At 50.9% G+C, this 128,781-nt stretch overlaps 3 protein-coding genes across 3 annotated transcripts; all 3 read left to right on the top strand.

The window, feature by feature from the left end:
- The first annotated feature begins 24,013 nt into the window (after window positions 1-24,013).
- Window positions 24,014-43,944, top strand: LOC144932341 (uncharacterized). The gene is made up of 7 exons (XM_078856281.1): window positions 24,014-24,563; window positions 26,400-26,443; window positions 29,878-29,943; window positions 31,319-31,385; window positions 38,274-39,037; window positions 39,162-39,318; window positions 43,852-43,944. The coding sequence occupies exons 1-7, from the start codon at window positions 24,495-24,497 to the stop codon at window positions 43,942-43,944; spliced, it is 1,260 nt and encodes a 419-aa protein (XP_078712407.1). The 5' UTR covers window positions 24,014-24,494.
- A 14,871-nt stretch (window positions 43,945-58,815) lies between these two features.
- Window positions 58,816-73,022, top strand: LOC144932340 (uncharacterized). The gene is made up of 7 exons (XM_078856280.1): window positions 58,816-58,916; window positions 65,211-65,254; window positions 65,951-66,016; window positions 66,878-66,941; window positions 67,405-67,560; window positions 71,676-72,616; window positions 72,869-73,022. The coding sequence occupies exons 1-7, from the start codon at window positions 58,845-58,847 to the stop codon at window positions 73,020-73,022; spliced, it is 1,497 nt and encodes a 498-aa protein (XP_078712406.1). The 5' UTR covers window positions 58,816-58,844.
- Window positions 73,023-90,285: 17,263 nt separating this feature from the next.
- Window positions 90,286-128,580, top strand: LOC144932339 (uncharacterized). Its single transcript, XM_078856279.1, has 4 exons — window positions 90,286-90,326; window positions 98,301-98,399; window positions 103,162-103,239; window positions 127,762-128,580. Exons 3-4 carry the CDS (start codon window positions 103,195-103,197, stop codon window positions 128,578-128,580), a joined length of 864 nt encoding a protein of 287 aa, XP_078712405.1. The 5' UTR covers window positions 90,286-90,326; window positions 98,301-98,399; window positions 103,162-103,194.
- Window positions 128,581-128,781: the final 201 nt, after the last annotated feature.

Genomic DNA, 128,781 nt, shown 5'->3' with positions numbered 1-128,781 from the left:
AGTGTTGTCATCAGTATGACATAAGTATACCAAGTTTGCAGTCGATGCCACATTGGGAAGTGGGTTAAAATTGAGTTACAATATTTGAGGATACGACAACAACAACAGAGTGAGTTCATAGAAATCGTGTAAAAAGATCGTTTAAAAATTGTATTTTATTTTTTTATGATAGAATATGGTATTGTCATCAGTATTACATAAGTATACCAAATTTGCAGTCGATACCACATTGGGAAGTGGGTTAAAATTGAGTGACAAGATTTGAAGATACGACAACAACAACAACAGGCAGAGTGAGTTAAATAAAAGCGTGTAAAAACGACGAGCTTACTCATTGGTGATCATCAGCGAAGGCGAGCTATTGGCCGATACACATTGGTGTAGCAACTTGAGGGTCAGTGATAATTGGTTTTTTACCCTTCTATCTGGCAACAAAACTGACACCTTTTTTTTACAAGGAGTCATGTTTGCATAGACCACAATACCTGCAGTCGTAATGCAAACAAAAAACATAACTCTGATAATGTATGCACTGTCCTTGAAGTTGATTGGTCCACACCCGAGACGGCTTTCCTTAGAGCCTAGTGTTTTTAGTTTGCATTATGACTGCAGGTATTGTGGTCTATGCAAACATGACTGCTTGTAAAAAAGGTGTCAGTTTTGTTGCCAGATAGAAGAATAAAAAAACAATTATCATATTTTTTACTGGCAAATAAGGTTCCAATGGTGTAAAAAAACTTGAGGGTCGTTTATTAATGCTCATCAGAAAGCCGTAACCACTGGTTTGGCTAGTAACTTGAGTATATTTTGGTTAGTGCCTTTCTTTAGAACTTATTTTTGTGTTGAGTTTGTTGTGCTTCCCCACACCTCCGATGATAACGGTTGATGATGACGACGATGATGATGAAGCTTATGATGATGAAGCTGATGATAAGGATGTTGATGGAAGCAGCTGCCTGCAGTGTGTGTGTGTATGTATGTTCGTGCCTGCGGCATTAACATAATTAACATGATCATAGTTACAATTGTCATCATCTGTTGTCATGGCCACTTTTGAGTGTGCTTCTGAATTGAGATTAAACAATCACTGCTGTCTAAACAAAGTGATGCGGGTGAAAAGAAACTGCTGTTTTAATTCCGATTTCCTGTATTCATTAATCTAATAATGGCTCATAATTATGCTATGTTGATTTTGTGGTCACGTCTCGTTTGGGACAAAATGAGCATTTAATGTTGTCATTCAAGTAAAAAATCTAAAGGACTGCGTTGGTTAGTGGTAGCGGTGTACTGAGCGAACGCACCACCACCAATAAAATAACTGTTCCTTAAAACTGAAACATACAGTTCTATATTTGAAGCTTTCGTGACTGCAAGGATTCATATTCTTAGGTTTTTTCGGTAAAGTCACGTACGTAAAAAAAATAAAAAATTATAAAAGTAAAATAAAATAAAAAATAAAATAAAAATCATGACGTTTCGGAGGCAACACAAGCTTCCATATTACTTGATACAGCAAGCGTGCTGTGACGGTTCCACCTGAAGACGGAAGCTTGTGTTGCCTCCGAAACGTCGTGATTTTTATTTTATTTTTATTTTATTTTACTTTTATTAATTTTAATTTTTTTACCTAAGTGACTTTACCGAAAAAACCTAAGAATATGAAACATACAGCACTGGTAAGACTGACGTTTTTGTTAATGGCCCTTCAGAGCAGAGAGGGCCAACCCTAATCATAGCCCCATATCCCTAATCATAGCCCCAATCATAGCTCCAAGCTAGCCCTAATAACCATGACCCCCCCCCCCCCGCACCTCTGAGTAGCAAGGTTGGCTACGTCCGGTGCGAAAGAAGTTCAACATACATAACCACAAACTCGAGCCCAAACTAAAGTCCTACTCCTAACACTTAATTCAAACTCTATCCCTAATCCTAACCATTAAATACAAATCCTAACCATAGCCGTAATCCTTAGACTCTCAACCTAACTATAGCTCTAATATTAACTATTAACCCAAACTCTACATCTGCCCATATCCTATGCAACTACCCAGAACTCTAGCTGCCATTTAAGCCTTTATCCGAGATCTTTCCTCGGTAAACCCTCACGCCAGCATTAACCCGAACAAGAATTCTAACTCCTAAACCTAGGCTTAATCGTCGTCTTCACCGCGTAGCCCTAACTGTAGCCTTAACCCCCCTAACCATAGTCCTCCGCCTAGATCTTTTCAGCCTTAATTGATGCCCTGTGTCCCAAACCAACGATAGCCCGAGTCATAAGCTTACAACACGAGCTTTACTTACCATGTATGCCGGTGGCATGGTCCACTTATAAAAAAAAAAGTACCTGCAATTCACTAAGTTGGAATTCTGTTCTTGCGCACGATGGTAGCAGCAGTGTGGCACGGGGGGGGGGGTTAATGCCAATGTCGATTTCCTGGCCACAACGAGAGGGTTTCAGGAGAGAGAGAGAGACGGCGAGTTCGTGTAGTTTTGCTGTTCCTCCTCCACTTCCAGGGTTCATAGTTTGGGTTACATGGCCAAAATTTGCACGGCTGTGGATTATCTACACGTAGCAACATCGCCCCATATCCCTAATCATAGCCCCAATCATAGCTCCAAGCTAGCCCTAATAACAGGCGGCTCCTGCAAAATCTCTCAGGGGGGCAAATGTCTGGATGATTGATAAGGATCAGGTCCACCCATGCAATGGATAAATTAACAGCTTAAGCATGTAAAGGCAACTTCACTTCTTTAATATTAATGCAAAATAAAGTGACTCTTACAATACATCTTGTTTGTTTCTATACTCACTATTATTACAATCCACTCAGTTTCTTTTATTAAAGATTCCACTAGGTGGCGACAAATAATATTGTTGGATGAAACGTGCTTACGTATGATGACGTAAGCACGTTAGTGCGAGCCCTCCCGGAAGCCGTAGAGAATGCATTGCAGCGCCCGCCGTTCGAAAAAAAACATCTTTGAATGTAAGTCTATGGGAACACTCGGGGCGATTCTCAGCCGGAGTGAAATCGCCCAAAAAGAGGCGGTACTCCACAGAGCGTAGCATGACGCTGATTGGACTATATCCAGAGGCACAGTGACGGCTCGCGAAACTCTGTGGTTGAATGACATTGGTGGTGCGTCGCCCAATCGCCCTAATGAAGAAACCGCCCCTGACCTTATGCCAGAAAAAGTGTGTTGACCAGTGTTATTGCTGAGGCCAGGCCGATTCGGCGAATAACCTCAGGTCTACGTCGTCCAATCAGTGGTCCGTGCAGATCCCAGGGAGACATTCCTGCCGCTTGCTGACGCAGGGCGATTCTGGAGGGCCGCAGCCCAAGTTCAAGGACTTTTTGTTTTGTGCCATGAACCATGACAAGCAATGTTGTCTTGCATTGTTGTGGAAGTTCAGGAGGACTGGTGTCACTGTGTAATGCGAGCGTAAACGGCCTCGCGGATATGACGTAACAGGGGGGGAGGAGTTGGGTCACGTGGGGGGAGAGGAGAGCTTTTAAGGGCAGGAACCGGAAGGGCTGGAGGAGAGTGTGGGAGTAAAGACGGGAGGAGGCCACGCAGGGCAGGAGGAGGAAAGTGGCGTGATCGCCACAGGTCGGGACTCGGCACCGTTGGCCAGCGGTGTCCGGGCACGGAGGAGACGGAGAGCCAGCAGCGGGGCTGCACAGAGAGCAGCCGTGGGGCTGCAGGTCGGGGACAGAGAGGCTGAGTGAAGAGCCAGCAGTGGGGCTGCACAGAGAGCAGCCGTGGGGCTGCAGGTCGGGGACAGAGAGGCTGAGTGAAGAGCCAGCAGCGGGGCTGCACAGAGAGCAGCCGTGGGGCTGCAGGTCGGGGACAGAGAGGCTGAGTGAAGAGCCAGCAGCGGGGCTGCATAGTGAGCAGCCGTGGGGCTGCAGGTCGGGGACAGAGAGGCTGAGTGAAGAGCCAGCAGCGGGGCTGCATAGTGAGCCGGCAACGGGGCTGCAGGAGCGACGGCAGCAGTGGGGTTGCCGAGCGGGAGACGGAGGAGACTGAGCGAGACGCCGTGCGGGCAAAGTTGTACGAACCACAGTAAAGGACAACGGAGACAGACCCAGTGCAAGAGTCCTTTATTACAACTGTTTCAGGCTTCTCAACAAACAAAGCTGCATCGTCATCGTGGTGTCCTTATTTTAATGTATATGTAGTGGTGGTATTGACGTGCGCCGACTGTGACAGTGATGGATCACGGGGCGGCGCGGGGTGCGGGGTTGGGCACGCGTTGTGGGCGTGGTGTGGACGCGCGCGCCAGGAGTGACAGATGACGAGGCGGCGCGGAGTGAGTGGTGAGGCACGATGAGATGTGGGAAAAGAGGATCGTAGCCAGCGCCCGGCGATTGGTCGAATAAGTGGGTGCTCGCAGCGACGTCCGCAGGTGGGGTATAAAGGGGGACGCGCGAGAGCACTCAGGAAGAGTTACCCAGTTGAAGACCCGAAGACGGAGCTGAAGACCTAGTGAAGCCGAGTAGCTCAGTGGCGTTAGTCGCCGAGTAGCTAAGTGGATGTTGGTCATCCGAGTAGCTCAGTGGCGTTAGTCGCCGAGTAGCTAAGTGGATGTTGGTCATCCGAGTAGCTCAGTGGGCGTTAGTCGCCAAGTAGCTAAGTGGGTGTTTGTCACCCGAGTACTAAGTGGATGTTGGTCATCCGAGTAGCTCAGTGGCGTTAGTCACCAAGTAGCTAAGAGGATGTTGGTCATCCGAGTAGCTCAGTGGGCGTTAGTCGCCAAGTAGCTAAGTGGGTGTTTGTCACCCGAGTACTAAGTGGATGTTGGTCATCCGAGTAACTCAGTGGGCGTTAGTCGCCAAGTAGCTAAGTGGGTGTTTGTCACCCGAGTACTAAGTGGATGTTGGTCATCCGAGTAGCTCAGTGGGCGTTAGTCGCCAAGTAGCTAAGTGGGTGTTTGTCACCCGAGACACAAAGTAGGTGTTAGTCACCTGTAACCAAGTTTGATAAAATAAAGAGTGTGTTACCCGTGAAGTCGTCTCCCGCCGAGTTACTACATTACAACTGGCGTCAGAAGTAAACCTGTCTTCAAGAAGTATGGACACAAGGAAGACTACCCGTACCCACGAGCGAGGTCGGGATGACGACGGCGTACCGGGGACACCGACCTCGGGAGTAGAGGACGAGGAGTTGCCGCCGATGCAGCACTTCGCGGTGATGGCCGACGCTCCGCTTGCCTCCGACACCGGCCTCCAGGACGCGCACGCCCGCTTGGCGGAGTTGCTACTCGCCGCCGCCGCTGTCTTGGCCGACATCTCCGTTCCGGCGAGCGGAAAAACGGCTGCGGGGGTCGTGGAGGAAGCGACGGTGGAGGATTCCCGCCAAAGGGCGCTTCGCGCCAAAAGCCTGGAAGTTGCCGCCGTTTTTGGGGGGCCGCCACCGATTGGCGGGAAAGACGGACGCCACGTGGCCGGACACCTCCGCGCAGCGCAGCCCACGTCATCGGCGCGCGCCGGAGCCCTCCATTTTGCGCCTGACAACCGAGCCGACATTTTACACAACTCCAGCGGAGCGCGGGAAAATCTCTCCGACGTCGACGACGATCGGGTCCTCCAGCAAAGATTGCCCGCGCTGTCGGCGTTCAAGGCGGATGGGGGCGACTGGGGAGCCTTCCAACGAAGGTTCCTCGCTCATCAGGAGATGTCGGGGTGGTCCGACACCACTGCCCTGCGTGCGTTGCCAGCGATGCTTGACGACGACGCGCTTGCAGCCTTCACATCTGCTGCAAGGTCATCCCGCTCTACGCTCCAGGCCGCACTACACCTGATGGCGAAGGTGTTCGGGCCGCCCTCCACGTGCCGCCACCAGTTCTACGATCGGCGGAAGGTGGCTGGGGAAACGACGCTAGCCTACCACACGGCACTGCTCGCCTTGGCGGACGCGGCTTTTCCCCGCATGGATAAGGAGGGGAAGGACGCCATGGTGACGGAGCAGCTGCTGGTGTTGGCCCACGAGTTGGGGGTCCCCATCAACGTGGCAGACGAGATGGAGATCTGCTCCCTGGCGATCGCCACGAGCATTCACGCGTACGAGGTCCTCAAACGCAAGCCGGGGGTCGTCTGCAAATGGCCGGGGAATGCGGCACTGGCCGCCACGATCGCCGAATCTCAGCCAGCTGCGGTGCAGGAGCGGGGCTTCGCTGCATCGTGTCCGGGGGAGTGGAGAACGGGAGGTCGTTCGCCCACACGTTCGCCCCGCAAGCTGGAGCAACCGAAACCTACGACGTCCGTCGTCTGCTACAACTGCGGCCTTCGGGGTCACGTCGCAGCCGGGTGCCGGGCCCCGCGTCCGCGCGCCGCAGGACCACGTCGGGACGACGACCAGGGCCACAAGTCATCCCAACAAAACCCGGCAAGTCGCGGCACCTCACACGTTCGGTCCACAAACACGGCACATTCGGGTCGCCGCTTCGCGGTGGGGGGTTCGCGGCTGGGTGCCGGGGGTTCGATTCGGCGAGGGGGGTCCGTACGCGGCCCGCAAGCAGTCGAGTGGTCCGAATTGGCCCACAGGATCGTGGCTGCGTCAGCCGGGTCGTCCGTGGTAACGGGGTTCATTGACGGGGTTGAGGTCCGGGTGCTTGTTGACACGGGTGCGTCGGCCACCATCATCTCGGACCTTATTTATAACATTCTTCCCGTCCAAAGTAGACCCCTTCTGCCAGTAGACGTGCCATTTTATGCGGCGAATGGGGGATCCCTGGGGATCATCGGCCAGATTCGGGCGACTATTTGCATTGGGGACATTAAATTAGCGGGCCCTATTTTTGTATCATCATCGCTGGCCGTTCCCTGTTTGCTAGGTACGGACTTTTTGTCAAAAATGCCCATCAAAATTCTTATTGATCAGGCCTGCATAGAGCTTCCGTCAGGTCGGCGGGTTGCCTTCTTGTCGAGCCCTATCAAAGTGCGCACGGTTTGTGCGACGGTGCAGGCGCTGGCGACTCACACTGTACGGGTACCCCCGGGATCGCAAATGTTAGTACCCCTTCGGTTCAGGAAGCCACTCGAGGTGGGTGCGGAGGCACAGGGGGTGCTGTTGGGGCCGTCAAACAGAGCCAGTAAGGGCCTCGACTTAGCGGTTGCTCAAACCGTGGTGAGAGGGGACAGTGAGCCGTTCGTAATGGTCCTGAATACGGGGTCGCGGCCGGCCGTAATTGCGCAGGGAACGGTGCTGGCTCACGCCGCGCCGCTGCCCGTTGAGGAACGGCTCGTGGCTCAAGCAGATTTTACTGTCGAGTCGCATCCTCAAAGTGATGAGGGGACTGAGTGGTTGGACTCGCTGTGTGCGGGTTCTGCTAACTTGTCCGGGGTGCAATTGGGAGCATTGAGGGGTTTGCTCATCGAGTTTGCTGACGTGTTCAGCAAACATAAGTACGATATCGGCTGCACTGACCTGTTGCGCCACCACATAGCTACAGGGGACGCGGCCCCTATTCGTCAGAATCCCTTCCGGCTCAGCCCGGCCGAGAAGGAACATGTGCAATCGGCGGTTAATGATATGTTGGCGGCCGATATCATTTCGCCCTCTTCTAGTCCGTGGGGTGCTCCTATTGTCCTAGTAAAGAAACAGGACGGGTCCTTGCGGTTTTGTGTCGATTTCCGCCGCTTAAACAAAATCTCGATGGCGGATGCGTATCCGCTCCCCAGGATGGATGAGTCGCTGGATGCCTTGGCGGGAGCGCAGTTTTTTTCCACGCTCGATCTGCTTTCTGGATTTTGGCAATTGCCACTCGATAACGAGTCTAAACCTAAAACTGCTTTCCGGACACCTGGGGGCCTTTTTGAATTCAACCGTTTGCCCATGGGCTTACATTCCGCTCCCGCCACGTTCCAGAGACTCATGGAATTGGTTTTGTCGGGCCTCCAATGGGATACCTGTTTGATTTATCTTGACGATATTATCGTCTTTAGTCGGACTTTCGAGGAGCACCTCCAGCGACTGAGAGCGGTGTTCCTCAGGATGCGTTCCGCTAAGCTAAAATTTAAACCGGCTAAATGTTTTCTGCTTCGGGAATCGGTCAGGTATTTGGGCCATATCGTGAGTCGTTCAGGGATCTCGACGGACCCTGCTAAGACGCATTGCGTCAGCTCATGGCCAACGCCAACCTCGGTCACGGAGGTTCGTAGTTTCATTGGTTTTGCCTCCTATTACCGTCGTTTTGTCAAGCAATTTGCCACCATAGCCAAGCCCCTGCACGCTTTGACGGCTAAGGGTGTGAAGTTTCGCTGGGGGGCAGAGGAGGAGGATGCGTTCTGCTCCCTCCGTGACGCTTTGGTGCAGGCTCCCCCCTTGTGTTACCCCGATTTCACACAACCGTTTTTGCTTGACACGGACGCCAGCAATACGGGTATCGGGGGGGTGCTCTCACAGTTGGTCGGGGGGGTTGAACGGGTGGTCGCCTACGGTAGTAGGGTTCTTTCCCCCGCAGAACAACGCTATTGCGTAACTCGTCGTGAATTGTTAGCCATTGTGTTTTTTACACAGCAATTCAGGCCGTATCTTTACGGCCGTCATTTTACGGTCCGGACGGACCATGCGGCTCTACAATACGCTATGCGCGTGGCGCAGCCATCGGGCCAATTGTCCCGATGGTTGGAGGTCCTTCAAGACTACCAATTCACGACGATTTACCGCAAGGGGTTGCGGCACTCAAACGCGGACGCCTTGTCGCGGTTGCCGCCGTGCACGGACTGCACATGTTTGTTGGGATCAGCGCGGTGCAAACCCCCGGTCGCCGGCACCCCGGGAGTTGCGCTCGCCGCCACTGACACCCCGGGAGAGGACGCCCCCACGGGGAGGGATTCGCTGTTGTCGTTGCCCCTCATTGAGTGGGGCCGCCTCCAGATGTCCGACAGCTCCCTACTTACGCTGCGTCGGAAAGTTGGCGCTCCCGAACAAGGGGAGGCGCGGGTCGGTTCCTGGGTGTGCAGACAGGGCCTGTTGATGAGGTGGGACAACATGTCCCGGCGTCACGTGCTCGTGGTGCCTGTTGCTATGCGGGGTAGGGTTGTTCTGGCAGCTCATGAACGGCTCATGCATCTGGGTTTTCACAAAACGCTCGCCCTAATCCAGCGAGACTATTATTGGCCGGGGATGGGTAACGACGTGGCGAATATTCTTAAGGGATGCGTAGGGTGCGCCAAAAGGAAACCGCCACCATTGGCAGCTAATCCACCGCTGCAATCCATTCAGGTTTCGCGTATAAACGAATTGGTAGCGTTGGACATCTTGGGGCCCTTTCCGGTTACACCAAGGGGAAATAGGTTCCTGCTGGTTGGCGTGGAATACTTCACCCGATGGCCTATGGCATGGCCGCTCGCCAACCAGTCGGCTGCGGCGGTGGCGGACGCCTTTGTCCAGGGTTATGTGTTGGACAAGGGCGCCCCCGAACGCTTGCTGACGGATCAAGGGAAGAATTTTTCGAGCGTTTTGTTGCGCGAGGTGTGCGACCTGTTGGGTACAAAGAAAGTGCGTACTTCCCCCTACCACCCGCAGACTGACGGGATGGTTGAGCGTCTGAACAGAACGATTACGTCTATGTTGTGCCAACAGGTCTGCGACGATCAGGTTGATTGGGACTTACAGGTGCCGGGGGTACTCGCGGCCTATCGAATGGCCCCTCATGCGGCGACAGGGTTTTCCCCATTTTTTCTTATGTATGGGCGGGAGGCCGATCCGGCCATGGACGTCCAACTGGGGATTTCCCAGCCACGTGCAAAATCTAAATTGGCAGACCACATCAAATTTAATATCGCCAAATTGACTGAAGCGCGGGAGGGGGCAAGGTTGAATTTGCGGTCGCGGCAAATTGCAAACGAGAAATTGCATGAGCGGAGGGTGCATACGCATGATTGGAAACCAGGCGATAAGGCCTGGCTGCATTGTCCACATGCACCGTTGGCTACGTCCCCCAAGTTGTTGAGACCTTGGAGGGGACCGGTGGAAATTGTGCGGGTTGCACGGCCCCAGAGTATACAGATTAAATGGGGGAAACGCCGTTGGTATGTGCACCCCTCCCGACTGAAGCCCTATGCGGCACCGTGTGACCCCGTTCTGTGCCGTGACGACCGGGCGTGTGATGTGACCGTCGACTCGGGGAGGGAGGTGTCGCAGGCTGATCCTCACGTGTCTCCACCTGACCCACCCCCAGGTGCCTCGGGCTTGACGGCTGCTGACCGTCGAGAGCCTGAACCCCGGGGCACGCACGAGTCCTCGATGCCTGGCCGATGTCTTCCTGAACCGCCGGCACCACCGGACGTTCAACCGCGTCTGGTGCCGTACGACGGACCGGCAAGGCGGACTCGGGCTAGGTCTCAACAATTTTCATGAGGACGGTTTTTTTGTGCTCTACACCGAGCTCGCCCGGTGTTCCCCTCTGCCGGGGTAATGTCCCGTTGTAGGGACGCTCGGAAGAAAAGGGGACACTGCACGAGTCGAAAGAAAAAAAAAAAATTTTCCATTTATTTTTTTTGTATACACATTGCTATTGTCACTCGCCGGTTTGTATATATTGTTCTATTGTCGCGGTGGCATTGGTTGAGGGTTGCAGATGGTGGTGTTCGCGTCGTGTTGTGTTGTTAGCTTAGTTGTTGTTCTTGTTGTTGTGTTGTGTTACGGGGCACACAGGGAGGGTTTGTATATTTTTGTAGCAGCCGAGGCGGCTGCGAGCTATGTGGTAGGGGGTGATGTAGTGGTGGTATTGACGTGCGCCGACTGTGACAGTGATGGATCACGGGGCGGGGTGCGGGGTTGGGCACGCGTTGTGGGCGTGGTGTGGACGCGCGCGCCAGGAGTGACAGATGACGAGGCGGCGCGGAGTGAGTGGTGAGGCACGATGAGATGTGGGAAAAGAGGATCGTAGCCAGCGCCCGGCGATTGGTCGAATAAGTGGGTGCTCGCAGCGACGTCCGCAGGTGGGGTATAAAGGGGGACGCGCGAGAGCACTCAGGAAGAGTTACCCAGTTGAAGACCCGAAGACGGAGCTGAAGACCTAGTGAAGCCGAGTAGCTCAGTGGCGTTAGTCGCCGAGTAGCTAAGTGGATGTTGGTCATCCGAGTAGCTCAGTGGCGTTAGTCGCCGAGTAGCTAAGTGGATGTTGGTCATCCGAGTAGCTCAGTGGGCGTTAGTCGCCAAGTAGCTAAGTGGGTGTTTGTCACCCGAGTACTAAGTGGATGTTGGTCATCCGAGTAGCTCAGTGGCGTTAGTCGCCAAGTAGCTAAGAGGATGTTGGTCATCCGAGTAGCTCAGTGGGCGTTAGTCGCCAAGTAGCTAAGTGGGTGTTTGTCACCCGAGTACTAAGTGGATGTTGGTCATCCGAGTAACTCAGTGGGCGTTAGTCGCCAAGTAGCTAAGTGGGTGTTTGTCACCCGAGTACTAAGTGGATGTTGGTCATCCGAGTAGCTCAGTGGGCGTTAGTCGCCAAGTAGCTAAGTGGGTGTTTGTCACCCGAGACACAAAGTAGGTGTTAGTCACCTGTAACCAAGTTTGATAAAATAAAGAGTGTGTTACCCGTGAAGTCGTCTCCCGCCGAGTTACTACATTACATATATACCTGTCAACTCCTTACCAGTGCCCTGCCTTATTACAGACCAATGCAGACCTTATTGGTCACGCCGTGCCCATTATACATCTCAACGTTCATCCTACAAAGTCCCATCGCAAGGGAGAAACACAAACAGACAACACAAATGTTGCCCGTATTGAAACGGCTGTACTCCGTATGGACCTGAAAACTAAATTTCCCTCTACAAGAATACGGGGTAAACCGTGTGGGTTCACAGGTATGAATTTATATCGCGCCTTGACCAATGAGCCAATCGTCCAGCAGAATAGTTTGATGAGGATGGTGGTAGCTTGTGAATATGACGGCGCGTGAAATACACTGATGAAAGTGACATTGAGTGATTCTAGATTTGAAGCTTTCGTGACTGCAAGGATTCATATTCTTAGGTTTTTTTCGGTAAAGTCACGTAGGTGAAAAATTAAAATGTATAAAAGTAAAATAAATATAACGTGATTTTTATTTTATATTTATTTTACTTTTATTAATTTTAATTTTTCACCTATGTGACACTACCGAAAAAAACTAAGAATATGACATTGAGTGGTTATTCATAACGAGTGAGTGTGATGATGACTGGGTTGGTAACGTTTGGGAAGACTGATGGAGTTAGTGATGGGGAAGGGAGTGGGCAAGGGGAGTTTGGAGTAAGCGAGAGAAAACAAGGACGTTTTAAAAGGAAGAACGAAATTTTTTACCGTGATGCTGATTGTTTAAGTTGTATTCTTAGGTTTTTTCGGTAAAGTCACGTAGGTAAAAATTATTTTTATGAAAGTAAAATAAAATAAAAATCACGACGTTTCGGAGGCAACACAAGCTTCCGTCTTCAGGTGGAACAGTCACAGCACGATAGCTGCATCAAGTGTTTAAGTTGTGCCGGCAAATCCTGACTCCGAGCTCGTGGGTCACGTTTTTATCAAAGACCCAGGTAGAGTTGCCGGTGCAAGGACACATTCTTGTCGACCGAATAGCCTCGGCTGTGAGAACGACAGCTCGAATACCAAGTGTGCTCAAAAGATTCACCGATGAAAATCGATCCATATAACTTGCGCACCGCAGCACATCCATCGGGGAAGTAATAAAATAATAAAAATAAAACAATAAAATAATTCTCACGACGTTTCGGCCACAACGCAAGCAGCCGTCCTCACCTGCGTGGCCGAAACGTCGTGAGAATTATTTTATTATGTTTTATTTTTATTATTTTATTACTTCCCTTCTACGTGACTTTACCGAAAGAACCAAGAAGATGAATCCCTGCAGTCACGAAAGCTTTAAATCGAAATGTATTATTTTATTATTTCCCTTCTACGTGACTTTACCGAAAGAACTAAGAAGATGAATCCCTGCAGTCACGAAAGCTTTAAATCGAAATAATAAAATAATAGAAAGAAAACTATTTTATTATGTTTATTTTTATTATTTTATTACTTCCTTTCTACGTGACTTTACCGAAAGAACCAAGAAGATGAATCCCTGCAGTCACGAAAGTTTTAAATCGAAATGCATTCAAATGTTATGCGATTGGCATATTTCTGTTGGCCGGTGGATTATAACAGAGACGAGGTAGAACGGGGAAATTTTTTTTACCGTTCTGGAATCGTGACCCGTGCACTGCTCCAGTTCTGAGCATGTCGGCGGAGGTGGCCAATTGGAAGCGTGCCGGTGCTGATCACAGCAGCGGCTTTTGGGTGAACCATCTCACTCGCTCACCACACACACTGCAGGTCACGCCACTTGTCGAAATTCAATCAGGGTCTCACTTTTGAGGTCGTTACGCACTTGCACGTTGAACGAGGAGCATAAATTTGGATGGCCATCGAACAAAAGACGATCACCGCATCGCGCGCTTCCAGGTAGTGCTTCTGCGGCCGTCTGGAACGCTCTTCCTTCCGAAATTAAGAAGCCACAGGAGCTATGCACTTTTAAATCATCATCCCGATTAAAAACACATTTTGTCCTTTCCACGCACCTCCGATTAGCGCAGTTGGTTACGTACGGTGCAAAAAGAAGTTCACCATACATACAGAGAACTTGTGTCTTCATCTCACTGCTGCTGCTGCTGCTGCCTTGTCGGTTTATCTGTACGCTCAACTTTGACCGCATTGCAGTTCTTCCGAACTGGTGGTTTAGCATAATGCGCGAGGCTTGAGAGCTTTCGTGCGTCCAATGCCCATCTGCGTGCTATGGGAAATACAGTGAGGCCTGGTTAATTATAGACGCGACCCATCAAGTGTGCTTGCTCTGAGCAGTCACCAATGACGTCCCAGGAGGAGTCCTAGAGCCCTGTGTACCCCTCCCACGCCCCGAGACATTTGCCAATCTCATTAATGCCAGCACCTCTCGTCACCACGGCCAAAAACCAATACCCCCACCCGCACAAACATCTCCCGTCACCGTTACGAATACCTCCACTCATTGCCTCCACTCACCCCAAATTATCTGCCAACCACAATCCCTGCCACCCCATCACCTTCAACTCACCCACTGAACCCCACCCCACCCCCTCCCACTCACCCCCCCCCCCCCCTCAACATTCCCACTCACCCTACCCTCTAAGTCCCACAATTCCCACTGACACCTCCACTCACCACCGATCCACTCACCACCGATCCACTCACCACGACCGAGGCATTCTCAGGCCTATGAGACGCAAGTATTCTCTCCAGTATTTTAAAGTCAAATCGGTAGGTGTGCGCCTGTGAGCCGCTATTTGCAATGATTTGCGCGCCTCCACTTTAGCACGGTTGGCTAACGTACGGTGCGAAAGAAGTTCAACGTACACGCCGCATCCATCTCGCCTTACCTTGTCCTCATTGCCATGGACATGTTCACAGGCTAAATACATCTAGGGTACATTCATATCGTATTAAAATTGGTTTTTTACCCTTCTATCTGGCAACAAAACTGACACCGTTTTTACAAGGAGTCATGTTTGCATAGACCACAATACCTGCAGTCATAATGCAAACAAAAAACATAACTCTGATGTATGCACTGTCCTTGAAGTTGATTGGTCCACACCCGAGACAGCTTTCCTTAGTGCCTAGTCTCACATGGTGTTGGACCAGATGACGCCAAAAGGCGCACAACTCAAAGACAATGCACCATCAGAGTATGAGAGCTCGGGGTAAGCATTTACACCATTGGAACCTCATTTGCCAGATAGAAGGGTAAAAAACCAATTATCATATTTTTTTACTGACAAATGAGGTTCCAATGGTGTAATATCGTATCATGGATATGCGCCCTCTACCTTGCACTCTAGTGGTAGTGCCTTACGCCGTCGCCCCTCACTGATGTCCCCCTCCCCTCCTTCAAATCCCGCACAATCCTAGCCTCACCCCTCACGCCGTAGTTCCGCCCACTTCCCGGCCCCCCCCTCTGGCCACGCCCATCACCCCCTCTGGCCACGCCCATCGCCCCCTATGGCCACGCCCATCACACCCCCCCTCTGGCCACGCCCATCACACGCCCCCCCTTCTGGCCACGCCCATCACCCACCCCCTCTGGCCACGCCCATCACCCCCCCCTCTGGCGTACGCCCATCACCCCCCCTCTGGCCACGCCCATCACCCACTGCACCGCCCCTCAAGTATAGCCACGCCTTAGACTCCTCCCCCTCATCTGTAGTCACGCCCCCTAAGCGACAGCCACTCCCACGTTAACCCATAACCACGCCCTTACAAACGTGGCAGCGACCCCTTTTACGTAGTAGCCCCGCCCCCCATCTCTCGTAGCTCCGCCCATGGCCTCAGTGTGGCTCCCACCGTGTGAGGCCCCGCCTCCTCGTAGCCCCGCTCACAGCGTTTAGTGGGCTCCGCCCCCTGGTAGCCCCACCCCCCTTAGTAGCCCCGCCCACTGCATCAGTAGCCCCGCCCACTGCATCAGTAGGCCCCCGCCCACTGCATCAGTAGGCCCCACCCCCTTAGTAGCCCCGCCCACTGCGTCAGCAGCCCCGCCCACTGCATGAGTAGGCCCGCCCCCTTAGTAGCCCCGCCCACTGGTAGCCCCGCCCACTGCATCAGTAGCCCCGCCCACTTGTGTCGCCCCGTGTTTACACCGCGCGTGGCTCCGCCCCCCGCTGCTGCTGCCCCCGCCCCCCCCCATCCCCCCCCCATCCCCCCCCACCGCGAGTTCTCTGCGATTGCGTCGCGAGAAACCGGCGGCGGCGGCAGCAGCAGCAGCACGGGCAGGCAGCAAGCAGGGTGTGTGTGTGTCAAGTGCGTGTGTGTGTAGGGTGCGTGTGTGTGTGTCAAGTGCGTGTGTGTGTAGGGTGCGTGTGTGTGTGTGTCAAGTGCGTGTGTGTGTAGGGTGCGTGTGTGTGTGTGTGCGCGACACGTGTGCGTGTGTGTGACACGTGCGTGTTTGACAAGTGCGTGTGTGTGTAGGGTGCGTGTGTGCGACATAGGTGCGTAGTGCGCCACGCGTGTGTGTGTGTCACGTGTGTGTGTGTGTGTGTGTCACGTGTGTGTGTGTGTCACAAGTGTGTGTGTGTGTACACGCGTGTGTACACGGGTTCGTGTGTGTACCCACGTGTGTGTGTGTGTACACGTGGGTGTGTGTCACATGTGCGTGTGTCACGTGTGTGTGTGTGTATGAACGGTGCGTGTGTGCGACATAGGTGCGTAGTGCGCGCGCGCGTGTACCCACGTGTGTGTGTGTACACGTGTGTGTGTGTGTACACGTGTGTGTGTGTGTACACGTGTGTGTGTACACACGTGTGTGTACACGTGTGTGTACACGTGTGTGTACACACGTGTGTGTACACGTGTGTGTACACGTGTGTGTACACACGTGTGTGTGTGTACACACGTGTGTGTACACGTGTGTGTACACGTGTGTGTACACGTGTGTGTACACACGTGTGTGTGTGTACACACGTGTGTGTACACGTGTGTGTGCACCCACGTGTGTGTGTGTACACGTGTGTGTACACGTGTGTGTGTACCCACGTGGTGTGTGTGTGTGTGTACACGTGTGTGTACCCACGTTTGCGTTCGTGTGTGTGAACGGCAGAGGTCGCGTTCATTTCAAATGCGTGGAGAGAGGAGGAGGAGGACAGTCGTGCGACAGAACGCAGAGCGGAGACTGACGCCACATCAACATCATCATCATCACCATCAACATCATCAACATCATCAACATCATCATCAACATCATCATCAACATCATCAACATCAACAACATCATCAACATCATCATCTACATCAACATCATCAACATCATCATCAACATCATCATCAACATCATCAACATCAACAACATCATCAACATCATCATCTACATCAACATCATCAACATCATCAACATCATCATCATCATCAACAACATCAACATCATCAACATCATCATCAACATCATCATCAACATCATCATCAACATCATCATCAACATCATCATCAACATCATCAACATCATCATCAACATCACCATCATCATCAACATCACCATCAACATCATCATCATCAACATCATCATCAACAACATCATCATCATCAACATCATCATCATCATCATCAACATCATCATCAACATCATCATCAACATCACCATCATCAACATCATCATCAACATCAACATCATCAACAACATCATCAACATCATCAACATCATCAACATCATCATCAACATCATCATCAACATCATCATCAACATCATCATCAACATCATCATCATCAACACCATCAACATCATCAACATCATCATCAACAACATCATCAACATCATCAACATCAACAACATCAACATCATCATCATCAACATCATCAACATCATCATCATCATCAAAAACATCATCAACAACATCATCAACATCATCATCATCAACATCATCAACATCATCATCAACATCATCATCATCAACATCATCAACATCATCATCATCAACATCATCATCATCAACATCATCATCAACATCATCATCAACATCATCATCAACATCATCAACATCATCATCATCAACATCATCATCAACATCACCATCAACATCATCAACATCAACATCATCAACATCATCATCATCAACATCATCATCAACATCACCATCAACATCAACATCATCAACATCATCAACATCATCATCATCAACAGCATCATCAACATCATCAACATCAACATCATCAACATCATCATCATCAACAACATCATCAACATCATCAACATCATCATCAACATCATCAACATCATCATCAACATCATCATCAACATCATCATCAACATCATCAACACCATCATCATCATCAACAACATCATCAACATCATCAACATCAACAACATCAACATCATCAACATCATCATCATCAACATCATCAACATCATCATCATCAACAACATCATCAACAACATCATCAACATCATCATCATCATCAACATCATCAACATCATCATCATCAACATCATCATCAACATCATCATCATCAACATCATCATCATCAACATCATCAACATCATCATCATCAACATCATCAACATCATCATCCTCATCATCATCAACATCATCATCCTCAACATCATCAACATCATCATCAACATCATCAACATCATCATCAACATCATCAGCAGCAGCAGTGGCATCATCATCATCTCGTCACGTGACTGACACCACTGCCACTGTATATCTCCTGACATCATCAGCATCAGCAGCAGCAACGTCGTCATTGCTATTACACACAGACACACCATCACCCCCCCCCCACCTCGTCACATCTTCATCGTCACTTTCACGACCTCGTCACGAACCATCGGCAACCTCCTCCTACTGCCAGGCAGCGTGCCATGTGCATCCACCTCCACCTCGTTTAGTGACGCAGCTCGCTATGACATCATCACCTTCCTCGCCTCGTCACAAGCCACCTCATCAACATGTGACATCGCAATGCGTTTGCCATCATCTCCGTTATTTGTTGCGAGCGTCGTCATGATCTGACTATTGTTACCACCTCTTCACACCAAGCATTGTCTCATCTAACGTCATCATCATCATCACCACCTCATCATCACCTGTCACCTGCCCATCACGACCATAACCTCGACATCACAATTAGTAACCGAAATTATCATCATCATCAACTCGTCACTTTCACCTCATCGTTACCTCGTCACACACCCGACTACCATCATCATCATTACCACCTTGACGTCAACACAAACGTAAACAAACAATACCTCAACCATCATTTCCCCTGACATCGTCACCTGATCTCATCACCACGTCATCACCACCTCACCACCACCTCATCACCATCTCATCATCATCATCATCACAACCTCATCACCACCTCATCATCATCACCACCTCATCACCACCTCACCACCACCTCATCACCACATCATCATCATCACAACCTCATCACCACCTCATCTCCACCTCATCATCACAACCTCATCACAACCTCATCACCACCTCATCACCACCTCACCACCACCTCATCACCACCACCTCATCATCACCTCATCTCCACCTCATCATCATCATCACCACCTCATCACCACCTCATCATCATCACCACCTCATCACCACCTCACCACCACCTCATCACCACCTCATCATCATCATCACAACCTCATCACCACCTCATCTCCACCTCATCATCACAACCTCATCACAACCTCATCACCACCTCATCACCACCTCACCACCACCTCATCACCACCACCTCATCATCACCTCATCTCCACCTCATCATCATCACCACCTCATCACCACCTCATCATTACAACCTCATCACCAACTCATCACCACCTCATCACCAACTCATCACAACCTCATCACAACCTCATCACCACCTCATCACCAACTCATCACAACCTCATCACCACCTCATCACCACCTCATCACAACCTCATCACCACCTCATCACAACCTCATCACAACCTCATCACCACCTCATCACCACCTCATCACAACCTCATCACCTCATCACCACCTCATCACAACCTCATCACCACCTCATCACCACCTCATCCCAACCTCATCGCCACCTCATCACAACCTCATCACCACCTCATCACAACCTCATCACCTCATCATCACCACCTCATCACAACCTCATCACCATCTCATCACAACCTCATCACCAACTCATCACCACCTCATCACCACCACCTCATCACCACCTCATCACCACCTCATCACCACCTCATCACAACCTCATCACCACCTCGTCACCACCTCGTCACCACCTCATCACCACCTCATCACAACCTCATCGCAACCTCATCACAACCTCATCACCACCTCATCACAACTTCATCACAACCTCATCACCACCTCATCACCACCTCATCACCACCTCATCACAACCTCATCATCACCTCATCACAACCTCATCACCACCTCATCACAACTTCATCACAACCTCATCACCACCTCATCACCACCTCATCACAACCTCATCATCACCTCATCACAACCTCATCACCACCTCATCACAACTTCATCACAACCTCATCACCACCTCATCACAACTTCATCACAACCTCATCATCACCTCATCACAACCTCATCACCACCTCATCACAACTTCATCACAACCTCATCATCACCTCATCACAACTTCATCACAACCTCATCACCACCTCATCACCACCTCATCACCACCTCATCACAACCTCATCACCACCTCATCACCACCTCATCACAACTTCATCACAACCTCATCATCACCTCATCACAACCTCATCACCACCTCATCACCACCTCATTACAACTTCATCACAACCTCATCATCACCTCATCACAACCTCATCACCACCTCATCACCACCTCATCACAACTTCATCACCACCTCATCACCACCTCATCACAACTTCATCACAACCTCATCATCACCTCATCACAACCTCATCACCACCTCATCACAACTTCATCACAACCTCATCACCACCTCATCACCACCTCATCACCACCTCATCACAACCTCATCACCACCTCATCACCACCTCATCACAACCTCATCACCACCTCATCACCACCTCATCACAACCTCGTCACCAACTCATCACCACCTCATCACCACCTCACCACCTCATCACCACCTCATCACCACCTCATCACCACCTCATCACAACTTCATCACAACCTCATCACCACCTCATCACAACCTCGTCACCAACTCATCACAACCTCATCACCACCTCATCACAACCTCATCACCACCTCATCATCATCATCACAACCTCATCACCACCTCATCACCACCTCATCACCAACTCATCACAACCTCATCACCACCTCATCACAACCTCATCACCACCTCATCATCATCATCACAACCTCATCACAACCTCATCACCACCTCATCACCACCTCATCACCAACTCATCACAACCTCATCACCACCTCATCACCACCTCATCACAACCTCATCGTCACCTCATCACAACCTCATCACAACCTCATCACCACCTCATCACCAACTCATCACAACCTCATCACCACCTCATCACAACCTCATCACCACCTCATCATCATCACAACCTCATCACAACCTCATCACCACCTCATCACCACCTCATCACCAACTCATCACAACCTCATCACCACCTCATCACCACCTCATCACAACCTCATCGTCACCTCATCACAACCTCATCACAACCTCATCACCACCTCATCACAACCTCATCACCACCTCATCACAACCTCATCACCACCTCATCACCACCTCATCACCACCTCATCACAACCTCATCACCACCTCATCACCACCTCATCACAACCTCATCACAACCTCATCACCACCTCATCACAACCTCATCACAACCTCATCACCACCTCATCACAACCTCATCACAACCTCATCACCACCTCATCACCACCTCATCACAACCTCATCGTCACCTCATCACAACCTCGTCACAACCTCATCACCACCTCATCACCACCTCATCACAACCTCATCACAACCTCATCGTCACCTCATCACAACCTCATCACAACCTCATCACAACCTCATCGTCACCTCATCACAACCTCATCACAACCTCATCACCACCTCATCACAACCTCATCACAACCTCATCGTCACCTCATCACAACCTCATCACCACCTCATCACCACCTCATCACCACCTCATCACAACCTCATCGTCACCTCATCACAACCTCATCACAACCTCATCACCACCTCATCACAACCTCATCACAACCTCATCACCACCTCATCACCACCTCATCACAACCTCATCGTCACCTCATCACAACCTCATCACAACCTCATCACCACCTCATCACCACCTCATCACAACCTCATCACAACCTCATCGTCACCTCATCACAACCTCATCACAACCTCATCACAACCTCATCGTCACCTCATCACAACCTCATCACAACCTCATCACCACCTCATCACAACCTCATCACAACCTCATCGTCACCTCATCACAACCTCATCACCACCTCATCACCACCTCATCACCACCTCATCACAACCTCATCGTCACCTCATCACAACCTCATCACAACCTCATCACCACCTCATCACAACCTCATCACAACCTCATAACCACCTCATCACAACCTCATCACAACCTCATCACCACCTCATCACCACCTCATCACAACCTCATCACAACCTCGTCACCAACTCATCACAACCTCATCACCACCTCATCACAACCTCATCACCACCTCATCATCATCATCATCACAACCTCATCACCACCTCATCACCACCTCATCACCAACTCATCACAACCTCATCACCACCTCATCACAACCTCATCACCACCTCATCATCATCATCACAACCTCATCACAACCTCATCACCACCTCATCACCAACTCATCACAACCTCATCACCACCTCATCACCACCTCATCACAACCTCATCGTCACCTCATCACAACCTCATCACAACCTCATCACCACCTCATCACAACCTCATCACCACCTCATCACCACCTCATCACCACCTCATCACAACCTCATCACCACCTCATCACCACCTCATCACAACCTCATCACAACCTCATCACCACCTCATCACAACCTCATCACAACCTCATCACCACCTCATCACAACCTCATCACCACCTCATCACCACCTCATCACAACCTCATCGTCACCTCATCACAACCTCATCACAACCTCATCACAACCTCATCGTCACCTCATCACAACCTCATCACAACCTCATCACCACCTCATCACCACCTCATCACAACCTCATCACAACCTCATCGTCACCTCATCACAACCTCATCACAACCTCATCACAACCTCATCGTCACCTCATCACAACCTCATCACAACCTCATCACCACCTCATCACAACCTCATCACAACCTCATCGTCACCTCATCACCACCTCATCACCACCTCATCACCACCTCATCACAACCTCATCGTCACCTCATCACAACCTCATCACAACCTCATCACCACCTCATCACAACCTCATCACAACCTCATCACCACCTCATCACAACCTCATCACAACCTCATCACCACCTCATCACCACCTCATCACAACCTCATCACAACCTCATCACAACCTCATCGTCACCTCATCACAACCTCATCACAACCTCATCACCACCTCATCACCACCTCATCACGTGACAAACGCGATCGCTAGCAGCTGACATAGTACGCATCTGGAATAATAATAATAAAATAAATCACCTCATTACTGAAGCATCGCTCACCTCGTCACTTCGGCCGTGAAACTTCCTCGCGCGATTAAACATCGCAATCTTTACTTGACACGCAAAACAAATATTTCCAGCATCTCGTGCCATCGTCAGCTTGTGAAATCACCACCGCCGCCATCGTCATCATCATCGTCGTCATCATCGTCGTCATCATCGTCGTCATCATCGTCATCATCATCGTCATCATCATCGTCATCATCATCGTCATCGTCGTCAGTAACATTGTCACGGCATGAGCATCTCCCGATTCCATCCCCTCGTTCCCTAAAGCATCTTCACCACCACCACCATCATCATCACCTCGTCACGGAATCAACCCGACATCGTAACCTCCCCTGTGTCGTTCTCGCAACGTCGTCGTGAGCCTCGTCACACCACGGCCACCTCCGACGTCAATGCCACCTCATCAAAACATTGTTTGCCAACCTTGTCGCCTAACCTTGTCACGATTTCTCCTGGTCCAGGTCTCACCTCTTCAGAGTGGCCATCTCCACGTGTCCCTCGTCCGTCGCACGGGCCCCGCGAGGCGTCTCACCACCTCGTCATTGTCACACCTCGTCTGCCGATAGCAGCTCCTCAAACTGCGTCATCCTCCTCCTCCTCGCTCCTCACCTGACACCGTCATCACCTCGTTTAAAGTAAGGCAAGAGAGAGAGAGAGAGAGAACAAGGGAGACGCATAACAAAGAACGAGCGAAGAGGTGGAGGAAGCGAGAAGGAGGAGGTGAATTAGGGGGAGGGGAGGAGGGGGGGGCAATATACGAATATAAAGAGGAAGTAGACGAAGTTAAAGAGGTGGAGAGGAATTATGAGTTGGAAATAAGTGAAGAGGAGGTGATAGGAAGAGTTGTGTGAAGAGGTGATGGTGAGTAAGAGTTGTGTGAAGAGGTGATGGTGAGTAAGAGTTGTGTGAAGAGGTGATGGTGAGTAAGAGTTGTGTGAAGAGGTGATGGTGAGTAAGAGTTGTGTGAAGAGGTGATGGTGAGTAAGAGTTGTGTGAAGAGGTGATGGGAAGAGTTGTGTGAAGAGGAATCCAAAAGACGAGGTTGAAGAGGTGAGCTGTTGAGGAATATGTGGGCAAGAGGTGGTGGTGAGTTTCGGTGAAAGGGAGAATTTGTGAAGGAGGAAGGGCTGAGGGGGGGGGGGGAGGACGACGAGGGGAGGACGACGAGGTGAGGACGACGAGGTGAGGGCGACGAGGTGAGGGCGAGCCCGTCGCATGGACAAGCGGCGATGGAGCTGTCTGCAGTGGGGGAACGCGTGTTCGCGGTGGAAAGCATCAAGAAAAAGAGAATTCGCAAGGTGACCACACAAGACACACACAGACAAAGATCCCCCGTATAGACTTGACAGAGTGTTGGGGCAAGTGCTGTTAGAGAGCACCTATGAAGGCCGGCACGGCACACGAGGGGGGTGGGTGGCCAGCACCACGCCCGACCGCCTTTGTCTCCCCTGTGGTGATGTTTACACACCACACCAGGTACTCATTTCAGGCTGAGTCGACCTAAGGGAGGCCCAGGACCGGTTGAGATAATCGTCACTGGTGTTGGCCGTGAGAGGGAATCGAACCCGGGTCGCCAGGTTCGTAGCGGAGCACGCTAACCGCTGCACCACCGCTCCCTACTCACATATACAACCGCCATTTTCCACTAAGTGGCGATGACGTCACCACGACGCTTGTGCCAGGCCATGTGCACCTTGAGGCCATGTGAAGTGTCGAACGCCCGCTGGCAGGTCACGGGGCAGACCCAGGTGCCACAGGTCGACTGACTGAGATGACCGAGATGACTGGCTGATGCACCACTTGTGCCCCCTACTGTGCCAACTTGCTGTGCTTTAGCCGCCCGGCGCTCCGCTCGTTGTTGTGAGCGTCGCTCCTCCGCCCTCCGTTGTTGTTGGAGGGCGACTGCCTCCAACTGCTCAGTAGCGTCCTTCACGAGCCTCCTCCACAGAGGCCGATCTTGACACCGCTGGTACCAGTCATCGGCAAGTCCACTCAGCTCCACGTCCTCCTGTACCACATCACTCCATCTCTTCTCTAGCCCGTGCCGCGCCCGTTTAGCTCCCTTGATCCGGCCGAACAAAAGCTGTTTGGGCATGCGGTGATTGGTTATGCGGGCTACATGGCCCAGCCAATGCAGCCTTGCCTGCTGGAGGTGCTCACCGATGGGACTTTGTCCAGATCTTTCGAGGATTTGTGAGCTTACACAATCCAGCCTGGTTAAACCCAGGATTGATCGTAGGCAGGCCAGCCTAAATGTTTCTAACCGGCAAAGATGTTCCATTAGGGGGGGTCCACGTTTCACAAGCGTAGAGAAGGGAGGGAATGACTGTGGCCGAGAAGACCCGAAGCTTCGTGCGGAGCGACAGACCAGGTAGCTTCCACACAGCGTTACGCAACCAACGAAAAGATATTGCCGCTCGACTGATTCGGAGTGAGACCTCTGCTGTGAAACCGGAGCCTGTCATAAGCACACTGCCCAGGTATGGGAAACTCTCCACTCTCTCCACAACTGCCCCATCACCGATTGGGAGTTGTGGGGGTGGATTGCCCCGGGGACCACTGGCACACCTGCACACACACCGACACACACATACACCTACACACTTACACACCTACACCCGCACACCTACACACACAGACACCTGCACACTTACACACCTACACACACATACACCTACACACACACCTACACCCACACACCTACACATACAGACACCTGCACACACACCTACACACACACATCTACACACACATACACCTACACACCTACACACACACACCTACACACACAGACACCTGCACACACACCTACACACACACATCTACACACACAGACACCTGCACACACACCTACACACACACATTTACACACAAAAACAAAGATCCCCCGTATAGCCTTGAACAGACTGTTGGGGCAAGTGCTGTAAGCCAACGCCTATGAAGGCCGGCACGGCACACGTGGGGTGGGTGGCCAGCACCACGCCCGGCCGCCGTTTTTCTCTCCCTACAAACACACACATTACACTCTATACACACACACACCTCAACACACATTCACACGCGCCGTGTGCTTTGTGCAGAGGTGACGTCATGTCACGTGATTCACCTCATTGCCCACCTTGTCACCTCCACAGGGAATGGTTCAATACCTGGTCAAGTGGAAGGGATGGTCTCCAAAGTGAGTAGCACCTCATCATGACTTTGGTGATGGCGTTGGTGGCAGCAATGATTATGGTGATGACGGTGATTGGTGATGTTGCGAATGTTATTCTTAGGTTTTACTGGTAGGAACGAAGTGAACCAGCCTACAATAGATTATATCGTCCGTCCGTCCGTCCGTGTAGCAACATCGCCCCCTACTGCAAACACTTGGCAGGACCCTACAAAAACCTTTAGACTCAGTGATGCTTTCCTGGCTAAACAAGTGTAACATTCCCTTATAATTCCCTGAGATAGCTTTTAATTAAAACATTTAAATTAAAAATAAACTCACAGCGGCCTAAAGCCTACAGCTAGGCCTAAAGCTTAGAACTAGGCCTCAAACTCTCCCTTCGTATCGTACCCCCGCGTGTGTGAAATTGAGTTAATGTTAACAATGTTACATTCCCTGATGTTTCTAAATATAAACATTTACATTTAAAGCTTTTACATTAATATTTAAAACATTTAAATTAAAAATTAACTCACAGCGGCCTAAAGCCTACAGCTAGGCCTAAAGCCTAGAACTAGGCCTCAAACTCTCCCTTCGTATTGTCCGATTAGGTGTAGCAACATCGCCCCCTACTGCAAACACTTGGCAGGACCCTACAAAGACCTTTACACTCAGTGAGGCTTTCCTGGCTAAACAAGTGTAACATTCCCTTCTAATTCCCTCAAATAGTTTTTAATTTATAAATTATAAATTAACTCACAGCGGCCTAAAGCCTACAGCTAAGCCTAAAGCCTAGAACTAGGCCTCAAACTCTCCCTTCGTATCGTACCCCCGCGTGTGTGAAAGGGAGTTAATGTTTAACAATGTTACATTCCCTGATGTTTTTTTAAATAGAAATATTTAAATTGAAAGCTTTTACATTAAAATAAACTCCCTACCCCCCCGTCGTCGACGGGTCTCCAGCCTAGAGCCAGGCCTGGGAATCTCTCCCCCGCTAGGGGTGTATTGGGTGGGGCTAGAGCGGTAGGGGGCGGGGCTACGTGGGGCTGGGCGGGGCTACGGCGGCAGGGGGCATGGCCACGAGGTGGAGTGCGGGGCTACGCGGGGTTGGGGCGGGGTTACGGCGGTAAGGGGCGGGGCCACGAGCTGGGGGCGGGGACACCGAGATGGGGCGGGGCCACGGGTGGCCGGGGCGGGGTTACGCGGGTGGAGGGCGGGGCCACGGGGGCGGAGCGGGGCCACGGGGGACCGGGGCGGGGTCAAGCGGTGTGAGGCGGAGCTTTGCGTGATGGAGGGAGGGGCCGTTGGCGAAAAGGGGCGGAGTCTACAGTCGAGAATACAGTACCGGAGGCGAGAAGGCGGTGCTAATAGTGATAGGGGCGTGGCTTACCCCAACAGGTCAAGACCATGGGGGCGGAGTGTGGGAGGGGCAGAGCAGAAAGGAGGTAGAAATACGTCACGTGAGGGGTGCGTTAACCAATCGTATCCCGCGTCTCGCGTGATCGGTTCCCGCGCGTGTCGTGATTTGTCGGAAGAAACAAGCACGTGGAGTCCAGCGGACCAATCGCGAGGCGTCTTGCTGGGGGTGGGGGGGTCGGTTCAGTCGCGCTGCCATTGGATGCGCGCGCCGCGGGCGCGTGGTTGGTTGTCGTAAGAATGAATTACTGGGGACGTAAAATTTATTTGAATGCGAATTTAGCGTTACTAAAACAATAGCTGCGTGTAATTCACGCAGTGAGGGAAAACTGTTCTAATTTCTGATGTAATAAAATCTCTCACAAGCCACAGACCGTTGCTAGGAGACCCAACGACCAATGAGCGCGCGCCTCACTGCGATAACGTCACGCCACAACCTCACCGGTTAACTTTTCGCGGGAAATTAATACTGGTAGGAACAATGACCCAGCCTACAATACATTATACTGGTAGGAATGAAGTGAACCAGCCTACAATAGATTATATCGTCTGTCCGTCCGTCTAGCAACATCGCCCCCTACTGCAAACATTTGGCAGGACCCTACAAAAACCTTTAGACTCAGTGACGCTTTCCTGGCTAAACAAGTGTAACATTCCCTTATAATTCCCTGAGATAGCTTTTAATTAAAACATTTAAATTAAAAATTAACTCACAGCGGCCTAAAGCCTACAGCTCGGCTGTAAGCCTAGAACTAGGCCTCAAACTCTCCCTTCGTATCGTACCCCCTGCATGTGTGAAAGGGAGTTAATGTTTAACAATGTTACATTCCCTGATGTTTTTTTAAATAGAAACATTTACATTTAAAGCTTTTAAATTGATAATTAAAACATTTAAATTAAAAATTAACTCACAGCGGCCTAAAGCCTACAGCTAGGCCTAAAGCCTAGAACTAGGCCTCAAACTCTCCCTTCGTATCGTACCCCCGCGTGTGTGAAAGGGAGTTAATGTTTAACAATGTTACATTCCCTGATGTTTTTTTTTTTAAATAGAAACATTTACATTTAAAGCTTTTACATTAATAATTAAAACATTTAAATTAAAAATTAACTCACAGCGGCCTAAAGCCTACAGCTAGGCCTAAAGCCTAGAACTAGGCCTCAAACTCTTCCTTCGTATCGTCCGATTAGGTGTAGCAACATCGCCCCCTACTGCAAACACTTGGCAGGACCCTACAAAAACCTTTAGACTCAGTGAGGCTTTCCTGGCTAAACAAGTGTAATAATACATTATGTTTATATTCTTTTGTTATTCGTTCCTACCAGCCCACCCCGCAGGGACCTGTGTTCCGTAAAGTCACGTAGGTAAAAAAAATTAAATTAATTAGTTTACACAACAAAGGTTCATTCCTAACAGCGTGCTTCGGCCGCACCGAACCTCACAAAAATAATATTCAGGGTCTACCTTGGCTCCTCCCACCCTCAACCAGTATATATACAAATACTGTTTATTGGATTTTCTCTCACTTGATACAGCTATCGTGCTGTGACGGTTCCACCTGAAGACGGAAGCTTGTGTTGCCTCCGAAACGTCGTGATTTTTATTTTACTTTTATTAATTTTAATTTTTTTACCTACGTGACTTTTCCGAAAAAACCTAAGAATATGAATCCTTGCAGTCACGAAAGCTTCAAATCTAGAATGTTGCGAATGGAGGTGATCGATAATGGTGTTGATTGGTGTATTTTTTTTACGGTGATGTGGATGGTGTAAATGTTGGTGACGGTGGTGGTGATGTTGTGGGTGGTGTGAATGTTGATGGTGGTGATGACAGATTGTGATGGTGGTGACTGTGATAGTGGTGATAATTGTGGTCATGGTAATTATTGTTGTCGTGGTGATGCTGGTTATGGTCATGATGTCAGATGAACGTGCTCGTCAGAGACTCATCTGGTGGTGGTCGTGGATTATTCACGTCTTGGATTTAGTTACACTGCTGATGATGCTGCTGCTCTCGCTCATGATGATTTGGATGATGACGCCATCAGGTATAGCACGTGGGAACCAGAAGAAAACATCCTCGACCCTCGCCTCGTGATGGCCTACGAAGAGAGGTGAGAGAGTTGGGTTTTGGTGAGGAGGTGAGTGTGTGTACTGACATGACACTTTGTGTGTGTGTCTGCGGCGGTGTCGCTGTCAGCGCGCCGCGCTCACAGTCGACACCAGTGACGAGGATCATCACCGGTCCTGGGCCTCCCCGCAGTCAAATCTTCAAATGAGTATCTTGTGCTGCGTGTGAACATCGTCACTTGGGGAGACAAAGGCGGTTGGGCGCGCTGCTGACCACCCACTCCCTCGTGTGCCATGCCGGCCTTCATAGGCGCTCGTGAACAGCACTTGCTGCTACAGCAGAGGTCGCAACCGGGTACCCGATACCCGTACCCTACCCGATACCCGGCTACCCGTACCCGGCCGGGTACGGGTACCCGTTTGCGACCCTGGTGCGGCCGGGTACGGGTACGGGTAGACAGTGAGTCACTGGTGAGTCACCGTTTGTCACTCATTTCCCAACGTCTTGTCTCTTCTCACAATTCAAGTTCCTAGAATCAACCCACCCGCGCCTGCAACATGGCTTCATCCAAGAGGTCGCAATCAGGTACCCGATACCCGTACCCTACCCGTACCCGGCCGGGTACGGGTAGGGTACGGGTACGGCCGGGTACGGGTACGGGTACCCGTTTGCGACCCTGGTGCGGCCGGGTACGGGTACGGGTAAGGAATCAAAAACCGTTTGCGACCTCTGTGCTACAGTCTGTTAAAGCTACACAGGGCATCTTTGTTGTCTTTGTGTGTGTGTGTGGAGAGCGGTGGCGCAGTAGTTGACGCACTGCGCTGTGAACCCGGCGGTCCCAGGTCAATTCCTGCTCATGGCCCAACATTGGTGATTAATATCTGAACGGGGTCCTGGACCTCCCTTAGTTCAACGCAGCCGCACCTGCGTACCTCGTGCGGTGTGTGTGTCTGTGTGTGTGTACTAAACATCATTGTGGGGAGCGGTGGTGCAGCGGTTAGCGCGCTGCGCTGTGAACCCGGCGACCCGAGTTCGATTCCCGCTCACGGCCAACACCATCAGTGACGATTATCTGAACCGGTCCCGGGCCTCCCCTAGGTCGACTCAGCCTACAATGAGTACCTAGTGCGATGTGTAAACATCGCCGCTGGGGAGACAAAGGCGGCCGGGCGCGGTGTTGGCCACCCACCCCCTCGTGTGCCGTGCCGGCCTTCATAGGTGCTCGCTAACAGCACTTGCCGCTACAGTCTGTTAAGGCTATACGGGGGATCTTTGTCTTTGTACTAAACATCAGCACTGGGAAGTCAGTGGTAGCAGGCCACCCCGTTGTATGCTGCGCCGGCCTTCATAGGTGCAACTCGCTAACAGCACTCGACCCGACGGTCTGTTAAAGGGATTGTCGTCGTCTCTGTGCGCAGGGAGCAGAGGGACCGAGCGATTGGTCTGCGGAGGAGAGGCCCTCGCTCCAGGAGACTCGTGCTGCAGGTCAGACGTCACGTGTCGCCGTTAGAACTCCGGGGCAAGCCGCCGTTGCCAGAGACGGCACCCTGACGCCTTTCCAACCCATTCGAGTTTACCAGAGAACGTCAAACAGGTCCCTGCGGGTTGGGCTGGTAGGAACGAACAAATGAATGGCTATAATAAAATGAAATGGCGGGGGTACGATACGAAGGGAGAGTTTGAGGCCTAGTTCTAGGCTTTAGGCTTAGCTGTAGGCTTTAGGCCGCTGTGAGTTAATTTTTAATTTAAATGTTTTAATTAAAAACTATCTCAGGGAATTATAAGGGAATGTTACACTTGTTTAGCCAGGAAAGCCTCACTGAGTCTAAAGGTTTTTGTAGGGTCCTGTCAAGTGTTTGCAGTAGGGGGGGATGTTGCTACACCTAATCGGACATTGGACGGACGGACGATATAATCTATTGTAGGCTGATTCACTTCGTTCCTACCAGTATAATGCTACCCCCTATCCCCCTCCCTTTGATGCTGATAATCCTGCATAATGCACGGGCATAATATGACTTTGAAACCCCCCGCCCACCTCCTACGCATTTCACATAAATATGCTAAATTCCTCTTGAGGACTGCTGCTTGCGTTGTGGCCGAAACGTCGTGAGAATTATTAAATGTTTTATTTTTATTATATTATTATTTCCCTTCTACGTGACTTTACCGAAAGAACCAAGAAGAATTACGCAACCGTCGATAACGCTTTGGCCTCATAAGAATAACATATCTATATACTGTATGCATGTTGCACTTGTTTAACACCACTGCACGTAGCCAACCGTGCTAATTGGAGGTGCAGGGGAAGGACAACAAGACATCACGTAAATATGTAGTGACGTATCGGGCAATGGCTGGCTTTCTTTCACATGTATGCGCCCCGCAAGAAGGGTTATTGCACAACACCTCGAGGCAATCCTGTTGAAGAATGTGCTCAAGTGTTGTTGGTTGTGCTTGTGCACCACCACTGCCAACGCAGCATGAGCAGCAGCAGCTTCAGTGGCAGCATTGCATCGGTAATTAGTTCAGCAGTTCCACTGCTGGATTATATTTTTTTCCGCCTGAGGACGACCGCTTGTGATGCGATCGAAACGTCGTGATTTATTTTATTTTATACACCACGTGACTTTACCGAAAGAACCAAAGAGTATGGATTCCTGCAGTCACGAAAGCTTCAAATCAAGATTAGTTTAACATTAGAATTGCCAGTCTCTCTGTGGTGGTTGTTTTTGCTCTGATTTCCGTTTGCTTCGTTGTTGTACTTTAAGAAAAACAGGTTAGATTTAAGGTCAGGGAACGAGTCAAGGCAAGGGTTAAAGAGTCAAGGTTAGGATTAGAGTCAGGGTTTGAGTCAATGTTGGGTTTAGAGTCAGGGTTAATGTTAGAGTCAGGGTTAGGGTCAGGGTTAGAGTTGACGCAGTACAAGTCCAAATTGCATTGTTGCATGTGTACACGCACACCCACGTGCACTGGCAGAGCCAGTAGGGGGGGGTGGGGTGGCACGTGCCCCCCCAATGATCCGATCGAAATCCCTAATTTCGATGGGATCATTGGCATTTATTAGTAATAAATCGGCATTTTGCGACCCATACTGCCACTGTGTAGCATATTATTATATGCCAGGGACTCTATGAAATGATAGGACAATACTCCATAATTGGCAATAAGTAACGGCAAAGCAGTTATAAGTGACTCATAATTGTGCGCAGTTGTGTATACACAGGACACGACTTCCCTGAAGGCATTCACCTTCAGCGAGCGCGATGCCGATCACACGACATGGTTCGAATTCGACCCTCGATCGATGGCTGTGTCATCGCCGGAATCGCATCGAATAAAAAGCAAGGGACAAGTCCTTACTTACTAACAACTCCTCTATAATTTTTCATTGCTGGAGGGGTTGCCCCCCTACCTGAAAATCCTGGCTCCGCCATTGCCCACGTGGACACGCACGTGTGTGTGTGTGTGTATGTAATCAAGGCCTATGAAACCATCAATAGGCCTGGGCTCTGGGTTGTTCTTTCTACATTCAGAGTCTCTGACTCTCTGCTCACAATCATGAAACACCTTCATGATGGTAGGTAAGCCCGGGTAAAGCTGTGTGGCCGTGAGCCATTCCCTATTGACCTTGGAGTGCGACAAGGATGTCCTCTGGCGCCTTCATTACTTAACATATTTTTCGACCACATAGTTCGAGAAGCCTTCCATGGCTATACCGGAGGAATCTCCATATGGTATAGATACAATGGGAGGCTGATCAATGCTGCCCAGGTGCGGTCATGGGATGGCTCTTTATTGGTCAACCATGTTATGTATGCTGGTGATCTGGTGATTGCTGCTCACTCAGAGAAGAAGTTGGAGGCGCTGCTGCTTGACCTGGAGCGTACTACTAAGAGGTGGGGCCTTACCATCAGCCCCTCCAAAACTAAGCACCTGTCTGGGTATTTTGTGTCATCAAAACTCCACCCTCTCAACTCCACATTGGTGATGGGGCAGTTGAGAGAGAGGAGAGGCTTCCATACCTGGGCAGTGTCCTTATGACCGGTTTAACAGCAGACATCTTAAATTTTGATTTAAAGCTTTCGTGACTGTAGGGATTCATCTTCTTGGTTCTTTCGGTAAAGTCACGTAGAAGGGAAGTAATACATCTCTGCAACCCTCAAAAACGCTAAGATGCCAGCTAGCAACATCAGCAAAGATGAGCGTTTTGAATTAGCTCAATTAAAAAAGAGGGATGACATTGTCATCCTCTCAGCCGACAAAGGCAATGCCACTGTCATCATGGACAAAACAGAATACAACAACAAAATCCAAGAACTATTCAACGATGACAGCTATACAAAAATAAAAAGAGACCCCACCAACAGCCTCGTCTCTAAAATCAAGAAAATCATTTCTGCTTCAACCGCATTAATTGATCAGACCAAACAGTTCTCGTTGAAACCTTCTGCAGCCAGGCCACCAAGATTATACGGCTTGCCAAAGATACATAAAGAAGATACACCTCTTCGTCCCATTGTCTCTACTATCAACTCCCCCACCTATAAACTGGCTCGTTTTTTGTCTGAAATCCTACGGCCTTTCACTGGAAAAACCACCTCTGCGGTACTAAACTCTACTGACCTGGTATCGACAATCAAGGGGATTGCCCTGTCCCCAGACGACCTGCTTGTCAGTTTTGATGTGGTTTCCTTATTCACCAAAGTTCCTGTACCTGACACCATCGCAATCATTGAAGACTTGGTTCATCAAGGACTGAATGCTGGGGTACCCCCCCTGGTGAGACACTGCTTAACCAATACATACTTCACCTGGAATGGAACTTTCTACAAGCAAATTGAGGGCACCCCAATGGGCTCCCCCCTATCTCCGGTTGTAGCCAACATCTTCATGGAGAAATTTGAGACTGACGCCATCAAGACTGCCACTTTACGCCCGACCTTATGGAAGAGGTACGTAGATGACACTTTTGTCATCTGGCCACATGGCCGGCCTGCTCTAGACCAATTTCTCGACCACATCAATTCCATACACCCAGCCATCAGATTCACCATGGAAGTCGAAAAAGATTGCAAGCTACCCTTTTTGGATGTCCTAATTAAAAGGAGACCTGATGGTTCAATGAGCCACTCTGTCTACAGGAAAGCCACCCATACGGATGCTTACCTAAAACCGGATTCCCACCACCATCCATCCCAGAAGAATTCCCTCATCAAGACTATATACCATAGAGCCCAATGCATTTCCGACCAAGAACACATTGGCAGTGAACTCAAACACGTACGCCAAGCTCTTAAGGCTAATGGTTACTCCGATTACACAATCCGCAAGGCCATCACTCCAACCATCAAGAAGGATCCTGTTGAGGAGCCTTTCAAGACCATCACCTTACCCTACATTGCTGGGGTCACAAAAAAGATCTCCAAAATCCTGATTAAACACAAGATCCAGGTCCGATTCAACACAGTACATAAAATCCGTGATCTGGTCCCGTCTGTAAAAGATGTGGTTTCAGACATACAGTACCCTGGCGTCTACAAACTAAGTTGCCTCTGTGAAAGCAGTTACATTGGAGAAACCAAACGACATGTCTCGGACCGCATCCGTGAACATAAAGCAGACCTGAAACACGGTAGGACAAACACCTCAGCCGTGGCAGATCACTGTGACAATTCAGTGGGCTCACATGACATTGACTTCTTCAAGACAGAGGTTCTCTGCAAGCCATCTGGCTATCATGAGAGATTCGTTCATGAGGCGATCCACATATACAAACACAGAGACAATTTCAACCGAGAAGATGGATTCTGGCTTAGCAATCATTGGAAGGACGTAATAAACCATTTCGGATCTTAACTGATTGTGTTCACGTTTACGGTAACTTTCAGACCGCGTTCCACTCACTGGCATGGTGCAGTGTGCAGAGTAATGTATGGTGTCGTAATTGTATAGTAAATATATAGCAGTGTGATACACATTAGGGTGGGTAGAATAATACATAGTGTTATATTAAAATGGATAAGGCAGCAACTGCAGCAGCAGCAGTAACTGCAGCAGCAGCAGCAACTGCAGCAGCAGCAGAAACTGCAGCAGCAGCAACTGCAGCAGCAGCAGCAGCAACTGCAGCAGCAGCAGCAGCAACTGCAGCAGCAGCAACTGCAGCAGCAGCAACTGCAGCAGCAGCAACTGCAGCAGCAACTGCAGCTCCCTTTGATGCTGTTAATCCTGCATAATGCACATGCATATGTAGTACTAATCACGTTCCTGCATTTCCCATAAATATGCTAAATTCCTCTTGATATGCAAATTCCTGTTTCATTCAGACTCTGTCGCCTCGACGGACCTGGTTTTCACCTGAGGACGGCTGCTTGCGTTGTGGCCGAAACGTCGTGAGAATAATGTTTATTATGTTTTATTTTTATTATTTCATTACTTCCCTTCTACGTGACTTTACCGAAAGAACCAAGAAGGAGCAGACATCTTATTCCGAATCAGTCGAGTGGCATTATCTTTTCATTGGCTGAGTAACGCTGTGTGGAAGCTACCTGGTATCTTGTTCCAAACGAAGCTCTGGGTCTTCTCAGCCACAGTCATGCCCTCCCTTCTCTACGCTTGCAAAACGTGGATCCCTCTAATGGAGCATCTTCGCACATTAGAAACATTCAGGCTTGCCTGCCTACGATCCATCCTGAGTTTAACCAGGATGGATTGTGTGCGGAGCTCATAATCCTTGAAAGATTTGGACAAAGTTCCATCGGTAAGCTCCTCTGGCAGACAAGGCTGCGTTGGCTGGGTCATGCAGCCCGCATGCCCCACCACAACAAGCTCAAACAGCTTTTGTTCAGCCGGATAGAGTTTGCTAAACGGTCAAGCCACGTACTCTTAGGTTTTTTCGGTAAAGTCACGTAGGTAAAAAAGAAAAAAAAAAATGACATTTTTTTTTTATAATAGAAATAAAATAATAAATCACGGCGTTTCGGAGGCAACACAAGTCTCCGTCATCAGGTGAGACCGTCACAGATAAATGTACTGTATCAAGTGATGCAAAAATCCAAGAGACAAGCTCTTATATACAAGTTAAGGGAGGAGGAGGGGGGAGGGGCTTATCTGAATGTGGTAGCCAATGAATGGAACGTGTTGGGGGGGGGGGGCGGGGCTGAAAGAGAACAATAGGTGTACAAGTTGTCGTACTACCCGGTGTTGGTTGACAATCAAATACAAAAAGGAGAGTGCTGTTAAACGCTGGGGATGTCAACACTCGGTAAAGTAGAATAGTATCTGTCAAATAAGATGGTCCAAATATGTGTAGTTAAAACTTTTTTGCATGGTTAATAACATCTTTCCAATGTAAAGCTTTCGTGACTGCAGGGATTCATCTTCTTGGTTCTTTACCGAAAGAACCAAGAAGATCTTTCCAATGATTACTCAGTTTGTACCCATCATCACGGTTGAAGTTATGTCTGTGTTTGTATATCCGGATGGCTTCGTGTACAAACCTTTGATGGTAGCCAGAAGGTTTGCAGAGCACCTTGGTCTCGGAAAAGACAATTTCATGAGAGCCCACAGCGTTGTAGCAATGATCGGCAACGGTGGAAGACTCAATTTTGCCGTGTCTCAGATCTGACTTGTGCTCGCGCACACGATCGGAGACATGACGTTTCGTTTCCCCAATGTAGCAATCACCACAGCTGCAACTCAGTTTGTAGACTCCAGGGTATTGCAAGTCAGGGATGGCATCCTTGACAGATGGAATTAGATCACGGATTTTATGTACTGTACTGAATCGGACTTGGATCTTATGTTTAGAATTTTGGAGATCTTTTTGGTCACGCCTGCTATGTATGGCAACGTGATAGTTTTGATCGGAGTTTCAAGTGGCTGTTTATTTCTATTATTATTTCTATTAGATATTTTATGATTTATTTATTACCTATGTGACTTTACCGAAAAAACCTAAGAGTATGAATCCTTGCAGTCACGAAAGCTTCAAATCTAGGGCCAATGACTGGTACCAGTGGTGTCAACATCGGCCTCTGTGGAGGAGGCTCGTTAAGGATGCTAATGGGCAATTGGAGGCACTCGCCTTCCAACAACAACGGAGGGCGGAGGAGCGACGCTCACAACAACGAACAGAGCGCCGGGTGGCTAAAATTTAACAAGTTGGCATAGTAGAGGCCACGGCTCGTGCGTCTGCCGGTCATCTCGGTCAGTCAAATCACGGCACCTGGGTCTGTCCCGTGACCTCCTGCCAGCGGCGAGCCTTCGCCACTTCACGTGGCCTCGGAGTGTACCTAGCCCGGTGTGGCGATGCCATGGTGACGTCATCGCCACTAGTGTCGAATGACGGTTGTTGTTGTTGTGTGTACGCAGATCTCGAGCCTGGGGTCGCGGTCGTCCCGCTCCTCCCTGCGGCCGCGCGGCGTGGCCGCCACCGCGACGGGGCAGCTCCATGCGGAGCTCCACGCGGAGCCGCCGAGCGGGGAGTCCAGAGGCGGCTCGGTGATAGACGACGACGACGGCGACGACGACGACGAGGAGGACGACGACGACGTGGGGGACGCCGACTACGACGTCAACTTTGACGACGACGACGACGGCGCTCGCGCCATGCAGACCCGAGCCTCCGCCGCCGCCGCGGCCGCCACCGCCGCCCCCCCCCCCCGCCGACACCCAGGAGCGGCCCCCGCCCTCGCGCTCCCCGTCGCCCGCCCGCGCGTATTCCGTACGGCGCCTCCGAGCCCCGTCGGCGGTGGCGGCGGCCGGCGCCGGCGCCGTCGCGGCCCCGCAGGCGGGAGGCGACGGGATGGTGGCGGTCGCCCTGCGGCAGAGACGCCGCCGTCGCCGCCGGCGCCCGGCGACGCTGCGCCGCCCGGCGCCGCCCGACGGACGGCCCGTGGCGCCGTGCGGGCGGGGGGGCTCGGGCCCGGCGCCGGGCTCCTCCCTGCGGCCCCTCCGCCCGCGGTGCCGGCGCCCGCCGGCGCCCGCCGCCACGGCCGCCACGGCCGACTCGCGCCGCCGCCACCACCGGCGCCACCTGCACCTGCAGCGCCGGCGGCTGCTGCGGCGGCTGCTGCCGAGGGCGGCGCGGGGAGGAGGCGGCGCCGGGCCGGCCGAGTCGTCGCCGAGGAGGGGCCGTGGCCGCGACGACACCGAAAACGACGACGACGAGGAGGAGGAGGATGAGGAGATGGAGGTGGACGAGGAGATGGAGGTGGACGAGGTGGACGAGGCGGTGCGCCGGGAGCGGTTGTTGTGGAGCCCCCCGCGTCACACGCTGCACGCGCACGTGGTGGTGACGGACGTGACGGCGCACCTCATCACCGTCACCTTCAGGGAGGCCGGCAGCCAGGATGGCTTCTTCAAGGTGCGGGCGGGCGCCAACAGCGCCAACGCCAACGCCACCGCCACCATCATCGTGTGACACACGAGGTGCGGTGTGGAGGGGAGGAGGAAGAGGAGGAGAGGTCGGTGTGAGAGGGGGGGGGGGGGAGACTGCTCGGAGAGAGAGAGTGGAGAGAGAGTTTAAGGATTAGAAGAGAGGCAGCGATGGGAGCTGAGAGTCGAGAGGCGACGGCCTGGAGAGGAGATAGAAATCAGTGGCAGAGACCAGCGGGAAAGAGACCAGCGGGAAATTGCGTAGCGACTGGATCAATCTCAGAGAAAGATCAGGACAGGAGGGAGGCAAGAGAGAGAGAGAGAGAGAACCCAGAGAGGGGACGAGGGGAGCGAAAGACCCCCAACCACCGAGAGAGGCCGAGCGACCGTTGAGCAGACGCTCGGCCGACGGTTTCCTCGCACGGGTGCCGGGCGGCGAAGTCGGAGGGTTGAGCATGGGGGACGTCTGGGAGAGAAAGACTCAAGAGCGGTGAGACGCAAGAGGAAGAACCGTGGAGGAGAGACCGAGACGGTGGGTGGGGATTCGTCGGGAGGAGGAAGCGGTGAATGGGCTCAGGAGTTGGGAGCTCGGAGCCGAGAAGGCGAGATGTGCCTTTGGAAGAGACGAGGTGCGGATTGGAGGAAGAGGTGGGGAGGTGCGCGCGGAGAGATGACGGAACTCCCGAGAAGATAGAGCGAGAGACGGCAAAAGACTGCACGCAGCATAATTAATCCATAATCTGCCCACTTGGGTGCACTTCCAGAATCACGAACAACTGCTCGGAGTAGCACTTCCAGGATCGGGGAGGGTGGGGCGACGGTTCTTCCTCCTCCTCCTTGCAGGGGCTATAACAGCGTAGGCCACGCGACGAAAACGAACCAAGCGAATTCGGTTTATCTGGCGGGTTTCCTGCGTTCCATGACGTTATCCGGCGTCGCACAGCGCAGAACGCGTCGACGCACGACGCTTGAAGGACGACCGTTCGGTGGACAAAGTTCGATGGACGACGCTCCAGGGACGACGCTTGAAGGACGACGTGCCGAGGAGATGGAGGCCAAATGAGGGGGTCGTGCAGATATAATTCCACATTTCGACATCTTCCGCAACGCCTGTAGTCGTTATGGATCGTTTACTTGTTCCGCAATTGTCACAGCCGCGGATATTGTTTTGGCAATGTTCAACAATAGATGGCATTGTTTTACTAGGGTTTCAGTATTATTATAATAATTATTATTACGATAGTTGCTGAATTATCGCTGTTATTCATGTGTTTTGTTTAGGGCTGGTTGCGTGCCCTGCAGAGGATGTGACACGCGTACTGCTGGCAACGCACACGTGACGTGCGTGTACACACCGCGTGTAACTCGCGGTAGGGTATATATACATGTGGCGCGTACTCACCCTGTCTACTGATAACAGAGTACACGCCGCCACGTGTACTCGTCGGGAGGTTGTTCGCGTTGATGGGCATTTACTGGGACATGCGGGCACAAGTATGCACACCTGTACACAATTACACGTAGGTATTCGCACGCAGATGTATACAAGTACGTGCAGGTACACACACAAGTATACACAATTACACGTAGGTACTTACACATAGGTAAATACACACACAAAGACAAACACGAAGATATATTCCGTATAGCCTATACAGACTTGGGGCAAGTGGTGTTAGCGGGGAACCTATGAAGGCCGGCATGGCACACGAGGGGGTGTACACACACACAGATGCACACTCACAGGTACACACACACACAGATGCACACACACACACACACAGATGCACACACACACACAGGTACACAAACACACAGATACACACACACAGATGCACACACACACACAGGTACACACACACACAGATGCACACACACACAGGCACACACACACACACACAGATGCACACACACACACACAGGTACACACACACACAGATGCACACACACAGGTACACACACACAGGTACACACACACAGGTACACACACAGATGCACACACACACACACACACAGATGCACACACACACACACACACAGATGCACACACACACACAGATGCACACACACACACAGGTACACACATACACAGATGCACACACACACGCACACAGGTACACACACACACACAGGTACACACACACACACAGATGCACACCCACACACAGATGCACACACACACACACACAGGTACACACATACACAGATGCACACACACACGCACACAGGTACACACACACACACACACAGGTACACACACACACACACAGATGCACACCCACACACAGATGCACACACACACACACAGGTACACACACACACACAGATGCACACACACAGATGCACACACACACACAGGTACACACACACACACAAAGGTACACGCACACACACAGGTACACACACACACACACACAGGTACACACACACACACAGGTACACACACACAGGTACACACACACACACAGGTACACACACACACAGGTACACACACACAGGTACACACACAGGTACACAAGAGCACACTAATACCGTGCACACACACACAGGTACACACACACACAGGTACACACACACACATAGGTACACACACACACAGATGCACACACACAGGTACACACACACATAGGTACACACACACAGGTACACACACAGATGCACACACACACACACAGATGCACACACACACACACAGATGCACACACACACAGGTACACACACACACAGATGCACACACACAGGTACACACACACATAGGTACACACACACAGGTACACACACAGATGCACACACACACACACAGATGCACACACACACACACAGATGCACACACACACACAGATGCACACACACACACAGGTACACACACACACAGATGCACACACACACAGGCACACACACACACACAGATGCACACACACATACACACAGATGCACACACACACACAGGTACACACACACACAGATGCACACACACAGGTACACACACACAGGTACACACACAGATGCACACACACACACACAGATGCACACACACACATATGCACACACACACAGGTACACACATACACAGATGCACACACACACGCACACAGGTACACACACACACACAGGTACACACACACACACACAGATGCACACACACACACACAGATGCACACACACACACACAGGTACACACACACACAGATGCACACACACACACAGATGCACACACACACACAGGTACACAAACACACAGATGCACACACACACAGATACACACACACACACAGATGCACACACACACACAGGTACACACACACACAAAGGTACACACACACACACAGGTACACACACACACACACAGGTACACACACACACAGGTACACACACACAGGTACACACACAGGTACACACAGGTACACACACAGGTACACAAGAGCACACTAATACCGTGCACACACACACACAGGTACACACACACACAGGTACACACACACACACACAGGTACACACACACACACAGGTACACACACACACACAGATGCACACACACACACACACAGGTACACACACACAGGTACACACACACACAGGTACACACACACACACAGGTACACACACACACACAGGTACACACACACAGGTACACACACACACAGGTACACACACACACACAGGTACACACACACACACAGGTACACACACACAGGTACACACACACACAGGTACACACACACACAGGTACACACACACACACAGGTACACGCACACACAGGTACACACACACACACACAGGTACACACACACAGGTACACACACACAGGTACACACACACAGGTACACACACACAGATACACACACACACACACAGATGCACACACACACACACAGATGCACACACACACACAGGTACACACACACACAGGTACACAAGAGCACACTAATACCGTGCACAAGGGTTGCACCCAGGTGCACGGGGAGGGCCGGGTCGCCCCGGGTAACCAATTACCCTAATTAATGACGTCATTAGTCGCAATGCTTTGCACTGCTCAAGGGTCACGTGGCGTGGGTGTTCGGGATTTTTGAAGGGGGGGAGGGGGGGGGATCGAAATACATTTTGGTTATTAATATATTTAACGTCACAATTGCAGCACAAAAAGTGGGTGAAGTATGGTTCATAGTCGGGGGGTGGGGGGGGGGGTTAGGGGGGAGGTTTCTATTCGTGTGCGTGCACAAATGAGTAGCCTCTTGAATTTCGATTTAAAGCTTTCGTGACTGCAGGGATTCATCTTCTTGGTTCTTTCGGTAAAGTCACGTAGAAGGGAAGACGGCTGCTTGCGTTGTAGCCGAAACGTCGTGAGAATTATTTTATTTTATTATGTTTTATTTTTATTATTTTATTACTTCCCCTCTACGTGACTTTACCGAAAGAACCAAGAAGATGAGTCGCCTCTTGATTTGATTCCGCGGGTTTCTTCGAGCCGGCGGCACGATGTATGGCCTTCCAGGAGCGGCTCGGCTCCTGGTGCCCGCGAGTTCCACTTCCCTGCACCGTGCCGTGCCGTCATCGGCGCGATGCGTGCCACAGCCGTTTGCTCATCGCCCGCTCATCAGCGACGTGACGGCTGCGGTTGACTGGGTCTCGCCCACGTTCGGAACAGGGTCGTGCCCGCTGCGCTAAGCAGTGCGTGACTGCAGCGTCAATGCAGGTTTCACGCTTGCTAGAGATCATCAGCGTAGTGCAGCTGTACTAAGCAATGTGACTACAGGGTCATTGTAGGTTTCACACTTGCTAGGGATCATCAGTGTAGTGCAGCTGTACTCAGCAATGTGGCTACAGCATCAGTGTAGGTTTCACACTTGCTAGGGATCATCAGTGTAGTGCAGCTGGACTCAGCAATGTGGCTACAGCATCAGTGTAGGTTTCACACTTGCTAGAGATCATCAGTGTAGTGCAGCTGTACTCAGCAATGTGGCTACAGCATCAGTGTAGGTTTCACACTTGCTAGGGATCATCAGTGTAGTGCAGCTGGACTCAGCAATGTGGCTACAGCATCAGTGTAGGTTTCACACTTGCTAGAGATCATCAGTGTAGTGCAGCTGTACTCAGCAATGTGACTACAGGGTCATTGTAGGTTTCACGCTTGCTAGAGATCATCAGTGTAGTGCAGCTGTACTAAGCAATGTGGCTACAGGGTCATTGTAGGTTTCACACTTACTGGAGATCATCAGTGTAGTGCAGCTGTACTAAGCAATGTGGCTACAGGGTCATTGTAGGTTTCACACTTGCTAGAGATCATCAGTGTAGTGCAGCTGTACTAAGCAATGTGACTACAGGGTCATTGTAGGTTTCACACTTGCTAGAGATCATCAGCGTAGTGCAGCTGTACTAAGCAATGTGGCTACAGGGTCATTGTAGGTTTCACGCTTGCTAGAGATCATCAGCGTAGTGCAGCTGTACTAAGCAATGTGGCTACAGGGTCATTGTAGGTTTCACGCTTGCTAGAGATCATCAGCGTAGTGCAGCTGTACTAAGCAATGTGGCTACAGGGTCATTGTAGGTTTCACGCTTGCTAGAGATCATCAGCGTAGTGCAACTGGACTAAGCAATGTGGCTACAGCATCAGTGTAGGTTTCACACTTGCTAGGGATCATCAGTGTAGTGCAGCTGGACTCAGCAATGTGGCTACAGCATCAGTGTAGGTTTCACACTTGCTAGGGATCATCAGCGTAGTGCAGCTGTACTCAGCAATGTGGCTACAGCATCAGTGTAGGTTTCACACTTGCTAGAGATCATCAGCGTAGTGCAACTGTACTAAGCAATGTGGCTACAGCATCAGTGTAGGTTTCACACTTGCTAGGGATCATCAGTGTAGTGCAGCTGGACTCAGCAATGTGGCTACAGGGTCATTGTAGGTTTCACACTTACTGGAGATCATCGCTGTAGTGTAGCTGTACTAAGCTATGTAACTTAAGAATGATTGCAGGTTTCACACTTATTAGAGTTCATCAGTCTAGTGCAGCTCTGCTAACAAATGTAACCGCTGCATCAATATATATTTCTCATCAGTGAGGTCAGTCCTACGACTGTATTTGTAACCACTGTGTTGATACTGATCTCATCCGCATTAGGAGTCATCAGTTCAGCATGGCCCTACTAATCTGTGTGACAACTTTGTCAGTACTGGCTTCAGTGTTCATACGGCTCATCAGTGAGGCATCCGAACTCCTCGATAAATCGTCGATACATCGCTATGTTGACACTGGTTGCCACGCTCTTTAGGAATCATCAGCAGAGCGTGGCCATACTCGCACGTGTGGCCGTCCAGGTGATTTACTGTAGATCACCGGCGAGGTAGCGTGACTCTGTACATAGCTGCTTTGACACTGGTCTCTTCCGCTTTAGGAGTCATCGGTGCAAGTGTATCCGTACTCATCTGTGTGACAACTGTGTCGGTACTGGAATGATTCCCCCACAGACATCATCCGTGAGGCTTTCCTACGCCACATATATATATGTGTGTGTGTTGACACTGGTTTCGTTCACATTAGGAATCGTCGGTGCAATGTGGCCATGCTCAGTTATCCCGAAACTCCACGAATACCGCATTGTAGCTCATCGGTCGGATAGCACCGCCGCTCTATACACGACTGTGTTGATATTAGTCTCGTCCACATGAGTGCAGTGTAGTCATTACTAGAGGTGTGGACTCGAGTCATGTGACTTGGACTCGAGTCAGACTCGAGTCATGAATTTGATGACTTGCGACTCGACTTGGACTTGCATAACAATGACTTTGTCCCACCTATGAGATGTGGACTCGAGTCATGTGACTTGGACTCGAGTCAGACTCGAGTCATGAATTTGATGACTTGCGACTCGACTTGGACTTGCATAACAATGACTTTGTCCCACCTATGAGATGTGGACTCGAGTCATGTGACTTGGACTCGAGTCAGACTCGAGTCATGAATTTGATGACTTGCGACTCGACTTGGACTTGCATAACAATGACTTTGTCCCACCTATGAGATGTGGACTCGAGTCATGTGACTTGGACTCGAGTCAGACTCGAGTCATGAATTTGATGACTTGCGACTCGACTTGGACTTGCATAACAATGACTTTGTCCCACCTCTGGTCATTACTAACACATGTTTACGGATGCATCAGTAGTGGCTTCATGTAGCTATAGAGATCATCAGTAGTGCGAGTGTAGTTCTGCCCCAGCCTACACGACAACTGGATGTACACCAGTTCCACGCATGCTCTTGCTCATCAGCATGGTTGTAGCCTTTTTAATCTTGGACCAGAAGTAACTGTAAACGACGTGGAGCACTGGTAGGGCGACTATCCGATGATAGTCACTATATTTACCGTATTCTCTGCATTATGACTTGCTTCGGAAAGTAAGACGCACACGAAATCTTGTGCCCGGTGGCAATGAAGTTTGCTACACATTTAACACGTAGGCTTTCGCGACTAATATTATTCATAACATAGGTTTTTTTTGGGTCAGATCGCGTTATTTACAAATGTGTCGTAACCCTCCACCACCCGACACGGCCAAACAGTAAAAAATGTGTCACGTTTAAAAAATGTTTTAAAATGCTGTTGATTCTCTCTATATAGCACACCAGCTGGCTAAAGTAGTGAATTATTTTGTCCTTTGAAAAACGTGACACATTTTTTTACTGTTTGGCCGTGTCGGGTGGTGGAGGGTTACGACACATTTGTAAATAACGCGATCTGACCCAAAAACCTATATTATGAAGTTGCTACAAATGTTGACACACGCAGCTACCGAATTAAACTAAACATTTTATTTTGCCAGGTAAGGTCCACTGAACTATATAATGTAGCTCTTTTTCAGAAGCGACCTGGCCACAAATGATAGCTCAGCGAAGTGGCTTATCATCGTGTGGAAATGTATAGCAGCCATATACTCTGAAACGCGTGATGTGGAGGGGAAAGCTGGAGAAAAATCCACGCGACCACGGGAAAGAGAGAGAGAGACACACGCACACTCCAAATATACAGCAGCAGGCGTCAGGGTCGGGATCGAACCCACGACCTCCTGTATACGAGGCGAGGCAGTTAACATCTCGCTTTATTGCTTTGAAAACACGGGGGAAACGCGTGTGTGTTTATACTGCAGAGAATACGGTAATCGGCGCAGAGGCTTCATAATTGACGGGGGTGTGTGTGTGTGCTGTACATGCGAGAATGTATAGGTTTTTGCACGGGGGAGCAGTGGTGGTTGTCACTTGGACAGCTCTCGGAGGTAGAATGTTGGCAGTTGAATTCTCAGACGTGGTGGATTCAGGCCCATCATCCTCACCACTGCCGCCATCGTCAGCGAAAACCGTCGTGTTCATCGTCACGGTCACCAAATATCACCGTCATCAACATCACCGTCATCTCCATCATCATCATCATCATCACCACCTTCCTGATCATCATTATCACCATCATGGGTCACCAGCAGCGTCGTCGCCGTTACGACCACCATAATCACCGACATCATCACCATCATCATCACCATCGTCATCGTCATCACCATCGTCATCTTGATCACCTTTATCATCACCATCGTCATCAATATCGTCATCTTGATCACCTTTATCATCACCATCGTCATCATCACCACCATCGTCATCTTGATCACCTTTATCATCACCATCGTCATCACCATCGTCATCTTGATCACCTTTATCATCACCATCGTCATCACCATCGTCATCTTGATCACCTTTATCATCACCATCGTCATCAACATCGTCATCTTGATCACCTTTATCATCACCATCGTCATCATCACCACCTTCGTCATCTTGATCACCATCGTCATCATCATCACCATCATCATCACCATCGTCATCATCACCATCGTCATCTTGATCACCTTTATCATCACCATCGTCATCAATATCGTCATCTTGATCACCTTTATCATCACCATCGTCATCATCACCACCATCGTCATCTTGATCACCTTTATCATCACCATCGTCATCTTGATCACCTTTATCATCACCATCGTCATCACCATCGTCATCTTGATCACCTTTATCATCACCATCGTCATCAACATCGTCATCTTGATCACCTTTATCATCACCATCGTCATCATCACCACCTTCGTCATCTTGATCACCATCGTCATCATCATCACCATCGTCATCTTGATCACCTTTATCATCACACCTCGGGGTCAGTCAAATGAGCATCGCCTGGTGAGGCTGCGCCCACCGAGGCTATGGTCGCGTTGATGAATGTGCTGGTCCCCATCATAGTAACGTGGAATCGTCACCACTTGCTGCAGGGCAGTTCACAGTGGTGGCGTTCGTGTTTGAGTAGGTACGAACCTATCATGGCCGTAGGAATGTTGAACCTTTTTTTTTTTTACAAATTCGTTGCAGGTAGTCAGCAATAGCTGTGTTTTAGAACAGACCGGGCTCCGGCCATGGTAACGTGGAATGCCCACCGTGAGGCCGAGCAGTACTGACTAGTGTCTTCCTGAGCCGCTTCGTGTCGTGCATCTCTGCCTGGCTTTGCCTACGCACAGTAGACATGATGTTCGACTGCATTGTATACTCTTTGCGTCCTTGCGCCGTTCGACACGACGCGAGACGGGGTGGTGGTCGGGACGCGTGAACGATTCACGCCACTGGAGGGCGATTGGAGGTTTATTTTTGTGGGGGAGGGGAGGGGGGTGGTCGCGGTTCGATTCGATAATCGATTCTCTGACTCTCTCGTCTCTGTTCGTGCCATTTTCCCCCCTCCCCCCACCGGGTCCGCCTAAAAAGAATCACCGTGGGTATCTCTCTCGCTTGCAAATCTCGGAATGGACCGTGAGCAATGTGATCACGCGTAGGAAAATCGACTCGTAAACTCCGTGTGCAAATTGTTTAAACGCTGAGAGGAAATTGCTTCGTTAACCAATATCAACATCGCCCCCGTAACCGATAGACCAGTCCAGAGGGGGGGGCACTTTTGCCGATAAGACATCAACCGGTGTGAGGATGGCCGCCACACATTTAAAAACATTGTTGGGGGTTTGACAGCAGCACGAAGATGATGACGATGATGATGGGGGGGGGGGTGTTTTCACAATTTGTGTTTATTGTTCGGGGGGTGGGGGGGGGCCACGCCACGGGCCACGCTAAAGGCCACCAGGGCTCCGCGCAGTGGCCCTCCGCGGGCCTTGCGATGAAGGCCCCGTTCTGCGGTCGACTTGGTGCCGCGCGGAGGCAGCTGCCATCGCTGTGGGAGGGGTGCCCCCCCATGCGAAAAACGTTACCTACAGCTGGGCGTTAGAATGACCTGGACGAGAAGCGATGGGTGTCACGGGCGATTGAAGACGCTGCTGGGGCATTTAAGCTCGGCGCCCAGTAGGCTCCAAATCGCGGGTGGGGGGCGAGCATCCTTACATCGAAGGCACACCGGTCGTCATCGGTGAATCTTCGGTCACGAGACGGAACCGTTTGCGACGGACCCAGACTTGGGCAGTCGTCGTTTGTTAAAGTCGATCGTCAAGTGAGAATCCTGGCAGTGGCATCGCTGGAGCGTTGTTCTTCTGGCCGTTCGCCTGTAACGCTGGAGTTGCGTTGCTGGAAACATCGCGTTATAATCAATAATACAGCCCGCGATAACGAGTGAGATGCATTTTTTTTTTCGATTTAAAGCTTTCGCGACTGCAGGGATTCATCTTCTTGGTTCTTTCGGTAAAGTCACGTAGAAGGGAAGTAATAAAATAATAAAAATAAAACATAATAAAATAATGTTTATTATGTTTTATTTTATAAAAATAAAACATAATTAAATAATGTTTATTATGTTTTATTTTATAAAAAGAAAACATAAAATAATGTTTATTATGTTTTATTTTTATTATTTTATTACTTCCCTTCTACGTGACTTTACCGAAAGAACCAAGAAGAGTGAGATGCATACGCAGGGAATGAACAAAGAGTGAGGCACGTGGGTAGCATCTCGAAGCATCCAGCAGCATCCCGGTGCCTTGCGCGACGATGGGATGCCGAGGCAGCCGTCACAACCACGTGTTCCGACTCGCGCGACGTAGATCCGTTCACTCAATTGCGCTATAATCCAAATTCGCGTCCGCGTTATCTAAATATATATATGAAAAAAAAAGCATTCCCCCAAACATTCATCATCGCGTTACATGCATTTTGAGTTCTGAAAGCAACACGCGGCGTGACCGGAGAACAGACTGCGCACGCATCGGCTGTGTTCGTACCGAGTCAGCGTGGCAATGGCTCGTGATCGATGTTGCGGGTTGCTAGGCCGCGCACTGATCTGGCCCAGGTGTCTTTTTCGATGTTCTTGTCGTGAAACCCTCCACCGCCCAACAACAGCCAAACACATTTGATGTGTCACCAATAGCAAGCGTTGAACGTGTGTGTGTGTGTGTTGTATTCTTGCTGTTGTTTCAGTCAGCTAGCTCACTGTAACGTTTAAAAATTCGATATCTTAACTAGGCAATAGTATCTTATGGAGATAATACAATCTCAACTCGACAACAGCATCTTCATTACTACATTCGCCGGTGAGAATTGTGCTCCAGCTTACCCGTGAAAAGGCTTAATCTGTTTGGCCGTGTCAGATGGTGGAAGGTATCACACCCAAAAAAATTGGGCCAATTTATTAACGTAGCCCTACCAACAAATGTGAAAACATCTATTGTGAATCGATTTAAAGCTTTCGTGACTGCAGGGATTCATCTTCTTGGTTCTTTCGGTAAAGTCACGTGGAAGGGAAATAATAAAATAATAAAAATAAAATATTATTTAAATTTCGATTTAAAGCTTTCGTGACTGCAGGGATTCATCTTCTTGGTTCTTTCGGTAAAGTCACGTAGAAGGGAAATAATAAAATAATAAAAATAAAACATAATAAAATAATTCTCACGACGTTTCGGCAACAACGCCAGCAGCCGTCCTCAGGTGGAGAACAGGTCTGTCGTGGAGACAGCGTCTGAATGAGACCTGTTCTTCACCCGAGGACGGCTGCTTGCGTTGTGGCCGAAACGTCGTGAGAATTATTTTATTATGTTTTATTTTTATTATTTTATTATTTCCATTCTACGTGCCTTTACCGAAAGAACCAAGAAGATCTACTGTATTGTGAATGGTGATATTGGCTCCAAAAACTCCTTACGACGTGTTAAGGCCTTGCAATGATTCACGCCACTTACGATTCGATTAATCGTCTCCAGACCGTCACACGATTATTCGATTCTCCAATCGATTCTTGTTCTCGATCAATCGATCGCTGTGGAGGGGTGGGGGGCGCTGAATATTCCACGATCAATAATTTGCAATAACGTGGATGTGCTTCTAAAATAATCGAACCGGGGAGAGTGCTGGGGTGGTGAAAGAATCGATTAATCGTAACGCGCTTTACACGTGGGCGGCTAAAATGCAGCAAGTTGGCACAGTGGGGGGGGGGGGGTAACAGCTGGTGTGGTGCATCTACCGGCAGAGATTGCAACCGGGTACCCGATACCCGTACCCTACCCGGCTACCCGTACCCGGCCGGGTACCGGTACGGGTACCCGTTTGCGACCCTGGTGCGGCCGGGTACGGGTAGGCCGTGAGTCACTGGTGAGTCACCGTTTGTCACTCATTTCCCAACGTCTTGTCTCTTCTCACAATTCAAGTTCCTAGAATCAACCCACCCGCGCCTGCAACATGGCTTCATCCCAGAGGTCGCAATCAGGTACCCGATACCCGTACCCTACCCGTACCCGTTTTCGACCCTGGTGCGGCCGGGTACGGGTACGGGTAAGGAATCAAAACCCGTTTGCGACCTCTGCCTACCGGTCATCTCGGTCAGCCAACCCACGGCGCCTGCTGGGTTTGTCCCGTGACCTCCCGTCGGCGGCCTCAAAGTGCACCTGGCCTGGCACAAGCGCCGGTTATGACGTGGCGTTTCCGCGAAGATGATTGGCTGATCTGGTGGAGTGAAGGCAGGCCCCCCGGCACATCGATGTGATTCTTTTCTTGCCGTTCAAATGTTAACGGACGAGTAAAGAACTCTCCGATTATAGCACGGTTCGGCTACGTACGGTGTGAAAGAAGTTCAACATGCATCGATGCATTGGCAAACACCCATTATATCCGCGATCTGTTTATCCGCAAACATATAATAATGTGCACTTTGTCGATATTACGGACTCCCCTGTACGTTATCAACAAACCCCTATTAACCGCACGCACACTGCAAATTCGTTTATCCGCAAAAAATATTTTATCCGCATCGTCAATCTGCAGACTCCTTTCATCCGCGATTGTATTTAGCGTAATTCTCCGCATTATAAAGTCATACAAATTTGAATCTTGACTTAAAGCGTTCGCGACCGCAGGAATTCATATTCGTTGGGTCTTTCCGTAAAGTCACGGAGATAGTTTCAAAGAAAATAATAAAAAGTAACAAAAGGCTACGACGCTTCGATCGCAACACAAGCGTTCGTCGTCAGGACGAACCTATCTACGTGACTTTACCGAAAGACCCAAAGAATATTATTCAAATGTGGTCACACACACGCGCAGACGCAGAGCCACCGGATTATAAGATGCAACCCCACGCACACGTTTGCTTTAATAGCGGTAGTAAGGTGCGTCTTATAATGCAGAGAACGCGGCGTTGGCTTTTGATTGTCCCACTTCCTCTCAAATATCCGCGATCTTGCGTCCAAAACAAAGCATCTTAATATCCGCGATTCCCTTCGCCGCAAAACGGACTCGCGTACAAAAAACGTTGAACATCAATTTGAACCATAAAACTGTTTTTTTTGGCGGGTTAGATCGTGATCTTACCCCCCCAAAAAAACGATCGTGATCGAACCCAAAAAAACAAACTGTTTTATGGATATTGGTCGCGAAAACCGACGTATCAATTTGAACGTCAGCTTATTTTTGTCTGAAAACTCATTTTCTTTCGAACTGCTTCTTGTTGTGTTTTAGTTTGTTGTGCTTCCACCCCCCCCCCTTTCTGCACCTCCGATTAGCACGCCAGGTCAACGTACGGTGGTGCGAAAGAAGTTGAACATACACGTGCATATATCCCGCACCACTGGCTAATAAGAGTGTGTCGCACTAAATGTTGTAACAGAGATGATAATATACGCAGAGTATATCGATTTAGCTGCTGACGGGCGAGTTGCCGTGTTACTGAACGCATCGGACACGTGGCACAAAAAAAAATACGGCTATCGTCATGTGTTGTTCTTTTGTGATTGAAGGGGATAAACGAAACGGCAAGAAAAGCAAACGTTTTAAGGAAATCGTCGAAACGCGGCGTGTACAGCAACGAAAGTCGATGGGGATTCATGTTCTTGGGACTCGGCGAGGATTTCCTGGGTGATATGACTGACAATCTGCAATGATGTAATGAATGTTATCTCCTCGCATGCGAGGGGAGGTTTATTTTTCTTTTCTTCAACGGTTTTGTCGTGGTCAAATCTTGTCATCAAAAGTTAGTCTACTTCCTGTTGGACAATCAATTCCAAATTTTGCGCACGTACTCAGATCCGGTGACAATGCGTGCCTGTATCAAAATCGGCATCAAAGCATCAATTAATTGCCTCCTTTCAAACAATTACAATTTGTGTATGGACGGCTTATTCATTATATATTTTTGTGGAGGTCAAAAATCCCTAAACTGTGGAATTGGCTCGCACAAGATGCAGGCGCCACGTGTTTCGGACGCCATTGACGAACTTGTCGACCGCGAGTTAAACAAAGTTGATAATTGTTTTTTTTTACCCTTCCATCTGGCAACAAAACTGACACCTTTTTTTACAACGAGTCATGTTTGCATAGACCACAATACCTGCAGTCATAATGCAAACAACAAAAAAAGGTGTCAGTTTTGTTGCCAGATGGAAGGGTAAAAAAAAACAATTATCATATTTTTTACTGGCAAATGAGGTTCCAATGGTGTTAAACAAAGTTGTTGACAAAACCGTTGTTGTTGTTTTTAAATATTTTTTAAAAGGAGTTCATTTCTCCTTCTGGCACACTCCACCCACGGCGCACTTTCTCGACCACGAAACGACGAAACTACGAATTGGCCCAAAAGCTTCCGCAATGCTAAACACGACGAGTCTTGAGACTGGGCGAAACTCTACCGGATAAATAGAAGAAGAGTCAATATATTTTACTGGATAAAACATAAACAAATCCCCCCCCCCCACTCCGTCTGCTTTAAACCAGACGTTAAAGACTCTGACGTAACCTGTACGAGAGAGTGGCATTATTAGGCGGCAAATATGGCACGCACGTGGTTAAATAAAGGACCTCAATGGCAAGAGACGGTGAATCTCAATGGGTCGTCATCACCTGCCTAAGGGTGTCAGCCTCAAGAGACGTGAAACTCAATGCGCCCGGCTAAATAATGATATATTTTGACAAATGTACGAACACATGACGTTAGTCTTCTTAAGTGTTACAGTAATTTGCTACGATGTGTACGCAGAATATTGTTTCGTGAATGCACTGGAAAAATACAATGGCGTTCGGTGATTCGTGTGTGTGTGTGTGCGTGCTATTTGCGTGTGAATGTTGTCAATGTAGTGGGGAGCGGTGGTGCAGTGGTTAGCGCACTGCGATCCGAGTTCGATTCCCGCTCACGGCCAACAACACCAAGTGACGATTATCTGAACTGGTTCTGGGCCTCCCCTAGGTCGACTCAGCCTCAAATTGGTGCGATGGTGTAGTGAACATCGCCACTGGGGAGACAAAGGCGGCCGGGCGTGGTGCTGGCCACCGAACCCCTTCGTGTACCGTGCCGGCCTCATAGGTGCTGCTCGCTGACAGATGAATGATGCCACCGTCACGCGGACTCCGAATCATCCATCGCAGGGGGCTTCAAGTTTCATTGATTAGGCTTATAGCCCCGTGAGCCATCCGGCTCTTGGGTCGGGTGCAACCGCAACAAACAAAATATGAACACAGAACATCCCAAATCGACGACGCGAAACAGAAACATCCCGGGAAAAAACAGCAAATATTAAAAAAAAAAGTATTGAAACGCTGTGTGCAACAATCACAACGTGATGCAAGCCAACAACAATAACAACCATAAGACGATTTAGATTAACCATGTTTTCGAATCACCAAAATAAAGCTATTTATTTTTAGATTTAAAGCTTTCGTGACTGCAGGGATTCATCTTCTTGGTTCTTTCGGTAAAGTCACGTAGAATGGAAATAATAAAATAAGAAAAATAAAACATAATAAAATAAACGTTGAGTTTTATAAGGGCACGACGGGGTGACCAGCCCCTCCCTACCCAGCCGCACCCTCCCCACCCAGCCCCTCCCCACCCAGCCCCTCCTCACCCTCCCCTCTCCACCCAGCCCCACCCCTCCCATTTTTGGATGCACGACGGACGGACGCAATAATTCCCTGTGGGCTGGTGTAACCAGGAGGTTCCTACCAGTACAATCTTTTTAGTGAAAGGTTTATTTAAAACAACATAAAATGAATATGCAAAGGACGAACAAAATGTCGGTCAATTAATTGGGGGGGGGGGGTCACAAGACATCTGGACCACCCTGTACATCGGACGTCTGTGAAATGAAGTGCTTTATAGCGCATCGGATTCCTCCAGCACACACACATGCTTGGTGAAACATGCAGGGTGGCAGCAGCAGTAGCTGCTGCCGTTTTTTGGTTTTTGACATCCACTCGTCATCATCGGGGGCACAAAGTGCGCTAACCGCTGCGCCACCGCTCCCTTTTCTTCAAATTACAAGTGTCCCCGCATCGTGTTGCCAAGTGTCGAGGTCTTTGGGAGTTGGGGGATTAGCCCCCCCACCCCCCGGCCCCTAGTCCCCCTATTGGATTGGGGTGGGGGGCAGTGGGGATGGTGGATTTGGGCGCATCAGTGGGGGATTAGTGGGGGGGGACAGGGAGGGGGGGGCAATTGAAGTGGGGAGGCGTGTAGGGGGCACCGTATTGATTGGTGGGCTGGGGGGGGCATTGGACGTTTGTGCAAAAGAGCTTTGTAGCTCATCGGATTCCTCCAGTAAAATTATTGTTTTGATTCATTGACGACATTTTAAAGTGGCTGGCAGTGGAGGGATAAGAATGGGGGGGGGGGGGGGCACCACGTGGAGGGAGGGGGTGAGGGGAGAGAGGGTGGGGGTGGTTATGGAGGGGGTCCGGGGGGCGGGGCTCTGGGGGTGTGAGGGGAGGGGTAGAAGAGGAGGGGGATAATCCCCCTCTCTGCGGGGGACCCTGACAACACGCGACGGCGGCGGCTCAGCCAATGAGAGCGCGCCGTACGCGCGTGACGTCACGCCTATCGCATTACCCCGATGGGGAGAGGGGGAAGAGAGGGGGGGAGAGAAGAAAGGGGGGGGGGAAGAGAGAGGGGGGGGAGAGAGGGGGGGGAGAGAGAGGGGGGGGAGAGAGAGGGGGGGGAGAGAGAGGGGGGGGAAGAGAGGGGGGGGGGAAGAGAGGGGGGGGGGGAAGAGAGGGGGGGGGGAAGAGAGGGGGGGGGAAGAAGGGGGGGGGGAAGAAGGGGGGGGGGAAGAGAGGGGGGGGAAGAGAGGGGGGGGGAAGAGAGGGGGGGGGAAGAGAGGGGGGGGAGAGAGGGGGGGGAAAGGGGGGGGGTAAGAGAGAGGGGGGGAGAGAAGAGGGGGGGGGAGAGAGGGGGGGGGGAGAGAGGGGGGGGGAAAGAGAAAGGGGAGGAAAGAGAGAGGGGGGGGGGAGAGAGGGGGGGGGGGGGAGAGAGGGGGGGGGGGGGGAGAGAGGGGGGGGGGGAGAGAGGGGGGGGGGAAGAGAGGGAGGGAGAGAGAGGGTGAAGAGAGGGGGGGGAAGAAGGGGGGGGGTGAAGAGAGGGGGGGGAAGAAGGGGGGGGTGAAGAAGGGGGGGGGTGGAAGAACGGGGGGGAAGAAGGGGGGGGGGAGAAGGGGGGGGAAGAAGGGGGGGGGAAGAAGGGGGGGGGAAAGAAGGGGGGGGGAAAGAAGGGGGGGGGGAAAGAAGGGGGGGGGGAAAGAAGGGGGGGGGGGAAAGAAGGGGGGGGGGGAAAGAAGGGGGGGGAAAGAAGGGGGGGGGAGAAGGGGGGGGGGAAGAAGGGGGAGGGAAAGAAGGGGGGGGGGGAAGAAGGGGGGGGAAAGAAGGGGGGGGAAAGAAGGGGGGGGAAAGAAGGGGGGGGAAAGAAGGGGGGGGAAAGAAGGGGGGGGGGAGAAGGGGGGGGGAAGAAGGGGGGGGGAAAGAAGGGGGGGGGAAGAAGGGGGGGGGAAAGAAGGGGGGGGGGAAGAAGGGGGGGGAAAGAAGGGGGGGGAAAGAAGGGGGGGGAAAGAAGGGGGGGGAAAGAAGGGGGGGGAAAGAAGGGGGGGGAAAGAAGGGGGGGGAAAGAAGGGGGGGGAAAGAAGGGGGGGGAAAGAAGGGGGGGGAAAGAAGGGGGGGGGGAAAGAAGGGGGGGAAAGAAGGGGGGGGAAAAGGGGGGGAGAAGGGGGGGGAAAGAAGTGGGGGGGAGAAGGGGGGGGGAGGAAGGGGGGAGGAAAGAAGGGGGGGGAAAGAAGGGGGGGGGGGAGGAAGGGGGGGAGGAAAGAAGGGGGGGGAAAGAAGGGGGGGAGAGAGGGGTTAAGAAGGGGGGGAGGGAAGAAGGGGGGGGAGGAAAGAAGGGGGGGAGAAGGGGGGGGGAGGAAGGGGGGAGGAAAGAAGGGGGGGGAAGAAGGGGGGGAGAGAAGGGGGGGGTAAGAAGGGGGGGAGGGAAGAAGGGGGGGGGAGGAAAGAAGGGGGGGAGAAGGGGGGGGAAAGAAGGGGGGGAGAGAGGGGTTAAGAAGGGGGGGAGGGAAGAAGGGGGGGGAGGAAAGAAGGGGGGGAGAAGGGGGGGGGAGGAAGGGGGGGAGAAGGGGGGGGGAGGAAGGGGGGAGGAAAGAAGGGGGGGGAAGAAGGGGGGGAGAGAAGGGGGGGGTAAGAAGGGGGGGAGGGAAGAAGGGGGGGGGAGGAAAGAAGGGGGGGAGAAGGGGGAGGAAAGAAGGGGGGAGGAAAGAAGGGGGGGGAAAGAAGGGGGGGGGGGAAGAAGGGGGGGGGGAAGAAGGGGGGGGGAAAGAAGGGGGGGGGGAAGAAGGGGGGCGGAAAGAAAAGGGGGGGGGGAAAGGGGGGGGGAGAAAAGGGAGAGTTGGTGAAACCGTAGTAGAGTGTGTGTGGTGTGTGTGTGTGGTGAGTGTGTGTGGTGAGTGTGGTGTGTGTGTGTGTTGTGTGTGTGTGGTGAGTGTGGTGTGCGTGTGTGGTGTGTGTGTGTGGTGAGTGTGGTGTGTGTGTGTGGTGGGGGAAGAGGAAGAGAGGAGGGAGGAGCTAAGAGAAGAGAGCGAGAGAGGGAGCGAGGGGTAGAGGGAGGTGACCAGGGGGAGGAGAGAGTGGAGGAAGAGGAGGAGGAACGGCCGTGGGAGGGCGCGGGATAGAGAAGGGAGGGAGACGGAAGGTGACGAGGGGAGAGAGTGGAGGGGAGAGGGGGGGAGAGAGAGAAGGGAGAGGGAGGGGAGAGGGGGGAGAGAGAGAAGGGAGAGGGAGGGGAGAGGGGGGAGAGAGGCGAACATGGAGGAGATAATGGGGACGGGAGAGCGGGTTTTCGCCGCGGAGAGGATCTTGAAGAAAAGACTCCGCAAGGTACGAGGAGGAGGAGATGGAGATGGAGAGAGAGTGGGGTGATGATGGTGGTGGTGGTGGAGAGGACGCGGGGAGAGCGGCGAGACGAGGGGGGAGACGAGGGGAGATGGGGCTGGGGGAGCCGCTCTCGGCTTGTGCTGGGCGCTAGGCCGCAGTGCGACCTCCTCCTGCATCGCCACCGCCGTGTTGCAGCTCTCCTTGTGTGTGTGTATACATGTGTGTGTGTGTATACATGTGTGTGTGTGTATACATGTGTGTGTGTGTATACATGTGTGTGTGTGTGTGTCTACGTGTGTGTATGCGTGTGTGCATACGTCGTGTATGTGTGTGTGTGCATGTGTGTGTGTACATCGTGCATGTGTGTGTGTGTACATCGTGAATGTGCATGTGTGTATGTGCATGTGTGTGTGTACATCGTGCATGTGTGTGTGTACATCGTGAATGTGCATGTGTGTATGTGCATGTGTGTGTGTACATCGTGAATGTGTGTGTGTGCCTGTGTGTGCATGTGTGTGTGTGTGCACGATGTGTGTGTGTGTGCATAGGTCCTCGCTAACAGCACTTGCCCGTACAGTCTGTTAAGGCTATACGGGGGATCTTTGTGTGCATGTGTGTGCATGTGTGTGTGTGTGCGTGTGTGTGTGCCTGTGTGTGCGTGTGTGTGCATGTGTGTGTGTACATGTGTGTGCGTGTGTGTGCGTGTGTGTGTGCGTGTGTGTGCACGTCGTGTATGTGTGTGTGCATGTGTGTATGTGTGCATGTGTGTGTGTGCATGTATGTGTGTGTGCATGTATGTGTGTGTGCATGTGTGTGTGTGTACGATGTGTGTGTGTGCATGTGTGCATGTGTGTGTGTGCACGATGTGTATGTGTGTGTGCATGCATGTGTGTGTGTATGTGTGTGTGTGCATGTGTGTGTACATGTGTGTGTGCACGTAGCATGTATAATGTGTGTCTGTGTGCATATGGTACATGTGCATGTACAGTGTGTATACTTTGTGTTCGTGGGTAAATGCATGAGTATGTTTCCTCTGTATCGTCCAGAATGTGTCTGTGCATACATTAATATGTGCATGTACAATGTGTGTGTGTGTGTGTCACGTATGTGTGTGCTTGTGTATACTTCATTTCAGTACGTGTACACGTGTGATTGTGTCCTGTGGGTAGGTGTACGTATGCTTGTATAATGTGTCTGTACGTGGGTTGGGGTTGTGTGTGGATCGTGTGTGTGTGTGTTTATACCGTCTGTGTGCAGTGGATGTGTACATGCACGAACGCTTCTCTGGAAATGTATGCGTGCATGTACAGCCTATGCGTCTACTTCGTTACTATTTAATGTGTTTAAAGGATTGTGCTGTGTGTGTGTACACGGTACAGTAGTGTGTGTGTACACGGTACAGTAGTGTGTGTGTACACGGTACAGTAGTGTGTGTGTGTGTACACGGTACAGTAGTGTGTGTGTGTGTACCGGCTACAGTAGTGTGTGTGTACACGCTACAGTAGTGTGTGTGTACACGCTACAGTAGTGTGTGTGTACACGGTACAGTAGTGTGTGTGTGTACACGGTACAGTAGTGTGTGTGTACACGGTACAGTAGTGTGTGTGTGTGTACACGGTACAGTAGTGTGTGTGTGTACCGGCTACAGTAGTGTGTGTGTACACGGTACAGTAGTGTGTGTGTACACGCTACAGTAGTGTGTGTGTACATGCTACAGTAGTGTGTGTGTACATGCTACAGTAGTGTGTGTGTGTGTACATGCTACAGTAGTGTGTGTGTGTGTACATGCTACAGTAGTGTGTGTGTGTGTACATGCTACAGTAGTGTGTGTGTGTACATGCTACAGTAGTGTGTGTGTGTGTACATGCTACAGTAGTGTGTGTGTATACACGGTACAGTAGTGTGTGTGTGTGTATACACATTACAGTAGTGTGTGTGTGTACATGCTACAGTAGTGTGTGTGTGTGTACATGCTACAGTAGTGTGTGTGTATACACGGTACAGTAGTGTGTGTGTGTACATGCTACAGTAGTGTGTGTGTACATGCTACAGTAGTGTGTGTGTACATGCTACAGTAGAGTGTGTGTACATGCTACAGTAGTGTGTGTGTGTACATGCTACAGTAGTGTGTGTGTGTGTGTACATGCTACAGTAGTGTGTGTGTACACAGTACAGTAGTGTGTGTACATGCTACAGTAGTGTGTGTGTGTACACGGTACAGTAGTGTATGTGTACACGGTACAGTAGTGTGTGTGTGTGTACATGCTACAGTAGTGTGTGTGTACACGGTACAGTAGTGTGTGTGTACATGCTACAGTTGTGTGTGTGTGTGTGTACACGCTACAGTAGTGTGTGTGTGTCATGCTACAGTAGTGTGTGTGTGTGTGTACATGCTACAGTAGTGTGTGTGTGTACACGCTACAGTAGTGTGTGTGTGTACACGCTACAGTAGTGTGTGTGTGTACATGCTACAGTAGTGTGTGTGTGTACACAGTACAGTAGTGTGTGTGTGTACATGCTACAGTAGTGTGTGTGTGTACATGCTACAGTAGTGTGTGTGTACACGGTACAGTAGTGTGTGTGTACATGCTACAGTAGTGTGTGTGTACATGCTACAGTAGTGTGTGTGTGTGTACATGCTACAGTAGTGTGTGTGTGTGTACATGGTACAGTAGTGTGTGTGTGTTTACACGGTACAGTAGTGTGTGCGTGTACACGGTACAGTAGTGTGTGTGTGTACATGCTACAGTAGTGTGTGTGTACATGCTACAGTAGTGTGTGTGTGTACATGCTACAGTAGTGTGTGTGTGTACATGCTACAGTAGTGTGTGTGTGTACATGCTACAGTAGTGTGTGTGTGTACATGCTACAGTAGTGTGTGTGTGTGTACATGCTACAGTAGTGTGTGTGTGTGTACATGCTACAGTAGTGTGTGTGTGTGTGTACACAGGCACTGTGTGGGGAGCGGTTAGAGTTCGATTCCCGCTCAAGCCCACCAACACCAGTGACCGATTATTATAAACCGGTCCTCCCCTAGGTCGACTCGGCCTCAAATGAGTACCTGGTGTGTACACATCGTCACAGGGGAGACAAAGGCTGGCCATTCACCCACTCTGTGTGACGTGCCGGCCTTCATAGATGCTTGCCTTGGTTTGACGGTCATTTGCAGTGACATGTTTGTACTAGATGTATATAATTCACCATCTTATATTAGTAACTGTTGTACACGTGTGTGTGTGTCTTTGCACGGTGGGGACACACGTGATTCATCTGCCTGTGACCTCACACTCCACGATCCCATAACCACCTGGGTGTCTATTCTGTTTGACCTGATAGCAACATCACGTGGCCTCAAAAGTGCACCTAGCCTGGCGCAATCAGTCGCGACTTCACCGCCACTTCGCGTGCTGTATGTTGAACTTCTTTAGCACCGTACGTAGCCGATCGCGCTAATCGGAGGTGCGGGGACGGACAACAAACCAAGCACAAAAAGCAGTTCTGAAGAAATGGGTTTTCAATCTCGGCTTCGAAGTGCACTGCTATTGTGGACAAGGTTGAGAAGCTGCGGATATGAGGGCGAAATTGGGGATGAGTGCAAAATTTCGGAAAAGGGGGTGAAACTGGAGATAAGAGTGCGAGACTGTGTAAAAAATTAACCCGTAAAAACAAAGTTTTTCACTAGAAATCCTTTATATGCGTGGCGGCTAGAGTCCTCTCGTCCTCTGGCTTGAGATGGCTGCCACCTATGGGTCAGATGATTGTCTGCCAGCATTAAGCAATTGGTAATTAAATATTTAAAAAAATTTCCCTAAACAGTGTAAAATTTTGGAAATGTTTTTTTCACGAAAATTAATTGTCACGCACAACGAGTCTGTGTGCAAAATGTCAGCTCGATTGGATCACGGGAAGTGGGTTAAAAAACGACCGAAAGAATTGCACGGTCGTAAGCAAGCAAGCACACAAGCACGCAAGCAAGCGAACTTAATATAAAATATTTAAAAAGAGGGTGAAATTGCGGATAATCGGAACATTTATTTATCCTGGAGAAATCCGACGAGTTCGAAGGCTCGTTTTTACATGTCCATTCGGCGAGGGATAAGAAAGTGCTTCTATTAGAGGGTGGAATTGCGGATAACAGGGTGGCATTGGGGACGAGATGTGGTGTGCTCACGAACATCCTGGTGAAGGCTACATTGGGTGATTCTTCGCGTTGTATTTAATGCCGGTTATAATTACTGTCAAAACGTCGTAATCAGATTGTTAATGTTATGGCTTGGTGTGCTGTTCTAGTAACGAATTGGCACGTTCTGTTCACGTGACAAACCTTACTCATTGGCTGTGTCGGGTGGTGGCGGGTTTAACAACACATTATAATATTTACGCGATCTAACCAGAACTAAAAACCTATAGAATGGATGATATTGGTCGCGAAAGCCTACATGCTAAACCGGTGTGCGTTCTGTTTGTGTGTGGCATGTTTATTGTATGTGTGTGTGTGGCATGTTTATTGTGTGTGTGTGTGGCATGTTTATTGTTTGTGTGTGGCATGTGTATTGTGTGTGTGTGTGGCATGTGTATTGTGTGTGTGTGTGGCATGTTTATTGTGTGTGTGTGGCATGTTTATTGTGTGTATGTGGCATGTTTATTGTGTGTATGTGGCATGTTTATTGTGTGTGTGGCATGTTTATTGTTTGTGTGTGGCATGTTTATTGTTTGTGTGTGGCATGTTTATTGTGTGTGTGGCATGTTTATTGTGTGTGTGTGGCTGTGTGTGTGGCATGTTTATTGTGTGTGTGTGGCATGTTTATTGTGTGTGTGTGTCATGTTTATTGTGTGTGTGTGGCATGTTTATTGTGTGTGTGTGGCATGTTTATTGTGTGTGTGGCATGTTTATTGTGTGTGTGACATCTTTATTGTGTGTGTGTGCCATGTTTATCGTGTGTGTGGCATGTTTATTGTGTGTGTGGCATGTTTATTGTGTGTGTGTGACATGTTTATTGTGTGCGTGTGCCATGTTTATCGTGTGTGTGGCATGTTTATTGTGTGTGTGTGACATGTTTATTGTGTGTGTGTGTGCCATGTTTATCGTGTGTGTGACATGTTTATTGTGTGTGTGTGGAATGTTTATTGTGTGTGTGACATGTTTATTGTGTGTGTGTGGCATGTTTATTGTGTGTGTGTGTGTGGAATGTTTATTGTGTGTGTGTGTGGCATGTTTATTGTGTGTGTGTGTGGCATGTTTATTGTGTGTGTGACATGTTTATTGTGTGTGTGGCATGTTTATTGTGTGTGTGTGTGCCATGTTTATTGTGTGTGTGACATGTTTATTGTGTGTGTGTGTGTGGCATGTTTATTGTGTGTGTGGCATGTTTATTGTGTGTGTGTGGCATGTTTATTGTGTGTGTGTGCCATGTTTATCGTGTGTGTGTGCCATGTTTATCGTGTGTGTGTGCCATGTTTATTGTGTGTGTGTGACATGTTTATTGTGTGTGTGTGACATGTTTACTGTGTGTGTGTGCCATGTTTATCGTGTGTGTGGCATGTTTATTGTGTGTGTGTGGCATGTTTATTGTGTGTGTGTGACATGTTTATTGTGTGCGTGTGCCATGTTTATCGTGTGTGTGGCATGTTTATTGTGTGTGTGTGACATGTTTATTGTGTGTGTGTGCCATGTTTATCGTGTGTGTGACATGTTTATTGTGTGTGTGTGCCATGTTTATTGTGTGTGTGACATGTTTATTGTGTGGGTGTGCCATGTTTATCGTGTGTGTGGCATGTTTATTGTGTGTGTGTGTGGCATGTTTATTGTGTGTGTGCCATGTTTATCGTGTGTGTGGCATGTTTATTGTGTGTGTGTGACATGTTTATCGTGTGTGTGCCATGTTTATCGTGTGTGTGTGACATGTTTATTGTGTGTGTGTGCCATGTTTATCGTGTGTGTGTGCCATGTTTATCGTGTGTGTGGCATGTGTATTGTGTGTGTGTGACATGTTTACTGTGTGTGTGTGCCATGTTTATCGTGTGTGTGACATGTTTATTGTGTGTGTGTGTGTCATGTTTATCGTGTGTGTGCCATGTTTATTGTGTGTGTGTGTGCCATGTTTATCGTGTGTGTGTGCCATGTTTATCGTGTGTGTGTGTGCCATGTTTATCGTGTGTGTGTGCCATGTTTATCGTGTGTGTGTGTGCCATGTTTATCGTGTGTGTGTGTGCCATGTTTATCGTGTGTGTGTGTGTGTGTCATGTTTATCGTGTGTGTGGCATGTGTATTGTGTGTGTGTGCGTGTGACTCCACAGGGGAAGGCCGAGTACCTGGTCAAATGGAAGGGCTGGTCTTCCAAGTGAGTAAGCTACTCATGGCTCCATTTGAGGCCAGGCTTGTCCTGAGGCCTGGACAAGATATTATTTGCTGTCGTAACGGCGGGGACCCGTAACTTCAAGGGAGGTCTCTTGCCCAATGAACGTCTGGCAAGGTTAGCCGCGTGTCCCCGATTCTGCCGATGGGACGCTCTTGAAACCGGTCCGGAGATTTTGCTTGTGTTGAATGAACGCCGCTGGGGTTATTCGCTCGCAGGGGACATTGTGCGTCGATGAATCACGTAAACATTAAAAAAAAATTAGTTTTTAATATAAGGAGACAGATGTGTGAAGGAGACGTGTAGTCTGCTTATTTTATTTATCATATGACCATTAGTATTGCTGTGCAAAACAAGGACCCCCGTCCCCCACATAGCCAACAAGGCTTTGGGGAAGTGCTGTTAACGAGCACCTATGAAGGCCTGCTTGGCGCAATGACGGTGTTTACACACCACAGCGGGTACTCATTTAAGGCTGAGTTGACGTAGTGGAGGCCCAGGACTGGTTTAAATGTTTGTCACCGATGTTGTCCGTGAGCGGGACTGGAACTCGGGTCGCCGGGTTCGTAACGCAGGGCACAGACGACACTACCGCTCCTCATCTACACAAAACCACACTGCCATGCGCACACACACGAGTGCGTGCATAAACACACCTTGGTTTTAATTTCCACACCACAGACACAACAGCTGGGAGCCCGAGGAGAATCTGTTGGACCCACGACTTCTCCTGGCGTTCGAGAGGATGTGAGTAGAGCCTACACAATAACAACAGCCGTCATTTGCGGTGACGTCACCACTGCTCTTGTGCCAGGCTAGGTACACTCCGAGGCCACGTGAAGTGTCGAAGGCTCGCTAATACGATGTCACGGGACAGACCGAGGTGCCATGGGTTGACTTAAAGTAGGATGGCACCACCTCTGCCCCCTACTGTGCCAACATGCTGTGTTTTATCCGCCCGGCGCTCCGCTCGTTGTTGTGAGCGTCGCTCCTCTGCCCTCCGCTTTTGTGGGAGGGCGACTGCCTCCAACTGCCCAGTAGCAGCAGCGTCCTTCATACAAGCAGACAAACAATGACCACCCCCCTGTATAGACAACATGGGCTGTGGAGGCAGGTACTGTTCAGAAGTCTACAGATGTTTTGCTCAAATGACTGCCACATTGAGGGGAGTGCTCAGCTCCTGTTTCCGGCCCCGAGCCAGTGATGGAAATTCCACTTTCCTTTGACGTGACTTTAGTATGTCCATAGGACAACCACGGTTGGGTTCCCCCACAAAGTTGGTACTCGTTTCTATCAACCCTTGCCCCCAAACAGAATTTGAACTCGCAACCCTCCAATTGCAAGCCACCCACCCTAGCGACCAAGCCACCTTGGGCCGCGTGCAGTGTGCACGGTGGTCTGTGTGTAGTGCAGCGTGTACAGTGCACGTGTGCGGTCGACTACAGTGAGCGGTGTGCAGTGTGTACAGTGCTCGGCTGCAGGTTGCAGCGGCCCGTGTACAGTGTGTGCAGTGCGTGTGCTCGGGAAGGCTGCGGTGGGCCATGTACACTGTGTACACACTGTACACACTGTACAATGCACGTGTTTGTGTGTGTGTGCACACCACAGTCAGCAGGAGAAGTCGGCCATGGGGAGACGTGGAAGGCGACGTGGACGCCCACGCAAGGACCCGGTAAACGCAGGGGCACGGAGTACACATGCGCACACACACACACGTGCGTGTGCACAGGGACATGGTGCACACACGTGCAGAAACGTACAACTGTCCATAGGGACACGGCGCGTACACACAAGCGTCCACGTGTAAGTATGCACGCGCGTGTGAGCGGCAGTGTAGCGCGCTGCGCGACAAACCCAGTGACACGAGTTCAATGCCGGCTCACGGCCAATACCAGTGAAGATGATCTGAACCGGTCCTGGGACTCCCCGAGGTAGACCTGGCCTCGAACGAGTACCGGGTGTGATGTGTCAACATTGCCACTGGGGAAACAAAGGTTGCCGGGAGTGGTGGTGGTGGCGACTCACCGCCTAGTTTGTTATGCCGGCCTTCATAGGTGCTACTCGCTAACAGCACTTGCCCCAACATATCTGTTAAAGGCTACGCGGGGGATCTTTGTCTTTGTGTGCGCGCACAGGAGGGGTTCCCCGCGGGTCTCTCCGGGCGCCTGCGAGCCGCTCACTCGGCCGCCCTTCCCACGGCGTCGCCCGCCCCCCCTCCACCCCACGGCCCGGGTGGGGGGGCCGGGCCCCCCCGCCACCCTGATGCCTTCAGACACAAGCCAGTGTACAAGGTGTGTGCCCCCCGCACCCCTGACTCCACCCCACTGACACGCCCCCCCCCCCCGCCCCCAACACTCTACTAACTACCACTTGCCGCTGGCAGCGAGTGAGGGGTCCCTTCAACACTGTACGCCAGTATGGGTGTGGATTGGGGTCCCTTGAATTAATGTAACATTGAGTGGGGGGCCCCCTTCAATCGATCTCAGTCGAGCGAATGGGAGGCCCTCTCTCAACCTCGCCAGAGTATGAGAGAGTTTGAGGATAGAGGGCCTCTGTGCACTTTTAAATCTGGCAGGTTTAACCAAAACTGGATTGGTTTCAGGCGAGAGGCCGGACGAAAGCCAGCGCACTGGCCCTCCAGGTTGTGGGTTGGGCGTGGCGCGAACAATGCCACCCCCTAAAGAAACTGAAAGTTAACAAAAATTACAATGATCGAAAAAAAACTGACCTCTTCCGTAGCGTCTAACAACATCCCTGATGAGTGGACTAAAGGTGTCTCACCGTTAAAATATCAATGAAAGGCAACCTAAAGAACTGCAATAACTGGCAAGGGAATCGCCTTGCTGTCCATTCCTAGCAAAGGTCTCCTGCAGAGTTCTCCTCGACAGAATGGAGACAGCCATTGACACCAGGCTTGAGCAAGGAGCAAGCCGGATTCGGATTCGGAAGTATACACCAGACGTTTGCACTGCGAAACATCATTGAGCAGTGCTTAGAATGAAATGCACCTTTGTTCATTAACTTTGTGGATTTCAAGAAAGCCTTTGACGGTGTCCATAGGGGGAGGAGGGGGGGATACCCTTTGGAAGATAATGAGCTCCGATGGAATTCCATCATAGGAAAGTTGTATGAACACTTTGAATGCAGTGTAATGGTGGGCAACACTCTGTCCCAAGTGGTTCCCTGTAGTGGACTGAGGCAATGAGGCATCGTCTCACCCATCCTGTTCCTCCTCGCCATGGACTGGATCATGAGCAATGTGATATCGGACAAACCCAGAGGCATCCAGTGGACCATGTTCAACCAGGTGGAGGACCTAGGCCTTGACGACGACCTTGCTGTCCTGTCCACCAATCAATCCAACCTACAGAAAAACAATGGATGGGCTCGATAACCATGCCAATTGATGTGTATCAATCCCACCTCTGTGACCCCCGTTGTTATAAACAGTGACCCACTGGAGTTTGTGGATGACTTCACCTACCTGGGCAGCCTCATCAGCAAGGAACGCGGGGCCCGTAAAGACATAAAGGCAACCCTGTGAAAAGCTAGGGGGCCACATCTGTCAACTGCGAACCATTTGGAAGTCCAAACAGTACAATCTTAACACCAAAGTCCTAATATACAACAGCAACGTCAAGTCCATCCTGCTTTATGGCTCTGAATGCTGGAGGGTCGTGAAAAAGCAGACATGGAAAAGGTTGTGAGGCCTTCCACAATGGATTGCTGAGAAATATCTGCCGTATATATTGGCCAAACTAAATATACAATCGTGAATTGTACTTGAGGACACGGAGCCGGAACATCACAACGGAGATGAAACAATGAAGACTGGAACAGAACCACATCCCGTAAATTGCCCCGAGATGGACGCCTCCGCGCGAAAGAAAACCGGGGAGGCCAAAAACCACGTAGCGAAGAACCTCTCATGGGGAGAGGTGCAGCATGCAGCCAGAGACAGGGAAATATAGAAAGAGCTCATTGTAGCCTTACGTCCCATAGGTGATGAAGAGAAGTACGTAATTTAATTACTAGACGTGCGTTGAAGTGATTAGTGGTCTCGCTAACAGACCGTTGAGAGGGTGAATAGTCGTCGCGTCCATGAATAGATCGTGGACGGTGGCGAATAGAAGTGACAAACGGAGCTGGTCTCTACGGGGAGTGAATGAGCGTGTGTTTAACGCCGTGCAGGTCCGTGTGGGAGTTAATTGAATTTCTCAGTTAGAGAATTCCATGAACGGTGAACGAAGGTTAATTTTTCACGAACCGATTTCTAGAAGATTGCCTGCAGGTCCCATTGAGTTCTAGATCTGTGCGAAAGTAAATGTAGGGGAATTTCATTGATAGAATGAAGTTATGCTAAATACAAGCGGTCCCTGCTTTTACAGCAACACAATGCGTTCCTGGAAATTCCGTCGTCATAAATCATTGTCATAGAAACGGTAGAAACGGTAGAACCGTCACTTTCCGATGTGTTTTTCCTTTTATCGGTCGTATTTAACAAGGATTAATAGGTTAAATACCCACGAAAAACTCGAATAACAAAACCTACACGCCAAGTCACACCAGAGTCCAGACCGACTTCGCTCAAATGCGTTCGGAGTCGTGTCAGAAGACGCGTCGCTAAATCAAGTTTCTGCGTCGTAAAATCGATCCATGGCCGTGGCATTGCATAAACCTCGCGAATGTGGACCGTTTGTGAATCGGACCGTCGTAAACCAGAGACCGCCTGTACTGCAGGTCTCGTGTAAGGGAATTTGTGGAGTTTAATTAATAGTTCTAGATTTGAAGCTTTCGTGACTGCAAGGATTCATATTCTTAGGTTTTTTCGGTAAAGTCACGTGGGGTAAAAAATTTAAATTAATAAAAGTAAAATAAAAATAAAATAAAAATCACGACGTTTCGGAGGCAACACAAGCCGTGAGTGAACGAGGGTGCCCGCAATTTGATTTGCACAAAAACAAATTATCCCGCAAGAGCGTTTGCGGTCACTGACAACGGACGTCTTGAAAGGAGCGAGCGGCCGGCCTTGGCACCGTGTGCTAGTGTTCACACGCTTGGCAATCGCGATGTGCTCCTACAAGCGCAAGGCTACCGCTAAAGGAGCCGGTCCGCTGTTCCGCAGACGCGGCCTGCGATAGTTTGACGGAGGGGGGGGGGCGGCAGTGTTGGCTCTGTGCAATCCCATTTGAGCAAACGGTACAGCGGTGCGCGGTTTTCTATTTATTTTCCCCGCGATTAGCAACCGCGGTCAGAACATCTTGCGGGGTGCGCGTCAAAGGGATGTCGAAGCGGGAGGAAGTGGAACGTTGTGAGCGGCTGAACGCAAAGCTTCGCAGTCTGCTGTCGAAAAGCAGCAGCCAGCCGTGGTGACGATTCTAGATGTGAAGCTTTCGTGACTGCAAGGATTCATACTCTTAGGTTTTTTCGGTAAAGTCACGGAGGTAAAAATAATGATAAAATAAAATAATGATAATAAATGAAAAATAACTCAATTAAATCACGACGATACAGTAAATTTGGCTGTGACGGTCCCACCTGAAGATGGAGACTTGTGTTGCCTCCAAAACGTCGTGATTTCATTTATTAATTTTTTATTATTTTATTTTATTATATATATTTTTTTATCTGCGTGACTTTACCGTAAAAACCTAAAAGTATAAAACGATTGGCCTGGCTCCATGTTCCAGACGCAGATTTGACTCGTGCCCGACCTAGACAAGGTTGGACGGTTCCTCGATTAGACAGACCCAAATCAACGGTCAATATTGACCTTCTCTGGCAGTCTCGGTAGACTGAATAAACCTTCAAATCGCATCAGACTTGGCGAGAGAGTCAATTAAAGAGCGATAAACAGATTTGCTGATAAAAAAAAATTCGGACCGGTGTGTTATGCTGTACCAGTGTGTTGCGAATACGTCCATTTGGTAAAATCTGGACCGTGAAGCGGAGGCCTAGTTACTTTTTGAATGACCCTCGTGGGATTATTTTAGCGGGTGTAAATTTTGTTTGGTTAACTTCTGATTCCGTTCTAATGACGTGTACACGTACATACACCGCAACGGAATCGGAAGTGAAAGGCGAATGCGGGAGGGCGTTTGGCACAGTTTGGCGCCAGCTATCGTAGAGAGCGGCGGTCGTGTTGCTGTGGTTCTCTGAACAGTTCTAAAAACAACGGTGCTACTATGCCCTCTGTGAATAAATGTAAACGCTGAACCGCTCGCGCGTTCCGAGGTTCAGCAGTGAACGAAACGTTAATGGGCCCGCGGTACATTCGCCAGGGCGGCCTGCTGGATTAGAATCGTGGAACCTCCTCGACAAGCGACGTGCCGGCGCTGGGCTTTGTCACGACCCGACCCTTCATCGTTCATCGCCACTGCCGCCCCCCCCCCCCCCCCCCACAAAGGTTCGTCGTCTGGTGCCACCGCGGGGTGGCGGCGGTAGCGCCGCGTCGCGCTCGCACCTCGAGCTGCAGCTGCAGCGGCAGCATCAGCGCAACGAGGTGCGCGCCCTGCAGCTGTTCTCCATCGCCAACGGCGCCACACGCAAGATGGGGCGCAAGCTCAAGCGCCTGCAGCAGCAGCATCAGCACAGGCAGCAGCAGCAGCAACAGAGGCACCAGCCGCACTGTCTGCAGCAGCAGCAGCAGCAGCTCCACCACCGCTCTCCGGCGCTGCGGCCGCTGGGCGGAGTCGCCGTCACGGCGAGCTCGGCGGAGCCGGACCCACGGCCGGCGCCGGCGGCGGCGGCGGCGGCGACGCAGTCGTCGCTGCCGGCCATGGGGTTGGGCGGTCGGGGCGACGCCGGTCCCAGGATGCACAGCGGCCGGACTACGGCAGTGCCGTCCGTTGGAGTCGGAGCCGCCGCTGCCGCTGCTGGTGGCGGCGGAGGCGGCGGAGTCGGCGGCGGGGCTGGTGCCGGGTACTTTGCGCGGCGCGAGCGTCCCCGGGCTCGGCCCGGCCGGCAACCGCTGGCGCCGGCGCCGGTGCCCGGCGCGCGGAGCAGGAGGCGCCGGCGAGTCGGCGCCGACGTGGGGATGGTCCTGCGCCGCGGGGAGGACGACGACGACGACGACGACGAGGAGGACCTCTACAGCCCGGCCTCGCAGCGCCGCTCCCCTCGTCTCGAGGAGGTGAAGGCTCCGGCCCGCGCGGCGGTCGCGGCGGCCGCACCGGCGCCGGCGGCGGCGGCGCCGGCCGCGGCGGCGGCGGTGGCGCCCGCGGCGCCGTCCCCCCCAACCTCGTCGTCGTCGTCCACCTCGTCGTCCTCGTCCAGCTCGACGTCGTCGTCCTCCTCCTCGTCGTCCTCCTCGTCGTCGTCCTCGCAATCGTCGTCGTCCTCCTCCTCGTCTGAGGAGGAGGACGACGACGACGAGGACGACTGCGACGACGACGACTGCGAGGAGGAGGAGGAGGACGACGACGAGGCGGACAGCAGCTGCGCCGACGGGAGGGAGGCGGGCGAGGTGGACGAGGCGGGGCCCCGGCCGGGGGGCGCCATGACGACGCAGCAGCAGCAGCAGCAGGCGGCGGCGGGGGGGGCGGCAGGGGGTGGCGGAGCGCTGTGCGGCCGCGCGGGCCCCCCGCTGCGGCTGGGGAGCGCCGCGACGCTGGCGCCCGAGTGGAAGCCCAAGGCCTTCCTGGCGCAGCACGTCATGGTGACGGACGTGACGGCGAACCTGCTCACGGTCACCGTCAAGGAGAGCAGCTCCAGCGTCGGCTTCTTCGCAGGCCCACGGGGGGCAGCGCTGTGACTGAACGTTCGGTTTTTGGGGGGGGGGTGGGAGGGAGGAGCGGGGGGGGGGCCGACCGATATGCGTGAGGAGGAGTCTTGTTGGCCAAACCGCAAGGGGGTGTGGGGTGTGGTGGTGGGGGGCGCGGTGCTATGACTGAACCGTACAGCGGGGGGGGGGGGGAGGTGGGGGTCACGCTGAGGGTCACGCCGTGGAGGTCACGCCGAGGTCACGCCGAGGTCACGCTGGGGGGCCGAGCCGTGGTCGGTTGCGTCAAAACAATCGGGGACCGAACTCGTTCGCCGCTGGGCGTCATGGGGTTTCGTCGCGAAAGACCGGCGCCTCAAACAACAGCGCCGCAGCCAATCGGCAAACCCCCACCCCCCCATTCGTCCCCCCCCCCCCCCCCCCACAATGGTAGTGCAGTACGATGGATCGTCGCGATTCCGCATCGCCATCCAATTCGACAGTCATTCCTATTTCTACGCCGTGCCGAACGTATAGTGGCGGCTGCGTGAATCGCCTGCGTACGATACGACACGATATTGGGAGGGAGAGTCCATGGTTGCGCGCACGATTTAATCCGTGTGGAGTGAGCGTAAGAATAGATGTCAATAAGATGATTTGCAATTGACGTTTGGGTTGGGCCAATTATGGATTACGTTTGAGCGCACTCGCCGGTAGTTTGAAGATCAGTTTTTCCCGCGGCAGAATTTAGCGGTTTTATAAAAACGACATTTCACTTCAATTTGCGTCGAGCATCTCCAGGTGTCTCGGAACCAGCCAAAATCAGAAATGACTTCTGAAACGAAACATTTGGCCGGATGGGATCCATTACACGTCGCCTAACCCAAGAATCAATAGTGGATCATGGCATCGGTCGCGAAAACCACCTACGCGTTGGGTTCATCAACGCGTTGTTAAGCACCTACGCTTAACATGCCATCTCGCTCCCACCACTCATATGGTTATGCTGCGGTCATCAATGTGCCCTTCTCCTACAAGTATAGAATGGTACACCGTGCCGGAGCTTCTCGGAACACCAATCGTGCACACCCGAGCACTTTTCATAACGGTTCCTAGTCCTAGACCACAATGTTATTTTTATATTTTCTTCCCCAAAGAGGGAAAATGGCAGTAGTTGATCGTAGGCTACTTACTGCAGGACGAACGGCGCGGGTTTCTTACCGACTCTTCCATCACCGCTCACGGCTACCCCCCCCACCCCCTCACCACGAACCTCAAAAACAATTTCTGATTGGCAGCAGCGGTGTTTTTAAGAGCGGCAGGAACAGTTTGCGACGTCGCACGTGCCCGAGCGAGGTCCGGTACTCTGGAGGACGAGGTGTTGGTGCATCGCTAAATTAGCGAAACTATCAAACCCACTGGAGCGCGATGGGCCGCCAGTAGCACGCACGCGTTAAGCGAGTTCGTGAACCTGTCTGTGCGGACTTTTGAACGATGTCCCCTGCTACGCGTGGCGGGGGGGGGGTTTGTCTGAGAATATCGGTTTCCTGAACGCGCGCGTAACAAGACACCCCTTAAGGTATTGGCCAGGCATTGGAATTTAGGACCCTCCAGGAAAATGATCTTGAGACTCATTCAGACTTTTGTCGGGTAAATTAGCATCATCATTACCCATGTCTTATTTCTAGGTGTAAAACAACTTAACACTTATCGTATTTTACGCAACCGGCCAATGGCAGAGGTCAGACTGTTACTTGGGTTGGGAGAGCGGTCGGTCAGATGATGCCATCCCATGCCACGGGACTCACCCGGAGATTACACTTGACCTTTTCGTAAGAGACACGGAGACACGCCCGTAAACTGACCCGGCGGAGAGAGAGATGCTGATGTGATCTAAAGGAGGTCTTGGGTGAGGCATACACCAATCCAGGGTATCGCTAACCCTGACTGGGGCAGAGGCATGGAAAGAAGGGCACGGTGACCCAGAGGGCGAGAGTGACGTAGGAGGGGTCTGGTGGTGACAGTACCCAGATTGGGGTACTGATCTCATTGCAGGCGAATCCGCGAGGTCACGAGGCCGAAACAACTGTGGTTTTTTGCCCCGTTCCAGTTACATTTTTAACCGCTTTTAAAGTTCACGAATGCAACACTCTCTCTTCCTCCGTTCCTGCCTCGACCCCCCCCCCACAACGAAGGGGTACGGGGTGACACCCCCCCCTGTGGCCGTTCGTCCGTCCTCCGGGACCGTGACCTCGATCCCTCTGACCCTGATCCTGACCCCCCCCCCCAGCCCCACCGGTTTGGGGGGGTCACAACAACACGCTCGGCAAAGTGACCCCCATTGTAAATATTTTAAATATCGGTGTTGATTTATTGTGCGGGCTAAAGTTATTTCCTATCGCCCAGCAGAATTACCTTACGTATTATTATTATTATCATCATCATCATCATATTTGTATTGTCATGATGTTTGTATTATTATTGAGCCTTGTGTGTACAGCATTATTGTATACGGTAGGCGCAGTGTTGGCCAAGACGACCCATATACAGTATACGCATACTGTTAGCGTGTGTGCGCGCACGCGTGCGTGGGGACCTGGGTTCGACTCCCAGCCATGATGTTGGAACATAGAGCGGCGAGTGGTACCTGAACCAGTCCTGGAACCCCACCCCGCCTCCCTCCCCCCCTCTAGGTGGACTCGGCCTTAAACGAGTACCTTGTACGGTGTGTATACAAACATCAGCGCTCGGGAGATATTGCCCGGGCAGAAGTGGTGCTGGCCACATCATCACGTGTTGTATTTTTGTTTCCGGCCTTAATAAGTGCTCGCTAACAGCACTTGCCCTTCGTGGTCTATAAGACTAAATGGGGGGATGTTTGTCCTTGTATAGTGTTTCCACGTTACACGACTGTGTACGCTCCTGTACGAACTGCTGCGTTGGCATTTGGCGTGCGGCCCACATACAGATGTGTGTACGCCCACAGGGTGAACCGTTGTTACACGCAGCGTCTGTGCCTTGCGCACGTCCGCACACGTATACACAATGGTGTGTGTGTGTACACACAGTATGTGTATATATAGTGTACGTATTATGCAGTGTATACATGGCGATCCAATTCTAGATGCCCCACCGATTTGTAGTGACCCACTTCTCAACGGCTGATTACATTCGTTGCAGAGGAGGAGGAGGACGTTAAAATATTTCACAAGTACATTGAGGTTGGTGGGAGACGCGTGGAGGCTTTGAATTAAAGTGAAACAGATTATTTGGTGCTGCTGCTTCTGCATTGGAAGGAGCACAAAATGAACACGACAAAAACCAGGCGACACGTTCATCGATACCTTTGCCTTAAAAGGAAGAAATATAGAGTAGGTGACGTTTCGAGCAAATGGGTCCTTCCTCTTAGCGCGTCAAAATAATCTCAATGTTTTGCTATAATTTATCTCCCCGTTATTTTAGTGGGGTGCGTGCGTCCCTCTGCTCAAACAAGCAATGGGACACGGCTCTTTTTCTGCTGAGCCAATGGTGATAACTCCACATTCCTAAGGTAGAGGTTGGTTTCTCTACAGTGGATGGCAGCTACTGGAATAACAATCTACACAACAACAGCATTCGCTACTAAGTGGCGGTGAAGTCACCACGGCGCTTGTGCCAGACCAGGTGCATTCTCAGGCCACGTGAAGTGTGTCGAACGCTCACTGCTGGCAGGAGGTCACAGGACAGACCCGTGGGCCATGGATTGACTGACTAGAGATGACTGGCAGATGCATCACCTGTGGCCCCTGCTGTGCCAACTATCTACACAAAGACAAAGGCAATCAACACACTCGCACGCAGACATGACCGCAAACACCAGCACCGCCAACATTGATCTCAAACTTCATCAACATCATTGCAATCATTTGCCAGCATTTCCATCACCGCGACCACATGGGTCGTTTCAGCAGGAACAATCTGGAAAGCTGTTACAGGAATTATTTTGGCACCCAGCTACGTCCATCTTGCCGTATTTTGTCATCATCTTTTTGTGTGTACAAGCTATGCCCTGTCCATAATATAGGCATGGATGTTACAATACTATTGGATTTTTATGGTGGCGAAAATCTCCTTTCTCTCAGACATGTGCTATCGACTGCCTGTAGCTCTTTAAATCCAGGCATGGGACCTTCCTCTTCTACTGACTGCCTGTCGCTTTCTCCCATACCCAGAGACCCATAGACTCGCATAGAGACCTACCACTGCTCCCCTTTCTCTCTAAAACATACATATTCACGTTGTTTCTGCTACTGGAACAACGATATATCGTAACCTTATCGCGGTGGTGGGGTTTACGTGTTCCAGTAACCCTCAGAGCTACGTCGCCTGTAGTCTTGTACTACTGGTAGGGTACTACTGGTAGGGTCTCGCTTGGCGAACAGGTCTGGGGGGAAGTTCCAGACAAATAACGGTCCAAAACAAAGCCACTCCTGAATAGTTAAGAAAATGCCAAAATCAGAAAATCTTGCACAGACAAGGAATACAGTGTAAGAGTTATCATGGTTAACACGCCGCCTCAATGGTGCATGGAAGGCGGTTACAGTATCGCTGGATTGACCAACTGGGGTATGGTTCCCATTTTTTTAAACGTGGACCAGACGGTGTGTTCCAACTACAGAGGAATCGCACTCCTCAGCGTCTCCGCTAAAGCTGATGCCAGAGTGCTGGAGAAGGAGGCTTGCCCGGTGGTCGTGGAACAATGGACCAGCTCTTTCCCTCTCACAGATATTTGAGGAGTCGTGGAAGTACGCTTTTCCAGTCTACCTCTGATTTGTAGACTTTGAGAAAGCATATTGACCGGGTTCCCCGCAATGTCTTGTGAGAGGTGCTGCGGCAGTATGATGTACCGGTGCCGCTTTTGTGCATTATCCGGTGTCTCTATTCCCGGAGTGAGAGCTGTGTCCGTATGCTTGGTGTTAAATCAAAGTCGTTCACCGTGGGTGTTGGACAACGCCATGGGTGCGTTTCGTCTCCACTCCTGTTTGTGATTGTCATGGACAGGATATCAAGGCGCAGCCGAGGTATGGAGAGTATCCGGTACGGGGGCATGGAGGTGGCGTCGCTGCTTTTTTCAGACGACGTTGTCCTCTTTGCCTCGTCAGTCTGTGATCTCCAGCGGGCACTTGAACGGTGTGATGCCGAGTGTGAAGCGGCTGGGATCAGGATCAGCACCTGCAAATCTGAGGTCACAGTTCACTCCTAGGAGACGGTGGATTGTTCTCTCCAGGTGAGGTGAGGACAGCTGCCCTGAGTGGAGGAGTTCAAGTACCTCGGGGTCTCTCTCGCGAGTGGCAGCGGGAGATCGGCCAACGGATCGCTGCGGCGTCCGCGGTGTTGCGTGCACTGCACCGTTCCGTGGTAGTACAGCGGGAGCGGAGTTTTTTCCGAACAAAGCTCTCGGTTTACAGGTCGATCTGCATTCCCACCCTCGCCTATGGTCATGAGCTTTGGGTGATGACTGAAAGGATGAGATCGCGGGTACGAGGGGCCCCGAAATGAGGTTTCTCCGCAGGGTTGCCGGGCTCAATCTCCATGATCGGGTGAGGAGCTCGGTAATCTGGGAGAGTTTCGGTAGAGCCCCTCTGCTCCTCCGGATCAAGAGGAGCCAGTTGAGGTGGTTTGGGCACCTGGTAAGGATGTCCCCCGGTAGACTCCTCCTGGAACTTAACTGGGCACGTCCCACTGGGTGAAGGAGCCGGCCCAGGACACGCTGGTGGGACCATGTCGCTCAGCTGGCCTGGGAACGCCTGGGAATTCCTCGGGAAGAGCTAGAGTCTTGTCGCCAGGGAAAGGGAGGTCTGGACCACCACGACTCACAACGCTGCCGCCGCGACCCTCACCAGGACGAGCAGACTGAGAAACAAGGAACGACTGTTTCTGTACAGCGGCCCATTTACATAACGTAATTATACATTTTAACACAATGGAATTCATGAATGTGCATTGTTCAATGTATGCACTTCGCACATGTAATAGGTTTAATATATGTATGACACGAAGCATACATGTAACTCTCCAGTATTGCGACCACGTGTACGTGTGAGACCAATCACACTGCGCTACTTTGTGTACGATATGTGTGTCCAACAACCCCGTCGGTCCACTGCTGGATGGCATCCTGCCCACACCATGTGGATCACGGGAGTTAAGTGACCATACTTCATGCTGGTCAGTGCAGGTTGGTGAAAGCGTCACCATGGTAACATTGTATAGCACGCAATTTATGCGCGTGAGTGTGTGTGTGTGTGACCTCTACACCGATTGGTCTTTTCTCTTTTTTTCTCCAAATCCCTTCAGGGTTTCACTTGTCCCATCATCTTCATCATTACAAAAAAAGGGGTCGATAAACCAAGAACCATTTTGTGGCTGCCCTGTGCAGAGATTGGCCTCCCCGTCGCATGAACGTGGAATTTCCTCCACTGGCTTATGGATGTTTTCTGCGCGTACAAACACAAGGTCGATGCGTTCAAAGTCTACGCAGTAAACCAGGTGCACGTGCGGCACGCAGGCACGGTGCACGTATGTGTGTGGTGTGCGTATTAACATCGCTACACCGTGTGTGTGTGTGTCCAGCACCAATCGCTTTGTTCCAGAGGTCCCAAAGCCCTCGTTTTGCATCCGTCCCGAGGCTTCAAACATTCTACTGGGTTCCATGGACATGCTTGTGTGTCCTGTGGTGGTGACCCCGGTGTCAAGATCGCCCTCTGTGGAGGAGGCTCGTGAAGGACGCTACTTGGCAGTTGGAGGCAGTCGCCCTCCAGCAACAACGGAGGGCGGAGGAGTGACGCTCAACAACGAGCGGAGCGCCGGGTGGCTAAAGCGCAGCAAGTTGGCACAGTAGGGGGCACAGGTGGTGCATCAGCCAGTCATCTCGGTCAGTCGACCCGTGGCACCTGCTGGGTCTGCCCCGTGACCTGCCAGCGAGCGTTCGACACTTCACGTGGTAGCCTCAAGGTGCACTTGGCCTGGCACAAGCGTCGTGGTGATGCCACCGCCACTTAGTGGCGAATGGCGGTTGTTGGTGGTGGTGGTGACGCCGGGTCCCGTGGAGGGTTGCATGTAGGTTGTGAAACGTTCTGTGGACATTCTCTCGTGGGTCCTGTGGATGTCGCCAATGGGGGGGCCCATGAGTGCGCATGAACGCACACACGGTACGCGCGCGCCGTTGGCGGATGACGTGGGGGAGACGTTTTACAGCTGCTGTAAATATCGCGCCAGTGTTTGACCGCGTTTATTATTAAAGGAACCAGGTTATTAAAAGGCACCCGTGTAATTCAGGTCTTTCCGAGTCCGTTACGAGGAGCAAGCACCGACTCCGTGTAAGGGTTTGCACCTATCTTCTTGGTTCTTTCGGTAAAGTCACGTAGAAGGGAAATAGTAAAATAATAAAAATAAAACAATAAGATAATTGTCACGACGTTTCGGCCACAACGCAAGCAGCCGTCCTCAGGTGAAGAACAGGTCTGTCGGAAAGACAGCGTCTGAGGACGGCTGCTTGCGTTGTGGCCGAAACGTCGTGAGAATTATTTTATAATGTTGTATTTTTATTATTTTATTATTTCCCTTCTACGTGACTATACCGAAAGAACCAAGAAGATGAATCCCTGCAGTCACGAAAGCTTTAAATCGAGGTTTGCACCTACTTTGATAGTGCGGGGATGTTGCTGAGTGATTGCGGGTAATTTCTAGAATTTGTAAAACGGCCACACTTTGGCCCTATACCCCGTTTCGAATGATGTTTGACATCCGTTGTGCATCAGACAGAGGTGTGGACTCGAGTCATGTGACTTGGACTCGAGTCAGACTCGAGTCATGAATTTGATGACTTGCGACTCGACTTGGACTTGCATAACAATGACTTTGTCCCACCTCTGGCATCAGAGGGTGCGTACATTTATGCCAAATTCGAGGCACCACCGTCCAAAGATTGTACCACCTGTCGCACGTAAGAAAGTTCAACATTACATTTCGATTGAAAGCTTTCGTGACTGCAGGGATTCATCTTCTTGGTTCTTTCGGTAAAGTCACGTAGAAGGGAAATAATAAAATAATAAAAATGAAACATAATAAAATATTATTTAAATTTCGATTGAAAGCTTTCGTGACTGCAGGGATTCATCTTCTTGGTTCTTTCGGTAAAGTCACGTGGAAGGAAGATAAAATAAAAAAACATAAAATAATACAATTCTCACGACGTTTCGGCCACAACGCAAGCAGCCGTCCTCAGGTGAAGAACAGGTCTGTCGCTGTCTTTCCGACAGCCCTGTTCTTCACCTGAGGACGGCTGCTTGCGTTGTGGCCGAAACGTCGTGAGAATTATATTATTTTATTATGTTTTATTTTTATTGTTTTATTATCTCCCATCTACGTGACTTTACCGAAAGAACCAAGAATAAAAAAGTTCAACATATGTACATACATCAGAGCTTAGGCTGACTTGGGATTAGAGATTATCGGCGTTTTTTCCCTCCTCCATTTTATCCGTAGAAATATTTCACCTGGAAAATCCGTTGAGGTGGAACGACTCAGGATCGACCCGTAGCAAACGCGTAACGAGACGTGTACAAAGAGAGATCCACTCGCATCCACATCCCTCCACTCAAATCCACACACGCTCGACCAACGTTAAGCCGCCGTTCGCCCACGAAGTGCCAGGCTAGGTGCACTGAACGTCTTTCGCGTAGCAAACCGTGCTAATTGGAGGAAGCATGGGTGGAAAAAAAACCGATTTTTCCAGCGGCAAGCATCAGGTTTTTTCTTTAATACAATTAAACCCGATTTCGTGGAATTAAAACCTGGTTCAATGAATACGAAACTCTGATCCAAGGCTTAGGCTGCTTCCTCGTCGGTGCTGCTATCGTACTCGGGGGGGTCGTCGGGCACGGGGTAGTCGTAGAATGCGGCGGGCAGGTTGGTCGTGATGAACACGAGGAGCTTCTCCTCCACAATCGTGGGCGCCGCCAGTGAGTTCCTTCGCTTGGAATGGATGAAGCTCATCGTTGAGAAGTTGGTGAAGTGCGGTTCTGCAATTAGAACCGATTAAACCGGATTTCTCCCAATCTCAGATGATCGGGTTTAATATAAAAAGACAATTAAACCCGATTGTAAAAAAAACCCGACTGTGCCACCCCCTTGGGAGGAGGCCACGTGAAGTGTCGAAGGCTCGTTAACAGGAGGTCACAGAACAGACCCAAGTGTCATGGGTTGACTGACAGATGACTGGCTGATGCACAATCTGGGATCTCCACTGCGTCGCTCATCCGCACCCAAACAAAGTTCCCCCGTGTAGCCTTAGCAGACTGTTGGGGCAAGTGCTGCTGTTAGCGAGCACCTGTTCAGGTGCGGGCACGGCACACGAGGGGGTGGGTGGCCAACACCACACCCGGCCGCCTTTGTCTTCCTAGTGGCGATGTTGACACCATCGCATCAAGTACTCATTTGAGGCTGAGTCGACCTAGGGGAGGAGGCCCAGGACCGGTTCAGATAATCGTCACCGGTGTTGGCCGTGAGCGGGAATCGAACCCGGGTCGCCGGGTACGAAGTGAAGCGCGCTAACCACTACGCCACCGCTCCCCACACTCAATCACGCATACTCTAGAAAACACGTTATGCACACGTATACAAACTTTTGTTTGTTTAAATCAATCATTTGAACAGGATGCGTTTATGCGATGAATATCGCACCCAAACACATGAATACACAATGAAGAATACTTAAACCAGCGGTGTGTAACCACGATTAGAGGATAGAATAATTCAATGTAATTCTATATTTTTCGATTTAAAGCTTTCGTGACTGCGGGGATTCATATTATTGGTTCTTTCGGTAAAGTCACGTAGAAGGGAAATAATAAAATAATAAAAATAAAACAATAAAGTTCTCATGACGTTTCGATTGAAACACAAGCAATCATCATCAGGTGTGAAAACCACAGCAAGAAAATTTGAAATAAAATTTTTTTTCCAAAATTCTTGCTGTGGGTTTCACACCTGATGATGATTGCTTGTGTTGCAATCGAAACGTCGTGAGAATTTTATTGTTTGATTTTTATTATTTGATTATTTCCCTTCTACGTGACTTTACCGAAAGAACCAAGAATATAATTCAATATTGTTGTACCCTATGTTATCCTATAATCTTACGGACACGTCTTAAAACAAAGAATGAAAGACAACAGAAGCAGTGAAGGTGGTGATGATGATGATAATGTTTCAGATCAGTGTCAGTGGGGCTGGCGGTTATCAACACAGTTTGACACGTGAGTCGGCTTTCTCGACCAATTTTACCCATCATAAATGTGGTTGTTTTTGGGTTGGATCGCGTAAATATAAATGTGTCGTTAAACCCGCCGCCGCCGCCCGAAACAGGAAGACTTACTCACAATTCCGGCTAATCTCCTGATGAAGCTACTTGTTGTAATCACCCCACGAAACGCCACAGTTACTCGAAATGTGAATGTGGATTCTAGATTTGAAGCTTTCGTGACTGCAAGGATTCACATTATTAGGTTTTTTCTGTAAAGTCACGTAGGTAAAACATTAAAATAACAAAGGCTCAGCCTCTTAAGCCTCACCTTACCATATTAATAAAAAGTGTGCCGTACTTGGCCCTTCCCCCCTCTCCAACCATTATATATACGGAGTGGTAGCTCTTGTAATCTCTCATTCACTTGATACAGCTGTCGTGGCTGTGACGGTTCCACCTGAAGACGGAAGCTTGTGTTGCCTCCGAAACGTCGTGATTTTTATTTTACTTTTATTAATTTTAATGTTTTACCTACGTGACTTTACCGAAAAAACCTAAGAATGTGAATGTGGAGTTTACTCTCCAACACGCAACCGGTTGTGTTGAAGTAGTAATGACGAATTGGCAAGCGACAAACTTGATCAAATTGGCTGTCGGGTGGCGGGTTTCACGACGACGACACATTCATATTTACGCGAGCTAACAAAACCAAAAAACCTTTAACTACGGTTGTGACAATTATAGCGAGTTTAGCTTTTGCTGCCATTGCAATTCTGAAACGAGTCTCCACGGTGAGGCGCTCGCTGCGCACGCGATTCAGGGTTTGAGATTTTACGGGGGAACGCGGGTGCCGAGTTCGCTGGAGAAAACATCAGCCCTGGGGAGACAAAGGCGGCCGGGCACACCACTCTCGTTGTTGGGGGGAGGGGGGGGGGCTGACCTAAATAGCTACCCCTGTTTAGTCTAGATTTGAAGCTTTCGTGACTGCAGGGATCCATACTCTTTGGTTATTTCGGTAAAGTCACGTAGGTAGAAAATAAAATAAAGCACGACGTTTCGGGCGCAACACAAGCAATCATCATCAGGTGTGAAATCCACAGCAAGAATATTGTTTCGAATTTTCTTGCTGTGGATTTCACACCTGAGGATGATTGCTTATGTTGCAGTCGAAACGTCGTGAAAAATTGTTTTATATTTATATTATTTTATTTCCCTTCTACGTGACTTTACCGAAAGAACCAAGAATACGTATGGACCCTGTTAAGGTCAACACTCGCCGCGACAGCCCACGCAGGCCGAGTTTGTAGGGTGTCAAGTGCGGGCGATTTCGTAGCGAGTGAACGTCACTTGGTGTGCACGTTGTCAATCGACTGCGGCCGCGGCTCTCCCCTAGGACGGCTCAGCGTGAAACGAGTGCCCGCACGCGGCTTGTGTAAACATCAAGCACTTTGTAGTAGAGACAAAGGCGGCCGCTTCACCGCACTAAACAGCCCGGTGCGTCGTGCCTACCTCAACAGATTATCGCCAACAGCAGCCACTCGCCTCCACTAACTCTATGTAAAGCTATAACGGGGGCATGTATATGTATGTGTCTACATAAACATACACGACTGTGTGTGTATATAGAACGGCCGGTGTACGGTTTTTTGGTACTGTACAAACGCACGTGCGCGCACTGTACACGATGCCATCGTGGATTTAAAAAAAACATCGCAACGGACATCCGGTCACGTGGCCTCGAAAACAACCCAGTGAGGGCATTTCCGGTACGTGACCCCAGTGTCGCGAACGTCACTTCCGCTTCCACATCTAAGCCCCTCCCACCGTCTCCTCCCTAACGGGAAAACAACAACAACAACACGCGTGTTGTTGTCATGTACACACAGCAACAACAAGTGGTGGTGTCATGTACACACAGCAACAACAAGTGGTAGTGTCATGTACACACAGCAACAACAAGTGGTGGTGTCATGTACACACAGCAACAACAAGTGGTAGTGTCATGTACACACAGCAACAACAAGTGGTGGTGTCATGTACACACAGCAACAACAAGTGGTAGTGTCATGTACACACAGCAACAACAAGTGGTGGTGGTGGTGTCATGTACACACAGCAACAACAACACGAGTGGTGGTGGTGGTGTCATGTACACAGCAACAATACGTGTGGTGGTGGTGGTGTCATGTACACACAGCAACAACAACATGCGTGGTGGTGTCATATACACACAGCAACAACAACACGCGTGGTGGTGGTGTCATATACACACAGCAACAACAAGTGGTGGTGTCATGTACACCAACAACAACATGTGTTGATGGTGTCATGTACACCAACAACAACATGTGTTGGTGGTGTCATGTACACACAGCAACAACAAGTGTTGATGGTGTCATGTACACCAACAACAACATGTGTTGATGGTGTCATGTACACCAACAACAACATGTGTTGATGGTGTCATGTACACCAACAACAACATGTGTTGATGGTGTCATGTACACCAACAACAACATGTGTTGATGGTGTCATGTACACCAACAACAACATGTGTTGATGGTGTCATGTACACCAACAACAACATGTGTTGATGGTGTCATGTACACCAACAACAACATGTGTTGATGGTGTCATGTACACCAACAACAACATGTGTTGATGGTGTCATGTACACCAACAACAACATGTGTTGGTGGTGTCATGTACACACAGCAACAACACACCCAGTGTAATCTTACACATCACACGTGGTGTAATCTTACACACAGCAACATCACACCCTACACAACAAACGGTGTAATCTTACACACCACACGGTGTAATCTTACACATCACACGGTGTAATCTTACACACAGCAACATCACACCCTACACAACACACGGTGTAATCTTACACATCACACGGTGTAATCTTACACACAGCAACATCACACCCTACACATCACACGGTGTAATCTTACACACCCCCCCCCCCCATTCACGATCTCATCAGAATCCGACAGTACTGGAGGAATCCGATGAGCCATGTCCAGTAAGGGGGGGGGGGCACAGGGTCAGAACGTGAAAACAGCAAACAATTAACAAAAAAACACGATAGGAGTTCAAAATATTGGGAAGGTAAAGAAACCACGTTTGAAAATATACACAAGTGGAACTAAACTTTGTTTTGTAGGTAAAGTCCAGAGATGTTAGTTCAGCCTCCATCCCCCCCCCTTCTCTTAATGACCTCCCGCCCCCAACCCTTGCTCACAGCAACGCCATTGATTATCTAAATGACACCCAATACCTGTCTCACAATACGGAGTGGTCCAGATGTATTGTGCCCCCCCCCGCCCCACCAATTAATTGACCAATAACATTTTATCCCCTTTGCCTTTTAATTTCTGTATGAAATCAACTTTACTTAAAAAAAAATTCGTTTTAGAGAATTAAATGGGGGGTCACAAGACATCTGGACCACCCTATGACACCTCCATCCCTCGTCCCTGTACCCCGCCCCCTACCTGCAATCATTCTTATCGGAATCTTTATTTAGTCTGGAGGAGGAATCCGATGAGCTAAGAATCTCTTTGTTCACAGATGTCCAAGTATGGGGCGGGTCACCAAGTTACAATAACAAACGATACCAAAAAAAATTTATAGTGCAAAAATAGAGAGAAAAAAGTAATCAAGCCACTAAATCTAAATAAGTACGATTATTACATAAGTCCGATTTATCAAGGTTGGGCAAGGCGGAAAAAAAACCAGTCCCAGACCACACCAAAATAACACGACACAGTCTCGTCCTTTAATAAAACATTGACATTGAACTATCGATAGAAAGGTAAGGATCAAAGTTACAAATCTTCTGCTATTCACCTCTTCCCATTACCGCAATGGCACACAACTCCGTAGGTGTGGCCAAGGGTCTGAGCACCACATACCTACCCGCATAACGCCCCCGATACCATGACCCACACATCATCAACACGTACCACTCCCCCCATCATAACACAGCTCTCCCAAGTCACACCAGAACTCACATCACACCACAGCATGAACCTACACCCACCCACCATCCTCGATTGTAACACCCATCACACCTCTCGCATGCTTCCACACATAACATCCCCCACACTTATTTTTCCCCATACACCACCATCTCTTCCCACACCCCCTCCCCGTATCCAAGTCCATCCCCTTCATCATAACATCACCCTCCCCTCCCCACATCCTAAACTCTTCCCGTACCATGCACACACACACCACACACACACCCTGTGTGGTGTCGTAATACGCCTACAGAAACACCGCCTCGCAACCCTCCATCATAACACTCCGTCGTGATGCCTCCCACTCTCCCTCCGTAACATCCCCTCCACACATCCCCAATCATCATAACACTGCCCTAGCCTTCCCCCCCAACACATCCAGTAGAACACACCCCTAAATCATAACACACACCCTCCCCTACACGCTCCATTATCACACTCCCTGCACACTCCCTCCAGTATCACCCTACACCATCACCCTCCCTGCACACACACTCCATCACCCTACACACCCTCCCTCCACCATCATCCTCCCTGCACACACCCTCCCTCCACCATCACCCTCCCTGCACACACCCTGTACACACCCTACACACACCCTACACACACCCTACACACACTCCCTGCATCATCACACTCCACCATCACCCTCCCTCCACCATCACCCTCCACCATCACACTCCACCATCACACACCCTACACACACCCTCCACCACCATCACCCACCCTACACACACACCCTACACACACACCCTACACACACACCCTACACACACACCCTATACACACACCCTACACACACACCCTCCACCATCACCCTACACACACCCTCCACCATCACACACCCTACACACCCTACACACACACCCTACACACACACCCTACACACACTCTCCACCATCACCCTACACACACACCCTCCACACACCCTCCACACAGCCTACACACACACCCTACACACACCCTACACACACACCCTGCACACACACCCTACACACACACTACACACACACCCTACACACCCTACACACACACCCTACACACACCCTACACACACACCCTACACACACACCCTACACACACACACTACACACACACCCTACACACACACCCTACACACACACCCTACACACCCTACACACACACCCTACACACACACCCTACACACACACCCTACACACACACCCTCCACCATCACCCCCCCCCTGCACCCCCCCCCCACTCTTCCTCCAGCCCCGCCCCCCGCATACCGGGTCTCTTCCCGCCATGGCTCTGTTGCCCGTGACGTCACTGTATTTCATGAATGAAACCTCGTGACCAAACATCACATGACGCGTGACTTAACACAGCAGCAGCAACAGCAACAGCAGCAGGAACAAGAGGAGCAGCAGCAGCAGGAGCAGCAGCAGCAGCAGGAGGAGGAGCAGCAACAGCAGGAACAAGAGTAGGAGGAACAGGAGGAACAGCAGCAGGAACAGCAGCAGCAGGAGGAGCAGCAGCAGGAGAAACAGCAGCAGGAGAAACAGCAACAGGAGGAGCAGCAACAGGAGGAGCAGCAGCAGGAGAAACAGCAGCAGGAGGAACAGCAGCAACAAGAACAGCAGCAGCAGGAGGAGGAATACCTGCAACACACGGGGGGGGGGGAAGGGGAACCTGCGTCTACAGTCGAGGAAACATCAACAGCAGCAACAGGGATATCAGCAGCAGCTGCACATCAACAGCAGCAACAGGGATATCAGCAGCAGCTGCACATCAACATCAGCAGCAGCAACAGGGATATCAGCAGCAGCTGCACAGCAGCAGCAGCAGGGATATCGGCGGCAGCGAAACCAAGAGCACAACTAGCAAGGGCATACGAGCAGCAAGCAGCAGCAGAAAGAGCAACAGTGGCTGTAGCAGCAGCAGGAGAAACAGCAGGAGAGACCGTGGCTGTAGCAGCAGTAGGAAGAGGAGAGACCGTGGCTGTAGCAGCTGTAGCAGCAGCAAGAGCAGCAGCAGCAGCTGTAGCAGCAACAGGAAGAGCAGCAGCAGTGGCTGTAGCAGCAGCAGCAACAGGAGACAACACCAGCAGCAGGGTCGGCAACAGCATCAGCTGCTTCATCGCCAGCCCCCTCGTCTGCTGAGGGGGGGGGGGGCAGCGTCACATCATCATCATCGTCGTCGTCACTGTCATCAGCATCACAATCATCAGCATCACAATCAGCATCGTTATCAGCATAATTTAAGATCCTCGTCATCAAAAAAGCATTTCAGACATTTGATGACTGCTTGTGTCGTATCGTCGGCATCACCATCATCATCACCATCATCATCACCACCATCATCACCATCATTATCACCACCACCATCATCGCCACCACCATCATTATCATTTCCATTGACATCGCCGGACATCACTGACATCACCACCACTGCTAACCACCATCATCATCATCAACATTATCACCACGAACATCACCAGCTACCATTGACATCATCATCATCACCACCATCAACAGTCGTCGTTGTCATTCCGCTGCTGCCGTTATTGTATCAGATCATCGCCATCATCATCATCGTCATCATCGCCACCATCAACAGCAACATCATCAACATCACGGGCGCCCCTGCCCGAATTCGCTGACGGAAGAGGAGGGAGTTTGGGGGAGGAGGAGGAGGAGAGAAAGGGAGGAGGAGGAGAGGAGACACGGGGAGAGAGACGGGACACGATTATCGGGGAGAGAGAGACACACGAGGAAGACGTGGGGAGACGTGGAGAGACACGAGAGGGAGACACGTGGAGAGAGACAAGAGGAGAGACACGTGGGGAGAGACGGGGGGGGGAGAGACGTGGGGAGAGACAAGAGAGAGGAGGGGGAGACGTGGAGAGAGACAACAGGAAGACCAGGGAGAGAGACACGTGGAGAGAGACACGGAGAGAGACACGTGGAGAGAGACACGTGGAGAGAGACACGTGGAGAGAGACACGTGGAGAGAGACACGTGGAGAGAGACACGGGGAGAGAGACACGGGGAGACGAGGAGACGGGAGGGGACAAGGGTGAGTTTGGAGTGTTTCTCTTGAGCGAGTTACTGAGTGTGTGAGTGTGATGTGTGTGGATGTGTGAGTGTGTAAACAAGTGTGTGTGTGGATGTGTGAGTGTAAACAAGTGTGTGAGTGTGTAAACAAGTGTGTGATGTGGCTTGTGTGTAAACAAGTGTGTGTGTGATGTGTGTGTAAACAAGTGTGTGATGTGTGTAAACAAGTGTGTGATGTGGCTTGTGTGTAACCACGTACGTGTGTGTAAAACACGAGTGTGTGTGTAAATACGTTACAGTATAAACGTGTGTGTGTGTGCGTGTTAACAAGTGTGTATAAACACATTACTATGGAGTGATTGTAAACAAGTGTGTGTGTAACCATGTGAGTGCGTGTAAATACATGACGGCAGTGTACGCGTGTGTGTGTGAGTTTTAACAAGTGTGTGGATGTGTGTGTGATGTGGCTTGTGTGTAAACAAGTGTGTGGATGTGTGTGTGTAAACAAGTGTGTGGATGTGTGTGGGTGTGTGTGTGTATGTGTGTGTAACCAAGTGTGTGGATGTGTGTGTGATTGGGCTTGTGTGTAAACAAGTGTGTGTGTGTGTGTGTTAACAAGTGTGTGGATGTGTGTGAGTGTTAACAAGTGTGTGTGTGTGTGTTAACAAGTGTGTGGATGTGTGTGTGATGTGGCTTGTGTGTAAACAAGTGTGTGATGTGTGTGTGTGTTAACAAGTGTGTGGATGTGTGTGAGTGTTAACAAGTGTGTGGATGTGTGTGTGATGTGGCTTGTGTGTAAACAAGTGTGTGATGTGTGTGTGTGTTAACAAGTGTGTGGATGTGTGTGTGATGTGGCTTGTGTGTAAACAAGTGTGTGGATGTGTGTGTGTGTTAACAAGTGTGTGGATGTGTGTGATGTGGCTTGTGTGTAAACAAGTGTGTGATGTGTGTGTGTGTAAACAAGTGTGTGGATGTGTGTGAGTGTTAACAAGTGTGTGGATGTGTGTGTGATGTGGCTTGTGTGTAAACAAGTGTGTGATGTGTGTGTGTGTAAACAAGTGTGTGGATGTGTGTGAGTGTTAACAAGTGTGTGGATGTGTGTGTGTGATGTGGCTTGTGTGTAAACAAGTGTGTGATGTGTGTGTGTGTAAACAAGTGTGTGGATGTGTGTGAGTATTAACAAGTGTGTGGATGTGTGTGTGATGTGGCTTGTGTGTAAACAAGTGTGTGATGTGTGTGTGTACACAAGTGTGTGGATGTGTGTGTGATGTGGCTTGTGTGTAAACAAGTGTGTGGATGTGTGTAAACAAGTGTGTGTAAACAAGTGTGTGGATGTGAGTGTTAAACAAGTGTGTAAACACATACTACGGTGTGAGTGCAATGCGGTGTGTGTGTAAACCAGTGTGTGTGTGTGTACAAGTCTCTGTGTATTCGTGTGTAAATACTAAATCCATTGCTACAGTACCCGTGTGTCGTGTGTGCAGTGTGTAAATGAAAGTGTGTGTTTGTACTGGACCTGTTAAATATATGTTAAATATACACACGTGTGTTGTTAGCGGTGAGTGTGTAAACACCACTCTACAAATGTGTGTTACATAAAGAGACGGGAGTGTGAGTACATTGGTGTGTTGAATGTGTTTGACTTGTGCGTGTTGGTGTGTACACAAATGTACGCGTGTGTGTGTGTGTCAACAAGTGTGGCAAAAACAGCACGTAAGTCAACAAGTGTTAAGTGTACAATGTGCCGTGTATACAGTAGTGTGTGTGTATATATATACAAACTAGTGTGTGTAAACAAATGTGTGTATACGTGTGAGTGTGTTGGTGTGTTGTAGTGTAAGCGTTAGTCAACAGGTGTTGGTGTGTAATAGCGTTGTTATTCTCTGTGTATTCTGCGAGTTTCCAAGTACATTTATTGAGTTTATTGCCAGTGTGTGAGTGTGTAAACACGTGTTAGTGTGAGTGTGTAACCACGTGTGTTAGTGTGTAAACACGTGTGTGTGTGTAAACACGTGTGTGTGCGTGTATAAGTATTGAGCCCACGTGTTCGTGTGTAATATAATTGCGTGAGTTTTCGGTGTGTTATGTGTGTGTAAACAAGTATTATATGTGTATGTAAACAAGTATTGTGTGTGTGTGTGTAAACAAGCATTGTATGTGTATGTAAACAAGTGTGTGAGTCCACGTGTTCGCGTGTAAACACACGTGTAACAGTATTATGCGAGTTTCCAGGATATATACTTTGTGTAAACAATTGTGTTGTGAGTGTGTAAACAAGTGTATCTGTGTGTGTGTGTAAACAAGTGTGAGTATTGAGTTCACGTGTTCGTCTTTAAACACATGTGTAATAATAGTATTGTGTGGGTTTCCGGTGTATTCTGTGCGTGTGTAAACAAGTGTGGCTGTGTGTGTAAGAAAGTGTGTGTCTGTGTGTGTAAACAAGTGTGTCTGTGTGTGTAAACAAGTGTGTGTGTTAACAAGTGTGTCTGTAAACAAGTGTGTCTTTGTGTGTAAACAAGTGTGTCTGTGTGTGTAAACAAGTGTGTGTGTAAACAAGTGTGTGTTAACAAGTGTGTCTGTAAACAAGTGTGTCTGTGTGTGTGTAAACAAATGTGTGTGTGTTGGGTGGTTATTAGCCCGAGTGTGCCCCAAACACCGAATGTAAATAAGGAAAATGTGTGGTAAACCTTACAGGTGAACAGGTGTGTAAACCTCGGGTTTGGTTAAAAGTAAATTAGCCTCACCAACGCCGTAGACACGTGTGTGGAGTGTGTGTAGGAGGTTTATTTCTGCTGAGTGTGTGCGGGTGTTTCTGCTGAGTGTGTACATTTGTGAGCGTGTCAGGCAGCTTGTTGTTAACTCTGTGTGTGTGGTGGTGATTGTACACGTGTGTGTGTGTGGTGTTGTGGTGATGATTGTTAGTGTACACGTGTGTGTGTGTGTGGTATGTGTGGTGTTGTGGTGGTGAGTGTTAATGTACACGTGTGTGTGTGTGTGTGGTGGTGAGTGTTAGTGTACACGTGTGTGTGTGTGTGTGGTGGTGAGTGTTAGTGTACACGTGTGTGTGTGTTGTGGTGGTGAGTGTTAATGTACACGTGTGTGTGTGGTGAGTGTTATTGTACACGTGTGTGTGTGTGTGTGGTGGTGAGTGTTAGTGTACACGTGTGTGTGTGGTGAGTGTTAGTGTACACGTGTGTGTGTGTTGTGGTGGTGAGTGTTAATGTACACGTGTGTGTGTGGTGAGTGTTATTGTACACGTGTGTGTGTGTGTGTGGTGGTGAGTGTTAGTGTACACGTGTGTGTGTGTTGTGGTGGTGAGTGTTAATGTACACGTGTGTGTGTGGTGAGTGTTATTGTACACGTGTGTGTGTGTGTGTGGTGGTGAGTGTTAGTGTACACGTGTGTGTGTGGTGAGTGTTAGTGTACACGTGTGTGTGTGTTGTGGTGGTGAGTGTTAATGTACACGTGTGTGTGTGGTGAGTGTTATTGTACACGTGTGTGTGTGTGTGTGGTGGTGAGTGTTAGTGTACACGTGTGTGTGTGTGTGGTGGTGAGTGTTAATGTACACGTGTGTGTGTGGTGAGTGTTAGTGTACACGTGTGTGTGTGTTGTGGTGGTGAGTGTTAATGTACACGTGTGTGTGTGGTGAGTGTTATTGTACACGTGTGTGTGTGTGTGTGGTGGTGAGTGTTAGTGTACACGTGTGTGTGTGTTGTGGTGGTGAGTGTAAGTGTACACGTGTGTGTGTGTGTGGTGGTGAGTGTTAGTGTACACGTGTGTGTGTGTGTGGTGGTGAGTGTTAGTGTACACGTGTGTGTGGTGTGGTTGTGTTAGTGTTAGTGTACACGTGTGTGTGTGTGTGTGTTGTGGTGGTGATTGTTAGTGTACATGTGTGTGTGTGTTGTGGTGGTGAGTGTTAGTGTACACGTGTGTGTGGTGTGGTTGTGGTGAGTGTTAGTGTACACGTGTGTGTGTGTGTGTGTTGTGGTGGTGATTGTTAGTGTACATGTGTGTGTGTGTTGTGGTGGTGAGTGTTAGTGTACACGTGTGTGTGTGTTGTGGTGGTGAGTGTTAGTGTACACGTGTGTGTGTGGTGGTGAGTGTTAGTGTTAGTGTACACGTGTGTGTGTGTGTGTGCTGGTGAGTGTTAGTGTACACGTGTGTGTGTGTTGTGGTGGTGAGTGTTAGTGTACACGTGTGTGTGTGTGTGCTGGTGAGTGTTAGTGTTAGTGTACACGTGTGTGTGTGTGTGTGGTGAGTGTTAGTGTACACGTGTGTGTGTGTGTGCTGGTGAGTGTTAGTGTTAGTGTACACGTGTGTGTGTGTGTGTGGTGAGTGTTAGTGTACACGTGTGTGTGTGTGGTGAGTGTTAGTGTACACGTGTGTGTGTGTGTGTGCTGGTGAGTGTTAGTGTACACGTGTGTGTGTGTGTTGAGTGTGTTTGCCTGTAAGACTGTATTACATGAGTCTACACCGGCGTGGGGGTTGTTGTTGTTTGCCAAGCGTTGTTTGTCTTGGGTGTGATTCCGACTGTTGGCGATTTCTCGACGATTGTGCCGACAGACGAAGACCCCCGTGTGGCCTGTAATGAGGCTGTTGGGGCAAGTGCTGATGGTGGGCAACACGTGTGTAGGGGTGTTCATGTGTAGTGTAGTGTTAGGGTGTGTTAACGTGTAGGGGTGTTCATGTGTAGTGTGGTGTTAGGGTGTGTTAACGTGTAGGGGTGTTCATGCATAGTGTTAAGTGTGTGGCGTAGTGTTCACGTGTATGGGGTGTTCACGTGTAATGTTAGGGTGTGTTCACGTGTATGGGGTGTTCATGCATAGTGTTAAGTGTGTGGCGTAGTGTTCACGTGTATGGGGTGTTCACGTGTAATGTTAGGGTGTGTTCACGTGTACGGTGTGTTCATGTGTAGTGTTAAGTGTGTGGTGTAGTGTTCACGTGTATGGGGTGTTCACGTGTAATGTTAGGGTGTGTTCACGTGTATGGTGTGTTCATGTGTAGTGTTAAGTGTGTGGTGTAGTGTTCACGTGTATGGGGTGTTCATGTATAGTGTTAGCGTTTGTTCACGTGTATGGGGTGTTCATGCATAGTGTTAAGTGTGTGGTATCGTGTATGGGGTGTTCATGCGTAGTGTTAAGTGTGTGGTGTAGTGTTAGGGTGTGTTCATGTGCAGTGTTAAGCGTGTGTTGTGTTCGGGTGTGTTAATGTGTAGTAAATAGGCGCGTGTTCACGTGTAGGGGTGTTCATATGTAGTGTTAAGTGTGTGGTTGTAGTGTTAGGTGTGTTCACGTGTAAGGGGTGTTGTTCTGAGTGTGTTATAAGCGTGTAACTATGTTGTGTTAAGGGGTGTAAATACCATTACAGGTGTGTGTTGTAGCTTTGAAAATGTGTGTGTTCACCAATGCTCATGATGTTACACGTGTGTAAATGTGTTACAGCAGTGAAGGCGTGTTAGGGGTGTGTGTGTTGTGTATTAGTGTTCATTGTGTAAAGGTGTGTGTGGTTAAGGTGTGTTGCGCTGTTGTGACGATGTCTGTGAGTGCAAAGATGTTGTTGAACGGTATCGTACGTTAGAGGGGGCTCCTTTATAAAGTGTGTAAAAGTGTTATAATGAATGAGGTGTGTAAACATGCGGCAATAAAGGCGTTACAATACAGGCAGTCCCCGACTTACGACGGAGATGCGTTACTTCATCGTAAGTCGAAAATGCCGTAAGTCGAAGATGGCCTAGCCAGGAGTCTTTAAGAATGGTGATAATTTAGCAAAACAGCAATTTACAATACCGTATTGTATAAACTATATACTGTATGTATTTACGTATGTAAAATATTTAACAATTTTGCTGTATCGATATCGTAATATCGAAATAGCGTAAGTCGGAGACTACCTGTATACGTAAGGGATTTAACACCACTACGTGCGCTCGTGTGTTAGACGAGCTACTTGAAGAGAGTTACAGGTGTGCAAGGTGTGTAACAACACGTGTGTAACAACACGTGTGTAACAACACGTGTGTGTCTTGTGTGTGTGATGTACGGCATTACAACCACGGCCCGCTCAATCCACTGCTGGATGAGTGCCTTGTTCACAACCTTGAAGGTCGTGTCGAGACCATAACTTAAGTGCACTGGGCGGAGGTGCTTTTATAAATAATGGTGAGTTTGTTGGTAATCGTGAAACACCGTGGGTTGTTATGAGTAACTGTGAGCTCGGAGTGTGGGTGTAGTGTGTGGGAGTGTAGTAAGAGTGTGTAGTGTGTAAGAGTGTGTGTAGTATGTAGTGTGTAAGAGTGTGTGTAGTATGTAGTGTAGTGTATAAGTGTGTAGTAGTGTGATGAGTGTGTAGTATGTAGTGTAGTAGTTATGATGAGTGTGTAGTGTATAAGAGTGGAGTAGTTGTGATGAGTATGTAGTGTAGTAAGAGAATGTGGTAGTGTGTTGAGTGTGTAGTATGTAGTGTGTAAGAGTGTAGTAGTGTGTGAGTAGTAGTAGTGATGAGTGTGTAGTGTAGTATATGTAGTTTAGTGTGTAGTATGTGAGAGTGTAATAGTGTATAAGTAGTAGTATGTAGTGATGAGTGTGTAGTATGTAGTTTAGTGTGTAGTGTGTAGTAGTGTGTAAGAGTGTGTAGTAGTAGTATAGTGATGAGTGTGTAGTGTGTATAAGTAGTATAGTGATGAGTGCGTGGTTCATTGCTGAGTCATCAGGGGCAACAGCCGCCTCCTCCCTCATCTCGGCCTCAACAACCACCACCACCGCAGTGCGGTCACTCTCTCAACAGCCCCCCCCCCCCACGTCTTTATTTGTTTGTTATTGATGTTGTCCGCTCGTGTGTTTGTATCCGTTGTTGTTTATTTGTTTTAGTTTTCGAGTTACAGGCGACGCATCGCGGCCTCTCGTTTCCCGCCTTTTTTTGCCGCCGCCGCCGCCGCCTCGACGTCGCTGAGGGGAATTTCGGTGTTTTTATTAAATATTTTTTTTCTCTTCACAAACACAACATATCTTACGTGGGGCGGGTTTGTTATTGTTGTAGACATTGGAATGGCACCGTATTTAGGTGTTTTGTTGTAGCGGTTTTGGTTTGTTGTTATTGATGATGGCGGTGGTGGTGGAGAGTGAAACCTTCATCGCTTGGCGTCACGAGGTGAGGGGCGGCGGGGGGGGGGTCGCCGCGATATCGCGATATAGTCACGATATCGTACAATATCGTACGATATTGCGATATTGTCACGATAGCGCGCGATACAGTCACGATATCGTGCGATATTGCAATATAGACACGATATTGTACGATATTGTCACAATATTGTACGATATCCTACGATATCGTACGAAATCGTCACGATATCCTACGATATCGTCACGATATTTATGATTTATCCGCGATAATCGTAATTTTTTTCTTCTTCCAGTTGTCTATATAAAGTGCTGTTGTGTACTGCTGTCGTGCCTGCTCATGCCACTGCTGGTGGAAGGGGCCTCCACTAGAGTGAGCTCTGGAGAGTATTTGGCCTACTCTTCCACGTTGAGCAAAGCGTATTGGAGGAGGGGGGGGGGCCTTACCCACACTTTAGATTGAAAACTAATTTCTTAACAACTGCTTTTCGTCTGTAGTTGATCGTCCTTACCCCGGCACCTCCGATTAGCACGCTTGGCTACGTACGGTGCGAAATGATGTCAAGGTACATACATTACCACACCCGACCTGGTTAGAGGTGATGATGGTGGTGGGAAGAGGAGGATTGGAATTTCAGAAAGCTCCATTTTGTTTCATTCTAGATTTGAAGCTTTCGTGACTGCAAGGATTCATATTCTTAGGTTTTTTTCGGTAAAGTCACGTAGGTGAAACATCAAAATTAATAAAAGTAAAGTAAAAATTGTTTCAGTTGCCGCGCTGTGAGACTACCTGTGCGTGCTATGTAACATCGTATTTTTACCACAGGTGTCACATCCTTGCTGTATGTGCGTTGAAATTCTTTTCCCGTCGTACGTAGCCACCCTTTGCCGATCGGAAGTGCGGTGGAAGGACAAGATATGAACACACAAAAAGCAGTTCTACCTGTGGCACAAAGGCGATGTGACGGAGTGGGCGAGTACGTACACGTGCTAGTGAGTTTGGTGCAGTGTTGCTGTGAGTCACGTGACACCCCATGTGCTCCTGGTTTCTCTGTTCTGGCCCTTACACGATCGCACATTTTTCACTGACGCAATGTTGTCTGTGTGTGTGTGAAACTGCGTGTGCGCTGAGCATACATGCACAGTCACATGATGCACGTGCATGCATAGCGTACTCAACGTTTCGTATGCACACATGCATAGGTACGTGTGTGTGTTCATGTATGCATGAATGTTGGACAGATGAGGAGTGGTGGCGCAGTGGTTAGCGCGCTGGACTACGAACCCGGCGACCCGAGTTTGATTCCCGCTCACGTCCAACATCAGTGACGATTATCTGAACCGGTCCTGGGCCTCCCCTAGGTCGGCTCAGCCTCAATGAGTACCTGGTGCGGTGTGTACAACATCGCCACTTGGGAGACAAAGGCGGCTGGGCGTGGTGTTGCTACCCACCCACCCTCTCGTGTGCTGTGCCTGCCTTCATAGGTGCTCACTAACAGCACTTGCCCCTACAGTCTGTGTAGGCTATACGGGGATCTTTGTCTTGTTCACGTATACTGGAATGTTGTACACTTGTACAGCTATATACAGTAATGTGTGTGTGTGTGTGTTTTTGCGTATGTTATGCTATGGTGTTCATGGGTGAGTGTGTGATAGTGCAGTACAGAAAAAGTGACAATACTACTCACTCTCACACCACCACACTCAGTCACACCGCTGTGATGCGTTGGTGTTTTCGAGCGAGCGTCTGATGGTGTGACACTGAGTACTGTGAAGTTGAGCATCATCTCAATCCCTCCCATCTCCACTTCCCGTGTGATGAAGCAACATCGTCATTTCAACATCATTGATCACACCACTCCTTGCCACCCCCCCCGTGTTAACCACAGCTACAGCTGCCTCGCTCACTTTCCAATTGGAAGTACCGCAGGAGAAATTGCTCCACTTCTTTGCATTCAAAACACATATTCCTCCGCGTCACCATTCTTGCACAGATCTTACAGTAGGTTGTCAATCCACTGCTGGATGAAAGGACCCTGCACAACACGCCGTTGTGTCGGTCACGGAGGTTGTGCGGCCGTACTTCACGGCGTTGGTCAGTGCGAGGATTTGAGTGAAGGCAGCCGGCCCTTGGACCGGTTCAAGTCACCACTCGGCACTCGGCGTCAATCTCGGAGGGCCGGGGAGTCGAACTCGGTTCGTCGGTTTCGGAGCGCCGTTTCATAACTCTTTCTCATTCGCTGCTGCCTTAAATATTGAAACCAAAATGAATTAAATTGGGATGTGTAAACTCCACATCCAGCTGTTTTGCACTTAAATCGGATGACCTCTTCAAAGAAGCTGCGGTATAAATTTTGTCGCCGGTCTTTTCGAATTCCCGAGCCACGTTTTTCACGGGGATACTTGCTAGGTACTTAGTCGAGAAAAAAAAAACCTCCCAAAGTGGAAACCCCTTGACAGCCATAAGAATCTCCACTCGCTCCCAACGCCACCACCAAAACATTAGCCAGTCTGTGTCTCGTCTGCCAGTGCCATGTGCTTTTGGCGAGCGTGCGAGCGTGTGTGTGTGTACACGGAATGGTGGGAAGCAGTAGTCTAGCGGTTAGCGCGCTACGCTGTGAAACCTGGCCACCTGAGTTCGATTCCCACTCACGGCCAACACCAGTGGCGATTATCTAAACCGGTCTCGGGCCTCCCCTAGTTCGACTCAGCCTTAAATGAGTACCCGGTGCGGTGTGTTAAATCTGACCGCAGGGGAGTCGGGAAGCGGCCGGCCCGGGCGTGGTGCTGGTCACACCGCCCTCTCATAGGTGTGCCGTGCCGGTGGCCTTTGTGGGTTTCGTGGGTTCTCGGTAAGAGCGCTGGCCCCAACAATCCGCTTGGGCTCCACGGGGGGATCTTTGTCTCTGGGTGCGAGTGTTGCGAGTACGTGGTGGGCTGGCGGTGGCGGTCTGGTGTACTAGGTCGGTTGGCCATTGTGGATGTAGTTCCTCAAAGGCGGGCGGGCGGACGAGTGGGTAGGTGGGTGGGTGAGTGGGTAGGTGAGTGGGTGGGTGGGTGGGTAGGTGGGTGGGTGGGTGGGTCGGTGGGTAGGTGGGTGGGTTCGTAGGCAGATGGGCAGGCGGGCGGGTAGGTGGGCGGCAGGCAAACTGAACGGGGAGTTCGGTGGGAGTTCCTCTTATCAGCACAGAGGCAAATCGTTGTGTATTTATTTTCCCTGTTGTGGCCGTTGCTCTGGCCCCAATGTCCAGCACTTGACCTTCAACCCCCGCCGTCCCATTGCTGCGTGTGGAGGGAAGGGAGGTAGGAAGGGGCTGTTTATTCATTCATCACAACAGCGTCTATCCCACGTGTCATCGTGGTTCTCACTGGGTCGTGTGTGTCTGTGTGCTAGAGGGTTAGAGGTTAGTTTCCCTCACAAAGGTTCTGGGTCATGTGTGTGTGTATGTGCTAGAGGATTACGGTACATCGTAGGTGCTCGCTAACAGCACTTGCCTCAACAGTCTGTTATGGCTACACGGGGGATCTTTGTGCTGGGTCGTGTGTGTCTGTGTGTGCGTGTACCACATTTGTGGGGAGCGGTAGTGTAGCGGTTAGCGTGCTGCGCTATGAACCTGGCCACCTGACTTCGATTCCCTCTCACGGCCAACACCAGTGACGATTATCTGAACCGGTCCTGGGCCTCCCCTAGGTCGACTCAGCCTTAAATGAGTACCTGGTGCGGTGTGTAAACATCGGCACTGGGGAGACAAAGGCGGTGGGGCGTGGTGCTGGCCACCCACCCCCTTCATAGGTGCTCGCTAACAGCACTTGCCCCTACAGTCTGTTAAGTCTTTCTGGGGGATCTTTGTTTTTTTGTGTGTGTACCACAGCAGTGATGGGTTGCTGGGGTTCCGTGCGTCAATATTCCACAGTTTCACGTGAAGAAGTGGCCGCGCTGTCAGTCATGTCGCTAACATGTTTAGTTTGTTGTCCTTCCCCCCCCCCGCACCTCCGATTAGCACGGTTGGTTACGTACAATGCGAAAGAATTTCAACATACACACGTGTGTACGTGCGCGTCGCTCTGTCGGTATTATTATTATTAATTCTAGATTTGAAGCTTTCGTGACTGCAAGGATTCATATTCTTAGGTTTTTTAGATGAAGTCACGTAGGTAAAAAATAAAAATTAATAAAAGTAAAATGAAAATAAAAAAAATCACGACGTTGCCTCCGAAACGTCGTGATTTTTTATTTTTATTTTACTTTTATTAATTTAATTTTTTTACCTACGTGACTTTACCGAAAAAACCTAAGAATATTATTATTAATGTTGTTGGTGGTTCGGGCTAGTGTGAGGGTCTGAGCAAGTGTGGGGGTTAGGGCTAGAGTTCGTGCGAAGAGCTTGGAGTGTGAGGACTAGTGTTAGGGTTATGGCTCGAATTAGTACGAGAGCCATGGGGTCAGCTGTTAAGGTGAGGGCTAAATCAAGCCTTAATGTTTGGGCTTGAGTTGGTGTTAGCTCGCGAATTGCTACGGTTTTTGGAACTCGTTCTCGCGTGTGGAGCTTGGTAAAAGCAGTGCTGCTGCTGCTCTCTCCAGCTTTCCAGCAAAAACCTCACGGAAGTGGTTTTGCAGTTTTGATTTCGCCTTTGCGAACGTCGCTCAGAAAATTCCCCATCAGCCTCAGCTCCGGCCATTGAGGTGCGTGCACACCTGTGCGTGCGCACGTGTGTGCACCTGTGCGTGCGCACGTGTGTGCACCTGTGCGTGCGTGTGTGTGCAGTGGGGAGCACTAGTGTGGTGGTTAGCACGCTGCGTTACAAACCAAGCGACCCGAGTTCGACTCTCTCCCACTGCCCCATATCGGTAACTAATGTCGGAATCGGTAATGGGCCACCCTTGGGTGGACTCGGCCATAAATGGGTACCTGGTGCCATGTTTAAACATCGGCACTGACGAGACAAATGCAGCCGGGGCGTGGTGCTGGCCACCCACTCCCTCGTGTGCCGTGCCGGCCTTAATCGGCGCTCGCTTATGGAACTTGTCCCTGCCGCCTGTGCAGGCTGCACGGGGGATCTTTGCTTTTGTTTGTACGTGTGCATCTGCGCGTGTGTGACACGTGTTGTTGTGTCGTCTTCTCCCGTCCGAAGGCCTTGGTCTGCTTCTCTGAGCCTCGGGCATTTCCGCCGAGACCCAGCGACAAGCGTTTGCGGCAGGAAGCGTGCCTTCCTGATGTTGCTGCTGCTGCTGTGTAATGGGGAAGCTTTCCACGCAGGAGAATCACTTGCAGCGCACAGCGCTGGGGAATTGCTTGCAGCATGCAGCAGCGGCGGCGGTGGCAAATGAGTGCATCTGTGTTCACCGTTTGTCCCTCTCCGCTTGTGTCGACCAGAAGTCGAGAATAATTTCCAGCATTTGGCATTGGGAAATCAATGCAGCAGCAATGGATGTGTGCATAGCAGTATTTACCAATTGGTTCTCCCTGCTTGTATCGAACAGAAATCGAGTATCAATTTCCAGCGTGCAACACACGGGAATCAATTGCAGCATGCGGCATTAACAAATGTGTGCACATCGTGTTGACCGTCCGTCATCTTTCGTGTGGAACACAAACGGAGACTCATTTGCGCTGATGCTGCACGAGCGGATCATTTGCAGCATGCAGCATTGGAAAGAGAAAACGCGTTTGACCGCCGGTCCCTCTCCCCTTGTCCTCCCGCCCCACCCCAACCCTTCTGTCTCTCCTCGACCCGCAGTGAGGCCTTCTCTGCACTGCCATTCTGCGTGGCATGACGACAAACAGCAGTAGCAGCAAGGTGAACAAGGCTCTCAAGGTGAGCCAGCCAGCGGGTTCGAGTGTGCGGGGCGAGTGTGCAGGGCGAGTGTGCGTGAAGGGTGTGCAAGGCTGTGTATGTGTGCGAGTGAGAGAGGGAGTGGGAGTGCGAGGGAAAGAGTGCGAGAGAAGTGTGTGGGAGTGCGAGTGAAAAAGTGCGAGAGAAGTGTGTGGGAGTGTGAGCGACAGAGGGAGTGCGAGGGAAAGAGTGCGAGAGAAGTGTGTGGGAGTGCGAGTGGGAGTGCGAGGGAAGTGTGTGGGAGTGCGAGCGACAGTGGGAGTGCGAGTGAAAGAGTGCGAGAGAAGTGTGTGGGAGTGCGAGCGACAGAGGGAGTGCGAGGGAAAGAGTGCGAGAGAAGTGTGTGGGAGTGTGAGCGACAGTGGGAGTGCGAGGGAAAGAGTGCAAGAGAAGTGTGTGGGAGTGTGAGCGACAGTGGGAGTGCGAGGGAAAGAGTGCAAGAGAAGTGTGTGGGAGTGCGAGCGACAGTGGGAGTGCGAGGGAAAGAGTGCGAGAGAAGTGTGGGGGAGTGTGAGCGACAGTGGGAGTGCGAGGGAAAGAGTGCGAGAGAAGTGTGGGGGAGTGTGAGCGACAGTGGGAGTGCGAGGGAAAGAGTGCGAGAGAAGTGTGGGGGAGTGCGAGCGACAGTGGGAGTGCGAGGGAAAGAGTGCGAGAGAAGTGTGGGGGAGTGTGAGCGACAGTGGGAGTGCGAGGGAAAGAGTGCGAGAGAAGTGTGGGGGAGTGTGAGCGACAGTGGTAGTGCGAGGGAAAGAGTGCGAGAGAAGTGTGTGGGAGTGCGAGCGACAGTGGGAGTGCGAGTGACAGTGGGAGTGTGAGGGAAAGAGTGCGAGAGAAGTGTGGGGGAGTGCGAGCGACAGTGGGAGTGCGATTGAAAGAGTGCGAGAGAAGTGTGTGGGAGTGCGAGGGAAAGAGTGTGAGAGAAGTGTGTGGGAGTGTGAGAGACAGTGGGAGTGCGAGGGAAAGAGTGCGAGAGAAGTGTGGGGGAGTGTGAGAGACAGTGGGAGTGCGAGAGAAAGAGTGCGAGAGAAGTGTGTGGGAGTGTGAGAGACAGTGGGAGTGCGAGGGAAAGAGTGCGAGAGAAGTGTGTGGGAGTGTGAGCGACAGTGGGAGTGCGAGGGAAAGAGTGCGAGAGAAGTGTGGGGGAGTGTGAGAGACAGTGGGAGTGCGAGAGAAAGAGTGCGAGAGAAGTGTGTGGGAGTGTGAGAGACAGTGGGAGTGCGAGGGAAAGAGTGCGAGAGAAGTGTGTGGGAGTGTGAGCGACAGTGGGAGTGCGAGGGAAAGAGTGCGAGAGAAGTGTGGGGGAGTGTGAGAGACAGTGGGAGTGCGAGAGAAAGAGTGTGAGAGAAGTGTGTGGGAGTGCGAGCGACAGTGGGAGTGCGAGGGAAAGAGTGCGAGAGAAGTGTGTGGGAGTGTGAGCGACAGTGGGAGTGCGAGAGAAGTGTGTGGGAGTGCGAGAGAAGTGTGTGGGAGTGTGAGCGACGGTGGGAGTGCGAGGGAAAGAGTGCGAGAGAAGTGTGTGGGAGTGCGAGCGACAGTGGGAGTGTGAGGGAAAGAGTGTGAGAGAAGTATGTGGGAGTGCGAGCGACGGTGGGAGTGCGAGGGAAAGAGTGCGAGAGAAGTGTGTGGGAGTGCGAGCGACGGTGGGAGTGTGAGGGAAAGAGTGCGAGAGAAGTGTGGGGGAGTGTGAGCGACAGTGGTAGTGCGAGGGAAAGAGTGCGAGAGAAGTGTGTGGGAGTGCGAGCGACAGTGGGAGTGCGAGTGACAGTGGGAGTGTGAGGGAAAGAGTGCGAGAGAAGTGTGGGGGAGTGCGAGCGACAGTGGGAGTGCGATTGAAAGAGTGCGAGAGAAGTGTGTGGGAGTGCGAGGGAAAGAGTGTGAGAGAAGTGTGTGGGAGTGTGAGAGACAGTGGGAGTGCGAGGGAAAGAGTGCGAGAGAAGTGTGGGGGAGTGTGAGAGACAGTGGGAGTGCGAGGGAAAGAGTGCGAGAGAAGTGTGGGGGAGTGTGAGAGACAGTGGGAGTGCGAGGGAAAGAGTGCGAGAGAAGTGTGTGGGAGTGTGAGCGACAGTGGGAGTGCGAGGGAAAGAGTGCGAGAGAAGTGTGGGGGAGTGTGAGAGACAGTGGGAGTGCGAGAGAAAGAGTGCGAGAGAAGTGTGTGGGAGTGTGAGAGACAGTGGGAGTGCGAGGGAAAGAGTGCGAGAGAAGTGTGTGGGAGTGTGAGCGACAGTGGGAGTGCGAGGGAAAGAGTGCGAGAGAAGTGTGGGGGAGTGTGAGAGACAGTGGGAGTGCGAGAGAAAGAGTGCGAGAGAAGTGTGTGGGAGTGTGAGAGACAGTGGGAGTGCGAGGGAAAGAGTGCGAGAGAAGTGTGTGGGAGTGTGAGCGACAGTGGGAGTGCGAGGGAAAGAGTGCGAGAGAAGTGTGGGGGAGTGTGAGAGACAGTGGGAGTGCGAGAGAAAGAGTGTGAGAGAAGTGTGTGGGAGTGCGAGCGACAGTGGGAGTGCGAGGGAAAGAGTGCGAGAGAAGTGTGTGGGAGTGTGAGCGACAGTGGGAGTGCGAGAGAAGTGTGTGGGAGTGCGAGAGAAGTGTGTGGGAGTGTGAGCGACGGTGGGAGTGCGAGGGAAAGAGTGCGAGAGAAGTGTGTGGGAGTGCGAGCGACAGTGGTAGTGTGAGGGAAAGAGTGTGAGAGAAGTATGTGGGAGTGCGAGCGACGGTGGGAGTGCGAGGGAAAGAGTGCGAGAGAAGTGTGGGGGAGTGTGAGCGACAGTGGTAGTGCGAGGGAAAGAGTGCGAGAGAAGTATGTGGGAGTGCGAGCGACAGTGGTAGTGCGAGGGAAAGAGTGCGAGAGAAGTATGTGGGAGTGCGAGCGACGGTGGGAGTGCGAGGGAAAGAGTGCGAGAGAAGTGTGGGGGAGTGTGAGCGACAGTGGTAGTGCGAGGGAAAGAGTGCGAGAGAAGTGTGGGGGAGTGTGAGAGACAGTGGGAGTGCGAGAGAAAGAGTGTGAGAGAAGTGTGTGGGAGTGCGAGCGACAGTGGGAGTGCGAGGGAAAGAGTGCGAGAGAAGTGTGTGGGAGTGTGAGCGACAGTGGGAGTGCGAGAGAAGTGTGTGGGAGTGCGAGAGAAGTGTGTGGGAGTGTGAGCGACGGTGGGAGTGCGAGGGAAAGAGTGCGAGAGAAGTGTGTGGGAGTGCGAGCGACAGTGGGAGTGTGAGGGAAAGAGTGTGAGAGAAGTATGTGGGAGTGCGAGCGACGGTGGGAGTGCGAGGGAAAGAGTGCGAGAGAAGTGTGTGGGAGTGCGAGCGACGGTGGGAGTGTGAGGGAAAGAGTGCGAGAGAAGTGTGGGGGAGTGTGAGCGACAGTGGTAGTGCGAGGGAAAGAGTGCGAGAGAAGTGTGTGGGAGTGCGAGAGAAGTGTGTGGGAGTGTGAGCGACGGTGGGAGTGCGAGGGAAAGAGTGCGAGAGAAGTGTGTGGGAGTGCGAGCGACAGTGGGAGTGCGAGGGAAAGAGTGCGAGAGAAGTGTGTGGGAGTGCGAGCGACGGTGGGAGTGTGAGGGAAAGAGTGCGAGAGAAGTGTGTGGGAGTGCGAGCGACAGTGTGAGAGAAGTGTGGGAGTGCCGGCGTCTGCTCCCTCACGTCTCCACGTACGAGGCCGGTTGCGTCGAGGTTTGGCCCGGGGTTGTGCGTTCGGCCGTCAAGGCTAACCCTGGGCAAATGTTCTCGGGAGTTGCTTCGCTCCTGCGGCGCGGGACTTGTTGCTCGTGGCTGCCCGCACGACGGTTGTCCTCCGCCGCTGGCTCGCGTGCGGGGTTTTATTTCGCACGAGGTCGCCCGTAGCTGTTGCCGCGAGCGATGGGTTGCGTGAAGTTGCTCGCGGTCGGGGCTAGGTCACTTCTGGGCTTCCCACGAGCGCGTTGTCGATGACCTCTCGCGGTCGCTTCGTAATCGTGACCGCTCCCTTAAAAACGTCCGTCGCGATTGTCCCCCCCCACCGTCCTTTTGAGGTCGCTCGTAGTTTCCCCTCCTTGGCCATTGACGGACGCACGCGATTGCCCGGCAGCTTCTCAACGCGTCGCTCACTATTCTTATTTCCTTGAGGTTGCTCGCGGTTGTTGCTTGCGGTTGCTCCCCTACGGCGTGCCACGCGCTCTTCTCCCGTGCGCCGCGCGCGTGTGCGCCCGTGTTTACGTCTCCGCCGCACGTGCTTTGCCGCCATCCCCCCCCCCTCGTGCGAGTGTTTTGCTCGTGCTCCTGCCAAACACGTGTGTGTGCGTGTCTGCGTGCGTGATGGTTAGTGCGCCTTGCTACAAAACCCGGTGACCCGAGTTCGATTCACGCTCGTAGTCAAACACCAGTGACGATTATCTGAACCGGTCCTGGGCCCTCCCCTAGATCGACTCGGCCTCAAATGAGTACCTGGTGCGGTGTGTCAACATCGCCACCGGGGAGACAAAGGCGGCCGGGCGTGGTGCTGGCCACCCCACCCCATCGTGTGCCGTGTCAGCATTCATAGGTGCTGTTCGCTAACAACACTTGCCCCAACGGTCTTTTATGGTTATACGGGGGATCTTTGTCGTTGTGTGCGTGCTGGAGGGATGGAGGGAGGAGGGAGTGAGAGGAGGGGAGGGAGACCTCTGCCCAGGAAACTGTGGCTGTGATGCTATTTCTGGATGTGACATATCGACCCGCAATGCCAAAGAAGAGCACGCTGCTTTTTCCCCAATAAAGTGATGTCACGTGTTTGTGTGTATATATACGCGCGTGTGTTTATAGACATCTGTGTGTGTGTGTGCGATTGTTATTCAAATAGTGGGGAAGCGGTAGGGGCAGGAGTTGGCACGCTGCGCTACAAACCCGGTGACCTGAGTTGGATTCTCGCTCGTGGCCAACTTCGGTGACAGATATCTGAGCCGGTCCTGGGCAAGAGCACAGCACTTGCCCCAACAGTCTGTTAGGGCGATATGGGGGCTCTTTGTCTTTGTGTGTTTGTGTGTGTACGTTACGGTGGATGAGCGGGTGGTACCGAGGTAGTTATTGCACTGCTCTGCGAGCCCGGCCACGCTAGTTCGATTCCAACTCACGGCCAACATTGGTGACGAGTTTCGGAAGCTGTCCCGGGTCTCCCCTAGGCTGACTTGGCCTCAAATGAGTACCTGGTGAGGTGTGTAGACGTCAGTATTGGGGAGACAGGCGACTGGGTGGTTGGGTGTGGTGGCTACGTCACATGCTCTTGTGCAACGTGCCGGCCACCAATTGGTCCTCGCTAACAGCACTTCCGCCAACAGTCTCTATGGGTCCATGTGTTTATTCTTATAAACGTGTGTCTTTCTGGAATGGTCAATTCCTCCACCAATTGGAAAATTTCCACGATTTTGGGGTCACACTTTGATTCGGCGTTCGACTTAGCTTTGTCTCGTTTGCGTTGTTTTCCGTTTGTTCCCTCGCGCTTTGTGCAGCTCCGTACAAGCGCGGCGACGCTCGCACGAGAGCGACCAGGGCTGAAGCACAATGTCAGCAAGCCATCGCATTTGCTCAGACAATTCACGTGACATTCGTCGTAAATCATCATTGGCCGTGGGCAATCTACTTCTTGGATGAAGGCCTCCCCCAGGCCGTCACCACCGCCATCACCGCTTGTGATTATACTGGTCAACAAAAAAAAAAATTCTGGCCCGGACTTTTGCAGCTGTTTTAGACTAATTTCAGGGTGCTGATTCCAAATCTAATCTCAGATTTGCTCTATCACATCTCATTTTTATGCTATCGGCATACCCCATTTCCATTGATTTTACCCAAAATTAACTTATGATTGCAAGTTGTTGCGAGTCAGTGACTGTTTTAGTGTTAAAATATGGTGCTGTATTTTTTAGGATAGTGTTTATTATATAATTTTATGTAGATATCCACATTTATTTAATATTTTTCTTCTGCAGTTTTTATTGAAAATGCAATATTTGATATCTCAAAAACCTAATGTGATAGATTCCAAATCTGATGCCAGATTTGGAATCAGCACCCCAAAATTACCTTAAAACCCCTCTTCTTGGTTCTTTCGGTAAAGTCACGTAGAATGGAAATAATAAAATAATAAAAATAAAACATAATAAAATAATTCTCACGACGTTTCGGCCTGAATGACTCTGTCTCCTCGATAGACCTGTTCTCCACCTGAGGACGGCTGCTTGCGTTGTGGCCGAAACGTCGTGAGAATTATTTTATTATGTTTTATTATTTTATTATTTCCATTCTACGTGACTTTACCGAAAGAACCAAGAAGATGAATCCCTGCAGTCACGAAAGCTTTAAATCGAAGGATACCTTAAAACCGTTGGAATACCTTATGCCAGAAAAAGTGTGTTGACCAGTGTAATCCACCTGGCACCTGCTTCACGCGAACTCATTCTGTCGCTCCATCTCCTCCTCGGTGCGCGGTCCGTTCCTCGGCTGCCACTCTTTTACTCTTTTTTGACCGTTGGACCTCACCCGCTGTCCAAGCCCACTTTCAGTTTGATGAGGTCACGGACCTGTGTTCCTCTTTACATCTCTCGGTGCAATCGCAAGCTTGCCGCTCCCCACGCTTCTTGGCGCACTCTTCTTCGGTCGTTGTTTCCGTATTCTTCACCGACGGTCACGCTTAACAGAGCGCGATAATTCCATTTTGTAGAGCATCGTTCATGCTAATTGCATCCCACGGCGCTGTACGATGACTATATGTTTACATAGCCAACCATGCTAATCGGAGTTGCAGGGGAAGGGCAATACACTATGGGTCTCTTCGTGAGTCTATGGGTCTCTGTGTAGTGAGTTTATTGGCCTCTGCTGTGTGAGTGTATGTACGTTGAATTTCTTTCTCACCGTACGTAGCCAACTGTGCTAGTTAGAGGTGCGAAATATATTCGCAGCTACCGAGCGAATGAATTAAACGAATCAAAGAAATGGCACCAAAGCAAAAGGCTCAAACAACAACAACAAAAGAATTCAGTCTTGCTTCGAAAATGTGATTGTTTGTTTTGTTTATTTGTTGTTCACAATCACGATTAAATGACTTTGCCTGGGAAAGCGAAACCAGGGGGTCGGCAACCACAACAACAAGAAGAGACATTTTTTTTTAATTCGGAAGAAAAAAAACCTCTATACAGGCAGTCCTCAACTTACGATGGAGATGCGTTAAGACGACCCCATAGTAAGTCGAAAATATCGCAAGTCGAAGATGGCCTCGCCTACCCAGGAGTCTTAAAGAATGGTGATAATTTAGCAAAACAGAGCAATTTACAGTACCGTACTGTATAAACTATATACTGTATGTATTTATTAATGACTACTGTATTGCACAGTAAAATGTAAAGTAAAAAAACAAGGTAAATTCTTAGCCTACCTATATGAACTGCAATTTAATATAAAGTTTTTTCAGGAAACAATCCTATCTGCTACAAAAACGTTTAACATGCATTGAACGTATCGTATTGTGGTAACCTTAAAATGAAATCGCTAAAGCTACGTATCACACATGCACTGAACGTATCGTAACGTATCATATTGTACTGTACTCGCCAAGATTCTGTCCGTCGTCTGCACACGTGAACGATGTTGGGTTGTTGATGGCCATTTTGTCGTATCGCCATCGTAAGATCGAAATATCGTCAGTCGGACCATCGTAACTCGGGGACTACCTGTATTTCAAGAGCCTCAATGCCAGGTGGTGAATACGAGACAGTGGGTCCTTGATAAATGACATCACGAAGCGGTTCCTTAAAGAGCCACAGGTTGCCAACCCCTGAGCCAGACCGAGTCTCGTGACCCTTATTCAGAAGGGTCCTGGTTTCGAATGTCTGGCCAATACGCCTACTAATGCTTGTTTACTAAAACTATAAACTATTTTTGGCTTTACCAGGTAATGCCCACTGAGCTATGTAGTAGCTCTTTTTCAGAAGCGAACTGGCCACAATTGATCGCTCAACGAAGTGGCTTATCAAGTGTAAATGTATAGCAGCCAGATACTTGTAAGCACATGTTTCTAAATGTGGAGAGAAAACCGGGGGACCCAGAGAGAAAAATCCACGCGACCACGGGGAGAGAGACGCTTGCTCCAATTATACAGACGTCAGGATCGGGACCGAACCCACGACCTGAATACCAGGCGAGGTAGTTAACGTCTCGCCGCTGTGTTGCGTACCGAGAGGAAAATGAAGTGCCTGGAGGAAAACCCGTGCGACGCGGGGTGACGGGCATTCAGACTCTGCCAACGTAACGAAGTGCATTACACTGGTCAACAAAAAAAAAACTTTTTTTCTGCCTGGACTTTTGCAGCTGTTTTAGACTAATTTCAGGGTGCCGATTCCAAATCTGATCTCATATTTGCTCTATCACATCTCATTTTATGCTATCGGCATACCCCATTGTCATTGATTTTACCCGAAATTGACTCTGTCACTTATGATTGCAAGTTGTTGCGAGTCAGTGACTGCTTTAGTGTTAAAATATGGTGCTGTATTTTTAGGATAGTGTGTTTATAATATCATTTTATGTAGATATCCATATTTATTTAATATTTTTCTTCTGCAGTTTTTATTGAAAATGCAATATTTGATAGACAAAAACTGATGCCAGATTTGGAATCGGCACCCCAAAATTACCTTAACACCGTTGGAATACCTTATGCCAGAAAAAGTGTGTTGACCAGTGTTATTAACCTAGAGAAAGGCTTGCTGAATCCACGGGAGTGGTCCTGTTGCATTGTCGATGTTTGATATAAAGCATCGAGCGGACTCCGGTCATCCTCGCAGCGGCGATGGCTTTTTGGCTGGCCATCGTCTGGAACGCGCTCTTCCTTCCGATGTTAGGGAGCCACTGGAGCTAAGCGCTGTTAAATCGTCGTCATCTCGATTGAAAGGTCATTTCTTTGGAACCGCTTTTTGTGTTTGGTTGTCCTTCCCCCGCACCTCCGATTGTATCATGGTTGGCTACGTCCGGTGCGAAAGAAAAGCAAATAGCATTTTATTACATCCGTTGGCCCACTGCTTGTAAAATGAAAGTTGGGCTGAGTGTGGTAGGAAACTGGAGAACCCGGAGAAAACCAACTTTGAGTACAAGAGGTTCGCAATACACGAATATCCGCACAAAACGGGTTTGACGAAACCACTTTGGGAGTCTGTAATCAGCCAACTGCGTTGCACCTGTGTGTCACCTACTTGCCGCGCTGCGTTATGGAGGAGTTATCTAATTTACCAGTGGGTGGACGGGGTGGGGGGGGTACACAGACGGTTCCATCGTTGTGTGATCCATTAACCCTGACGCTCGTATTGACCACGAATGTTGGTTCATCTATGGCCGGCACTCATGGTGGCAATCAAACGTACGTTGGGATGTGTGTGTGTGTGTACGCGCGTGTATGTGTTGTGTATGTAGGTGGGTGTGCCATGCCGGCCTTCATAGGTGCTCGCTAACAGCACTTGCCCTAACAGCCTGTTAAGGCTATGGAGGGGGGGGTCTTTGTCTTTGTACGTGTTGTGGAGTGGCAGAGCGGCGGTTAGCGCGCTGCGCCAGGAACACGGCAACCTGAGTTCAATTCCTGCTCGTGGCCAACACCAGTGGCGAATATCTGAACCGGTGCTGGGCAGTCTTACCCCTCGGTCGACTCAGCCTTGAATGAAGTACATCAGCACTGGCGGTGGGGCGTGGTACCGGCCACACCACCCCACACGTGCACCGTGCCGGCGTTCGTAGGTGCTCGCTAACAGCACTTGCCCCAACAGTCTGGTAAAGGCTACACAGGGGATGTTTGTGTCTGTGTGCGCACGTGTAAATCTGCGTGTCTGTGTGTCCTCATACAGTATTTATAATCGTGCGAGAGGTGCTGCATCAGCATTTGCTTTGTCAACACGAGAGAGAGAGTGAGCGAGCAAGTGAGAGCGAGCGAGGGAGCTGAGGGAGAGATGGGGGGTGGGCAAGAGAGCCGTAAATATTGCTTGTGAAGCACAACTACAGATGTCAGTAGGGCTGCGATGGATGCTGTCCGTTCCTCATGCCCTGCCTGCATGTGTACTATGTGTGTGTGTCTGTGTGGATGTGGTACACGTGTGCCTGCATGTGTAGTGTGTGTGTGTCTGTGTGGATGTGGTACACGTGTGCCTGCATGTGTACTATGTGTGTGTGTGTCTGTGTGGATGTGGTACACGTGTGCCTGCATGTGTGTGTGTGTCTGTGTGGATGTGGTACACGTGCGCCTGCATGTGTGTGTGTGTGGATGTGGTACACGTGTGCCTGCATGTGTGCATGTGTGTGTGTCTGTGTGGATGTGGTACATGTGCACCTTGTAATTGTGTGTGCTTGTGTGTATGTGACGCTCACAACAACGAGTGGAGCGCCGGGTGGCTAAAGCACAGCAAGTTGGTACAGTAGGGGGCACAGGTGGAGCATCAGCCAGTCATCTCGGTCATCTCGGTCAGTCGACCCGTGGCACCTGCTGGGTCTGCCCCGTGACCTCCTGCCAGCGGGCGTTCGACACTTCACGTGGCCTCAAGGTGCACTTGGCCTGGCACAAGCGTCGTGGTGACGTCACCGCCACTTAGTGGCGAATGGCGGTTGTTGTTGTTGTGTGTATATGCATCTGTCCGAGTTATGAGCATGTAACCAGCTCGCGGCCAACACCAGTGACGATTATCTGAACTGGTCCTGGGCCTCCCCTAGGTCGACTCAGCCTCAAATGAGTACCTACTTCGGTGTGTAAATATTGTCCATGGGGAGACAAAGGTGGTCGTGCTTGGAGTTGGCCACCCACCCCCCCTGTGTGCCGTGCCGGCCTTCATAGGTGCTCGCTAACAGCACTTGCTCAAACAGTCTGCTAAGGCTATGCGGGGGATATTTAACTTTGTGTGTGTGCACGTGTGTGAGTGTGTGTTCAGATCTCTCCCTCTCGCGTGAGTCTGCTGGAGTCAGCACTCCCGGCCATGCTGAGCCAGCAAGATCCCACAGCACTCGCCCCATCAGCACAATTCTCCTCTCAACATCACAACGAACATCACCGCTACTATCGCAGCTGTTACCGTCACTGCCATCACCACTACCATTACAGCCATCACCGTGACCATTGCAGCTATTGCCGTCACCGCCATCACCACCGTCATCACCACTACCGTCACCACTACCATCACCACTACCATCACCACTACCACCACCACTACCATCACCACGACCATCTCAATTGTTACCGTCACTGCCATCACCACTACCATTACAGCCATCACCGTGACCATTGCAGCTATTGCCGTCACCGCCATCACCACCGCCATCACCACTACCGTCACCACTACCATCACCACTACCATCACCACGACCATCTCAATTGTTACCGTTACCGCCATCACCAATACCATCACAGCCGTCACCACGACCATCTCAGTTGTTACCATCACCGCCATCACCAATACCATCGCAGCTGTTACCGTCAACGCCACCACCATCATCACCATCATCACCATCATCACCATCATCACCATCGCAACTGTTTCCTACACTGCCATCACCACTACCATCACTACCATCACTGCCATCACCACTATCACCATCATTACCACCATCACCGTAACCCTACCATCATCACCATCACTAACATCACCACCACCATCATCACAGCAGCCATCACCACCAGGATCATCATTACAGCTATCGCAACCATCATCGCCATCACCACCATCACAGCCTTCACTGCCATCTTCACCGCCACAACTAATTACTACCATCACCATCACGACCATCACAGCTCTCACCATCATCACCACCAATGCCTGTGGTGATGGGTGCCCGTACATGCATATCGCTGTCGGTGTTTATGCGTGTGTTTGTGCGCGTGTGTGAATACGTTTATGAATAATGTGTGTGTACACATGCATGGTCCGCATCAGATGAGAGCTGTGTGTACGTGCGCTTGTACGCGTGCGCTTGTACGCGTGTGTGTCTAGGTCGACTCAGCCTTAAACTAGTACCTAGTGCTGTCTGTAAACATCGCCACGAGGGAGACAAAGGCAGCCGGGTGCGGTGCTGGCTTCCTACCCCCTCGTGTGCCATTGCTGGCTGTCAGAGGTGCTCGCCAAACAGCACTTGCCCCAACAGTCTGTAAAGGCTACACGTGGGGATCTTTGTCTTTGTTTCTGACCACGGTTGTGCGTTCGTGTGTTGTGATCAAGTGCACGTATGTTGGTGACCCTGAGCCAACGGTTTGCAATTCCACATTACCATGGTCAGGGGCAGTACATCCATATAATTTCTGTTTCAATAGGCAAGCTGCACCATGCGGTGTGTGTGGGCTGGTCTGTGATGCCGCAGCCTGTGATGCTATTTCTCTATATTTAGGCCCTGACCTCTGGGCTTGCATCTGTCGCCAGGCAACAGCTGATGCAGCGAAATTTGCAATGTCGGCTGTCTCCCCTGACGACCGTCGCCCACGGCGACCGATACCCGCGGCAAATGCCAGCCGCGCCGTGGCAACCTGTTTGCCATCGCCGTTAACCCTTGGCGTCGGTTGCTGTAGCAACTGTCGCATTCCTGTCGGCGGCGCCGGTAACCGGGTGGGCCAGTCTTTGGCGCTACCCGTGGCAGCCGTTGCTGTGATGCGGGTTACCATAGCAACCGTCGCTGGGACGACGGTTGCCGACGGAGACCGTTACTAGGGCGGAGATTACCATGCATGCCGGCGCATGGGTGGATGTAATCACCCAGGAAAAGGCACGCTGAGTCTCCAGGCTTGTTTTAAAGAGGGTCCTGCTACTCAATTGGGGGTGTTCAATCATCCCCAATTGAGTAACAACCCCGCCACTCTCGTACGGGAGCGTAACAACTAAAGCTCGGCACAGGTGGACGCAATGATCCTTTGCTCGAGTACAACATCTCCTGGCCACCGCGCAGCCAGAGCCTATAGCACCTGGGTATTCCAAGTAGGCCAAGCGTCACCGAGTGGACGAACGGCGGCTGTTGTTATGGTTGTTGCTGTGCGTGCGTGTGTGAATTTGGAACTAAACGTGCCTTCCGTCAATGACTTTGTGTGCGCAAATATCAATGTTTGGGAATTTGTACGTGCCCTTGTGTGCGAGTTAGAATGTGTGCCTGATGCAATTGCCGCGTATGGATTTGAGTGTACGTACGTGTGTGTGTGTGTGTGTCTGCGAGGCTGCGCTACAAACACGGCGACCCGAGTTTGATTCCAGCTCGCGGCCAACAACAGCAGTGACAATTATCGGAACCGGTCCTGGGGCTCCCCTAGGTCTACTTAGCCTCAAATGAGTACCTGATGCGGTGTGTGTCAACATCGTCACTGGAGAGGCAAATGCCGTTTGGCCGTGGTGTTATCCACACAACCTCCTCGTGCACCGTGCCGGCCTTCATAGGCGCTACTCACTCGCAGCACTTGCCCCAAAAGTTTGTTAAGGCTACACGGGGGATCTTTGTCTTTGTTCATCCACCACACTGCAGGTCACCACTCCTCACGCTTTTTCTTCCCTCGCACTGCTCTACTAATTCGATAATTCCCTCCTCCCGACGTCACTTTTGCTTACCGCCTTCGACGCTATCGTGCTAGTGTGCGGGACCTTTTTGCCATCATCAAAAATGATGGGGGGGGGGAAATGAGAATGTGTTTTTACCCTTGCTGACAATAAATCGGGTGTCAAGATGTCCCAACACCAGAGAGACACCGTTTGCAAGGCATCAAGTCTGCATGAACCATTGCCTTTGTGCTGTTCGCCTTTTGGCGTTCTCTCTCTGGTCTCACACTGGTGAGACAAGGCGGCCATGAAGAAGACTGTCTCTGGTGTAGGACAATCTGTTCCAAAGGCAATGCGTGTGTTATCGGAGCATGTTTTTTGCATGTTTTTTGCATGTTTTTTGCATGTTTTTTGCATGTTTTTTGCATGTTTTTTTGCATGTTTTTTGCATGTTTTTTTGCATGTTTTTTTGCATGTTTTTTGCATGTTTTTGCATGTTTTTTGCATGTTTTTTGCATGTTTTTTGCATGTTTTTTGCCACGAGTATTTGTGGTTAATGCAGACTTGATGCCTTGCAAAATGTATCTATGTGGTGTTTGATCATCCTAACACCTCCCTTCTTATTGCTTGGAAGGGTAAAAACCCTATCCCTATTTTTGATAATACAGTAAAACCTTGGATTGCGAGCATAATTCGTTCCGGAACACGTGTTTGTAATCCAGAGCACTCGTATATCAAAGCACTCGTACATCAGTTGTGATCACGTGACGCTCGGCAGACGAAGCGTATACACGTACTACTCGTACTGCAAGACCTCGCTCGTTTATCAAATTAATATTTACTTGAAAAATGTGCTCGTCTTGCAAAACACTCGCAGACCAAGTTACTCGCAACCCAAGGTTCTACTGTAGTCTGTTGCTGGCCACTTGATGTTTTGGGCCTTCTTTCGCACAATACGTAGTCAACCGTGCTGATCGGAGATGCTAATCGGTGGTCTAGCAAATACATAGAGGGTGGCTGAAAAGTCAGGATGCATTGGGTAATTAGTATTATTGTGCAGGATGGCCAAAAGTAAGGACACATAGAGGGTGGCCAAAGTCAGGACACATAGGGTTATTATTGTACAAATTGGCCCACAGATCAGCACACATAGGGTTCATCTTCTTGGTTCTTTTGGTAAAGTCACGTAGAAGGAAAATAATAAAATAATAAAAATAAAACATAATAAAATAATTCTCACGACGTTTTGGCCACAACGCAAGCAGCCGTCTTCAGGTGGAGAACAGGTCTGTCGAGAAGACTCTGCCTTCTCGACAGACCTGTTCTCCATTATTTTCCTTCTACGTGACTTTACCGAAAGAACCAAGAAGATGAATCCCTGCAGTCACAAAAGCTTTAAATCGAAACACATAGGGTTGTCATTATGCAACCCTATCTGTCCTGGCTTTTTTGGGCCATCCTGCATACCAGTTCTGAATTAATTTAATTGATTTACTCTGAGGTAAATTCAAGAATTGTCAATAAATGTTGTAGCTGTGTTAAATTTCAACGGCTGTGAATTCTACTGTAGACGTAGCTGTTTGTCAAAGTGTTTTATACGTAAATTTACGAATAATAATAATAATAGTCCTCATCATTATTTGTTGCCACCTAGTTGAGTGGCACCGAGTTTGTGTTGTGAATTTGTCCGTGTGAATTTTCTCCGGCACGTAAATGTACGTGCGTGCGCGCATGCGTGCGTGCGCGCGTGGCTGTAGATTAATTGATTTCCGTGCGCCTCTTCGTTCAGAATTATAGGCGAGAAGCCTGCATGCATGTATGTATGTATGTTGAACTTCTTTCACACCACCGTACATAGCTAACCGTGTTAATCGGAGGTGCGGAGGAAGGACAACAAACTAAACACAAACATCGGGTCAAAATAAATAGAAATAATAAAATGATAAAATAATAAAACATAATAAAATCATTCTCACGACGTTTATTTTATTATGTTTTATTTTATTATTTTATTATTTCCATTCTACGTGACTTTACCGAAAGAACCAAGAAGATGAATCGCTGCAGTCACGAAAGCTTTAAATCGAAATCAAAATAAATAGTTTTTCAAACTAGATGATTCAAAAGTGCATGGCTCCGGTGGCTTCCTAACCTCAGAAGGAAGAGCGTTCCAGACGGCCGCAGAAGCGCATCTGAAAGCGCCGGGTGACGCGGTGACCGTCTTCGTTTGATGGCCAACCAAAAGCCGCAGCTGCGTGATGGTACTAGTTCCATGGTCTAACTAGTTCCATGGTCTAACTAGTTCCATGGTCTAAACCGGCAGTGATGGGCAAACTTAATTTGTAGCTTTTGTGACTGCAGGAATTACTCTTTGGTTCTTTCGGTAAAGTCACGTATAAAGAGAAAATAATAAATGAAATACTAGCATACGACGTTTCGATTGCAACACAAGCAATCATCATCAGCTATAAATGAAATAGAAACACAAATCTAGTATACTTAGAAATGTTACGTAATACAACAGAGAGTTGGATAACATAACAGTCAACACCCTACCTGGTTGATTACGTTCTTCCTGAGAATGCTAAATTTGAGAGAGAGAGAAAACACAGAACCAGAGACGTATAGACAGACATGTCTCTGTGTTGACTGTTATGTTATCCGACTCTCTGTTGTATTACATTACATTCTAAGTATACTAGATTTGTGTTTCTATTTCATTTATACCTGATGATGATTGCTTGTGTTGCAATCGAAACGTCGTATGCTAGTATTTAATTTATTATTTTATCTTTATACGTCACTTTACCGAAAGAACCAAAGAGTGATGGGCAACCCCAGACTTTAATCGGTGGACCACATGAGCGGCCCTCTTTCACCTCGATGGGCCGCAGGCTTGACACCGTGCTCGTGCGCTAATCGTGACCCCACGTGCCGCCCTAGAGACGCCCTTTTCGACCGGGACATCGCGAGGGGCCTCCACGGGACACGTGAGGCCCGTGGGGGGGGATGCAGGTTGCCCACCAGTGAGCTACGGCCTCACCTACAGCCCCGCACCTCCGGTTAGCATGGTTGGCTACGTGCGGTGCGCGAAAGGAGTTAAACGTGCGTACGCGCAACATCGAGACGCCAAGGGATGCATGCGGCACGCGGGTCGTAGGTTGCCCACCCACCACTGGTTGGGGGGGCGGGGAAACTGAACACGTTGGGTGTCAATAACGCCACGGCGCTTGAAAGGAAAAGTATCTCGTAATGCGACACGGCGTCGTAGAGTAATCGCGGCGATGATAATAACAATCAAATAATATTCTTGGTTCTTTCGGTAAAGTCACGTAGAAAAAAAAGCATATGCTATTATTTTATTATATAGATTTTATTATTTTGTTATTTCCCTTCTACGTGGCTTTACCGAAAGAACCAAGAATATGAATCCCAGCAGTCACGAAAGCTTTAAATCAAAATCAAATAATAATCAAACAATCCCGGTTTAAACAACGTGCTTTTCAGACACTTTGGAAACGCCGGGGTTCATCCTCAGGAGAATCGTGAAGTGGCTTTTTCTTTATTAATTGGGCATAGCACGTCGACTGATTACGAGTATAATTCGGACGGAAATAATTTGTCCGAATTTTTTCGATCGGGGAAGAAGCCATCTCGTGAAATACCACGGACACGGATGGGGCGTTCAGTTATGCGCGCAGGTGTGTGTGTGTAAACGCATCGGCTAATTTCACAAAGTAAGCCATATATTCCAAGACTATACATAATTATTACCTTAACAGTAACACCCCCCCCACCCCCCCGTGGGTGTATATTCGGGTGATTGTGAAACTTTGTGCTGGTTGCCTAATTTGTGGAACTGCCTGTGTGTGCGCGCGCGTGATTCCGCATACCGACGTGAAGGAAGCCGGTGAGGGTGTGTGAACGTGTCCGTGCGTGCGAGACCGTGTCTACGCGCGCGCGCGCGCGCGTGTGTGTGGTCTGTGTTTTAAGCGGTCAAGGCCGCCTCCAATGTTGCGGCCTCTCGTTATGAGTTTGCGGATTGTGCCGGGTGTGCGCGCGTGTGTGTGCGCGCGTGTGCACGTGCGTGCGCGCGTGCGTGGCCGTGTGGCTGCGCGTGCGTTTGCGCGCGTGCGTGGCTTTGCGCGCCCGTGGCTGTGTGCGCGTGTGCACGTGCGCCCGTGCGTGCGCCGTGCGTTTGTCTGTCTGTCTGCGCGTGCGTGCGTGGGACGACCGCACCACATTTAGCCTGCATGCTGCAGCCTGAGATCACAGGCTGCGTGAGAGGGAGAGGGATTGGCGAGAGGGATTGTGGAGAGGGGAGGGGTGAGAGCTAGCGAGGAGGGGAGAATTTGGGCTGAGGTGGCTTGGCGTTTGGAAAATTCCATTCACAGGCCAAGGTGTGTGTGCTCGTGTGTGCGAGTGTAATGACTGTGTTGATGTGGTGGGAGTTGGTTCGTGTACACGCGTGAGTCAGTGAATGTTATTCTTGTGATCGCGCACACGCGTGTGTGTACGTGCGTTTCGTGAGTCACCGAGTCGTATAATTATTATCGTGAGGGTTTGTGTGAGCCGTAAGTCGGTGGTGTGCTATTATGATTGTGTTGGTGTAAGTGTGTGTGTGTGATGTTGGTGTGTGTTTGTAAGAGGTGTTTTTATTGGGGGTTTTGTATTGTGTTGTGATTGTGAGTCACGTGTAAGAGTGTGTGTACGTGTATAAGTGTATATTTTGTGAGTGCTGTGTGTGTGTGTTATGGTGCGAGGGAATGTGCAAGCGAGTGTGCCAGAGCATGTTTGGGTACGTTTGCGGGACTATGTGAAAAATGTCTCTACGTGTGTGTACTTAGGAATGTTATGGCTTTGAGTATGTGAGAGTGTTTCACGGTGTGTGTTGGGGTGAGCATATAAGGGCGGACGTGTGTGTTAACACACGAGTAAGGCATGTAATAGCGAGCGCATTAATGAGCAAGTGTCCGTGTGAGCGAATGAGCGCGGGAGTTTGCATGAAGATGTGTGACTGGGCGAGTATCCGAGTGAGTACAAGTGTGAGCGAGCGAGTGAGTGTGTGAGCGATAGAGTGAGTGAGTGTGTGAGCGATAGAGTGAGTGAGTGAGCGATAGAGTGAGTGTGTGAGCGAGCTAGTGAGTGTGTGAGCGAGCGAGTGAGTGTGTGAGCGAGCGAGTGAGTGTGTGAGCGAGCGAGTGAGTGTGTGTGAGCGAGCGAGTGAGTGTGTGAGCGATAGAGTGAGTGAGTGTGTGAGCGATAGAGTGAGTGAGTGAGTGAGCGATAGAGTGAGTGTGTGAGCGAGCGAGTGAGTGTGTGAGCGAGCGAGTGAGTGTGTGAGCGAGCGAGTGAGTGTGTGTGAGCGAGCGAGTGAGTGTGTGAGCGATAGAGTGAGTGAGTGTGTGAGCGATAGAGTGAGTGAGTGTGTGAGCGAGCGAGTGAGTGTGTGAGTGTGTGAGCGATAGAGTGAGTGAGTGTGTGAGCGATAGAGTGAGCGAGTGTGTGAGCGATAGAGTGAGCGAGTGTGTGAGCGATAGAGTGAGCGAGTGTGTGAGCGATAGAGTGAGTGTGTGAGCGATAGAGTGAGTGAGTGTGTGAGCGAGTGAGTGTGTGAGCGAGTGAGTGTGTGAGCGATAGAGTGAGTGAGTGTGTGAGCGATAGAGTGAGTGAGTGTGTGAGCGAGCGAGTGAGTGTGTGAGCGATAGAGTGAGTGAGTGTGTGTGAGCGAGCGAGTGAGTGTGTGAGCGATAGAGTGAGTGAGTGTGTGAGCGATAGAGTGAGTGAGTGAGCGATAGAGTGAGTGTGTGAGCGATAGAGTGAGTGAGTGAGTGTTTGAGCGATAGAGTGAGTGAGTGTGTGAGCGATAGAGTGAGCGAGTGTGTGAGCGATAGAGTGAGTGAGTGAGTGTGTGAGCGATAGAGTGAGTGAGTGAGTGTGTGAGCGATAGAGTGAGTGAGTGAGTGTGTGAGCGATAGAGTGAGTGAGTGAGTGTGTGAGCGATAGAGTGAGTGAGTGAGTGTGTGAGCGATAGAGTGAGCGAGTGAGTGTGTGAGCGATAGAGTGAGCGAGTGTGTGTGAGCGATAGAGTGAGCGAGTGTGTGAGCGATAGAGTGAGCGAGTGTGTGAGCGATAGAGTGAGCGAGTGTGTGAGCGATAGAGTGAGCGAGTGTGTGAGCGATAGAGTGAGCGAGTGTGTGAGCGATAGAGTGAGCGAGTGTGTGAGCGATAGAGTGAGCGAGTGTGTGAGCGATAGAGTGAGCGAGTGTGTGAGCGATAGAGTGAGTGAGTGTGTGAGCGAGCGAGTATGTGAGGGAGTGAGCGAGCGAGTGTGTGAGCGAGCGAGCGAGTGTGTGAGCGAGTGAGTGTGTGAGTGAGTGAGTGTGTGAGCGATAGAGTGAGCGAGTGTGTGAACGTCGTGTGTGATTGAGTGAGCGAGCAAGCGAGCGAATGCGTAACTGGTTGAGCATGTGAGTGAATGAGCGAGCCAGCGATGTGTGAACGCGTGCGTGACTCGTTGAGCACGTGAGTGAGCGAGCGAATGCGTGAAACTAAATGTGAGCAAGTGAGCGAGCGAGCGAACGTGCGACTCCGCGCGTTACTTGGCGAGCACGATTTCGAGGGGCGAGCACGCTTGCGAGGGGCGAGCACGCTTGTGAGGGACGAGCACGCTTGCGAGGGGCGAGCACGCTTGCGAGGGACGAGCACGCTTGAGAGGGACGAGCACGCTTGCTAGGGGCGAGCACGCTTGCGAGGGACGAGCACGCTTGAGAGGGACGAGCACGCTTGTGAGGGACGAGCACGCTTGCGAGGGACGAGCACGCTTGCGAGGGACGAGCACGCTTGCTAGGGACGAGCACGCTTGAGAGGGACGAGCACGCTTGAGAGGGACGAGCACGCTTGCGAGGGACGAGCACGCTTGCGAGGGACGAGCACGCTTGCGAGGGGCGAGCACGCTTGCGAGGGGCGAGCACGCTTGCGAGGGGCGAGCACGCTTGCGAGGGGCGAGCACGCTTGCGAGGGGCGAGCACGCTTGCGAGGGGCGAGCACGCTTGCGAGGGGCGAGCACGCTTGCGAGGGACGAGCACGCTTGCGAGGGACGAGCACGCTTGCGAGGGACGAGCACGCTTGCGAGGGACGAGCACGCTTGCGAGGGACGAGCACGCTTGCGAGGGGCGAGCACGCTTGCGAGGGGCGAGCACGCTTGCGAGGGGCGAGCACGCTTGCGAGGGGCGAGCACGCTTGCTAGGGGCGAGCACGCTTGCGAGGGGCGAGCACGCTTGCGAGGGACGAGCACGCTTGCGAGGGGCGAGCACGCTTGCGAGGGACGAGCACGCTTGCGAGGGACGAGCACGCTTGCGAGGGGCGAGCACGCTTGCTAGGGGCGAGCACGCTTGCGAGGGACGAGCACGCTTGAGAGGGACGAGCACGCTTGAGAGGGACGAGCACGCTTGCGAGGGACGAGCACGCTTGCGAGGGGCGAGCACGCTTGCGAGGGGCGAGCACGCTTGCGAGGGACGAGCACGCTTGCTAGGGACGAGCACGCTTGAGAGGGACGAGCACGCTTGCGAGGGGCGAGCACGCTTGCGAGGGACGAGCACGCTTGAGAGGGACGAGCACGCTTGCGAGGGGCGAGCACGCTTGCGAGGGACGAGCACGCTTGCGAGGGACGAGCACGCTTGCGAGGGACGAGCACGCTTGCGAGGGGCGAGCACGCTTGCGAGGGGCGAGCACGCTTGAGAGGGACGAGCACGCTTGCGAGGGGCGAGCACGCTTGCGAGGGGCGAGCACGCTTGAGAGGGGCGAGCACGCTTGCGAGGGGCGAGCTCGCTTGCTTGCGAGGGGCGAGCACGCTTGCGAGGGGCGAGCACGCTTGAGAGGGGCGAGCACGCTTGAGAGGGGCGAGCACGCTTGAGAGGGGCGAGCTCGCTTGCTTGCGAGGGGCGAGCACGCTTGCTTGCGAGGGGCGAGCACGCTTGCTTGCGAGGGGCGAGCACGCTTGCTTGCGAGGGGCGAGCACGCTCGCGAGGGGCGAGCACGCTCGCGAGGGGCGAGCACGCTCGCGAGGGGCGAGCACGCTTGCGAGGGGCGAGCACGCTTGCTCGCGAGGGGCGAGCACGCTCGCGAGGGGCGAGCACGCTTGCTTGCGAGGGGCGAGCACGCTCGCGAGGGGCGAGCACGCTCGCGAGGGGCGAGCACGCTCGCGAGGGGCGAGCACGCTTGCGAGGGGCGAGCACGCTTGCTCGCGAGGGGCGAGCACGCTTGCGAGGGGCGAGCACGCTTGCTCGCGAGGGGCGAGCACGCTCGCGAGGGGCGAGCACGCTCGCGTGCATGCGGCGCTGCACAAGCACGTGCACGCTGCCCAGTTCCGCTGCACTCGTACACAAATACCTTCCGAGTGTCGTCATCGGCACGCAGACCCCCCCCCTCCACCACGTCCCACCCCTCCCAGGATTCACCGCCAAACACTCTCACATCCCCCCCCCCAACCGTCAATGTTGAGCTTGGACCTCGCCCTCACCGAGGCCGCTAGTGGCTGGCGCACAACGCCCTCGCTAGTGACGGAGGAGCCCCGGGGCTACGGTTTGATTCCCGCCGCTACAGCCGCCCCCCACACCCCCTCCCCTGCTTCCTGTCGTGCTCACAGAGCCATTGCTGTTCCCGAAGTAGCAGTGGTCAGTCCTGTTCAATAACGGTAGTTTAGGATTAAGGGCGCCGTGTCAATCCGCTGCTTGCTGGATGAAGGCCTCTACCCCCCCGTGGAGTGTCGCTCGTACAGGCGGTTTGACTATACTTCACCGAGCTGGTCAGGAGATGTGGTCCAGGACCTGTTGTTGAGATAGCACTTGGCCCAGTTGAGAGGACCGTGTGCTAACCACGGCACCACCACTCCACGTCGCAGTCATGGGTCGTTCTTGGCCCCATCATTAGCATCGTTGTTGTCTCCATCATTGTCATTGCGGCCAGCATCATCATCAACAACATCATCATTGTCAACACATCGTCACTATCATATGGCAGTCTGCATCAGCCTACATCGTGATCAGCTGCGTTTAGAGCATTTGGCTGCAATACATTTCTACACGATTAGCAATTGAGTTGAGCTTTCATTTGTGATAGCCAGGTCGTTTCTGAACAAGAGCTTAATTAGCTTAGTAGTCCTTACCTGCAAAAATAAAAATAAAAGTACTTTTAATTCATCATCATCATCATCCCTCTCGAGTCCATAAGTGAGCAATCACATTTTGTGCTGTGGACGTACTGGCCCCACCCCCCCACCCCCCGCGCATTTGGAAAGTGGAATTTCCACAGCCGGCTCTGGGGGCCGCAAGCAGGAGTGAGCGTCGGACCCGTGCGCTGCTGCTGCTGCTGTCAGCTCAGCGCGTGGCCAACTCTCGCTTGAGGTCCGGACCGCGCTCAGATTTCTCTTCACCCGCCGTGCGGTCCGAGCCGCTGGTGGAAGTTCCACTTTGTCCAGTGGCAGGGAGAGAGGCGTTGTTTATCTCGATAAGTTCGTGTGTGTGGGAGGAGGAGGAGGAGAGCGGAAGTGCCCAGGGAATATTCTTAGGTTTTTTCGGTAAAGTCACGTAGGTAAAAAAATTAAAATTAATAAAAATAAAATAAAAAATCACGACGTTTCGGAGGCAACACAAGCTTCCGTCTTCAGGTGGAACCGTCACAGCACGCTTGCTGTATCAAGTAAATGGGTAGATAGAAGCGCTTGCTGTATCAAGTAAATGACACAGCAATCGTGCTGTGACGGTTCCACCTGAAGACGGAAGCTTGTGTTGCCTCCGAAACGTCGTGATTTTTATTTTATTTTTATTTATTTTTATTTTTTACTTGATACAGCAAGCGTGCTGTGACGGTTCCACCTGAAGACGGAAGCTTGTGTTGCCTCCGAAACGTCGTGATTTTTATTTTATTTTTATTTTATTTTACTTTTATTAATTTTAATCAATTTTTTACCTACGTGACTTTACAGAAAAAACCTAAAAATATGAATCCTTGCAGTCAAGAAAGCTTCAAATCTAGAATTAATGCCCAGGGAATACCCACGCGGCGGGAGCCTACTTGCTACACTGCCACCCACCCACACCCCGGACAGGTCAGGGGGGGCGGGGAGAGGCTCACCGAGTGATCCGCCAATCCTGACTTGAATCGCCGTCGCCGCGAGCTGTCGAAGCGCTCCGTCTAGCTCTCGATTTTCGGGCTGTCGGAGACCTTTCCATGTCGCGTTGTTCCCAGGAGTAAGCCATTGTGTCCCCCACCCTGTCTCTCTGCGTCTCTCTGCGTCCTGTTGCCCTGAGTTCGGTCCTAATTGCGGTGACGTCATCCGTTGGTCACTCGCGCTAACTTGAGTAATTTACACCCAAACAGAGTTCGGTGATGGCTCATTCAGACCGGAAAGCACTGGGGGACCAGCGGTGTTGATGATGAGCCAGGTCTGACCTTTAAGCTTTGCCCGAGGTCACTTCTTAAGCCGCGTCCGGAAATGTTCGCCGTGCTGATATTTGGTGGGCTTGCTGCCCTCTTCGTGTTTTGAGTTCAGAGTTTGAAGGGAAGAACAAATGTGGCTTAGCGTTGTTCCTCGCCATGGTTTCGGCCGAACGGCCGCCGCGCATTTCCACATCTGGTCATGTGAACAAACCGGAGAGCATTCTGCTTCGCCCGGGGCCCCAGGATGACCCCGGTCCCGGCTCGTGTTCTCCGTGTCTATACGTTGTGTACCATCGCTGGCTTCTGGTTGTGTCCTCTTGTGCTCCATCCTGCCCTCATGGTGTGTCTGCCGTCCCCTCACTTCCCCTCGTGTGCGTCCGCGTTCCGTTTGTCCTCGCCACATCCTCTCGTGTTCCGTCTCATCGTGCCGTGGCCGTCTGGCGCGCTCTTCCTTCCGATATTACTGGGAGCTACGCAATTTTAAATCATCTAAACTGAAAACTAATTTCTTTAGGACTGCCCCCCCCCCCCCGTGTCCACCCCACGTCCTCATCGCATCCCCCTCTCACAACCGTCTTCTTCCCCCCCTCCTCCCCCGCAGGTGAAGCGCGAGCCGAACGAGATTTTGCCGAACGCCGGCAGCGTGGCGTCACCTGACGGCGCCGCACTCACCGGGGGGGGGGGCTGCGGGGGCGGCGGCGGCGGCGACACGGACACCAGCTGCGGTGGCGGCGGCGGCGGTGGCAGCAGCGGCCCGCTGAGCGACAATGAGCTGGTGTCCATGTCGGTGCGCGAGCTGAACCAGCACCTGCGAGGCCTCTCCAAGGACGACATAGCGCGGCTCAAGCAGCGCCGGCGCACGCTCAAGAACCGCGGCTACGCCGCCAGCTGCCGCGTCAAGCGCGTCACCCAGAAGGAGGAGCTCGAGCGGCAGAAGGGCGACCTGCAGCTGGAGGTGGAGAAACTGGCGCGCGAGAATGAGAGCATGCGTCTCGAGCTCGGAGCGCTGCGCGCCAAGTACGAGGCGCTGCAGGCGTTCGCGCGCACCGTCGCCCGCGAGCCCATCGCGCCCGCCAAGGTGGCGGCCACCAGCGTCATCACCATCGTCAAGTCGGAGAACAGCGGCGGCGGCGGCAACAACAGCAACAGCGTCATCGGCGTCATCAGCAACAGCGGCATGGGAATCGGCGGCGGCGGCGGCAACAACAACAACAACAACGCGGTGGTGGCGGCGGCGTTAGGGGTGTTGGCGGGAGGTGGCGGCGGCGGAGGCGGCGGAGGAGGCGGAGGAGGAGGAGGCGGGGGGTCGTCGGTCGGCGTGGTGATGCCGCCGGCGCACGCGGCCGCCACCGCCGCCACGGCGAGCCAGCTGCACGCGGCCCACCCCACGGCGCCGGGCGGACACGGGCCTCGCTTCTAGGCCCCGGCGGGGAGCGGCGGGGACCGGCTGTGGCGGCGTGAGCGCTGGGGACGGAGGGGTGGAGGAGACTGAAAGACGCTGGCGTGGAGAGCAGGGTGGTGGTGGTGGTGATGATGGAGGTGGTGATGATGATGGTGGTGATGATGAGCTTCTCGGTTGACCCTGTGACACCCGGGTCTGTCCCGTGACCTCCTGCTGGCT

This window comes from Lampetra fluviatilis, chromosome 5 (assembly GCF_964198595.1).
Source record: "Lampetra fluviatilis chromosome 5, kcLamFluv1.1, whole genome shotgun sequence".
Lineage (NCBI taxonomy): Eukaryota > Metazoa > Chordata > Hyperoartia > Petromyzontiformes > Petromyzontidae > Lampetra > Lampetra fluviatilis.
Note: the sequence above shows the minus strand (reverse complement) of the source record. Positions and strands in the feature narration are given on the sequence as shown.

Excerpts from the sequence above, each read along its gene's own strand:
- LOC144932339 (XM_078856279.1), top strand. The coding sequence starts at position 103,195 with ATGACGACAAACAGCAGTAGCAGCAAGGTGAACAAGGCTCTCAAG. Across the intron at positions 103,240-127,761 it reads AGGTGAACAAGGCTCTCAAG|GTGAAGCGCGAGCCGAACGA; the intron begins GTGAGCCAGCCA and ends CCTCCCCCGCAG.
- LOC144932341 (XM_078856281.1), top strand. The coding sequence starts at position 24,495 with ATGGAGCTGTCTGCAGTGGGGGAACGCGTGTTCGCGGTGGAAAGCATC. Across the intron at positions 26,444-29,877 it reads TGGAAGGGATGGTCTCCAAA|GTATAGCACGTGGGAACCAG; the intron begins GTGAGTAGCACC and ends TGACGCCATCAG. Across the intron at positions 39,038-39,161 it reads GTCGTCGCCGAGGAGGGGCC|CCCCCCGCGTCACACGCTGC; the intron begins GTGGCCGCGACG and ends GTTGTTGTGGAG.
- LOC144932340 (XM_078856280.1), top strand. The coding sequence starts at position 58,845 with ATGGAGGAGATAATGGGGACGGGAGAGCGGGTTTTCGCCGCGGAGAGG. Across the intron at positions 65,255-65,950 it reads TGGAAGGGCTGGTCTTCCAA|ACACAACAGCTGGGAGCCCG; the intron begins GTGAGTAAGCTA and ends TCCACACCACAG. Across the intron at positions 66,942-67,404 it reads GACGCCCACGCAAGGACCCG|GAGGGGTTCCCCGCGGGTCT; the intron begins GTAAACGCAGGG and ends GTGCGCGCACAG.